The sequence below is a fragment of the Vicia villosa genome, linkage group LG1 (assembly GCF_029867415.1).
Source record: "Vicia villosa cultivar HV-30 ecotype Madison, WI linkage group LG1, Vvil1.0, whole genome shotgun sequence".
NCBI classification, from domain to species: Eukaryota; Viridiplantae; Streptophyta; class Magnoliopsida; order Fabales; family Fabaceae; genus Vicia; species Vicia villosa.
In genome coordinates this window covers 29,327,986-29,456,723 of record NC_081180.1, presented here as the reverse complement: position 1 = coordinate 29,456,723, position 128,738 = coordinate 29,327,986, and the positions used below count along the sequence as shown (strand labels likewise).

General features: G+C 33.1%; 7 protein-coding genes and 1 pseudogene across 11 annotated transcripts; 6 read left to right on the top strand and 2 right to left on the bottom strand.

The window, feature by feature from the left end:
- Positions 1–8,288: 8,288 nt before the first annotated feature.
- On the top strand, positions 8,289–9,213 carry LOC131603630 (uncharacterized). The gene has a single exon (XM_058876027.1). The coding sequence runs from the start codon at positions 8,375–8,377 to the stop codon at positions 8,777–8,779; it is 405 nt and encodes a 134-aa protein (XP_058732010.1). The 5' UTR covers positions 8,289–8,374; the 3' UTR covers positions 8,780–9,213.
- A 16,158-nt stretch (positions 9,214–25,371) lies between these two features.
- On the top strand, positions 25,372–31,100 carry LOC131632890 (uncharacterized). Of its 3 annotated transcripts, none has more exons than XR_009293171.1 (10): positions 25,372–28,424; positions 28,513–28,611; positions 28,711–28,889; positions 29,033–29,101; positions 29,188–29,340; positions 29,443–29,606; positions 29,709–29,856; positions 30,115–30,263; positions 30,352–30,439; positions 30,529–30,576. XR_009293171.1 is itself a non-coding variant. In XM_058903622.1 (10 exons), exons 1-10 carry the CDS (start codon positions 25,613–25,615, stop codon positions 30,732–30,734), a joined length of 4,026 nt encoding a protein of 1,341 aa, XP_058759605.1. In that variant the 5' UTR covers positions 25,373–25,612; the 3' UTR covers positions 30,735–31,100. The 3 variants fall into 3 exon arrangements, 2 of the variants coding, with proteins under 2 accessions (XP_058759605.1, XP_058759598.1); XM_058903622.1 differs by having other exon boundaries at positions 25,373–28,424; positions 28,513–28,596; positions 30,115–30,237; positions 30,529–31,100; XM_058903615.1 differs by having other exon boundaries at positions 25,373–28,424; positions 30,115–30,237; positions 30,529–31,100.
- Positions 31,101–31,288: 188 nt separating this feature from the next.
- Positions 31,289–31,927, top strand: LOC131632912 (uncharacterized). Its single transcript, XM_058903632.1, has one exon. It carries the CDS (start codon positions 31,430–31,432, stop codon positions 31,871–31,873), a length of 444 nt encoding a protein of 147 aa, XP_058759615.1. The 5' UTR covers positions 31,289–31,429; the 3' UTR covers positions 31,874–31,927.
- A 9,456-nt stretch (positions 31,928–41,383) lies between these two features.
- On the bottom strand, positions 41,384–47,039 carry LOC131632872 (homeobox protein knotted-1-like 4). Of its 3 annotated transcripts, none has more exons than XM_058903605.1 (6): positions 46,589–47,035; positions 45,799–45,955; positions 44,788–44,987; positions 43,695–43,826; positions 43,487–43,602; positions 41,384–41,640 (listed from the first exon to the last, which is right to left on the bottom strand). In XM_058903605.1, the coding sequence occupies exons 1-6, from the start codon at positions 46,889–46,891 to the stop codon at positions 41,622–41,624; spliced, it is 927 nt and encodes a 308-aa protein (XP_058759588.1). In that variant the 5' UTR covers positions 46,892–47,035; the 3' UTR covers positions 41,384–41,621. The 3 variants fall into 3 exon arrangements, with proteins under 3 accessions (XP_058759588.1, XP_058759578.1, XP_058759583.1); XM_058903595.1 differs by lacking the exon at positions 41,384–41,640 and adding an exon at positions 41,677–41,939 and having other exon boundaries at positions 46,589–47,039; XM_058903600.1 differs by lacking the exon at positions 41,384–41,640 and adding an exon at positions 41,683–41,939 and having other exon boundaries at positions 45,799–45,916; positions 46,589–47,038.
- A 1,196-nt stretch (positions 47,040–48,235) lies between these two features.
- LOC131602046 (uncharacterized) lies at positions 48,236–51,208 on the top strand (annotated as a pseudogene).
- Positions 51,209–59,719: 8,511 nt separating this feature from the next.
- LOC131632864 (homeobox protein knotted-1-like 4) lies at positions 59,720–64,905 on the bottom strand. Its single transcript, XM_058903585.1, has 6 exons — positions 64,288–64,905; positions 62,827–62,947; positions 61,759–61,958; positions 60,549–60,680; positions 60,325–60,461; positions 59,720–60,199 (listed from the first exon to the last, which is right to left on the bottom strand). Exons 1-6 carry the CDS (start codon positions 64,681–64,683, stop codon positions 60,166–60,168), a joined length of 1,020 nt encoding a protein of 339 aa, XP_058759568.1. The 5' UTR covers positions 64,684–64,905; the 3' UTR covers positions 59,720–60,165.
- Positions 64,906–85,118: 20,213 nt separating this feature from the next.
- On the top strand, positions 85,119–88,028 carry LOC131603620 (uncharacterized). The gene is made up of 10 exons (XM_058876014.1): positions 85,119–85,335; positions 85,468–85,629; positions 85,726–85,990; positions 86,116–86,212; positions 86,314–86,520; positions 86,609–86,735; positions 86,836–86,990; positions 87,083–87,203; positions 87,306–87,476; positions 87,560–88,028. Exons 2-9 carry the CDS (start codon positions 85,477–85,479, stop codon positions 87,441–87,443), a joined length of 1,263 nt encoding a protein of 420 aa, XP_058731997.1. The 5' UTR covers positions 85,119–85,335; positions 85,468–85,476; the 3' UTR covers positions 87,444–87,476; positions 87,560–88,028.
- Positions 88,029–90,038: 2,010 nt separating this feature from the next.
- On the top strand, positions 90,039–96,202 carry LOC131601957 (uncharacterized). The gene is made up of 8 exons (XM_058873922.1): positions 90,039–90,303; positions 90,401–90,532; positions 90,812–90,955; positions 91,043–91,111; positions 91,213–91,648; positions 91,737–92,665; positions 92,789–93,997; positions 94,542–96,202. The coding sequence occupies exons 1-8, from the start codon at positions 90,039–90,041 to the stop codon at positions 96,200–96,202; spliced, it is 4,845 nt and encodes a 1,614-aa protein (XP_058729905.1).
- Positions 96,203–128,738: the final 32,536 nt, after the last annotated feature.

Sequence of the window (128,738 nt, the reverse complement as noted above, 5' to 3'; positions counted from 1 at the left end):
TTATGAGGATGACTAACAACTTCATCATTCCATATGAACAACTTATAACTTATCACTGCATACGATTTTGGAGACAAAATCAAGATTATCAACTAATATGAAAAATGAACAATAACATAATCAGATATCAATGAACAACGAACAAGTTGCAGTCAAACTCCCCCCAATTTGCACTTTTCCAATATCTCTTTTTAGGGTTTTCATTTGTGTTAGACATGAACACCCTCATTAATCTATTGCAACCACGTTCTTAGATTTGAAATGTAGTGGAGTTCCAACAGACGATAAAGACATGCTTTAATGTATATAAATGAAGGAAAGACGAAGATAAGTTTAAACAATTTGGAATGAGGAAGATGGTGACTTCCAAATATCAAAAGATTTTGGATTTAGTTATTCTTTTAAAACCATCACAATATAGAAGTCACGCCACAATCTGATTCAAAATTTGGAACAAAAATGTTTGCCATATTGTCCTTTTTGTAACAGTATGTTGATGTTAGGGACGAAAAGCAAAGAAATTTCAACATTCAAGAACTATTTTTTAAAAAAGATAAATGGACGAAAACCAAAATCTCGCCAATTTACTAAGACGAGTGACATGCTTAAGCCAAAAATTTATATAAAATCCAAATAATGAGAGTTGATTCTCTATTGTGTGAATCCACCCGACCAAATACTCATTATAAAAAAAATTAAACCTACACCAAAAAAATTTTTGGAAAGTACAATAGGTAGGATCTACTATTTTTATAAATGATATAGTGAATACTGGAAGAGATTTAAAAAATAGAGACTTATCATGTGTATTTATATATACTTCCTCTGTCCTATATAAAATGTCTTATTTATTAAAATATGCATTTATTTATTTTTTTTGGGAAAAAAGGATTAGATGGTTAATTTTAATAATAAATTTGTATTATTTACTAGAGTACTCTTATTATTAATTGTAGTTATTAGGATAACTAAATAATGTAAAAGTTAAAAAATAATGGTATATTAGTTGAAAAATAATAAATGTTGAGACATGAGAAGTATATAAGACACAAAAAACTATATGAGACACTTTTTATGAGACATGAGAAGTATTTCTTAATCTGCAGCACAAAAAATATACTCCATTTGTCTCATAAAAAATGTCTCATTTGTATTTTTTCATGTCTCAAAATAAATGTCACCAATACAACATTTATTATTTTTTCACTACTATACTCCTATTTATTAATTTCCACGGTTTTCAACAACTCCACTAACTATAATAAATAAGGATATTTTAGTAAATGATATTAATTTTATCATTAAAATCAACATATCTAATCATTTTTTTAAGAACCGCACAAAACTCAAATAATATATTTATTATGAGATGGAGGGAGTAACATATAATACCTGTGATAAATACAATGATTGGATTTTGTCAAAAAAAAAAAATACAATGATTGGATCAAGAGGACTTTACTAAATTTGTGATTTGTTCATGAATCCACCTGTCAACTCTAAGGGTTGGGATATTTGTAGTCACAATCCATGGACCAAATTGTGGATGAAAAATTGATTCTAATCCCTACAACTTGGCTAGAACGTTAGAATAGGAAGATTGAGTCATTCCCCTTTTCGTAGGAGAAATAATTTTTTCCCTTGAGTTGTGATAATGATGGTTTTCACTCTTATGATGGGGCATGATATGCCTCTGTATATTTGCGTCTGGATTAGGCATCCATGTCCTCGTCATGTGAGGTCGCCTAAAACCTCTCTGTGTCCTTTTTTCCTTTTTGGGTCCGAATTCAACATGGCCTAGTCTCTCTCAAGGCTCAAATAAAATTATCTCAGTTCATAGTCCCTCAAACACAAGGCCTAAAACAGATGAAGTGAATCCTTTAGGCAAGGCTTATACAGGTGAGTCCCTTAGGGAGGCTTGGACGGACGAGTACCTCAAGCGAGTGACTTGGAAGGGCGGATCTCTCAAGTGAGTGATGTGGAATGACGGGTCCCTCAGATGAGTATTATTCGGATCCTCCATGGCACGTGATGCATTTCATGCTTACAACATGGACCATAGATGCCCTACTCCATACTAATATGCGTAAAACTATTGCCAGACAATGATGACCTACTTGATCTAAATGCTCTATAAATATATGAATTGTTATTTTTCTTCTCTTAACCTTGAATTTGTTATAGCCATGCCTTTTGTTTTTTTTTGTTTTTTATAAATGCTCTATTAATATATGAATTGTTATTTTTTTCTCTTAATCTTGAATTTGTTGTAGCCATGCCTTTTGTTTTTTTTTTTTTAATAATTTGCTCGTACTACTGCCTGCCTCCCCATGTATTTATAACATTGCCCTTTGGGGTTTTTAAGTAAAATGTTTACGCTTTCGGACAATATGTTTAAAATACTTGTGTTGTTGTTTATATATTATTTGTTTTCTAAGGTGTGTGTTCCTTAAGTTGGTGAAAACACTTTATATGGCGTGAACAATATAGCCTCACGGGGAAGTTATGATTTTCAATCCTGGGTTGAATGTGATTGTCTCTTAAGGAGACAACGACTCCTCGTCAGAAATCAAATAAAATAGTCTAATAAGACAACAACGACTCCTCATCAAGATCCAATGCATTGGCCTAATAAAGCAGTGGCCTAATAAGGCAGCAAAGATTCTTCATCAAGAATCAAGTAAAATAGTCTAATAAGGTGACATGGATTCCTTATCACAATCCAACAAAATAACCTAATAAGGTGACAAAAACTCTTTATCATAATCTAGTGTGATGTGATTGCCTAATAAGGCAACAAAGATTCCTTATTAGGATACCCCATACATAGGGTGGCATTTCATGTGTTTCCGCTATCTTTTTCATCGGCGGTATCTCATTCAGATAAGTATTTTGACAAATAATGTTTTTGTATATGAGGGTGCGACAAATTTGTCCCTTTTAATGTCTTTTGCCTATTCACAAATAAAATTTTGTGTCAATTGATTGATTGCAGCTTTATCACTAAATAAAGGGTTACATAACCTACACTTGCGAGAGATGCAGTAGAGGAAATGAACATAGTGCTTCCATTACCGATTCTTAAGAAGAGGATATGCCAATTGACATAGGTGGATTTTAGAATTCCAATCAATAGTCATATCTTTTAAATAATTTCTGGTTATAAACTCAGTTATTGGCTTCCTCGTAAATCGTAATAACAATAGTGTTTGTTTAAAAGGCCTAAGCTCACAAGATTATGACATGAACATATAACTTTCATTATAAGATGAATGAATTGAAATATTCTATTATTAGTATTGAATAAACATTAATTTCATCTCTTGTTCAACACGATTGAGTTGAATATCACTTGAAACAGTTTTAAACATTTTTTATTGTGTATCTTCAACTATTTATAATTCAATGAAATTCATTTTATTAAAAAAACTATATTACATGTTTTAAACAAACAAGGTTCGTGAATTTCTCTACATAGGGTTATTCATAATTTCATATTGAATAACTAATTAAGATTTGAACTGCCGCAATAAACCATGAAAAATACTTTTTCTTTTCTGCGGTTGATTTTCTTCTGACTTCATACATGCTGTAAGCTTCTCATCTAATCTCCGTTTGGCTTCTCTAGCTGATCCTCCCAGCTTCTCATCAATCAATGACTGTTTCTGCTTTAACATGCTTCTTTCCTGTTAACAGTGGATTGATCTCCATTAATATACAGTAAATTTATGGACGATGAAATGAAACTCAAATTATACATAAAGAATACAAACCAGTAAAGAGAGTATTGATGGAGAAGAAGTAGATCGAACGTTTCTTGTATATAAACAAAATGAACGTGTTGTTGTGGGATCATATCCTTCTTTGCTTTGATGGAACCGTCTCTTTCTAGCACATTCAACTCCTGGAAGCATTTTTTTATAGTTTATCTCACCTCCAAACACTGTCTTAATGAAAATTGATTATAGAATTCTTGGAAATAAGTAAATGAAGAACAAAGGTGAGAGAAATGTCTGAAATGAAATATAAATAGCTAAGAAGGATCAAATGGGAGACGTGAAGGTTGAAGGAAGGAAGATGGTAACTTCCTCGAAGCATCGTGTACCACCACGAGTCAAACAATCAAGGTACAAGATAGACGCGTTGGGTTTACGAGTGAATTGTAATTTTACCTTATAGAATGAGTATATTCAAATTTATTTATTAATGTATTGGTAAAAAGATATTTATAACTATTTTCTTATTGAAGATATTTACTAATTTAGCTTTTAAAATGAGTCTAATTTTTTAATATATTGGTAAAAACTAAAAAGATATTTACTATTTTCTTAATGATGATATTTGCTAATTTAGTTTTTAAAATGAGTCTATCCAAATGCAATTTTATATATATATATATATATATATATATATATATATATATATATATATATATATATATATATATATATATATATATATATATATATATATATATATATATATATATATATACGAGGAGGGTTATATTTACTCCATAGTAAGTTATTATAACTTATTCCAAATTTAGACCATTGATTATTATAACTTATTCCAAATTTAGACCATTGATTCTTTTTAATTTAGTGGTTACAATTAATAAGTAATTAAATGTGGAGAGAGAAAATTATTATTTATTATTTTTAATCATTAGATTGAGAAGAATCAATGGTCTAAATTTGGAGTAAGTTATAATAACTTATTCATGGAGTAAATATAACGCTCTTTTTATATATATATTGATAGGCATTTATTATATTATTGATAAAAAGATATTTACTATTTTTTAGTTGAAGATATTCATAATATTTTATTGTATTAAATTATACTCCCTCCGGTCTCAAATATAAGCAAATTTGCAAAAAAGCTCACCCTTTAAGAAGAATGTCTCAATGCATTTAATTTTTATTCTCTTTCTAATTCTACCCCTATTTTTTGCTTTGGAAATTGTTGCAAACATTTAAAATCTAAAAAATTATAGGGGTATATTTGGAATAGTGACATTAAATGTAATAAATATTGATTTTTTTTGCTTATATTTAAGACCATAGAATTTTTTTTTGTTGCTTATATTTGAGACCGGAGGGAGTATAATGTTTTATCTAACATCTCTTCAAATAAATATGAGAAATTATGGAAGATAAGTTTGTATTCTCTGCTAAACACAGGAACCATTATTTTTAACCCACTAAGAAACTACTGACATTTTAAGTTACTAAAAGTTTTTTTCTAAGGTAAACTGATGGATGCTACTCAAGCCTCATTTGTCTATAAAAAGAAGGACATGATTGTTGACAATAAATATGCATTGAACTTGAAAGTGGACACCGATTTCTATTTAAGGTTCACCAAGAACGAAATGTTTTCAAAGATATGTGTAGCCTTTGGATCGACATATTTATGGTTAAACTGTTCGGTAAAAATATTGGTTGCAACACTATGAAGAATCGGCTCCAAAGAGTTTGAATATTGTAAGGAAGTTTTAACATCATGGATATTGATAACAAGTTTTATATGGTTAAGTTTTATTAAGTGGCAAACAAAGAACGATTAGTTTCAGATGGATCTTTGTTGATCTTTGACCACTATCTAGTTGTCTCCCATTGGATATCGAAATTTGCTTTTTCAAATGTTGAGATTGAGAGAACAGACATTAGGGTGTGCTTCCCAAAACTAAATTTGGTTTGTTATGACGAGAGTTTCCTGCTTGCCTTGACCTCCACCATAGGATGCCCAATTAAACTTGTTAATAATATTTTGAAAATAGAGCATGGAAGATTTGTCAGAGTTTGTGTTGAAGTGAACCTCACTCTTCCATAGTTGAAAAAATTTAGGCCAATTATCATTGGTACAAAAATCAATATGAAGGACAACACATCATTTATACTAGTAGTGGATGTTATAATCATCTTAGTCATAATGTAAAATCAAAATTAGAGTTCAGGATGATTAAGTATCCAATCAAATTACCCTTTCCCGTGAAAACACATTTTTCCAATAATTATAAAGGGTATAAAGCACCCTACACACTTTTCACGAACGCTCCTAAAGAAGGAAGTAAAAACGTGTGTCACGTGCAGCCATTGTAGTTAGCCAACCAAATCTGACTCACACATATGGTCACTTTACCTGGCACCGCAAGAGCCATAGGTATATAATATTTTTTTAAAATCTACATTGTGTGCTATTTTATATTCGTTGGATCCTTGCTTTCTTGGAGGTATATGTCAAAGTTTATGTATGTTTCACTATGATAACAATCCCATCCTCCTTTGCTTCAGTGGTCTTCTGTTAGTGAGGGACCGAGGCCGTTCCATTTAGAGAAATTTTGGATTTATGATGAATGTTATTATAATATATCTTTCTTAAAGAAAGTGTAAGAAAAATCCACTGCGGTTAATAATAATATCTTCAACAACATCTTTTGTTGAAAAAAACACATCAAAGTCAGGCTCAAAGGGATCTAGAACTGTCTAGAGACAATTGATTCTTTTAATCATGTCTAGTTTGAGCAACAACTCCAAGGATATTACAACCACATCCTCTTCTAGGAGAAAGTTTACTAGATCTAAAAAATCTCGTGATAAATGGATCAAATTTGGTGATAAAAACACTTAATTCTTCCATTCTCATTATGGAAAAATGCAAGCACTTTTGACTTCCTATAAAAACAAGATTCTTAACAAACCTGGTAGACTATCCCTTGTTACATTGACATCATTTCCTCCCCCTCTTACAACATGCATACTGCAGCTCCCTAAAAAAATTGTAATACAAATAATCGTATTACTCTAAATTTTATTTGGAATGGTACTAGCACCACTTGTATTCATTTGGTTAACTGGAAAAAAATTACACTCCCCCAAGAAACTTTATGTTTAATGTAAAAGAGAGGCAGTTTACTCCGATAAATTCTTAAAAGCAATAATATATTTTCATATTTTACTTAAATTTATTTTTATAATTTGTCTTTAATACCAATTCAAAAAATTTACTATCACATAACATTTTTCTCATTAAATATTGACATAGTCTTAAGAGGGAGGCTTTTGGTATGTCCTCAGTTAGACTGTGACATTTATAATCTCTTAAAAAATTGTTCATCGTAATATAATTATTTGTCATTATAAAAAAAAGTCCAATAAAATTAGTTTAAAGAAGAATGTTTTTTAATTTAGCTTTTGTAATAATATAGTGTAGGAGAGTAATTTATGATTTAATTTTTGTTAGATGTGTTGATGTGTAGAATGTAATTAATAGATTATGTGTAATCCCATTTTACAATCATTAAGAATCAATTTTATTTTTTTAGAATTGTTTTTGACTTTTTCAAAAGTTAAATCAAAATGCACTTAGATATTATTTATTAAATTTAATTATAATTTAATTCGATGTGTATAAGTTTTTTTTACATAATTAGGACTTTATAATTAAAATAAAAATATTTTTTTACCACTTGTATCCTAATGATATTTGAGTTTAATTGATATATACTGTCAGTATAAATTTTTTTACACTATCATTAGATCATGAACATCCAATTGTATTACATTAAAAAAAGTTAAAATAAGAGTCAAATCTTTTATACTTATCAATGGTTGTGATTGACTGACAGTGTAAAAAATCATTCATGATATTTTTGACCAACTCTCTTTTTTAAGTGGTATACCTAAAACATTTTTAAATAAACATATAAATAGAAAACTGTATTCTTTTGGTATCTAGGGATATTTTATGTGGGTCACTTATATATTCTAACAATATGTTAAATAGTAATAAATGAAAACGACTGTTGTGAACCATGGTATTGGTAATCAACAGAATTTTGGGTGAACCATGTGCTATGAATATCTCTACAAAATTGATTTTTCTTTAAAATTATAATTTATAAAAATTGACACTGTAATTTTCAAATACTTGAAAATTTTACTTAATAAAGAAGGAATAATTGAATATAAATTTGGATATGCTTTTTAGTAAAAAGTTTAGAATGGTAACTAATAATTCTGTTGAAAAAAAAGTGGGTTGGTCAAAAAGGAAAATGAGTATAAAATAGTAAAAAGGTAAAGAATTTTTTTATGAGAACTAAAAAGAAGTGGGTAGAGAACTAACGTTAGACTCACGCGTATGCAAACCGTTACTTTATTATCCAAACAGAACAATCTCACAACTCAGTTTACGTAAATACCCTTCCTTAGAATAAGATTCGCTTTTCACCAACCCACATGGACAGTTATTTTTTCCGCAACCTCCGTATCCTTTTCCGTCATTTCCTCTCTCCTCACTTTCTCTCACCTATTTACTCCTAACACACTTTCTCTTTCTCTTCCTTTCATCTTCTTCACCAAAAACGTTAATGGAGGAAGACGATTTCGCTCATGAACCGCCGCATTCTCTCAAATACAAACTCAAATCGTCGCTATGTTTCTCGTGCTGTTTCTCTCACCGCCGCGTGAAGCCGCGGATCGTTCGATGTTCATCTCTCGGAACTCACGACGACAACTCTCGCTCAACTGAATTCTCGCACTTGAAAGAGAAGTGCAGCAATTTCATCTCCCGATTCTCTCGTCACCGCCGCCGCCATTCCGCCGATTTTCACTACGATCCTCTCAGTTACGCGTTGAATTTTGAAGACGACGCTAACAGCGAGAAATCCGTCAACAATCTCAAAAATTTCTCCGCGAGGTTACCGGCTTCTCCTCCGTCAACGATATCGCAGAATTCCGCAAAAGCATCCGTCGAAATCGCCGCTCGTAGTTGATCTAAAATGCAACCGCAGATCTAGAATTATAGAGAGAATGATTGTGCGGCGGATGTGGTGTGCAATGCAGATGCAGACAGAGGATGAATACTCCGATCAAAACTCCAATCCCGGTGATCTTTCGAAATAGTTTTCCGATTTTGTTATTTCCGTTTATGTCTTTTTTCTCTCTTTCATTCTATTGTAGATAATAATGCTACTGTAAGATCAAATCAAACCACCAACATCACAGGTGTTTTAGCAATTCAAACCAAAGGAATGAGAAATATAGCAAAAAGGATTAAAGTGCAAAATGATGATGCTATTCTCTTTCCCTTTTGGTGCTCTGCATAAGGTTTTAAATAATGGCTGAGTTCTTTCGCGATTTCGGTCGGTAGAAGTGTTGCGAGTTGCAACATCGGTAATCAGATTTATGAATTAACCATAATTTATTCCGGTATGATTTTGTCGTGGCGGTTTTCACAGTCGCGATTAATTTCTTAATGCCTCTGCATTATTTGTTGGTATGGTTTGTGGCGGCGGTTTTCCCGGTGACACTTCTTAATGCCTTCGCTTTATTTGTTTGTTAGTTGTTGTTAGAGATTTTGAGTAGAGTTGAAAACTGAAAGATGTAGTGACGGAGTTGTGATGGTAACTGAAAACTCTGACAGATGACGAGTCTATTCCTATTTTGTCATGCACTTGCTGTTGCCAGCGGGTTTAGTGGGGCCAACAACATTTATAATAAGTTAAATTTAGAAATGGTTTTATTATAGGATTGGTAATTAGCGAAACTTAAAAACGGGTTTGATTTGTTGTGATATAATGCATGCCATTTGAATTCTACAGCATCTCTAGACTCTAGTGGTCCATTATTAGGAATTTGGGTTTTATATACAGCATCTCTAGTGGAGTTTTCAGAGTGTCACATCACATTTTTGTTTTATGGTAAAAAAATCATGCAACTATAATGGTTGATGAAAGGAAATAAAGTTTTATGGAATTCACTCTGTCACCTAAGATTCTCCTTCAATTGAACAATTTTGAAAATAAATCTAAGTCTATTAAAACTCACTCGGTGCACCTAATTCTTCCAACTAATTTTAGCTAAATTTTTGTAGGTAGGTTCTTTTTTAAAATCGTCCAACTATACATATTGGTCTAAAAGAATTGATGCGATCTTGTTTTTCTTTTTTAGCTTTCTTCAAAAGTTACTATTTTGTTCTCACTTTTGCAACTTCATAAAGCAAGCACAAATCACTAAAAACTTTTACATAGAAGAAGAAAAGGCATGAGAGTCACTCAAGTCTCTTGAACTTAAAACAATCAACATTACTCATACTTCACCTTGACCTCAATCTAAAACCTTTTTTTTTTATATTCCCGAAACCACTATCCTCTAAAGGTTTTCAACTCCTAAACCGCCACCTTTATTTCCTAACCTTGAAGAATTTGTTACTACTTCTATTTATAAAATTAATAGTTTAAGGTATAAGAACAAAAAACTAGCTGTTGGCCTAGGGAAGTCTTTGCACAATGGAATGACGTGTAAAGACGGGTTCATAAGTGGTTGCAGCAAAACAAGAAGGAAGGAGGGAGGATTTTAAGGAAGAACATTGTTGTATTCAAAAGCCAAGTTAAGAAGTTGTATAAATGGACCGAGTATGCGAAGAACTATCATGATTCTCAAGCATTGATCTGAACCAGATTCCAATTGAAAAGTGGGGGACGGAAACCAAAACTTCTCCTTTTCTAGACCTTGTTGTGATTCCTCAAATTGAGGTTACTAAGCAAGAGTTTAAGAATTCATCCTTAGATGTTATCCTGCCACCCTTTGAATTGGCACCTTTCAATTTTTTTTTTTTGTAATATTAAAAATAATTTTTATTTTTATTTTTTTACTAATAAAATGTTTAAAAAAATTTCTCTATTGCTAAAAAGAATTTGGTAGGCCAATTGAAAATTTTGGTGTCTAGTTTCATCTGACATTTAAAAAAAAATTGGTAAAACCATCTTAATTTTTTTAATTTTTAAAAAATTCAATAGCTCACATCCGGTAGATCATTAAAAAAACAAATTAATACTATTGAATATTTAGATAAATCCGATATATTTTATAATTTTTTAGATATTTGAAAAAATCGGTGTAAAATTATAATTTATTTTAAAAAATGTATAATTTAATATTGGACATTTGATAAATCTAATTAAAAAAATATAAAAACTAATTTCGGTTTTTTCAAATATCCAGTATAAAATTATAGTTATGAAAACAAATTAGGATTTTATACGCGTTATTTTAAAAACATGTATAAAATATATGTTTTTATACTTATTTTTTCAAAAGTCCAGTAAATATTCATGAATTTCTCAAAAATACATTACATTACACATAAATCCAGTGAAAAATTAAATAAAAAAAATCAGAAATCAAGGATTTCATAAAAAAGTAGTATATTAATCCAAATATCCAGAAAACCACAGAGTTTTTTTTTTTTTTTAAAATACGAACACTTTTATTAAGAATATTTTACAAAAGTTGTACACAGTTAGGGTGTGAGGTATTAGTAAAAAGGTGGCAAAATAAATTCTCTTTTATTCCTTAGCATATGTACCTAATGAAATTAGCTAAGGCCAGTTGAACTATAAGATACCTTAGTGATTGTAATCAATTACATTATAGTGAATAAATCCTTCAAATGCAAAGACAATGACGTAATTACCTGAAATATTTGGGGGTCGAATAAAGCAGGCAAGCTTAGGGAGATTAGCTCATGTCTCTTGGGGCTAAAGTCTAATATAAATTTTTTGATAGAAACCCGAGTCAAAGGTAATAATGCTAGTGCAGTTAGAAATAAGCTCAACATTTGTGGCTGTTATGTTGACAACTACCAATTCCATGAAAATGGTAGAATCTGGATTCATTGGGACCCTACCAAAGTTGAGGTTAAGGTTGAGAAATGCACAAGCCAAATGATCCACTGTGGGATTTATGACATACATGGAGGACTTAAATACTAGATGATTGTGGTGTATGCCATGAATAAGCCTAAGCAGAGGAGGGATCTTTGGGAGGACATAGAAAATCTGCAACTCATAGAGCCTTGGTGTATCATTGGTGACTATAATAATGTACGCAAAGCTCAGGACATAATTGGTGGGCATATAGTGACTGAATCTGAATATAGGTATCTGCAGGGCATGATGGAGAGAAAAGGCTTATTTGAAATGGAAAGCAAGGGAGATTATTTCACATGGTCCAATAAACATGTTGAGGGCACCATTTACTCAAGGATAAACATAGTGGTGGGGAATCTGGACTGCTTTCTTACTCAACAAGACACAACTCTTATACACCTATCTCCTAATGTATTAAACCATGCTGCTTTACCTTGATGACATGACTCAGACACAAGTTAAAAGGCTAAACTTCAAATTCTTAAAGTCTGTTACCAAAGTACAGGGATATGAAGACACCATTAAAATTAATTGGGAATAGCCTATAGTGGGTAGACCTATGTATGTTCTTTGGGGAAAATTGAATAGGCTTCAACTTATTTCGAAGAAGCTGAGCAAACCTTTGACCTATGCCAAGAAACAAATCACTAAGAAAAGAACTGAGATGGACAAGGCACAAGAGACACTCCTTGGTGACAAAATAAACAGATGCAAGATTGTTGATGTGAAGAGGATCACCGAGGAGCTTGTGTACTGGCATACTATTGATGAAGAGATCTTCAAACGAAGAGCTAAAGTTGAATGGTTTAAGTTTGGGGATGGAAATAACTCCTATTTTCATGCCTCAGTGTAAGCAAAGAATAGCAGAAAAAGCATACGTACCCTACTGAGAGAGGATGGCAGTTATATAAATTCCCAATAGGATATTGAGAAAGAAATCCTAGAGTACTATGGAAACCTGATGGGTAAACAAGAGGCTAGTATGCAGAGTATTGATATGGGGGCCATGAGAGGAGAATCTTGAAGGATAGAAAAACACTTAGAAAAGGGGGGGGATTGAATAAGTGTGACTTTAAATCTTGGACGATAAAAATAAATTGCACAATTATTTTTATCCTGGTTCGCTGTTAACGAAGCTACTCCAGTCCACCCCCGCAGAGATGATTTACCTCAACTGAGGATTTAATCCACTAATCGCACGGATTACAATGGTTTTCCACTTAGTCCGCAACTAAGTCTTCCAGAGTCTTCTGATCACAACTTGATCACTCCAGGAACAACTGCTTAGATACCCTCTAAGACTTTTCTAGAGTCTACTGATCAACACGATCACTCTAGGCTTAGTTCACTCCTAAGACTTCCCTAGAGTATTCTGATCAACACGATCACTCTAGTTACAAACTGCTCAGCCAACTGCTAAGACTTCCTAGAGTATACTGATCACACGATCACTCTAGTTCCTTACAACTTAATGTAATCTATTCAAGAGTTTACAAATGCTTCTTAAAAGCTATAATCACAACTGTGATATTTCTCTTAACGTTTAAGCTTAATCTCACTAAAATATTACAACAGCAATGTAGTGAGCTGATGAAGATGAAGATTCTGAGTTTTGATTTGAACAGCGTTTCAGCAAGTTTGATATTCACAGAATAGATGTAGAAAATTGGTAACCTTGCTTCTCATCAGAACTTCATATTTATAGGCGTTGAGAAGATGACCGTTGAATGCATTTAATGCTTTGCGTGTTCCGTACAACATCGCATTTAATGTTATACGCTTTTGTCAACTACCTCGAGCCTTGTTCACGCTGTGTCTACTGACGTAGCCTTTAGTAGCTTTAACGTTCCTTTTGTCAGTCAGCGTAGTCTGCCACGTGTACTTCCTTCTGATCTGATGTTTGTGAATACGACGTTTGAATATCATCAGAGTCAAACAGCTTGGTGCATAGCATCTTCTGATCTTCTGATCTTGAAGTGCTTCTGAGCGTGATACCATCTTCTGATCTTCAGTGCTTCTGATCTCATGTTCTTCTGATGCTTCCATAGACCCATGTTCTGATTCTGCTTCGACCATCTTCTGATGTCTTGCCAGACCATGTTCTGATGTTACATGCTGAACCATTTGAGACACATCTTCTGAGCGCTGAATTATGCGTACTCTTTATATATATTTCCTGAAAGGGAAATTGCATTGGATTAGAGTACCATATTATCTTAAGCAAAATTCATATTATTGTTATCATCAAAACTAAGATAATTGATAAGAACAAATCTTGTTCTAACAATCTCCCCCTTTTTGATGATGACAAAAACATATATAAATGATATGAATTTGCGATCAGAAAGAGTAGACGGCAAAAGACAAATTACACAGCTATAGCATAAGCATATGAATATGTCTCCCCCTGAGATTAACAATCTCCCCCTGAGATAAATAATCTCCCCCTGAAATAAATACTCGAAGAACTTTGATAAAAGACTTCCCTGATTATTTCAGTAGAGACGATCATATAAGCTTCTGCCTTCAGAGAATTCATAGCTTCTGACTTCTGCTTCCATTGGACAGCTTCAGAACTTGAATTTCTTTAGATCCTTAGAACACTCACAGCTTCTGATTCCTGCTTCCATCGTGGACAGCTTCAGAACTTGAATTTCTTTGATCTTCAGAACATTCACAGCTTCTGACTTCTGCTTCCATTCAGGACAGCTTCAGAACTTGAGTTTTCTGGATCTTTTAGAACATTCACATCTTCTGATTTCTGCTTCCCTCGGATAGCTTCAGAACTTTGAATGTCTACCAATCATCACTTCATGCTAGATTTGTATCAGAACATTTTTGAATGTACCAGAGCATCATCAGAGCATCTCTACATCCTGAAATGTTACAGAACAAAAACTAAACGACAAAAGTCAGCATGAACGAGTTAGAACATAAAATGTATGTTTGAACACATTATATGTATCAGAGCCATATAATGTATCAGAGCCATAACATTATATATATCAGAGCAAATAGAATTTTGTCAGAACAGGATAGACAATGATATTCAAATTCTATTATCAGTGCTTCTGATTCATTCTTCTTGCTTCTGATCTCTGAAGCTTGACAGCACTCAGCTTGCTTCAGTTTCCAAGAGCTTATTCCTTTTACAAAATAACGCTTCTTATGGTTTTGCTTCTAGTGTTTGCTTCTGAAGATTCACTTCACTTCTCTGTACCTGCAAAACACTTAAACCATATAGAACTTGCAGTTCTTGTTAGTGGATGTGTGGGAGCCTTTACTCAGCAACTGATAGATTTAATCAAATCATTTATCATTTATCTTCTCCCCCTTTTTGTCATATCATCAAAAAGAATATTTCAAAAGATTCAGATGCATAAAACGACAAATAAAATGAAACACACGGAGAAAGAAGTTGATTTCATTGAAGTTTCAAACAGCAGGTTCAGAAGTACATGAAGAAAGGAAAGATCAGATGCACAAAGACAGATGCAACGAGAAGAAAGAAACAACACAGACTCAATCTAAGATGGCCCTAGTCTTGACAAGATCTTGGTCAGCATCTCTTGAACCATATTGTTGTGTCCTTCTTGCCTCACCATGAAAGCACTATACTGATCATTGAGTGAGCTTTGCTCATCCTGTCTCTTCTGAATTTCTTCTAGAGTCCTTGCAAGACGAGAAGATTCACCAGAAGAAGCTTCACCGCTTTCAACCACAGGAATGGCATGTTCATCTGCATCTTCCATAGATAGATCATTTGCAGGGATTTCCTCAACAGGAACAATTTTGGCAACATGATCTTCAGCATCTGCTTCTTGCATAGAAGCATCTCCATATTCTGCAGCAGGAATTTCAGAGTCTCCATTCTCAAGTGCCTGAAGAATGGCAGCTAGATTCCTGGGAGCAGAAGGACCTTCAACTTCTGGTGGGTCAACAACTTCTGGAATGACCAAGTTTGGATCTTTCTCAGACGGGTTTTCCCTCAGATAGTCAAAGAGAGTCTTGAAATCTCCGAGCAGAACAGGATATTGAGGTACAAAGATAACAATATCCCTGCATGGATTTGCTTCCATTTCAGCAGCCAGTCTTAATACTTCCAATTCATCCACAAAGGGCTTCTCCTTAGCACCAACACAATTTCTGAGAGGATGGTAGTATATACCATTATCTTCCTCCAGAAGGTAACCAGGGTAACCAGGAGCAGCAGCCACTAGTCTTTTCTGTACTGCTGTTGCTTCTATTTGAAAATCCTTGCGAAATCTTCTCCAGAGATTTCTTGTAGAAACATCATCCAGACCATTTAGGAATGCATCCTTCAGAAGGTCTAGACTGCTAATCACCTCATGTCTGAAAAGTTCCAGGTAGGTATAGGGTTCAGGTTCAGGCGAATTGAAGGTGAATTTGTAGTCAGGGTAGAGAAGACAGTAAGGTTTGGATTTTCTGGTAGGCAAGGGATGGGATATAGAAGGTGGAGGTACGGTGGATGAGGAAGAAGGGGTATCTGAGAGAATGATTGATGAGGATGGAATATCAGAAATGATAGATTGAGATGAGGATGGAATATTTGTAAAGGGAATTGGTGAGAAAGATTTATCAGAAGGAGTTGGGGGAAGAATACTTAAAGGTGTGGGGTTTAGAATGGGAGAGGAGAAGGATGATGGAGAAGGATTTGGTAGGGTGAAGTTTACTTTTGGTTCAGATGGAGGTGATTGGAAAGATGTTTTAGGGACAGAAGGAGGTGGAGTAAAGACATTTCTGGAGATTTGTATAGAAGAAGAAGAAGATCTGGTTCTGCGAAAAGAATCTCTGATCCTTTTATCTCTTCGTTCTTTAGAGTCTACCTTGTCAGGATCATAGGTGACCCTCAACTTCTTGGCTCTCTCAGCCTTATCTTCTTGTGCCTTTCTTTTTAGCCTTGCCTGACGTTCCTTTTTATCCTTCTTCAGAATATCATCTTTGGATGGAAGTACTCTGCCACGGATCCAAGCAGGATCAACGTCTGATTGCTTTCTCACACAATCTTCCAAGTAAAACTTGACAACTTGATCAAGTTCTTTATGATACAAAGATATGAATCCTTCAACAGCAATTCTTCTTGACAGAATGTCAGGAAAGCTTGTGCACATAACAGGTACATTCTTAATGACTTCCAGTCCGAACAGATCAACACCATTGAAGATTGGACCTTGAGTTACTCCAAGAAAATGCGAGGCATTACAACTTCTGATGGAGTCCACCACTTTGCTTTCAATCAGAATGTCTGAAATCATCCTTCCGAAAGGAATGGTTGTTCTTGGAATATGAGGGTACTTCGCCCTTTCATCTTCTCTTGAATCAAAGATAGAGGTTTTCAGATTCTCAAATAGAATATGAGAGATGTTGATCTCTATCTTTTTGCCAATGCAGAAAAGAGTATACTTGTGAGTCGGATTGATGTAGGAGGAGCAGCGCATCTTTTTTCTATGGTGAAGAGAACCCAGAATAATCTCAGCCCATACTTTATAAAAAGGCTTTAAGTTGCCCGTAAAATGAGAATCAGTTCCAACAACCGTAGAGATTTGTTTTTCAACTAAAGTCCAGTCAACTGTATGGGGTTGAAACTCAGACCAGCCTTCTTCATCATCAAGATTGTACAGCTTTCTGATGAGTTTCTCAGTGATAGTCACTTCATGCCCTAGCACGAATGAAATGATGGCAGTTGGGGTAACTGTTGCATGTACCCAAAACTCCTTTACAAGTTCAGGATAAATTGGACCAACCAATCTATCAAGATATTTAGACCATCCTTGCTCAAAGATTCTTGCATCACACTGAAAGCCATTTGCCTTAAGGTTGTTGACGTCCACAGCCGATTCACATAGAACTTCCAGTTCTTTCGTAGGTATTAAGCAAGTTTTCAAAGGAGCATCATTTTTGCTTAAACGGTTCTGTGTGGAAGTGATTCTTTCTTTAGAGATTGATGAACGAGAAGATGGATTCATTATGATAGTACTTTGAGATCAAGTCAAGAACTAGGGTTTGAAAAGAGATACAACGAAAAGAATACTCAAACGGGAGAGAAAGATAGAACAAGAAAGAATGAAGATGAAGCGGGTTATTTAAAAAGATTTAAAAAGAAAATCAATATGCATTTAATGAGAAATGACATTAGGAGAGAGAACTCAGTAAATGACATGATTTAATACAGTTACCTAGGTCGGCGTCTTTTCAACTGCACGCTTTGTACAGACTGTACAGACACGTGTTCATCATCAGAAAATAGATGACAGCTGTAAATATCAGAGAGATTTTACGCCTTCAAATTCTGATTACTGCTTCTGAATTGATCTAATTTCTCTTCTGGAAATACTCCTTCTGAAGTGTGCTGATATAAGTCTGAATGATCTTCTGATCCATTACTTCTGATGTACACAACTTCTGGAGGTTCACTTCTTTGTTCTACAGCTTCTGATAAGACAAAACTGTATCTGCAGAAATTCTTAAGCTCTTTGTTTCATCAGAAACAAGTTTATCATCAAAACAGATGTTTCTTGATTTATCCACAATCAATGTTTCAATGTTGTATATTCTGTAGCATTTAGAGCATTCAGAATAACCAATAAGGAAACACCAAAGCCTTAGAGGCAAACATCATAGATGGTTCCAAGACTAATAAGCTTCTTTTCTGAATTCCTACAAACATAGTTTCTTCAACAGATTTAAGAACCAGAACTTGGAAGACAATCTTTCTTCCCTTCAAGTGATGAAAGCAACTTGAGTCCAGGTGTCATGTCATGTTGAATGTTGTCTTCTTTGTTATCAAGAGAATCTGCAAAAGAAATAATCTTTTTCTTTGGTACCCACATCTTCTTGGGTCCTTTCTTGTTAGATTTTCTCAAGTTCTGATTGAACTTGGGTTTGACATTATAAGCAATAGGAGGAACAGCATGATAATTTTTAATGTGAGTTTCATGATATTTCCTAGGTTGTGTCACATGCTTTTTGGTGTGTGTTATGTGAAAACTTTGAGCATGTGCAGTGTGCCTAATATCATGGGAGTGGCCATACTTGAACTGATCATACAATGGCTTGTATGTAATTTTCATTTCATCAACAGGTTCAAGTTTGTATGGGGTTTCACCCTCAAAACCAATGCCAACTCTTTTGTTTCCAGACACGGCATATATCATAGAAGCTAGCTGACTTCTGCCAATACTTCTAGATAAGAACTTCCTGAAACTTAAATCATATTCTTTCAGAATATGGTTTAGACTGGGAGTGGATTTTTCTGAATCAGAAGGAGATCCAACATTATTGGATAATTTTAAAAGTTTTTCTTTTAATTCAGAATTCTCCAACTCAAGCTTCTTTGTTTCAAATTCAAATTGCTTTTTCAGCTTCTTGTATTTGAGACTAATCTGAGACTTGAGTTCCAGAAGTTCAGTTAGACCGGAAACTAACTCATCTCTAGTAAGTTCAGAAAATACCTCTTCAGAATCTGATTCTGATGTAGATTCTGATCCGTCATCTTCTGTCGCCATCAGCGCACAGTTGGCCTGCTCATCTTCTGAATCATCTTCTGACTCATCCCAGGTTGCCATAAGACCTTTCTTCTTATGAAACTTTTTCTTGGGACTTTCCTTCTGAAGATTTGGACATTCATTCTTGTAGTGTCCAGGCTCATTGCATTCATAGCACATGACCTTCTTCTTGTCAAATCTTCTTTCATCAGAAGATTCTCCACGTTCAAATTTCCTTGAACTTCTGAAGCCTCTGAACTTCCTTTGCTTGGTCTTCCAGAGTTGATTTAGCCTTCTGGAGATCAGGGACAGTTCATCTTCTTCTTCAGATTCTGATTCTTCAGGATCTTCTTCTTTGGCCTGAAAAGCGTTAGTGCATTTCTTGATATTAGATTTTAATGCAATAGATTTACCTTTCTTTTGAGGCTCATTTGCATCCAGCTCTATTTCATGGCTTCTCAAGGCACTGATCAGCTCTTCCAGAGAAACTTCATTCAGATTCTTTGCAATCTTGAATGCAGTCACCATAGGACCCCATCTTCTGGGTAAGCTTCTGATGATCTTCTTTACGTGATCAGCCTTGGTGTATCCCTTGTCAAGAACTCTCAATCCAGCAGTAAGAGTTTGAAATCTTGAAAACATCTTTTCAATGTCTTCATCATCCTCCATCTTGAAGGCTTCATACTTCTGGATTAAGGCTAGAGCTTTAGTCTCCTTGACTTGAGCATTTCCCTCATGAGTCATTTTCAAGGACTCATATATGTCATAGGCCGTTTCCCTGTTAGATATCTTCTCATACTCAGCATGAGAGATAGCATTCAGCAAAACAGTTCTGCATTTATGATGATTCCTGAAAAGCTTCTTTTGATCATCATTCATTTCTTGCCTTGACAGCTTTACGCCACTGGCATTTACTGGATGTTTGTAACCATCCATCAGAAGATCCCATAGATCACCATCTAGACCCAGAAAGTAACTTTCCAGTTTATCTTTCCAGTATTCAAAGTTTTCACCATCAAATACCGGCGGTCTAGTATAACCATTGTTACCGTTGTATTGCTCAGCAGAGCCAGATGTAGATGCAGGTGTAGGTGTAGACTTTTCACTTTCATCAACCATCTTTTACTGAAGCGTTTTTCTCTTCCTGAATCTTTTCTAAACACGGTTAAGTGCTTGCACCTTAGAACCGGCGCTCTGATGCCAATTGAAGGATAGAAAAACACTTAGAAAAGGGGGGGGGGGATTGAATAAGTGTGACTTTAAATCTTGGACGATAAAAATAAATTGCACAATTATTTTTATCCTGGTTCGCTGTTAACGAAGCTACTCCAGTCCACCCCCGCAGAGATGATTTACCTCAACTGAGGATTTAATCCACTAATCGCACGGATTACAATGGTTTTCCACTTAGTCCGCAACTAAGTCTTCCAGAGTCTTCTGATCACAACTTGATCACTCCAGGAACAACTGCTTAGATACCCTCTAAGACTTTTCTAGAGTCTACTGATCAACACGATCACTCTAGGCTTAGTTCACTCCTAAGACTTCCCTAGAGTATTCTGATCAACACGATCACTCTAGTTACAAACTGCTCAGCCAACTGCTAAGACTTCCTAGAGTATACTGATCACACGATCACTCTAGTTCCTTACAACTTAATGTAATCTATTCAAGAGTTTACAAATGCTTCTTAAAAGCTATAATCACAACTGTGATATTTCTCTTAACGTTTAAGCTTAATCTCACTAAAATATTACAACAGCAATGTAGTGAGCTGATGAAGATGAAGATTCTGAGTTTTGATTTGAACAGCGTTTCAGCAAGTTTGATATTCACAGAATAGATGTAGAAAATTGGTAACCTTGCTTCTCATCAGAACTTCATATTTATAGGCGTTGAGAAGATGACCGTTGAATGCATTTAATGCTTTGCGTGTTCCGTACAGCATCGCATTTAATGTTATACGCTTTTGTCAACTACCTCGAGCCTTGTTCACGCTGTGTCTACTGACGTAGCCTTTAGTAGCTTTAACGTTCCTTTTGTCAGTCAGCGTAGTCTGCCACGTGTACTTCCTTCTGATCTGATGTTTGTGAATACGACGTTTGAATATCATCAGAGTCAAACAGCTTGGTGCATAGCATCTTCTGATCTTCTGATCTTGAAGTGCTTCTGAGCGTGATACCATCTTCTGATCTTCAGTGCTTCTGATCTCATGTTCTTCTGATGCTTCCATAGACCCATGTTCTGATTCTGCTTCGACCATCTTCTGATGTCTTGCCAGACCATGTTCTGATGTTACATGCTGAACCATTTGAGACACATCTTCTGAGCGCTGAATTATGCGTACTCTTTATATATATTTCCTGAAAGGGAAATTGCATTGGATTAGAGTACCATATTATCTTAAGCAAAATTCATATTATTGTTATCATCAAAACTAAGATAATTGATAAGAACAAATCTTGTTCTAACAAATCTCAATTTAACACAACTCAAAGAGAGTACTTGGTAACACCGGTGACTAAAGAAGAAATTTACAAGGCTCTAAAAGAAGTTAATGACATTAAAACCCCTGGATTTGATGGATATGGGGCCCATTTTTTCAAGCATAGCTGGAATATTGTCAAAGTTGATGTGATAGCAGCAGTGCATGATTTTTTAATACAAAATAGGTTGTATAAAGCTTTCCATTGTACCTTAGTATCCCTCATCCCAAAAAGTGCAGAGGCCAAACACATAAAGGACTTTAGACCCATTTATGTGTGCATAATTGTCTATAAAATAATATCTAAAGTGCTGACAGCCAGGCTAGGGAAAGTTACTGGAAGCATCATTAGTCCTAATCAAGCAACTTTCATCCCAAGGCAACAAATCCAAAACATATCCTGATTTCCTATGAATGATTAAAGGATACTCTAGAAGTGGAGGGACACCTAGATGCATGATTCAAGATGACCTTCAAAAGGCATGCGACATGGTAGATTGGAATGCACTAGAGGTTATACTACAAGATACTGGAATGCCCCAAATATTTATGAACTGGATCATGACCACAGTCTCATTAGTTTCCTACAGATTTAACATTAATGGAAATGACTCCCAAATTTTGGCAGGCTAGAAGGGGCATAAGACAAGGGGATCCAATCTCCCCTTGTCTTTTTGTCGTTTTGATGGAATACCTAGAGAGAAACCTACACAAGATGCAACTCAACCCTAACTTTAGCCACCATACTTAATGTGAGAAGCTGATGCTCACTAACATGTCTTTTGTAGATGATGTACTCTTATACTCTCATGGAACTTTGTATTTTGTGCTTGAATTTGAGTTGCTATAGACATATACTCCTCAAATCTTGTTCATGGATGAATAATTGTTAGGTTCTAGACTATAGAGATAAATTTAGGCTTATTAATCACAGTGGATATCGACTCTTAATGCCTCTGTGTTGGTTGAGTTGTGCGAGACGTCGCCAAAGAGATCAAAACTGTTGATATCTCAACTTTGCATTAGATATAACCTCTATTGTGAGTGATACGTGATGATATTGACGAGTAATTTAGGTTGAGTGCAATTGAGTAATAAGTTTAAGTATTTGACAGGTAGATGGAATTCAATCCCGACGAGTTCTCTTTTATCCAAAGAATTTATTTATTTGACAATTTCTTTATACACCCATATGGCTTCTTACAAACCTGCTGCGAAATTTCAAAAATACCCTTATATTTCAGATGTGCATCTTCGAAGGCACATTTTTCTTAAAAAAAGGTGATTTCAGGTGTGCATATCCGAAGAAACCTATTTTTTTATAAAAAGGTGTCTTCGGAGATGCACATCCGAAATAACTCAATTTTTGGTCTTGAGATTTTTCGAATATACATATCCGAAAAAACTCAATATTTATTAAAAAATTAAAAACAAGGTGAATCAATTATATTAATAGTATAATTAATTGTATTAATTAAAATATATAATTAAATATATACTATTTTAATCAAGATATACGATTAAATATATACCATTTTATCAAAATATATAATTAATTAAATATTTAACTACATAATGTTGTGACAAATTAATTTTCTAATTTAAAAAAGATAATTACTTTTAATTTAACCGGTATATACCATTTAAAAAACAATTACTTTTATAATTTTTAAAAAAATTAATTAATAAATTATAACAAAATTTAAATTTTATTTAGTCTTTTTATTCCTAATTTATAACAATTTGTATTTAAGTTATTCCTTATTAATAATAACTCACTCTAATTATATTATAAATAAATATTTTTTCAAAATAAAATTTTAAAAAATTTGGAATATTGGAATACTTCAGATATGCATATCCGAAAAAACACCTCACATTTTAAATCCAACGTTTAAATTAGAAAAAAAGTGTTTTCGAAAATGCATATCCGAAAAAACTCAAAAGGGATGATTTCGGAGATGCATCTCCGAAATCAGTGAAAATGTGAAATGGGTGCCTTCGGAAGTGCACTTCCAAAGGGTATTTTGGGGTTTTCAGGGGTGGTTTTCACCCTATATGGGTGTACAAAGAAATTGTCATTTATTTTCTTGTTCATAATTTACTTTCCATAATTTAGGCTTTAAACCATTCAACCTAAACTCAGAAACGCGGAAATTGTTGAACATCATTCTTTCCCTCGCACTGATATCTGTGGATACGATAAAATTTGGAATACCTCCAAATCTTTTGCTTACTGCGTTAACGCAACCAACACCTTCTACATTATCCATAGCTACAATAAAGGAGTGAACATAACAACTGCAAATGAGAAAAATATAACTGGTACATGAAAAACTAGAAGTTTGAAAGGAATGATGCAACAAAACGCTGCTCTAAAGATTCAATGAACCCAGGGTGCATGAAATCTAATGCATGAAAAGAACATGTAAAATAGGATTCACCAGAGCCCAAGGAAAAAGAGTTAGAGTTTGCAAGGAGAACAAGTAAGTTTCACTTTGCACGAAGAATGAAAACATTTACTGAAAAATGAAATAACCTTTTATATAGTGGAACAAGATAGACAAATTGACGACTCAAAATAAAGGAAAAGATGCAGATGAAAAACAATGGTCAGATTTATGTCAAAATTACTACAATACTCAAGTATACTTATCACTGTAGAGGGAAGAACCACACTCAACTCTAGGGACATAGGACCACATGTAAATGTAATCTTACAAAACGTCACACAGATGAAAATAGCATTTATTGCACTTATTTTCAATGTCACTCACTTCGACTTTCTAAATCTTTTCAACTTCTTCAATCAGAGGATCCACTATGAAAACTCGACCTAGGGCGACACCGACCCGGTATTCTAGAAAACTTCTCATTTTTGCGCTATGGTAAGCCTTGGAGGAAATTACTCTGGGTCATCCATAGGCCCAATAACAAAGAGATCCAATCATCAATCATAGATTATAAGGCGTCAAAGGTACGTTACACCCTTTGCCTTAAAACTCATACTGAATCCACACCATTGACGAATATTCACCAATGGATATCATCGAACGTTTCCCCACGTTTCACACTAGAAAGCAAGAGGGATCTCTAACTACCCTTTATATATATATATATATATATATATATATATATATATATATATATATATATATATATATATATATATATATATATATATATATATATATATGAAAATTAAATAAAATGAATTTTTTAGTCCATTAAAGACACGTGCGTGTAAATAATGTATCTTTTCTCTTTCTATTCCCGCGCGGTACCCTTTTCTACTCATCACTTTCCCGGGAAAATATTAGGGGACAACTTCTCTACCCATCACAAAAAGTTGGGTAGTGTACCTCCAACCAATCACGCGATTCCATTTCATTTAACACATTTAATTCTTTATTAAAATACTACAAATATTTATTATTTTCAAAAACATTTTACAAAGGAGGTAACTTTACCCAATTTTTTTAGTTGGGTAGATAAGAATTCACCAAAATATTAAACCAAAGGCCCTCTCTTTTCCTATCTTCAACTCTACTGTCATATCATACCATCGTCAACATATAATTCTAACATGGACGCACTATTAAAAAATAACAATAACTAATTTTCAAAAATAAAATAAAATTCCATTCCATTGGCTATTGAGAGAGAAAAATCAGCACTGTAAATGGAAATGGAACCTATTCTTAGCATCAGATTCACAAACGATTGTTTACATTTTCATTTTTCCAAATCTGAAACTCCACCATCCTTCTTCTCTCTTCATTCATTCACTTCGATTTCATTTCAATTTTTCATTTCATTTCCTCCTAATTTCACTACTGTGATTAAGCCTCACCATCATCATTGCTTCGTTTTCTTTGTAATCTCAATCCATAGTTTTTTTTAGCAATGGCGTTTGATCAGAATTCCGCTCCTACAGATCTACGAGTATTGAATGTGGCTCCCATAATGGTGGAGGAGCCTCTCATTTCTCCGGCCAGCGTCACCACGCCTCCCACTCCAGATTCCGTTTCCGATTATTTCTACCCGACCGCCGGCTCTTCCGCTGGCGCCACGTCAGCAACTTGGTGCGTTCGTCCCATTGTGAGCCCTCCTTCTATATATGGGAACCGCGTTGTTGCTGGAAATGCTTTGAATTTGGGAAATTGGGTAGGGGCTAATAGTAGCAATAATAATAATAATACTGGTTTGCATAATGTTTGTAATGATGGTGTACCTGTGACTGTGAGTGGTTTTTCTTATGCTGCTCATGGTGGAACTGGAACTGGACCTGGAACTAGAGTGGTTGATGATACCGGGGATGATTCAAATTCTGGGAGGAAAGTTAAGTTTCTGTGTAGTTTTGGCGGGAAGATATTGCCTAGACCGAATGACGGAGTGTTGAGATATGTTGGAGGACAGACGAGGATAATTAGTGTTAAGAAAGATGTGAGTTATAATGATTTGGTGCTAAAGATGGTGGATACTTATGGACAACCTGTGGTTATTAAGTATCAGTTACCAGAGGAGGATCTTGACGCTTTAGTTTCGGTTTCTTGCCCTGATGATGTTGAGAATATGATGGAGGAGTATGGGAAATTGGTTGAGAGGTCTCCGGATGGTTCTGCTAAATTGAGGGTTTTTTTGTTTCCGCTCTCGGAGGTTGATCTTTCTGGTGCAGTGCAGTCCGCGGATTTGCAGGATACGGGACAGAAGTATTTTGATGCGGTGAATGGTTTTATAGATGGGTATGGGGTTTGTTGTGGGCTCAAGAAGAAGGAGAGTGTTACAAGTGCGGCTTCCACGCAGAATTCTGATTTGAGTGGGATAGAGACTATTGATAGCTCGGTCGCTGGTCAAGGAGATTCGGCGTCGTGTGTGTTATCGCCTAGAGAGTATGTGGCTGCTTCTCCAGATACAGGTGTGAGTTTGGTGAATTCTGAGTCTAGTCCACCAGTTTACTCGGGTGCTTCTTCTGGTGTTTCCTTTGGCATGCCTGCGGGTAAGACTGGTCCGACATACACTTCGTATCCTCAGAATGAGGTTGAGTTAGAAAAGTCAGTGCCGGTTACTTTCTCTCAACAACCATTTGAACTGCACCAATCTGGAATGGAAATTCCACCATCTTCACCCTATTCGAACCATGCAGAGTATGTCCACTTGCCTCCTCAGATGGGGTTCCCAAATCCTCAGCTATTAGGAAAGACTGGGCCTGTTTTTGCCCAGCAACAGTTTCATAATAATAATAATACGCCTGGTTTAGCTTTCCGTCAGGTCATCCCCGGAGCACAAATGACAATGACTCAACCTTCTTCTCGCGTTGGTATAAGACCAAATGTCATCCAACCACAACCATTGATACAACCGCAACATAATCATTTGAACCAATACAATAATGAAAATACATCAGGAATACGGATTGTCCAGCTTCCTGCAGAACACAGCTACAATACATATCAGGTTCCGGTTAATCAAGTTCCAGTGAATCAAGTTCCATCTGTCATTGTTGGGGGTAATCGCGGTTGGGTTCAGGTTCCTCCACAAGAGCATGTTGTTTTCTCTGATGGGTCATTACCTCAACAAGTAATTATCCCAGAGAAAATCCAAAGAGTTGAGGAATGTTCTATGTGCCAGAAAAAGTTGCCTCATGCTCATTCAGACCCAGTGGTTCCGGATCAGCACGATGGCGGTTCAGGTCCAGTTCCTGATTCAATCCCATGTTATAATAGTTTTCCAATGGAGGACAATGTAAAAGCTCAAGCAACAAAGAGGGTTGAGCCTATGATGGCACTACCCTTGAAGGAAGGTGTTGTTGAACAAGGGTTTACCACAAAACCAAGTGTCATTAGCAAATTGGAAGTTCATAATGGAGTAAGACATTGTACTGATAATACTGGGATTTCTTATAATTTTGAACCTCAGCATGAAGGTAGGAAGATTTTTATTCAAAATCCAGAAGAATTTGACCATTCCATGAATTCATTAATCCAGGAAACAATTGGTAGGACAGATGGAAAACATTCTTCTAGGGATGGGCATGGGTCCACGGGAGCGACACCACCTTCTTATCCAGACGATATTGTCCGCCAGCATATGGCACCGGTTGAAACCTGGGTTAAACAAGATGAACACGCGAATAAACATGTTAATAGTGATATACCTATAGTTGATGGAACGACTTTACATACTCCGGAATGTGTTGCCCAAGGATCTTCCAAAGAATACACAAATGAGCCTACTGGTGTTGTTTCTAAATCAGATGCCGTAAATAATTGGATTAGACAGGGCTATGTAAGTCCTGTTGATGGAAGGAATGACATTCTCAAGATACACAATGCTGATGGTTATGTAAGTAATGATCAATGCTTGCTTCCAGTTGATAAATCGTTAGATTACAAAAGTCAGATTGCTACCGAGGAAGAGGTGATTCTGGACAACAACTTAGTCACACCAAAATTGATAGTTGATGCAGATAAAATTAAGATGATAGGTGTGCAGCCATGTTCTTCTAAGGAAATTTTATACAGGCAAAATTCCAGGACAGGGGAAGACAATGATGTTGCCCAGCCACCTGTGTCAGGCGCTACTCAGTCAAATATTGTAAATCATCACAAGAATGATTCGACATCATCTACATCTTCACCATCTTTCATGTTTGGTGATATACAGGATTCTCCAAACTCAGTTTTCGGCAATCAGGATCCTTGGAGTATACCACACGGTACCTTCTTTCAACCCTCCATACTGAGCCACGCTACATTGGAGAAAGAAACCTATTCTCATAAAGATTACTTTTTGTGAAAATCCAGGAACCTACAAGAAATCTAATTTGGATGCACAGCTGGATGGTGACTTCTGCGATTCATTCAAACAGAATTTAACTTTTGAAAATGGTTGGTGTGACAAAGGTTTGCAAATTGTTAAAGTTTAAAATATGTAACTAGTTATAGATGGTTGTGTAGCGCGTAGCAGCACATACTCATTTTGTTTTTATTTGCTTATTGAAGTTTCAACCGAAGACCAACAACTTAAAGTTGTTGCTGAAGATGTAGCAGCTTCTGTTCTGCACCCATGTGCTCCTTCAAATCCTATATTGCAAGTCGGAGATCTTTCCTGTCACAAAAACACTGAGGACGGTGATGTTCAAAATAATGCAATAGATGCAATGTGTAGAGATATAACTCAGGTGATTTTGTTTATAAATTGCTAAACATTTGCATTTGCTACTGTTTGTCCAGACGGTCTCGAAAATAAAATATTTTTTATGCCACTCTCATCCTCAATGCAATTTTGCTAGTATTGTTATAATTTGTTATTTTTCCCATTTAGGATGTCAAGAGCAACTCTCCAGAGAAGGGAAATTTTGGCTTTCCGACATCGGGTGTTGGACGTTTGCAGGTTGAATTGTATTTCGTGTTTTCTCTTCTATGATTTTTTATAGTCATCAAACCTGAGCTAACATCTTGTTGTTGGAACTTTACAAGATTATAAAGAACTGTGACCTTGAAGAGCTGACAGAGTTGGGTTCTGGTACCTTTGGGACTGTTTATCATGGAAAATGGAGGGGAACCGATGTTGCAATCAAGAGAATAACTGATAGATGTTTTGCTGGGAAGCCTTCAGAGCAAGAGCGCATGGTCTGTGTTTTACTAGTAATGATTATGATCTGCATTTTTTCCTTCTTTCATCAATGACCGAGAAAGTAACTTACGTTGATTCTCTATTTATGCATCAAATAGAGAGACGATTTCTGGAATGAGGCAATCAAGCTTGCTGACTTGCACCATCCAAATGTAGTTGCTTTCTATGGCGTGGTGCTTGATGGACCAGGAGATTCGGTGGCAACAGTAACTGAGTATATGGCTAATGGTTCTCTTAGAACTGCCTTGCAAAAGAATGAGAGGTAGTGTGCGCATACATTTATTGGAATGTGCATGTGCATGTCTGTCTGTTAGTTCCTTTTCATTATCCTTATTTAATCATGATGCTATGATGATCATATCAGGAATCTAGACAAGCGCAGACGTCTTATGATTGCAATGGATGTGGCCTTTGGAATGGAATACCTGCATGGAAAAAACATAGTACACTTTGACTTGAAAAGTGACAACTTGCTAGTGAATCTCCGAGATCCACACCGCCCAATATGCAAGGTTTAAATGTTTGATATTAATGCCCACTTAGTAAATTGAGATCCATATATATTTAGATTCTTATTATAACGTATAGATGACAGAAAAGTTAAGAGCTGGTATGCAATTCATTCATCACTTCATAAATTGGATTATGGTTTTATACACATTGTGGAGATAAGATTTCACTACTAGATCAACATTTATTTTGTTTCTCATTAACAAGAAGTTTACGTTTTACCATTTAAAAGTTACATATTTGCTTACTTTTGATATCAGGTTGGTGACTTAGGTCTATCCAAAGTAAAATGTCAGACTCTGATCTCTGGAGGTGTGAGAGGAACTCTACCATGGATGGCACCAGAACTGCTGAATGGAAGCAGTAGCCTTGTTTCAGAGAAGGTCTATGCTCTTACTTAACCTGAAAGGTTGATGACCTTTGTACTGATATGTTTTCTTATACTTGAACACTCTTTAAACTAGTTATGTTTGTGTTTTGATATGTCTTTGTTTTAGGTTGATGTGTTCTCATTCGGTATCGTGATGTGGGAACTCTTAACCGGAGAAGAGCCATACGCTGATTTGCACTATGGTGCTATTATAGGTAATCTATGGTTGAATTTGTAGTTGCAATTTAACTATCTGTCTTTGAGTTATCAACAGTTCCACATGTATTTTCCGAATATAATCCAGGTGGTATTGTGAGCAACACTTTGCGCCCTCCAATTCCCGAATCTTGTGACGTGGAATGGAGCGTGTTGATGGAGAGATGTTGGTCCTCAGAGCCATCAGAGAGACCCACCTTCACTGACATTGCTGATGAATTACGTTCTATGGCAAGCAAACGCCAGAATCAACAACTACAACCCTCTCCTTTGTCTACACAAGTCAACAAATGATTTCTATTATGTTTATCTTAGACCCCCAATAGCAGCAAAACAGGACGAAAAATCGCTCCGGAGATGCAAATTTTTCACCCAAGAAAGTTCTTGATTCAATGTACTTTTCCACAACTGTATAGCAGGATGCTTTAACATCAGATTTCTGTCTCTTGTTTTTCATCCATTTGACTTACTAATGCATATCATTGGGAAGGGAAGGTAAAGTTTGTATATTGCAAGATTTCAGAAGATTATGATATGTTTCATTTCTTGTTGGGCAAAAAGTAAAAAGAAACACAACATGTTCATATTTTGACAGTAACTTGTTTAAATGGATATCTAAGCATGACACGGTTTGGATCATGCCTTGTCAATTAAGGGTGGGCCAGCATGAAATTTAATTTTAATGTTAAATAAAAATAAAAATATTAATATTACTCCACTTCTTATCTATAACTTTTCCCTTTATTTATATAGGCTAATAACAATAATATGTTGTTGTTGAGTAATGCCAGCGTCTAAAGCGTATAATATAAGAAAACTCGCACGAGGATATTGCTTGGAACCTTCTATATACATGTTGAAAATTCAAACATGGTTGATACGGTTTCTTTGACTTTTCTTCCTTTCCTTCTATATCTTCTTATAATGTTTTTTCAATGATCAAAGCCGGCACAATCACAAACCTCAAACCTTAAAACAAAAACAAAAACATGTCTGTATACGAGGAAAGACCATTGGTGATGGAAATGGAAACCAAACAAGATTTTGAAGATGTCAGCGGGTATGGATGCGGGTGCGGATTCTTCCGAGTTTTCACCTCGGAGTGGTGGCGACGCCACGACGAAGAAGACAAACATCTACTAGATGAAAGGAGTGAAGGAATAAGAGGAGAAGATACATGGATGATGGAGAAGTTGAAGAAGATGAAGGAAACATCAGAAGTGATGGCTGGTCCAAAGTGGAAAACATTCATTAGAAAAATAAGTGGATATGGAAGAAAGCAACAAAGGAATAGGTTTCAATATGATGAACATAGTTATGCTCTTAATTTCAATAGTGGAGCACAAAGTGAAGATGAAGAATATTTGCCTCCAAGTTTTTCAACAAGGTTTTCCAATCCTTTTCCAGCACCACGTCGCCAAAATGAAACATAATATTTTATGTATTTAATGTTCTTGTACTTAACAAAGATATGTTAATTTGATTCATTGATTTGTCTAAATTTGTTCATAATAATTCTTCTATGATAATTTGTTTACAAAGGCAAAAAGTATAATTGGAAATTGGTATTGGAAAAGTATATAAGATTTAATGACTACGCGTTCGAAGTAGTTTATTCTTTAACTTTGCTTTTGGACAAGTTCTTTTCATAGGTAATTCCTTTTGATGTTACAAGATAATTGGAAGTTGTCCTCTTGCAACTTGTAGATGCCTATATGTGACGCTATACTAATAAATTTGTGATATATAACCACCTGGTCGGATTTATCTCCTTGGTAATACTAACGATTATTAAATAGTTCAATGATTAATATTATAAGTATATGATTAATAAATTATGAGAAATAATTTGTTTATTTATTAACTACATAGTATTTGTTTATTTTAAGAGTAATGCTATTTTGAACTAAATTACATCTATACCGTCTTCACTAATACGATGAACAGTAATTTTTTAAATAATAAATAAAAAATAATTTATTTTAAAAATAATTTTATAACACAAATATAAATTTTATTATTACCCAATTTTAGTATTGCATATACGTTATTAAACATATATTTTACTTATAATTTATTAATCAAATTTACTACTTCATTAACCAACAAAATACTTAATTACAACATTAAATTATAAAATATAATTTTCAGTTTTTATACTTCTTTAATCAAGTTTTGATATTAAATTATGAATTATATAATAAAATTGGTTAATGAAGTACTTGGGAATCGGAGGGACAAGTACGTTCAACCAATTATTTTTCATCTCAAAAGTTATTTTAGGAACTATGTGAGACGAATCCAAATTCGTTTATTTAGTGTTTTTGCATAGAAACCAAGCATCGGACCACAAGTTAGGTACGACCAACAACTCAAGTACTAAGGAGTTTGAGGGACAAGTACGTTCAACCAATTCTTTTTCAATCCAAGTTTATTATGAAAATGCTTTGAAAATAAGTTACGACTTGACGTAGGATCAAGTGTTTGATTAGGAAATGATTTGAATAACCGAGAAAAATGACACTTGACGTTGGATCAAGTGTTTGAAGTTGATTATGAAAAGAGTTTGGATTAAGTGGTGAAAACGTACTCGACATTGGATCATGATGGGTTATTTCGGCAAGTATAGAGAGTGCATAATATAAAAGATTGTCAAATCCATAGAGACCTAATGGTCAATCTATCGTTTTCTATTGCTAGGATGTTTATCTAAGGCGATCAAAATGAGAATTGGAATAGGTAAAATAAAATAATAAACTTGAATTAATTCAAGAATGTAATACTGGAATGCGGCTCTCACTGATCAATGGTACTATTATATATTATTTCTAAGTCGAACTACCTATGAGGCAATATTTTCTTCCTTGAAAAAGAATTAATTAAAAAGAAATCGTCGCTTTCGCGTATTCGGAACCATATTTTACTCTTTAATTTATACCGTTCGCTCCCGCGTTCCCGGCGCGCTTTCCGTTAAAGTAGAAACAACCTTTTTTAGTATTAAGATCCTCTTACTTAGTTAAAAAGTGGTTTTGATTGGAAAACTTAACTTTAAAAGGTTCACGTTTTTCGCTTGGCCAACCAGATTCTAAACTTATAAAAGCGACCGAAAATAGTTTTAAAATCACTTTCTGAAAATATCAAACTTTCCTAAATAATTAATAAAGTGCTCTCGCGGTATTTAATAATAAAAAACTTAACAATTTAATCTTAGGCACAGAACGACTTTCGATCATATCTGGTATTTATGGTTCTACTGTCGTAGTAACCGATCAAATTAATCTTAAAAATTGATATAAAACCAAAACAATCCCAAAAGTAATTCTAAAGGAATAACAGACAAAATACGGTCGAATTGACGATCCTCACATTCCAGCACTATTACATTAGCTAGATATATTCATAGTAAATAATGAAGTATTTGATTGAAACTTAGAATTAGGCATACTAGACAAAACAATTAAGATTAATAAAACATGCAATTGAAGTTTTGAAAAAATAGATTTTGCAAAGGAAAATAACAAAGGTGTATATAAATAAATGAACAATAGAATTAAACAATGCTAATAATAAAAAAACTACTCTAACGGAGTCTTGAATCTTACACAGAAATAATTGACGCAAAACTTGAAATAGGAAAGTAAATGCTGGCAAGATTAACTGCTACAAAATAAACTGCTCCAAACTTAATACTAGAATGGTGCTATAACTCTCCGATGTGAAGAGTTAAAGCTTTTAAAATGGTAAATATATGACTTAAGTTGTGCTAAGCTTGGATGTCTTGAAAATAGGTCTAAACATGTAATTATAGTGTTACAAAACCCTATAAAGTGAAGTCAAGGTTGTTGGATTTGTGTGAGAGAAAAAAGGGAGAAATGGGTGACCAATTCAAAGCAGTTGGATTTTTCTGAATTTCCTAGGTGTGGCGAATGCCACACACCCTATGGTGAACGCCATAGATTCAAAATGTGGGAACTTGGTCTTCAGCTCTTGGAAACATGGGTTTCATTAACCACGTCATGGTTACCTTTGTGGTGAACGCCATACTGAGCGCCATGAGTGCAAAATATGTCTTTTTTCCATTTTTCGGCCGATTCATTTTGTTTCTTCGTGTGATGGCTCTTATTTTATTAGGTACATGAAACACAGACAAAACACCAGTATAACACTAGATATAAAGGTAAAATGATGATAAAATATGCACGAGTTTAGTCAAATATGAGGTGTGTTTTGGTGTTATCAGATCAAGCACCGCAATGCGATTGATTTTGAAAAGTCCTTAGTGTTGACTAAGTTTTTATTCTTGAAAGATTGATTTTAATCGCTGCTTATTTTCTTGTATTAACAATCATGCATTAGCTAAAAAAAACAATAAAATAAACTAAAGCAATAAAAAATAAAGGGGAGAGAGACACACTATCAATACAAGAGTTGATCAAAGCTAAAGAGAACAGAACCAATAAAGGAAATAATAAAAGGGAGAGGGATACACTATCAACACATGATAGGGGTGATCAAAAGCAAACCAACCCAATAGAAAACCGCAAACCAAACCAAACCAAACCGAAACCGCAAAAAACCGCATTTGGTTCGGATTAGTTTGAGTCAGTTTTTACAAAACCGCACGGTTCGGTTCGGTTTGCGGTTTGTATTTTGTAAACCGAACTAAACCGAATCAAACCGCACTATGTTACAACCTAAATTTTACTAACTCACATCCAACCCAAACTTAAACTTATTATACATTAGCATTATGATTACGAACAATTTTCTCATCCTTACACATATAATTTTAGTCCCGATCTTCTAAAATCTCTAATAACATTATCGCACCTTCTTTGCCACATACATCTTCCCTCTTCTTCTATAATCTCTACTCTCTTATATTCTTTCTTTTTCACCTTTTCATTTTTATGTAAATGTTCCGTATTTCAGTTTCGTTTTTATCGCATATCTTCTTCTCTAATCTCTCAACACTTTTTTTCTTTTTCACTTTCACTAATCTTTCGTCTCTTCTATTTTTTTGTTTCGTTATAATAATTTTTATATTGTCTTATGCTATTATTTTATGTTTAATATTCCACTTTTGTCTAATTTAATTTTTACATATTAAATGGAAAATTGTTGTCAAAATATGACGAGTTTTGTTGTTATTTGATAGTGTATGAATGTATAAATACAAAATTATGTTATCATCTATATGTGTATGTATGGCTCAATAAAATATTTGTAAAAAACCGAACCAACCGAACCGAACCAAACCACATTAGTTTGGTTCGGTTTGGTTCGGATTTTTTTTAAAAGCCAACCGAACCAAACCAAACCGCACTATTTTTTCTCTTGCGGTTCGGATGATTTTTTTCGTCAAAACCGCCCAAACCGCACCGCGAGCACCCCTAACACATGATGTGTGAGCAATTAAAGGAAATAAAAGAAAATATGAAGCATAACAGAAATAATAAAAGGGTTGATGATGCACTATCAATACATAAGAATAAATGACATGAAAATAGATGGGGATGTATTATCAATACAAGAGTAAAAAAAAGCATAAAAGAAAAATAATAAAAAGGAAAAAAATACAATTAATTAATTAATTGAATTAAAAAAATAAATAAACTAGGTTATAAAATACACATTCAACTAAACAAAATCAACTACTTCATTACATTTGATAAAACCAATCCAATTAACAATACAAATGTGATGGACACGGTAAATTTCATCATAATGTTCATAAACTTCAACTTTAACTTCATTTCTTCCTCTTTGACTTTGACTTCATTCACTTTTGTCTTTTCTTGATCCAATTTTTCGTCCAGTGAAGTGTTTAGTTCCTTGGCTTTTGGAGACATTTCTTCAACATACTAGATAAAGTGGTTGCACCTTTTATACCCCTACAGCTAGAATTAAAAAACAAAGATAAAGGAATTTAACAAACATTGAAAAACCCAGATTTTCGTAAAAAATCAAGGAGGAAGGGTACCTTATACATTCTATATCCAAAAAAATGACGGCCAGGGTTAGAATCGGTCTATCATGTCATCAAAGGAGATTGGAGTCCACATTTGCATTCATTTCGAAATGAACGACCAAATGATTGATGGCTATATTTTGAGCATTGAGACATGGTTACTTGTGTTAATCAGGTGGAAACAAAATGCCAACAAGAAAAGGAGATGAAAATGAAATCTAGGGTTTGTTTTATTTGAAGGTGATGAACACGATGATGAGAAGAAATTTATAATAATAATAATATTATAAATTATAACTTATATCTATTTAAAAACAAATTAATGACAAAAAAGGTTTTAATAATATAAATTTAATGATGTGGAAAATTATTTAGTAAGTGCGGCCAATTTCAATGTGTCATGTCATAGGTTTGGCCGTCAAGTGAAAAGGGACACCAAAAAACACATAATATAATAAAGAACGAACAAATAATTGATTTTTTAAGAGAATTAAAAAGTTAAAAAATCATAATAGAAGGACTGAAACTGCTTGATATGCATCAATTACCATGATTTTATGAATGAAATTTTCATAGGGAAATGTTAGAGTTAATTTTATTTTTTCTAATGACAAATTATTAATAATTAATATTATATTTACAGTACTGTTAGAGATTGAATCATGATTCAAATTTTTAACCACTCATGCAATACTCTTTGAGTATCTAAATTCAAACCACTGCAGTAATGCTCCAAAAACTTATGAATGGCTTAGGAGTTGGCTAGTTATGTTTATTCTATACTTGATTGTGACCCTGTTTACCCTTGATTTAGGTAAACAAGCGCTAGTCCTCCGAATTAAAATATTTCGGTTACTTGCAGGATCAATTAGATTGATCTTAAAGACACATGTGTTCGTTTTCTATGTATTGAGGTTTTCTAGGCCTAAAGGTAAATTTAATCTTAAAATAAAAAAGGGATTAATGACTGTAAAGGTTTTTGCTTAGAAGTAAAGGACGAAAAAGATAAAGTTTGGGCAAGAAAAGTAAAGGATTTTTGACAAGAAAGATAAAGACTATAAAAGACTTTGAATGTAAATAACTGATTTATAATTGAAAATAATGGTGTTTCAAACGTACATTCTCTGAGTGGCTCTTTTCTCAATACGCTAGATACTTTGAGTATATTTGAGTATTTGTACAAAATTGAACACACAGAAATCTATTCACTAAGACTCCTATTAATACTAATTCGACTACAATAGTCTTCTACTCTGAAGATGACACGTTTCTCGTCTGTATGCGCTTCTCCTCTTGCAAGCTTCCGTACGTCCTTTTCAAGAGACAGATAATATCAAAAATCCTGCCCTTAGCTTATTTTGAAATTCACTTCGTCGAATTCCAAGTCTGAATGACTTCAAAATATTTTAAGTCCCAGATACTAATCTTCCCGTCAGGATGAATGTCTCCTTGTCACATGACTTTGTCGAAACATACCTTCTTTCTTCGAAGTCAATATTTCTTCATATAATTTAATCCTTTGTTTTCTGAACAGTTTCCCTCTTTGGAGAGTGTCAAATTTGCACTCTACACACCAGCGTGATACGCGGCTGTGTGCATAATGTATAAGTTATGTATAAGTTATTTTTATGTTGGTGACTACTCTAGTACCTTTCAATTTAGTTGGGTACCGGTACCCTTAACCAATCAAATAGAATAATTCAATGTCATGTCATTTTTTTATTTTAAAATAAATTGAAAATTAAAAATAATTTATACTAAAAGTACCGGTACCCAACTACTTATCATGGATACCTAAGAATTCACCTTTTATGTTTATATCTTTAGAAATCATGTATCAATTAAATTTTGATAAATAAAAATAATAGTATACATTATCATTAATTTTTATAGTTATAACTTACAACTTAAAATCATGTTCATATATCACTTTTTAATATGATTTTTTTTTGCCAAAGAAAACTTTTATTCAATGACCAAAAAACCATACAAATCAAGGCAATCTATATGATCTAGCCCCCAAACTACAAGAATGTCAATAAAAACCAACCTAGGGCATCATCAAATTTGTCACATAATTCCTAAGTTTCACTTTCATCCAACATCTATACATAACTTTTTCAACAATTTTGGGGCCTATTGTATTACTATCCACATGCTTGCCAAAGCAATGACTATTTCTAAATTTCCACCCTTCATATATAGTTTCAGAAAATGCACATTCGATCACCTCTGCTCTACTACCTTTTCCCTTACTAGTTTGCATCACCCACTGCAATTCCTAATTCCAATTAGTGGGGTTATGCTCAATTCGCATCCACTTAAGAGCATGTCTCCAGATTTCACATAGTCTGCTACAAGAGAAAAATAAATGTTGTATTGTTTCTTGTTCCCTACAAAAACAACATTCCACAATGTCAATAAGATTGAATCGGTGTAACCTTTCTTTAGTGGCAAGCTTGCCATGGCAAGCCAGCCACAAGGTGAATAATGCTTTTGGCCGGGCTGGTGATCATTCAGCTCATGGTAAACAACTTTAGAGTTGAACTTTTCCTATTGAAGCATATTGTTCCAGCTGCTAACTTGAGATATAACTTTCCTTTGTTTCAAAATTGTTTTGAGTATCCAAGAGCAAGATTTTCTTACTTGCACCGTATGATGTCCAATTTTCGCACATAGTAACAATGTATCCATCGTACCCACAAGCTATCGGCTTTGCTACATAAATTCTAAAGCATCTTAAGGATGTTAACTATGCTCTAGCAAGCTATATGATGTTTAACCCACCCTAGTTCTTTGGGCGGCAAACTCTTTCCCAAGCTACATGTGATTTTCTCGTAATTTTATCTCCACCTGACCATAGGAAAGATCTACATACTGCCTCAGCTGCCCTTGCAACTTTTTTAGACAGTGGAATATTTTGCATCCAGAAGTTAGATATGGAAAATAACACACTTTTCACAAGTTGCATTTTGCCAGCAAAGTTAAGGAGACAAGCACTCCAGTGTCTAATTCTATTTTTCAACAAGGCAATGAGCAATAGAAAGTTTTTTGCTAGTAAGAGGTATATCGAGATATCTAAAGGGATGGGATCCCTCCTTAAAGGTAGTAATCTTATAGATTTCCTCTTTAGTCTTGTCATCAACATTCCCAAAATAAATTTTACATTTAAAAGGGTTAGCAGAAAAAGATTAATAGAGATAGAGTCACCTCTAGCAAATAGAAGGAGATCATCTACAAAACTTAGGTTGATAATGCCCAACTTTTCACTTTTTAGTATAATAAATTTAATAGTAAATGAAGTTAAAAAATATTAACAATATCAGTTGGCCGTTATAAAAATTATCAATAATATTAATTGGAAGTAATAAGAACTAATAAAGCATTTAAAATGTGAGATTGAGAATTATGAGGAGTTTGAAAAACAAAATGAAAAATGTATTTTAGTAATTCATTTATTCAACTATTTATTTTAAAAAAAAATTAAATTAATAAAATTGTGACCAAATAATTTTGTATATAATAATTTATTAGGAATATAAAACAAATTACTTTAAAATTTTATTTTTGTGAAGAAACAATTCAATACTACAATGTACTTTCTTTGAATCAATAAAATATTTATTTATAGTTGTTGAATAAATTATCTACTTATTCTATGTTCTTACACCTATATATTTAGTTTTATTTATACTATTAATATTTATTAGCATATATTCAAGAAAATTTTGTTCATGTACCAACTAAATTAAAAAGATTTTTATTTTCCGAGTTTTAATTTAGATATCAAATTGAATTTTTTATTCTTATACTAATATTATAATAGACTGTAATCGAAAAATAATTATTTAAAAGATTGACATACGTGTTTTTCTTCTATAAATTATAAAATTGAAAATATATTAATAAATACATGTGTAGTATAAATGGATTTTTTGATACAAATAATAATTATAATAAATAGGTTTATAACTCATTCATTATTTAACATGCATGCATGCATGTAGTTAATAGTCTTATAATTCTTTTATTATGCAAATTTGTTTAAAGTAAAGATAATGGAAAGTTTTTTGAAACCGAAGTGAAATAATTAATAATAAAATATAATAAAGAATGACTACTAAATAATTAAAAAAAGAAGTTAATTAAAAAAATAATATATGTTTTAGAGTTGTTATTTAAGTTTGGTTGTCTCTTTAAAGTCATCATATCATCATATATGTAGATTCTTTTGCATGTATATGTAAATGTAAATTTCTATTTTTATTTTATTTTAGTATTAAATCGATCAACTACATTTCAAAATATTTGTTATGGACATAACACCATATCTAGATTCCAACTTTGATATGTAATGTATTTTAATAAGAAAAGAATACTATGATAATCACAAGTAAAATAATTAAAACTCAATCCACTTTTATGTGATAGAGTTGTTTTAGGTTTTCATCCTATTGAGGGAGTTGGTTTTGTCTCTCCTTCTTTTTTGAGGATGGTGTCTTATTTCCTTTTGTTTCTTTGGTTCTTTTTGCTTTCTAATATACGAGGCTTTATTCAAAAAAAATATATATTAAATGCAAACAGAATGAAATAATAATAATTATACATAAAAATAAAAATTATATTGATATTCATGCAAATTATTATAAAAAAGTGTGTCTAAAATATTCAGTAAATCAATATATTATAGTAGGGCGAGTCTTAACATAACACATAATCAGATAATATTAAATTTATGTGAGAAATAAAAAAAATATTAAATTACAATACAAAATTAAAAAGTCTATGTATTTCTTATCATTATTTTAATTTTTTAAAACTAATAGTAATTGAAGACACAAAGATGATTAATAATACTAATTGGGAGTTACGGTAAAAAAAAAAGAAAAAGTACACCTTGTTAAATAATATTATATGTTGTTGATATGCAATGAAAAAAAACTTCATATTAGATTCTGTAATTCAACTGCAATTCATAATATTGACACTCAAGATTAAAAAAATAAAATATATAGAGCTTACAATGAAAGTTTTATAATACACCACAATAACTAAAAAGCTTACAAAGAAAGGATAATGAATAAAAAAAAGTGGTTGATATAATTTAATATATGTTTAGAAGTATGATGTTAAGGAAAAATAAAAGAAATAAAATTAAAATGTTATAGTGTCTATCTTTTTATATGAGAATTGATCTTTCAACAAAATTCTCATATATCTCTCCAAAACCTGCACATGAAATTTTAAACAAATGATACACATTTTGAAAAATAAAAGAAAAAACATATGAACTCCTAAATTTGCATATAAAATTTTAAACAAATGATACACATTTTAGAAAATGAAAGAGAACACATATGAGAATGAAAAAGAAATGACAAAAATGAAAAATCTTGAAATCTGTATAAAAAGAGTCGTGTGAGTGAAAATGTATACAGATTTCAAGATTTTTCATTTTTGTCATTTCTTGAAATCTTGCTGATTTTGTCCACGACCACGGATTGAGACTCGTAACATACAGCATGTGCCTGAAAATTGGAATGATGAGATAACTTGGGTCATGAAGAATTGTAAAGGGAAGGGTTGAAAGGCTACAATCCTGAAAATTGCCTTCATTGAAAGAGTTTATGAGATATGGAGGTATAGGAATAACATTTGTTTTATACATAGTGAAAAGAATACGCATGTATGTGATAAAATTATACAGTAGATACCTTGTTTATAGAGTTTGGATGAAACCCAAGTTAAGAGAGCAAATCTCTAGATTGATGATGATGTGTTAGGCTTGGCATCCATCTTTTTAGTTTTTCATGTAGCTTGTATGTAACGGTTTTTTGAATTAATGAAAATCAACTTTTGATTAAAAAAAATACATTTGTAATATAATAAATTATGAATTTAATTTTTAATAGTAATAATATTAAATTAAAAAAATTAAATTTATTAAATTTTGAAAATATTTAATTAGATAATTGAAATTAATGAAAATTTACATTATTAATTTAATAATTTAAAAAAATTAAATTTTTAATAAGATCTTGTACTAATAATCTAATAAATTGTAATTAAAAATTATTTAACAGTTGACATATGTGATTTTTCTCTATAAATTATAAAATTCAAATAGTTTTAAGAAATGAATTTGTACTATAATAAAATATGAATTGAATTTTTAAAATAAATACTTAATTATGAAATTATATTTATTAAATTTTAAAAAGTTTCTTATAACTCATTTATTATATAACGTTTATGGAATTAATAGTCTAGTAATCTTTTTATTATGTAACTTCCATGCCGTAAATGTATTGAAGAGTTTTTGAAATGAATTTATATCTAGTATATTTTATATATTTTTAAATATAAATAAGTAAAATATTGTATTGGGATATATTTTTTAAAACCGTTTGAACTATCTTAAATTTAACATTTAATAATAATTTAAATTTTAAAATTCAAATATATTATTTAAATTTAAATTGAAATGTAGAAGAAAGAGATTTTAAAAAATATTCTAGTAGATAATTGAAACCAAAGAAATTTTAAATTTATAGTTTAATAAACTCACAAAATATATTTGTAAATTTTAATAAAAGCTTGTGAGTTTATTAATAAATATTTATAATAGCATAGTTGGATATTATATTATTATTATTATTATTATTATTATTATTATTATTATTATTATTATTATTAATAGTAGTGGTTAAATATTATATTATTATTATTATTATTATTATTATTATTATTATTATTATTGATGTAGGATTAAATTAGTAATAGGAGATTAAGATTTTTGCTATGAGTTATTATGCCATGTGGCTAGAGTTATCATTATGACAACTTTGGGTTTATATAATTAAGATAACATAAGATTAAAATAAGATTTACTTAAGATTTATATAAAAATAACTTTTTTAAGATTCATTTTTTTTTTCCAACACAAATTTTCCTTTTACTCCGGATTCTGTTACTTCAAGTTCACGTCCACGATTTTGTCCGGATAACATGAAATGAAGAAGAAAACCAATAGTTTCTTTAGTCAAAATATATTATTTATATAAATTGGTAATACCTATCATAGTCGGTTTCGGAGTTACTAGCATTCCTTTTCCTTTGATTGATGAACCAATTGTTTATCTGTTTTAATTGCAAGCCTGTTTCTTGCACCAGTCTAGCTTTGTCTTCCTCCTATATTATATATACAAAACAACACAAAGTATGAGAAGAGGCATCATAGAGAGAGATATATGTTTGAATATTAATATTAAATGAGAGCATACAGTAGGATAGGGCCATTTAGAATGTGATTGCCACCAAGCTTTCAGAAGTGACGTGATGTGTCCAGGGACCTTCCCAGTTCTTCTCAGTCCTACAATTTCTTCTCTTACATCAACAATTTTCTCCTTGTAACCCTGCAGATAGAGATTTTAGATAGAAATTATGTATTAATGATCCAACAAAACTAAACTACTTATACTCATCATTTTTAGATTATATATAATTATATGTTTGTATATTTTAAAATAAATACAGTTTAACGTACTAAAAAAGTTATTGTTTGAATATTTTACGATGAAATTGAGCAAAATGGTCATTTCATCCAAATTACAAGGTTAAAATGAAGGAAAGTGATGAAATTTGATGAAATGCATTTTATCATATTCTACTGCATTTGATCTTCTTTTAATTAATCCAAATAATGAAACATAACTTTATTTCATTCTATTGCATTCAACTCAATAGTTGTTTAGAGGCCTATCCACGTTGTTTTATTGCATGTCAACCTAAGACATGGGCACATTGGATTCTATGGGCAGAATTGTGGTACAATATCACATTCCATGGTGGTGAGGGACTGTTTTTAGCTTCTCTTTTGTTGTTTGCTTGTTTGCCAATTGAGTTTGTTGTTTACTTGTTTACTGGGTGCCTTGGTTTCTTATTGTTTTTTCTATAAGCAAAATATACTGAAGGGAACCCAGTACACCAAAAAGAGAAGTCTAAAGAGAAGTCTAAACTCAACATCATTGGGAAGGACCTCTATCCACCTTATATGAAAGGTTGTAGAGAGATCTTGCGATCCTTTGCTCGGAAACCAGACAAAATATAGACAAATCAGATAACCGAATGGATTAATATCCTCAAAACTAATCAACTATACTACTCCTCTTACACCAAAGACATGTTATTAAAATACACACCCCAACCCATCTCAAGACAGCCTTCGAATACACTTTCTTATTGTTTTTGTTGCTTTGTAGATGCTTAGTTTTTTTTTTACGGATAACTCTCTACTTCATGAGCATTATTTATATATTCTTCTTTGTCATTCAAAATATATATACTATATTTTGACTCACGTATGTATATACCTACCTGTTCTAGCTGATGCTTGCGTTCAAGCTTAATTCGCTCCATCAAAGACCTTTCAGTCTCAGTGAGGACAAGAGGACCAAAGTCAAGAGTATCAATGCCATCAAGGCTGCTTCCTTCGTTGTACAACTTGGCATTGCTTTCTGTCTGCTCCTCTTCATCGGCTGACATTGTTGCTCCCGTTCCCTCACCCGAAGATACACCTGCTCAGTTAATGCATCACAGTTTATTAATCTTAAGCACAACCATCTCTGTTATACATATGTGGTGCAGTTTTGAAAGATTTTACAACAGGACTACAAGATTCATATAACGAACAAGTCTCCTATGAATTTAATTTTAATAAGAAATAAATTTAAAATTTCCCAAAACTAATTACTAATACTAAAATTCAATATTTTTTAATGTATAATGAAAATTAATAATTTTATTAATATTTATAAATGTCCATGACACAATGTTTCTTGAGAAAAAGATAATACTAGTAAGTTGATCGATATATACTAAAGTTTAAGAATTAAAAGTTCAAATTGAATTAATATATAATTAAGGGTGTATATTTGTGAATAAATTACCTTTCAATAGAAAAAATTATTTAAATTGACAGACTTATAAAACTTGGTGCTTCATTTAATAACAACAAACAACAACAATCAAACTTTTTTCATTAAGCTAAGTGATTTGCATATATAATAATATATAAAAAGGTTTAATTATAGTTTTGGTCCTTGTTTTATCTGATTCATTCACAAAATTGGTCTCAAGATTTTAAATTTAAATAGTTTGTTCCCACTCTCATACTTTTGCAATTAAAATTACCGTTGTTCTATTTTTTAAATGACAAATTTCTTGTGAAAAAAGACAAATCATCATGTAAACCTATTAAAAAACTTTTGCACTTAAATTAATAGTTGTTTCCACTTTTGCACTTAAATTAATAGTTGTTTCCACTTTTGCACTTATGATTTTCATTTTTTCCTTTTATATATTTTGTGAATAATGATATAGGAGTACCTGTCAAGCTTTGCAGAGATTGCTGAAGATCCCAGCAAGGCATCATTGCCTCCATGGCATGAACATGAACATGTTGCAGCTGTTCTTTAAATGCGCACAGCAAACTAACATAATGCGTCTTCAACAAATTAACAAAGGACCAAATGTAAAATATGACCTTAATATAAACAATTCATAACATTCAGTGAATAAACCCAATGAATTGCAAAATAGGTCAACATCAATTAGAGATCCCTTTGTTACAATTTTCATTATTACAGTAACATCAATTAATAAATTGGACTCTGAATCCAGTAACATCAATTAATAAAAACTCTATAGGGTTTTAAAAAACGATCACAGTCGCGTAAAGATTTTCGCAATTTCAGTTGGTACAGATGTTGCGACACCAATTGCAGTTGTTGCAGTGTGAATTAGACGATAATGGTAACCGTTTTGTGGGAAAACCGTTTTTTAAAACCATAAAACTTTTCTATATGCATATCCAATTAAATCCCAGCTTTTTTTTATTAAGTCTGTTTTCAAAAATATCCTCATTTCTTATAAATTTTTTTTAAAATATGTAAGTTGATACATACACAAATTAAAATACACCAGTGAAGAATAATATAAATTAATTTAATTAAATAATGTCCAAACAACCCGGAAGAAAGATTGGGATGGAAGTTCATTTAGTCAAAGAAACAAACACTTGAAATTCAGCTAAGAATCTATAAACTATAAGAAGTGGATCAGAATAAAATACATAAATTAGTAATTAAACACTGAAAATCATGAAATAAAAAATTACCATAAAGTGATCAAGCTCTTTGTGATCCATGTTTCCGATTCCAATAGAAGAGTATTTGTGAAGAACGCGCTGTGATTGTTGAGGCTGAGCATCGATTCTCGGAAGCTGGTCCACCGGAGTTGCAATTCGGAGACACGAAACATGTGCCGATAACAACTGACCGTAAAGTGGATGACCTAATATCTCCGCTTTGTTTTCTCTTAACTCTTCCGTTTCGCAATTGTTCTCGCTCCGATTCCGATCCATGCTTTTCTCTCTCCTCTCCGGTTCCAATTGTATGAAATTCTGGTCGTGAAAAGCCATTTCTCACTGCATTTGAATGATTTTTCTAGTGATATCCAAACAAGGCTTAGTTGTAGTTCTAGAGAGAGTGAAAAGGAGTTGCTGATTAAAAAATTGATGTGATGAGAATGGAGAGTGAAATGAAGTGAAGGAAAAGGAGATTTGGAAAAGCACTTTTAAGGAAATGACTTTTGCAAAAGTTTATGAGAAAAATAAAAGAGAATCTAACGGGTGAGATTGGTGATGATGTGTAAAATTTGTGATGATGAATGGTTGTTACTAAAAGTAGGCTAGTGCCAAAATAGTTTTATTTTATTTAGAAATTGAGAGTAGAGATAATTTATATACAATATCTCAAACAATTAAATTCATTAAAAAAAATTCTAAAGAATAAAATCAGAAACTTTCTCTCACCCAATGCTACTTGCAAGATTTGAGAAGAAACAATACTGAACAAGTAGTAATTAGGTTATGTACATTAGGTATTTGATAATTATTTTTGACTATTTACGCACCAAGTCTTTTAATTTAATTTTAGATTTTACATTATGTTCTTTAAATTAATATGAACACTTAAAAAATTACTCTTGTTAGTTTAATTGGTTCTTTCTATTAAAGTTTGTAAAAAAAAAATGTTAACTTTTGCCTACGGCTGTGCTTGTTTGGAGAGAAATTGAAGAGAGAGAATAAGAGGCGAGAGAAGTATGGGAGAAGTTAGATATTTGGGCTGCTTGGTTGGTCGAAGAAATAAAGAAGAGAGACTGAAATTGGTGGGACCCATCACTTTTTCTTTTCTCTTCTAATTAGCGAAGAAAGCATAGCAGATGAAAGTTTGTACTCTTTCTTCCATATATACCCTTCTTTATAAGACCATGTGCAATGGTGGGTTTATTTGAAGTCAACATGGGAAAATCATGTGCAATGGTGTGTGTAAAGTAGTGTTGAGTGTGTGTTGGAGGAGAGAGATGTTGAGAAAACTCAACACCATGTAAACTGACGCAGGGGCTGACGTGGCAGTGGCTGATTGGCCCAAAGCAGGCGCGTGGCTCTCACACGCTGGCAGTGAGAGTGTGCTTTATCCCACGCGGAGAGAGAAAGAGAAAAGGGATAATTAATGCCACTTGGCTGTTTGTGATTGGCTGGCCAGATTTTTATCCATTTAATACTTTGGACTCAATTATTTCGTTGCAAATTATATATATATATATATTTTTACCAAAATTCATGATTTTTTTTCTCTATAAATAGAGACTTGGTTCATTTTATTTGGACACAGAAAAAAAAACCAAGTTTTTCACTATCTTAATCTTATTATTATCTTTCTATTAGTGTTTATTTTGAAGTTAAGTGTCTTTTTTTAGTGAAATGGATCCCAATAATCATTTTAACACTCAAAATTCTGCTAATTTTCCATTTAACCAAAATCCCAACAATTTTCAAAATCCCAACAATTATCAAAATCCCAACTATTATCAAAATCCAAATCAATTTTCCAACCAACATCCTCAAAACATACCTAATTTTGGTTTTCCACCAAATTTCAACCAGTCATCCTCTGTTCCAAACTTTCAACCATATTATGGATCTATGCCGAGAAATCCATCTCAAACACCCCCGTTTAATGGTTATGTGACAATGGCGAATGCAAATTTTCCAAGTGGTGGTGTACCTGAATTTCCCGAGTTTTCAACACAACTAACTATTGGTGGCATGATAGTTTCTAATGAAGTCGGTCCAAATTCAGAGGATTCAACTCCTAAGAGCAGGAAAACTCAGCAACCAGCATGGAACACTGAACAAAATTTGGTGCTAATTAGTGGGTGGACTAAATTTGGAACAAGCAGTGTTGTCGGGAGAAACCAGAAAGGTGAAACATATTGGGGTAAAATTGCTGAGTATTGTAATGAGCATTGCTCATTCGATCCTCCGCGTGATGGACCTGCATGCCGAAACCGTTTTAATTATATGAACAAAGTGTTGGGTAAATGGATTGGCGCTTATGATGGCGCTAAGCGTATGCAAGGAAGTGGTTGGTCGGAGAATGATGTTTTGGCAAAAGCGCAGGAATTATATGCATGTGGGAAGAATGTTAGATTCACTTTAATGGAAGAATGACACGCTCTCCGTGATCAACCACGTTATGGTAGTCAAGTAGGAGGAAATATTGGCTCAGGAAGTAGTGGATCTAAGAGATCTCGCGAGAGTGATGCATGTGGCTCAAACACTGTAGAATCCAGTGCTCGTCCTATAGGAAGGGAGGCAGCTAAAAAAAAGGGTAAAAAGAAAAGCAAGGAATATGCCTCGGAGGTGGTGGACAAAGAATGGGCTGAATACAAAGAATTCAAGACGAAAGAGCTTGAACGATTGGACAACATAGCCTTGATGCAACAGCAGGCTAACAATATAGCCTTGGAAAAGACTAAAACCAAGAAAATGAAGATGTATCTAAAGCTAACTTCCGAAGAGCATCTAGATGACCGGAAGAACCAGCTGTTGAAAAAGTTGGAGGCAGAACTGTTTGATAATTAATTTCAATGAAGTATTTGTCAGTGTAGTGTTTGCTTTAATTATTGTTGTTTCAATATGCCAGTGTAGTGTTTGCTTTAATTATTGTTGTTTCAATATGTCAGTGTAGTGTTTGCTTTAATTATTGTTGTTTCAATATGCCAGTGTAGTGTTTGCTTTAATTATTGTTGTTTCAATATGTCAGTGTAGTGTTTGCTTTAATTATTGTCGAATATATTCCTTATCTGATAATTAACTCTATACAATAAATTATTTCGAATCCGTCAGTGGTCCACCACCCAATTCGAATCTATTCCTTATCTGATAATTAACTCTATACAATAAATTATTTCGAATCCGTCAGTGGTCCACCACCCAATTCGAATCTATTCCTTATCTGATAATTAACTCTATACAATAAATTATTTCGAATCCGTCAGTGGTCCACCACCCACATCCATTTATATATAGGGACTCATACATCCATTTATGTACCAATATCCCAAATCCCATCCAATCTACCTCCAATATCACAAAAAAATGGATCCATCACAATATCATTTTGATATCGCAGCCTACAATCAAAATCGTGAAATTGAAGAAAATTATATAGTCAATCGATTTAGAGAGTGTAGAAACAAAATATCGGAAGATAATGCACCTCGTAGTAGAAAATATCTCAATAGAGATCATGCAGCGGCAAACCAAAGACTAAATGACGACTACTTTGCCAATGAGCCTACATATGACGATGCAATGTTTCGTCGTCGGTACCGGATGAAAAAAAATGTTTTCCTTCGAATCGTTGGGGACCTTTCAAGTAGTGATAACTACTTCACCCAGCGAGTTGATGCAGCCAATAAAGAAGGTATATCACCCTTAGCAAAATGTACCACAGCAATGCGAATGTTAGCATATGGTGTGGCAGCAGATGCGGTCGATGAGTACATCAAAATAGGAGGTACTACAGCATTGGAGTGCTTACGTAGATTCTGTAAAGGAATCATACGCTTGTACGAGCAAGTGTATCTGAGAGCACCAACCCAAGATGACCTGCAAAGAATACTGCATGTTAGTGAAATGCGGGGGTTCCCAGGGATGATTGGGAGTATTGACTGCATGCACTGGGAGTGGAAAAATTATCCTAAAGCGTGGGAAGGACAATTTACTAGAGGGGATAAGGGAACCACCACAGTTACTCTTGAAGCAGTTGCATCTCATGACCTATGGATCTGGCATGCCTTTTTTGGATGTCCAGGAACGTTGAACGATATAAACGTTCTAGACCGGTCACCAGTGTTTGATGACGTGGAACAGGGAAAGGCTCCAAGTGTGAATTTCTTTGTGAATCAACGTCCATATAATATGGCATACTATCTAGCTGATGGTATCTACCCTTCTTATCCAACTTTCGTCAAATCGATTAGACTTCCTCAAAGTGAACCCGATAAATTATTTGCAAAATTTCAGGAGGGATGTCGGAAGGACATCGAACGTGCATTTGGAGTGCTCCAAGCTCGATTTAAAATCATCCGTGAACCAGCTCACTTGTGGGACATAGCTGATTTGGGTATCATCATAAGGTCATGCATCATATTACATAATATGATTGTTGAGGATGAACGAGATTCATATTCTCAACGTTGGACCGATTTTGAGCAATCTGGGGAAAGTGGATCTAGTGCACCACAACCATACTCGACCGAGGTGTTACCCGCTTTTGCAAATCATGTGCGTGCTAGATCAGAGTTCCATGATCCAAATGTTCATCAAGAATTGCAAGCCGATCTAGTGAAGCACATATGGACAAAGTTTGGAATGTTCCGTGATTGAATTATTTGTGTGTTGTATTGCATTTTAAATTATTTGTATCGTACTAATTACGTTACTTGTGTGTTGTATTGCATTTTAAATTATTTGTAACGTACTAATTACGTTAATTGTGTGTTGTATTTTAAATTAATTTAAGATGATTTGTATCGTATCCAATTATTTAAATAAATTTTGTTTTTATTACAAAAAATTAAAAAATAAATTATTAAGTATTTATTATTTTAATTTAATTTTAATCGATAATTGTAATTTTATGTAATCATAAAAATAAAAATAAAATTTAAATAAGAATATGAAAATAAAAAGTGGTGGGGTAGGGTGTTGAGTGAAAAACCATTGGGGAAGGTAAAAGTTGAATGGGTGTTGAGTTATTAGGTGGAAGAAAGAGAAAATGATGTGGAGTGTTGGGAATTGAAAAAGTGGGTGTTGAGTGTTGAAACCATTGTAGATGGTCTAATAGGATACATTTCATACTTTTTCTTCACAAATAAATAACTTAATATCTATGAATGTGGATGTTAATTAAATTTATTAAACTAAAGTAAATAAATTTGATAAGAAATTGCATATAAAGTCAAATAAAATCAATTATGTTTTATATAAAGTCAATTATTATAACTTTTTTTTTTGACAGAAAGTCAATTATTATAACTTGAAATAGTATAGAATGAAATTTTTATTATTAAACAATTAATTAAATAAAAATAAACTTAATTTAATTAATCAAATTAGTTTAAATAATTATGTAATATGTATGTATTCATTTTTATGTATTTTTTTAATTTAAGGATATATTTGTCCTTGCAAAAATAGTTGTATTTCTCTCTCTTCTATTTCTCTTATATTTCTCTTATAACAAACAATACATCAAACCTACTCTATTTATCTTCTCTTTCTCTCTTCTCATACTCTTTCTCACATCTTTCTCTCTTCTCATTTTCATCTCTCAACCAAACACACCCTACATGATTTGACAGCAAGGAAATTGTTAAAAACTAAATTAGCATAAATATTAAAAAATATAAATATTAAAAAATTGAGTCAAACTCATGTATTAAAAAACTATCATTCTATTTAAATTGGAGGAATTTTATTTTTCAGAGGTTAAAAACTCCTACAAATAGTTAATAATGTGTAAGAATATATAACAATTCTTCCGCTTTCATTAGAAATATAATCATCATAAAATCAAATTATATGTAAATAAAAATCATGATGATACGATTGAAAATTCATAATGGCCAAATAAATGAATAAACATCATTGTATAAGCATGCGCACACAAATAGGAAACCGGAAGTTGACAAGCTTAAAAACAAAAGTAATCATGAATAATCTAACTTTCTACTCCCTCTCTCTCATATTATAAGCAAATTTCACTTTTTAGGTTCATTGAATAATTAATTTATATGGTTTATTAATAGACCAGATACATTAATTATTCAATGAACCTAAAAAGTAAAATTTGCTTATAATATGAGACGGAGGGAGTATTATTATACTTTTCTTTCAGTTGAATCTTCTTCTTCTAATCTTCTCTCTTTCCAATTTTGTATCCATTAATGTTATTTAGTTCTACTACTAAACAAGAGAATGAACTACAATCACAATCACAGAGAAATTTCAATTACTGGTAGAACAATTAAGCAAAGAGTTGCAAATATCCTAGTAAATACTTTAGGGACGAAGAAACTCGCTAATAAAAAAACACTTGTTAAGGAACACTGACTTTCAAGGATTTCAAAAATTTTCCTCCTCACTCAACAACCTAGCCTGATCAACTGCATAAAGAATTTACAAAATGAACGGCTGTATTTTTCCTTGTAAAGGTAAACAATCTCAAGTGCACTATAAGCAACGTGATATCCTAACTAGTCAATTCAATCCACATGTCAGGAAGAAGTAGCGAAATGTTTCAATGATGGAAAAAAAACTTACTACACCTATTCCCCACTACTTTTTGAACTAACTTTAAGCATTTTCATTTCTAGCTCGAAGCGAACAACACTCTCAAAGGCCGACCACGACCACTAAAGACTTCCTTGGCTTAGGGATGCCTGGAAAGCCTTGGGGGAAACTTTTCTAGGACGCCTAAAGGCCCAAAGACCTAAGGCCCAAATTAATGCAAATAAGCTCCAAATGACCCGATGTATAAAGTCATATCACACGAAAAGTAAGGTATACTTTATGTGTTCCACTTTTCACTACGTTCATCTTGAATTCTGAACTGACTTGAGCGTTGAAGTGTTAACCTTACATATCCCGAATTAGCATTTATAGTAGGAGTTCTTGGCAGATATATAAGCAACCCTGATATGCAGCACCAGACAGTAGTATAATGTGACATCTGCTACCTGAAGAGAATTGGAGACTTTGTACTCACTTATTAGAATTCAAATAACTTGGATATTATTAGGTATTCTGACTTTGATTTTGCAGGATGCCCTAGATGTTCCACATCTGGTTATAACTTCTTGTTGACTAGAGGAGTCGTCCCATGGAAGTCTTTAAAACAAACTTTAGTGGCTCCCTACACCATGACAACAGAGTTTGTGGCTTGCTTAAAGGAATCAAATCATACAACGTGGCTATAGAACTTTGTCACAGGTTTACACATTGTTGGGAGCATCAAAAGGCCATTGAAGATTTAGTGTGACAATAGTGCAACTGTGCTCTACTCCAACAACAATATAAGTTCTACAAAGTCAAAGTTTATTGATATCAAGTATCTTGTTGTGAAAGAAATAATTAAGGAGAAAATATTTTTGATAGAACATATTGAGATAGACTCTTGAGGTATTATTGCTATAACATTTTAAGTTTTTTTTGTTATGTGCAAATATTTTAATTTTGAATTGCACCTAAAAAGTGTCAGTTTGATCTCACTAAAGACTTAAGTAGGATCAGTTAGGAATATGCATGATTTAGATATCAAATTGCATGAAAATTCCATGCCACTAATCAATACCGATCAATATCATCAAATACATTGATTTGGTGGTTGTTAAGGTTTTGTCATGTTATACCTAAGTGACAACAGTTGTGGTGGTCCTTTTATTGATGTATGAGATGGACCAGATTATAAAGTTGAAATCTAAATATAAATAGCATTTGGAGGCGCGCCTAAAGAACTATGATATACTTATTAAGATATAACACCCAAGTGGAAAATTGCTGAAATATTATTAAATATTATTTTAATATTCTAATAATTATTATGTTGACATATATATTTTAATTATATTAATATTTTATCAAATTAAGTGTCTTAAACAATCAAGTGATCAAATAAAGTTACATGGCTAATTAGATTTCATTTAGAAATTAATTAATTAATTAATTAATTAATTAGTTAATATAATTAGGTATGAGCTCAAATATGACTGGATGTCAAGATGATCCAATTGAAATAATGATAACCCTAATTGGTCATCACTCTATAAATAAGTTATGGTCTCAATATACCATACATAAGTAGTTTATAACACTACTACAAAAAACACATTTTACCTCGGACACGAAATACATTTAACCTCGGCTACTAAAGCAAGATAACGAAGGGCGTCATGAAAAACTGACACTTTACCCCTTAGTAAACAAAAAACCGAGGGGTTAAGTTATCTGCACATGAGTTCGAACCCCAACATCTACATTTTTATTAGTTTCAAAACTAGCGCATCATACCACTCGGTTTATCAATAAAACTGAGGGGTAAGATAGATTTTTTTTAAAACTCGTTACATTGTTTGCACAGAATATTAATAAATTAATTTGTTTACATAGAATGTTACATTGTTTACACATAATATTAAAGTAAAAATTAATTTGTGAGTGAAGATAAAATGTTGGGTCTTCAAATCATTGAATTTTGGGCAAGATCAAATACTAGGTTCCAGGTAAGGGTGGCAAAACGGGCTCGGTCCATTGGGCATGCCCGTTTTGCCCGCACTTTAATGTGGGGCAAGCCAAGGGTATAGGCCCCCACCCTCTAATGTGTCTGCCCGCCCCGTTTTCAACGCGGGTTTTTACGGGCACGTGCATTTACATGAATTTTTGCATTTTAGGCTTAAAAGGTGCAGTGTCTGCGGGCTTTCTCCGCCCTGCCATCACTTTTTTGCAGGGCGGAGCTAGGTTTTAAGCCCACATCTTTAACTGTGTCCGCTCCGCACCATTTTTTGCGGGACAGGCCTAAACGGGACGGGAATGCCCATTTGCCACCCCTAGTGTCGGGATATTTTCAATTGCTTTTGATTGCATTTGTTTCACTTATAAAACAAAAAATGCTAGATAAACAAATGATTTTTTTCTGAAATAAATATTTAAGAACACAAAACTTAAACCCAAATAAATTTATGCTCTTACAATATATCATAGAGAACTTTTCATGGCAAATGCTCTTGCAAACCTTAAAGTGGTGGATGCAGATAGTTTCAAACGCTTCATGATATTTCATTATCAATTTTTGATATCCATGATTTTATAATGGAAATTTTTTATGTTTCACGCGGATCACTAATGGTAGTGTCTTGATCGTTGATACTCTTTAAATAGACGACGAAAATTTGTTTAAGAACGGTGATCAATATCCTCAATAGTCATGCTAAATTATCCTTTCGGTTTTGACAAAAATCAAGGTAAAATATATTTATCCCTTGGTTTTAGTAGAAAACCGAGGTGAATAAGAATTTTTTAAAAAGTTACATTGTTTATAGAGAATATTAAAATACACTGATTATAACAAATCCATATTCATCATGACTGTCGCTATTTTATGCGCATTCTTTTCAAGATCAATAGTTTGAATGCATGCAACTTCTAATAAGTTATTTGTTTCAACCATTGGAAAATGTTTTTTCTGCACTTGTAATCCACCATAGAGAACTTTTTCAAGCTTCTTTAAGTTCTTTGATTTCATTATCTTGAGAAAATATTTTTTCTGTCTTGCAATCTATCCGAAAGAATGATGCATATGAGTTTGGGGCGACTACATATAAGTTAGAATTAGGGTAAAATCTATCTGACAAGTTTTTTTATAGTAAAATCTGATTATTTTATCTCTCGGTTATTACGGAAATCGAAGGGATAAATCATTTAGTTTACACTTATAAAGAAATAAAAACATAATCTACAACAGGTGAGATTAGAATCATGTCCTGAATTATTTTTCCCCTCGGTTATATTAAAAACCGAGGAAATATGTTGTTTTTATACCATGCCATGGCGCGCCTTGGCATTATACCTCGGTTTTTTGTTGGGTGAGGTAAAAGTTTTGTCACGAATGTATTTTTTGTAGTAGTGTTATCTTTTCTCCTCATCTGAACAATATCCAAGACAAGACATTAGGAGTACCGGTTGAGGAAAAACCACACAAGTCATTGGCGTGTTCGTTGTTCATCTCTTAACCTCTGTGATGCAGGATTACCACCAACAAAAAATTTCTCAATGGTTCCAGGTATTCCTAAAATCAACTTGTAGGTCCTTTAATTTTATACATGCGTGTATGACTATCTAGTTTGCGCACTAAATTATATGTTATACTTTGTTGAGCATGTATATTTGATTGACCTTTATTGATTTAATTATAACAAGAAGTACAGGTGTTCATGGGTTGGGTAAACCCAATAAACCGAGTAAAACTCACCCAAACCGACCCAAAAAATAGGTTAGGTCGGGTTATTGGGTGAATACGATTTTCAAAAATGAAAACCCATTCAAAATAATTGGATTATGGGTAAACCCACACCCAACCCACAAAACCCATGGATTATTGAGTGACTATATATTTTTCTCTTTTTGTAATTTGACAAGCGATTACTTTGATGTTTTGAATTTATTTTTTTTGGTTTATCACCACCGGTTTAGTCCGGTTCGGGGGTCAGTTCTGGCATAAAGTGGGTTCAGCCCCCTCCCGATCGCAGTTGTGGGGGATCGAATCGTAGTCCTCCCTACCACGTCCAGCGCCAATCACCACTGGACCATCTAACGATTGATCGATGTTTTGAATTTTGCTTGCTTCAATTTCAACTTTTTTTACATCTTTTATTTAGTAAGTAATGATTTTAACTTATTGAAGATGCCACACTTTGATTAGTTTGATGTTAATTCTAGTAAGCTACAAGTATTTTATGCAATTCTAGGTTTTACTGTAATGTAACTTGGTTTTTACAAAAATATGTTTATGATATATTTCATTGTACATTTAGACATTTAATGTTTAAAAAAAATAGCAGTAATACTATTTATTAAGAAAAAATGTGACATATCATTAATAATTATATAAGGAAGAAAAATATTGGGTAACCCACTACCCAACCCAATCCAACCCATAAATTTGTGGTTTTACCTAAACCAACCCAATGATATTGTGGGTGATTACTTTACCTCACTCAAACCAGGTTGGGTTACGGTTTTGGCTAAATTTAACTCAAACCGACCCATGTACACCTCATGGTTATGGTTTTGGTTTTGGCTAAATTTAAGAAGTTCTAGTGTTAAGGAGGGAGAAATGAAGAAATTTAATGAATTCACTAATCTAATGGAAGTAGTTGATGTTCCAGTAATTGAAAGTAGATTTACTTGATTAAATATGGAGAGCTCTGCAAGAAGTAGATTGGATAAGTTTCTCATGTCTGAGGGGGTCATTGACAATTGAAAAGTTATTGGCTAAGAAACTAGGAAGATGGATATTTCAAATCACTGTCTAATATGGATCAAAATTAATGATTTGAATTGGGACTTAAGCCATTTAGAGTGAATAGATGTTGAGCCATTTAGAGTGAATAGATGTTGATTTGATCATATAAATTTCAAGAAATTTGTGAAGGATGAATAGAACTCTTTTGAAGTCAAAGGAAGACATACATTTGTGTTGAAACAAAAATTTAAACCATTAAGAGAGAGATTGAAATGGGAGAATAAAGATGTACTCCCTCCGACCTTATTTATAAACAACTATTCTTTTTTTAGGTTCAATGAATAATGAATGTATCTGGTCTTTTATGTAGACTAGATACATTCATTATTCAATGAATTTTAAAAGAGAATCTTTGCTTATAAATCAGGCCGGAGTAGTATTTGGTTGGTTAGATCTTAGAGAGTGTGTTTTGAAGCCACAATTGATTTAAGCATATGATAGAGTTTTGAAGTCAATCCAAAACAAGAAAAGAGATAACGGGTAACATGTAAGAAAACTAAATCCAAGCCAAAAAATACTCTTAACTACCACCTCTTTTATATGAGTAATGTTATTCTTACACCCAAAACTTACACCAAACACTGTTCACCGTATTTATACGGTGAACAGTGTTTTTTAAAATAAAATAATAATATTTATAAAAAATATATTTTTTTTTAAATTACGAACGACGTTGTTCATGTAAGGACGTGCATTAACCAACTTCATTACTGCATTAACCAAGTTTTTACACTGAATTAACCAAGTTTGATGACTGCTAAAAATTATTTTTAATACCTCGATGTTGCATTAACCAACTTCGTTACTGTATTAACCAAGTTTTTACACTGCATTAACCAAGTTTGGTGACTGCTAAAAATCATTTTTAATACCTGGATGTTGCATTAACCAACTTCATTACTGCATTAACCAAGTTTTTACACTGCATTAACCAAATTTGAGTAATGCTCTTCTTACACCTAGGGGTGGCAAAACGGGTCTGACCCGCAGGAAAAGCCCGTTTTACCCGCACTTTTTCGCGGGGCAGGGGGAGGTTTTAGGCCCGCTCCCTTTAGTGTGCCCGCCCCGCCTCGCCCGCCCCGTTTTTTTGCGGGCTTTTGCGGGCATGCGTTTTTTCATACAATTTTATTATTTTTAGGCCTAAAAGGTTTTATGCCCGCGGGCTTTCCCCGCCCCACCCTCACTTTTTTGCGGGGCGGGGCAAGGTTTCAGACCCGCACTCTCTAATATGCCCGCCCCATTTTTTTGCGGGCTTTTGTGGGGAAGGCCTAAACGGGGCGGGCATGCCCGTTTGCCACCCCTACTTACACCCATGAACAGTACTTTACAGTAGTCATTAAATTTAGTTAATGCAATGTAAAATTTTGGTTAATGCAGTAATGAAGTTGGTTAATGCAATATCCAGGTAGTAAAAATAATTTTTAGTAGTCATCAAACTTGGTTAATGCAGTGTAAAAACTTGGTTAATGCAATGTAAAAACTTGGTTAATGCAGTAATGAAGTTGGTTAATGCACGTTCGTACATAAACAGTGTCGTCCTTAATTTTAAAATTAAAAATAAATATTATTATTTTATTTTAAAAAACACTGTTCACCGTATAAATACGATGAACAGTATTTGGTGTAAGTATTGGTGTAAGTGTTGGGGGTAAGAACAGCATTACTCTTTTTATATTTGTTAAAATATCGGTAAAAAACTTATCATTACGCATATTATTAAATTGTTCAAACCACTTTGCGTGCCAAATCATAAAAAATATCTCCCTCTAACTTTATCCATCAATATTTATTAACTCTAACCTTAACAATGACACAAGTTAAAAAAAAATATTAAATTAAAAATAACTTTTAAAATTTTAAAAATCGAATACTGTCATTTTTGCAACACATTTTTCTATATTTGTTATTTGAGAAATGCTAAGAACACTCTCTTTTCAACACTCTCTCAAACACTCACTCTCTTATTGGTTGAAACATGTGTGGGTCCTACCACTTTATGTGGGACCTATTTTCAAAGTGAGGGACCCACACATGTTTCAACCAATAAGAAAGTGGGTGTTTCAACCATATATATTTAATAGCACTCAGTAGTATTTTTCTTAAACAAACACTATTTCTTTACAATGATTTCAACACAAATTTTCTTTCTACTTCGGATTCTGTTACTTCAAGTTCACGTCCACGATTAAGTATGGATAACATGAAATGAAGAAGCAACCCAATAGTTTCTTTGCTCAAAATATATAGTATGTGAATACATTATTCACATGAAGCTCTGGTTACTGGTATCACCTGCACTGTTATCATAAAAAAATAAAACTTTAGGATTTTTGTTAATACCATTTAACTATATATTTCATTTACAATTTTGCTTTTGAATGAATGTATCATTTGTGCAGTATATGTTCATAAAATGTAATACCTCTTGCGCTTGGTTTTGGAGTTACTAGAAGATGGAGAGTTAGCATGCCAATTCCTTTTCCTTTGATTGATGAACCAATTGTTTATCTGTTTTAATTGCAAGCCTGTTTCCTGCACCAGTCTAGCTTTGTCTTCCTCCTATATAATATATACAAAACAACACAAAGTATAAGAAGAGCCAACATTGAGATATATGTATGAATATTAATATTGATGAGAGCATACAGTTGGATAGGGCCATTTAGAATGTGATTGCCACCAAGCTTTCAGAAGCGACGTGGTGTCTCCAGGGAGCTTCCCAGCTCTTCTCTTTCGTAGAATTTCCTCTCTTACATCAACAATTTTCTCCTTGTAACCCTGCAAATAGAGATTTTATTTGGAAATCATGTATTAGTGATCCAACAAAATTAAACTACTTATACTCATGATAGTTATATTATATATAATTATATGTTTGAATATTTTAAAATACATAGAGTTGAGCCTAATAAAAAAGTCATCTTATTTCAATGAAGGAAAGTGATAGAATTTGATGAAATGCATTTCATCACGTTCCACTCTATTTCATCATCTTTTAACTAATCCAAATAATGAAATATTACTTTATTTCATTCTATTTCATCAATTCAAACATACCCTCAGTATTTGTTTTTAGTATGTCGTTTCAAATTTTTGTACATCAAAATCATCTAGTGGGGTAGATAGTTTGGTACTTCAACTGGAGGCGTAGGCTTTTTGTTTGGAAGGAAGATCTCCCCGTAGCCCTATTTTAGGCCTTACTTGAGAAGGTTAGGTTCCTCTCGAAAGATTCTTGGATTTTTCGGTCTGGTATGCTTATGAGACCCTTGTTGCATCGTTTTCTAACTAGGACTCTAGATCGCATCGGTTGATCCAAGTGTTGACTAGATGGCGGAGGAGTTGGACCCCTTCCAAGATTATTGTTTTTTTACAACCTCTCCAAGATATAGTTCGGTCTCAATTGAATTTTCTTAGCCAAAGTTCATTGTTGACTATAATGTAACTTCATGTGTCTTTTGTGTGAACTAGGTGAAAAGTGTTACATCATTTATTCCCCACCTGCGGGTTTGTAGCTGCTATATAGTATAGAGTCTTTGGGTAGAGAGGTGGTTTTGTCTCTATGTATATTGTTTGGTATCTTTGAGGGGTTGAGTGTTTTGGAGGAGGTCAAAGAGTCTTGTTTGGGTTGACTTTAATTTGACATTCGGTGGTCTGATGTATCTATAAAGCCTTTAATGATGTATTATAGGAAAAACACGATTGTTGATCACATGCAAAAATATTCACTCCTTTTGAAACTGATTATGCTCGCCGTATGTAAGCTTTTTTTATTCTTTTCTTTATGAGCATTATTTATATATTCTTTTTTGTCATTAAAAAATTATATATATTTTGACTCATGCATGTATATACCTACCTGTTTTAGCTCATGCTTGAGTTCAAGCCTAACACGCTCCATCAAAGACCTTTCAGTCTCAGTGGGGACAAGAGGACCAAAACCAAGAGTATCAATGCCATCAAGGCTGCTTCCTTCGTTGTACAACTTGGCATTACTTTCTGTCTGCTCCTCTTCATCATCTGACATTGTTGCTCCCGTTCCTTCACCCGAAGATACACCTGCTCGGTTAATGCATCACACTTTCATTAATCTTAAGCACAACCATACATATGTTTCTACAACAGTACTACAAGATTCATATATTTCTAGTATAAGTTATAACCAACTAGTCTACTATGAAATTATATTTAATAAGAAATTAATTTAAATTTTCTCAAAACTAATGAGTAATACTAAAAATCAATATTTTCTAATGTACAATAAAAATTAAATTTTTTATTAATATTTATAAATATCCACGACACATAATGTTTCTTGAGAAAAAGGTAATATTTGATTGATATAACTATAAGGTTTAAGAATTAAAAATTCAAGTTTAATTAATATACTTAATTATATTATACAATTAAGGGTGGATATTTGTGAATAAATTACCCTTCAACAACAATTTTTTCAATTAAAGGGCTTATAAAACTTGGTACTTCACTCAATAACAACTAACAACAAATCATTTTGAGATCATTCTTTATGGTTGTTGTAGATCTTTTTCTACCTCTAATAGCTTGACACTATTCTTCATCTGATACTCTCCTTACTATATAATTCACACGTATTTTTTCTACATATTCAAACCATCAAAGTCTAAATTCCACCACCTTCATTAGCATAAGTGTTATTCCAATACACTCTCTAATATGGTTATTTTTAACATTATCTTGTCTACTGGTATCACACATTCAATATACAATATCTTCATCTTTATTATACTTTATTTTCGTGTTGATTTTTCAGAGTCCAACACTTTGTTTCACACACTATCGTCGCAATTGTCCAATAATCATTCATTAACAGCTAAAATAAAATAATTCTTCATGTTTGCTTCCAAAGAATATTTTATATATTTTGTGAATAATGATATAGGAATACCTGTCAAGCTTTGCAGAGATTGCTCCAGATCCCAACAAGCCATCACCGCCTCCATGGCATGAACACGGACATGTTGTTGCAGCTGTTCTTTGAATGCGCAAAGCAAAAGAACATAATGCGTCTTCAACAAAATAAACAAAGGACCAAAAGTAAAAAACATGAGCTTAATATAAATAATTCATAACATGTTTTGTTAAGATACAGCAAAAAAAGAAAAGAAGTCATTTTTAAAACACAATTGCAAAGTAGGTCAACATAATAAAATGATGAGTTCATTAATGTAAGGGTAAATCATGCACAATATATTTGTCTCTCTTATCATTGTTTGAATTTGAATATGAGTCCTGTTATTTAATATTAAAATATGTAATACAGTATTGAAAATAATCAATTTCTTAGACCAATATACGGTTGATACTTGATACCACACCAACATCAAGGTTGTGGAGTCTCATTATTGTACGACTTGGTGAAGCCACAGAAACGTACATTATAGAGTAAAGGTTGATAGAAAACAGTGTAAAACAGTGTATTCAAGTTTGGTTTCAGAAAATATTCTAAAGAATTCAAAAACTAATCATGATGAAAGTTTCAGAAGAAAAAAGAGAAAAGTAGTGAACACACCCAAACAAGTGGGACAAGATTAACAGAAAGAAAGATTCTCCTAAATGCTTTGTAGCATTATTGAACTGAGTATAGTATCACGATAATAACCCTTAACTAGCCACACTCCAAGACAAATCTGATTCACTCATCAAATGCCTCGTACTGCTGTCCATAAAAAATAATAAATTTTGAAAAATCACAATTTTTCCTATCATTATCTTCATTAATATTCCTTTTGTAAATGAGTTATTCATATTTTATTAATTTTTTTTTGACACAACATATTTTAATAATATTAATTTCACAATCTTCTAACTATATAGATACGGTTCTTTAAACCTCAAACTCCACAAAAATTAAAATAATAAGGCCCAATCTAAAACAGAAAGAAAATAAACAAATAGGTTTCAAGTCAATTAGAGATTGTATTGATTACTCCAGTAAATCACAGATATTTTTTATTAAGTATCTTTTAAAAAATATCTTATTTTTTAAATAATTTTTTTAAAATATCATAAAAATATGCAAGTTGATACATACACCAATGAAGCATAGTATAAATTAATTTAATAAAATAATGTCCAAACAACCAGAAAAGAAAGGTTGGGAGTTCATTGAGTCAAAGAAACAAACACTTGGAATTCAACTAAGAAACTTTGAAAATATAAGAAGTGAATTAGGAGAAAATACACAAATTAGTAATTAAACACTGAAAAATTATGAAATAAAGCGATAAACTTAGAGATTAAAAAGAGTAAAATTCATGCAAATTAAATTATTTATCTCACTAATTTTCGTTTTAGAGAGAGAGTGTGTGAGTGTGTGTATGAGGGTTTAAAGGAAAAAAAGAGTTACCATAAAGTGATCAAGTTCCTTGGGATCCATGTTTCCGATTCCAATGGAAGAGTATTTCTGAAGAACACGTTGCGATTGTTGAAGCTGCGCATCGATTCTCGGAAGCTGGTCCACCGGCGTCGCAATTCGGAGACACGAAACATGAGCCGATAACAACTGATCATAAAGCGGATGACCTAATATCTCGGCTTTGTGTTCTCTCAACTCCTCCGTTTCGCAATTGTTCTCGCTCCGATTCCGATCCATGCTTTTCTCTCTCCTCTCCGGCTCCAAGTGCATGAAATTCTGTTGACGCGCGTTCACGCTGTTGTTCATCCATGGAACTCTATCTTCGTCTTCTTCTTCTGTAAATCGCTGGAACGCTATTTCCTGTTGGAGATGGTCGTGAAAAGCCATGAATAATCGATTATTTTTCTCTCTCACTGCATTTGAATGGTTTTTTTTTTAAAGTTATATCCAAACACGGCTTAGTTTATTGAAAGTTGATGCGGTGAGAATTGAGACTGAAATGAAATGAAAGGAAGCGAGGTTTTGAAAAGGACTTTCAAGGAAATGACTTTTGGAAGAGTTGACGCTTAGATCGAGAATTAGAAGAGAATCTAACGGTGGGATTGGTGATAACGTGGGAAATTTGTGATGATGAATGGTTATTGGAGATTTTTCTTTTGCTGTGATAATAATAAAGACAGAGACAAGGATGAATCAATGATGTTGAAGTGAGCTACGTGACAAGAATTTATTATAATTAATTATTATTAAGAAAAAGAATAATTAAGAATAAAGAGTATTATTGTGATGACGTGTTGTATTTTATTTGGAGGAATGAGGGAGGAGAAAAAGGGAAAGGATCACGAGGATATTATTTTAATCTTTGGGCATAAAGACAAAAATGGGTAATTATAGATAGGCAATCTTTTAGGTATAAAAATGGGTGATTGATTGAATATTGGTGCTTCGTAGGGATCGGCCTAGAATGGTAAGCAATGTGGACAGGCAATAACTTAGAGGTCCAATAGGTAGCCTTTTATAGTGTTCGATGCTGACAGATATTTATTTTGTCTAATTCTCCTTCTTTTCTCTCTTTTTTTTTCATCTCTCTTTTTACATTATTTTTTATATGTTTTTATGAGATTTAGTACAAGTATATTTGTGTGTGAAAGGATATAATATGAATGAAACATTTACTTTTTAATTTTTTTATTGTTTTGTTTCTGATAAATAATGTACGGATGTTATAACATGGATAGCCGTTTGTTGTGCATTGTCAAACAATACTTTTGTCATGCAGCACAACTTATAGAATTATTGTGTATTTAAATAGTTTTTTAGTTAAGGAATTTCTTTTATTCGATTTGATTTGCATGCAGTGGTCAATTTAGAAGCACTGTAATCATATGGTTTTCGGTAATCAAGATTGACTTAGCTAGGTTCATCTTTGAATATGGTTAAGCTTGTTAACAGAAGATAAAGAAGAGAGGAAAAAGAAAATAGGTTTGGATTTTCAGTAGAATAACAAAAATCTACATAACAAGGATTACAATAGATTAAATATTAGGTAGTAAAAAAAATCAAATATTTTTATTAAGATATAATAAATATAATATTATCTAACATTTTCTCTCAAACTCATTAAACATTAACAGAAAATATTGAGAGTTTATCAACCATAAAACCAAAATGTTTAACGGAATAATTTTTCGTAAACAAATAAATAACCAGCAAGAAAGATGAGGCAAGTGATAGAGTAATTATTTTATGGTGAAGATAGTCATGAATATAGTGATGGTCAATTTCAATGTATTTAATATGTTCATGAAATACTGAGTTGTGAGCAATTCGAATGGAACGTTCATGAAATATATGAGTGTTGGTTCAAAAAGAATGACACTCATATCCGAAAGTAACCAACACAATCAAACTATTTCAGTAGTGATTGATGTCATAACATGATACTCAACTATTATAAAAGAGTCGGATACAATATCTTATTTATTACTTTTCCAAGAAATAAGAGTATTCAAGAAAGATGAAAAAATATGTGGTAGGCTAAGTGATTTGATCCAGGAATAATGTGGTTTATTTTGAGGCGAGACTTAAATAGTGGAGTCTCTTATGTGAGACTTGATAGTCTTGTCCCTAAAGTGAGACTTATATAGTTGAGTCCCTCATGTGATACTTGGTAGTAGAGTCCCTCGGAAGAGACTTGATAGTTGAGTCCCTTAGGCGAGACTTAGATAGTTGAGTCTCTTAGGCGAGACTTGATAGCCGAATCTCTTAGGCGAGATTTAATAGTTGATATTTGTTTATCCTGAAATTTGGTAAACAAGCGCTAGTCTTCTAAAACAAATGTTTTTAGGTTTCACAGGATCGACTAGATTGATCCTAGGACATGTGCTTTTTATTTTAAACTATGCTCTTGGAAATTAAGGACACTTCGACAGTATTCATAATTTTGTATTAATCTAAGTTAATCATTAAAGTAATCTTGCAAAACTTGTAAAGAAAATGCAGTAAAGGCAATTGAAAGTAAATTACAAGAAGTGAGTAAATTTTGAAAATGATAAAGTGTAAACTGAAAAAAAATGGTGTTTGAGATATTTTGAGTTTATTTGAGATATGATACAAATGAATGAACACCCCTGAATCTTAACACTAAGACTCCTAGATATACTAACTCGAAATAATCGTTTTCAACGACCCTTCACTCAGAACAAGACACGTTTTGTTCGACATGTCTTCTTTTCCCCCTGAAGCTCCACGTGTCTTCTTTTGGAATTGGATAAGGACGAAAATCAGTTAGTCCTTATTGAAATTTCAAATCTCTCTGTCGAATACCGTGTTTATTCCGTCAAATACCATGTCTATTCTGTCGAACAAATATAAAACTTAGAAAATATTTCTAAGCCCCCATCCAACGTTTCCCTCTTGCATAAAGGCGACTTCGACATATCTTTAGCGAATACGCTTTCTTGTCGAAAGCTCATAATATCTCAAAATATATTTTTCCCTCTTTATTAAGATAATATGGCGTCGAAAACTTCAGCTAACAATCAAGCAAGCAAGCCGGCATTAAGTGGAGGAGGCGGGTTTGGAATAAGGCGGATGGGAATTAGGATTAGCCTTAAGAACCATCAGCTCGACAGATAACCCCTCAAGTCATCCAACCTATGATCTCCAACTCGGCAGGGACAAACTCTTCAACTCGGAAGACGTTACCTCTAGTAGGCTGGAGCCGTCCACCCTAGTCGGTTGCGATGTTTACCTATACACGAAAGGCCTTCGCCGTTACAGGGGTTACATACATGAAATGATATTAAGGTATGTCATCCTTTTATTCATCAAACTTTTATCTTTGAGTTTATACCTTGATTATTGTTGAAATCACCCTTGATTGTATCCATGATACACATGTTATCACACACATCACTTGAGATGATTGCTTAAGATGTTGCCTAAAAATCCAAAGGAATGAGAATGGTATTGACTAAAATTGTCAAGGTACTCAATCTCTTTTCCAAACTCTTTTATCTTTGTGCTTAGTATTGTTAAAGCTTTGCACTCCATTTATTTTGAAAAATGGTTTTGTATTGTTAAAGCTCAACCTTTTTAACCCTTGGTTTTATATTGTTAAAATCCAACCAACTTCTCTTTTAAAAATCAAACCCTAGCCTTGTATTGTTAAAGCTTGGCTTCTTTTATTAAACTTGTTAAGTATTTTAAAGCTTGACATTTTAAAAACCCGTTGAGTATTGTTAAAGCTCCACACCCAAAAAAAATTTGTCACTACAAAAGCTCTGACTTCCTTATTTGCAATTAAGGGGTATGTACGTCTAAGATGCGATGTCTTATCGAGCTCACTTTTAAAACCTTCTTTTCTCATCTTCCCACTCTATTTAAACAAAAACACACAAAAATAATTTAATGACAATAATAACAATGATATATATGTTTCAAAAAGGTTCCTACGGAGTACCGTAGATGGGAGGGGTGCTTAAAACCTTCCCCTCGCATAACAAACCCCACGTACCCAAAACTCTGATAAGTTTATTAGTTTTGATTTTAAAAACTTATGTGGGTTTTATTTATCTCTTTCTCCCATTTCCTTTGGAAACAATAAAGCACGGTGGCGACTCTATTAAAAATATCTGAGCTAAGTCAATCAATGGCTATAGTCTCACAAATTTCACCGTTACAAGTCCGATATTCTTGGATCTTTTCCTCTGGCCACTGGACATCTCAAATTCTTGATAGTGGCAGTAGACTACTTTACTAAATGGATCGAAACGGAGGCAGTTTCAAGGATCACGACGGGAAGAGTGCAGCGATTCTATTAGAGAAACATCATTTGTCGGTTTGGTTTACCCGAAATCATTGTTTCATATAACGACACTCAATTTGCCAGTACTTATGTTGTTGAATTTTGCAGTAATTTAGGAATTCACAATCGTTTCATTTCCGTGGAGCCTCCCAGGCCAATGGACAGGACGAGTCGGCCAACAAGGTTATACAGGCAGGAATGAAGAAAAGTTGGATGAAACCAAAGGGATGTGGGATGACTACCTACAAGAAATATTATGGTCCTTCCATAATACGTCGCAGTCCACCACTAAGGAAACTCCATTTCGAATGTTGTATGACTCTAACGCAATGATCCCCGTTGAGATAGATTCACCTACTTGGCGCAGAATACACTTAGCTGAAAGCGCTAATAAAGAGGGATTGGATGGTGATACTGATCTGGTAGACGAAGTCCGAGTTGCGGCCCATATGAGAGAAGTCGTCGTAAAACAAAGAATGGCAAGAAGGTTCGATTCAAAGGTAAGGCTAAGAAGCTTCAGGGTATGAGACTTGGTTCTGAAGAAGGTCATTGAATCAAAACAAAAGGAGAAGCTCGCACCTAACTAGGAAGGACCATATAGGATCAAAGAGGTACTCAACAATGGGGCTTATAAGTTGGAGAACCTGGATGGAATAGAATTCCCTAGGGCGTGGAATGTGGCTAGTTTGAAATTCTACTATAGTTAAGAGCTTTGTAACGAGACATATAATAAAGTAAGGTCGGTAGGGAGTACTCTTTTCCCTGGAAGGGTTTTTAATGAGGCACCCCCAATCTTTTCCTTTATGGTGTTATTTTCTTTTTGGTGAAGTATGAATCGGCATAAGTCGACTAGACCACCACGGTCTCTTGTCGCGTTTGTTAAAATTGCGCCATCACGACCTTTTTGACGTAAGTCGACTAGACCATCGCGGTCTCTTGTCGCGTTTGTTAAAATTACGCCATGACAACCTTTTTGACGTAAGTCGACTAGACCATCGCGTTCTCTTGTCGCGTTTGTCAAAATTGTGCCATCGCGGTCTTTTTGACATAAGTCTACTAGACCATTGCTGTGTCTTTTCGTGTTTGTCAAAATTGCATCATCGCATCCTTTTTGACGTAAGTTGACTAGACTATCGGGGTCTCTTGAGGCGTTCATCAAAATTGCACCATGGCGGCCTTTTTGTTGTAAGTCAACTAGTTGTCGCGTTTGTCAAAATTGCACCATCGTGGCCTTTTTGACGTAAGTCGACTAGACCATCGCGGTCGCGTTTGTCAAAATTGCGCCATCGCGGCCTTTTTTTTGTAAGTCGACTAAACCATCGCAGTATCTTGTCGCGTTTGTCAAAATTGCTACATCGCGGCCTTTTTTACGTAAGTCGACTAGACCATCGCGGTCTCTTGTCGTGTTTGTCAAAATTGCATCATCGCGACCTTTTTGACGTAAGTCGGCCACGAATTCCGAGTAAGGTCAATCGGTTATTGGTTGTATTCAAATCCGCAGCACTATATAACTATACGTAACATGTAGTTTGGACCCGAAATCTAAAGCACTTCACCCTGCTACGCAGACTTCTTACTTGGGAGAAGTCATATAATACTTGGAAAAAATCGTACCAAAGAGCATAGCATACATGCATGTAGAAGAGAAAATGTTAAAATTTGAAACAAAATTTAAAATTGGAATAATTTTAAATTAAAGAGGCCGTGAAGGCCAGAGCAATTGTGCATACCGCTAAGGGCTTAAAGGTATTACAAAATATCGTAACAAAACGCCATAGTAGACACAAAACATAAACAAATGCATTGGAAACACAAAACATCATTCGATGATTTAATTGTCAGGATGGACAATAGGTTGCTCCTCCTTAGACTCCTTAGGTTGTTCCTCCGGGAATTTCTTATCATTATTATTTGCAGCTTCAGCTTCAGGAGTGGCATCGTCCATCTCCACCAATTGCCCATCTCGGACAATCTTGAAGTAGTCCATAACTTCAATATTCAAATCGGGATGAAGGACTAAAGCTTGAGCTTTCGCTCTTTTGAAAGCATCACCACCAGCAGAAAGAGCGTCGAGTCGATCTTCCTTTAAAGAAGCCTTAAGCTATTCGTTAGAATTTTTGAGCCTATCAATTTCTTGGGCCTTACTCTTGAGCTTCTCGACTTCTTTTGTGAGGTTAGCTTATAAAGTTTAAGAACTTTTCCTTTCCTCTGAAAGTTGAACCAGCTGCTTATTGACCTCATCAAACTTCTTTGTTTGGGTCTTCAGATCGCTTTTTAGTTTGGTCACTTCTTTGGAAAACGACGCTCATCCTGCTCGGAATCACTCCCCGTTTCTAATAGAGCTCGAGAGATCACAGTGCACCTCATCAAGTAGGCGCCAAGATTGGCAGCCAACTGTTGGGAGCCAAGGTTTCTCGCTTTAAATCATCAAAATTGTTGTCCCAGAATTTAAATTGGGAGGAGAATCGGTTTTGTTGACTTCCTTGTCCAGGATCTCGCATCAATGCCGAGATGGTCTAGTCGACGCTTTTAACAAGGTCACCCATCATGGCTTTTTGCTATTTAGTAGGAGGAGGAGGTTGAGCAATGGAGTCTGGAATATCGGTATGAATTATTTGGGTTGATTGAGTCTCTACATTTACGTCTTGTTTCTTTTTCTGGGCTTTTCAAATTTGGAGGCTAGAAGAATCAGACTTCAAGGTTGATTGGTTAGCAGCACGCCTAGACCTAGCTTCCGCCATTAGTTTCTTTTGTTCTTTCATTGGCAGTTGTCATGTTTTCTGTGAAAAATAAAGGAGAATGTTAGTCTAAAAGGGAAGGATGCAATAAATTGCACAACAGGGGGATTATTTGGCCGAGAAATTTAATTCCAAATTTATTGATCAACAAACAAAAAATGATACAAAACTTCCGCGAGACCTTTAAACATCTCTTGAGCTTTCAAGCCCCCTACATTAAACACTTGATGCACGTAAATACCGTCACTAGTATAAATAACGTTTCTAACATCGGACGTGAAACACGTTTTACCTCGGCATTAGAAGCGGGGTAAACAAGGTCGTCATAAAAAGTAAAGACTTATCACCTTGGTGTTTAAAACACCGAGATCTAATTTTATTAGCGCATGGGTTCGAACCCCAACTTATCCACTTTTATTATTTACAAAATCTCGCGCCTTTTTTATCTCGGTTTATTAAGAAAGCCGAAGGGGTTATTAATTTTTTATAATAAATCTCATTACATTGTTTACACAGAACATTATTAAATTATTTTTTTATAAACTACAGTGTTTATCCATAATATTATATTTTTTTCACAAAAAAAAATTAATTGTCCATGAAGATCATATGTTGGATCTTTAATCTCTTGATATTCTTCAAAAAAAAAAAAGGTATTATCTATGGCTTTTGCTTGCATTTGTTTTTTTATATGAACAAAAATAGGGCAAGACAACAAAATGTTAGATATACAAATAAAAAAATTTCTGCTCAAATAAATACTTAAAAGGTATTATAAATGATTTTCTCATAAAGATTATTGCAAATCTTAAAGTGGAGGATAATTTCAAGGGCTTTATGATGTTTCTGAATGCTTTTATAATGAAAGTTATTTATGTTTCACGCGGATCACTAATGATAATGTCTTAAGCGTTGATAGTCATGAAATGGACGACAAGGATTTGATTAAGAACGAGTTAGAATATTTATTTACAAATTAAAAATACAATTAAAATAATAGTTTCAATGTTCCCTCAGGTTTTTGGAAAACGGACGGGTTACAACATTTATTTACAAATAAAAAATACAATTAAAAAGAGGTTCCAATGTTCCCTCGATTTTTTTGTAAAACCGATGGGTTTGAACATTTATTTACAAATAAAAAATAGAATTAAAAGAGAGGTTAGAACACCAACGTGGCATGCATGAATTGAAATCATATAACTAGAATAATAATGATCACTTATATTTAAGTCGTAACATCTCTTTTGGAATCTCAAGGAGACTGTTGAGCTATTTAAACGTCTCGTTGTGTCTTCAAATAATGTTTCAAAGTTTTTTCCTATTTTCAACGTATCCTTACCAAATCTTTGTTTCTTTTTTTCTATGTTTCAAAGTCCTATTGTTTCTAAAATGGGTGCAAATCCGTTGTTCGTTATCAATGAAAAATATGTAGATTTCAATGATTTTGATTATTTTGAACTAAGGAAAGTTGTTAACAAATAGAAGTTGAATGGTTACTTTTATATTCTCCATGGCCCCATATACACTAATCTCGTTAAAGAGTTCTGGATGAATGCCTTCATTGTGCCAGCTGGTCATGATGAAGTCATCTAGTCCTATATCAATGGCTCTCATTTCTTCATTACTCCATCATTGATTGTTATGACAATCAACGGTCAATAGATAGGTAGTTATGTTGAACACTATGAACATAACAATGTCTACTCAACCCAACTTCACCGAATTTATGCCAAACAAAATAAGCTCTCTAGTCCTGTTTCTATACTCCCTATTGCAAAATTTTGGTTTCAACTTCTAGTGGCAAATCTCCGCCCAAGAGAGAAAGACCTGGAAACACTTACTTGGTATGACAAGCATCTCTTATTATTCCTCACCTACAACATCAGAGTTAATCTTCCTCTGGCCGTTTTCAACTTTTTGAAGGAAATGATAAATATTTCTCGGGAGGAAACGACTTTTCTCTTATCTTATGGAAGAATTCTTTATGAACTTTTCCATAAGTTAGAGATAGTTAGGGTAATGTTAAAGTTGAATGGACTGAGAAGTTTGAATTTGTAGAGTAATTTTCTTTGTTGTGTTGTTTTTTTTATTATTATCAATGAAATATTTTTTTTTCTATTATTGCCTTTTCTTGTTTATTGATAACAAATTTTTAAATGCGGAAACAAAGATTTGAAGTGAGGTTCTTGTAGCTATATTACCTCAGTTCTCAAGAAATCTGAGATAACCGGTTTATTAATTTTTTATGGATAAAAAAAGACGTTAACTTATAGTTATTTTACCTCAATTTTTTACAACTCACATAACACGTTGTTTGTCTTATTAAAAAATAAACCATTGCACTCCCAGGACTCATCCTCTCGGTGTTTAGCATGTTATAGATGAAAGTTTTGTCACAAAAGTGTTATTCGTTATAGTGTGGGATAATATCTTTCAAGACTTTTTTGGAACTTGATCGCCCCAAATAACTTCCAAAAGAAGTTGGGGACCCATCAACTCCTCTTCCGCTTCCACACCCCGTTGACTCTGAGTTTGCTAAAGTGTATTAATTTTCTCTTGCAATGACTCATTATGCTCTCGTAAAGCTTCAACGATTGTTAATAACTGTGTCATGTCTGGTGGGGTATGAGGTTCAATCTTGCTGGGAGATGATCCAGACATCTAATTTCTAGGGGATTTATGATTTCTTGATGATTTTTGTGTGGCCTGGGACAGTTTTACCAAGGCCACACGACAGGCGCCAAATGTTCTTACTAAAAACACCTTTTGGATAATCTCTCTGATGCTAGTTAGCTGAGGTCGCAAATGTAAGGAAGTGTGTTATTAGTATGTTTTTCCTCTTTTTTTTTAGATATCTCCATATTTGCTTGGGTGTCCTTTATATACCCTGTGTTTCAACTCTCTAACCATAATGATCCGCACCTTCGTCTTAAATACTTAAATGCTTGAGATAACATTTTTCGTCACCATAATTGCAATAAATCACGCTCTATAACAACTCCACCATCACTTTTATAACCTCCATGCGACCCTAAGATTGCCTCTTTAACCGTTATGTTGGACCACCAACTCGGCTATCAGGCTAGACATGCACGGCTTCGAGAACCTGACGTCTGACCTCTATCAGAGACCGAGCTAGGTGCTCTACTCCAGTATATTGCACGACTATGGCACACGAGCAACAATTTGACTCCTTATTGGTCTCCTGCATCTCCGGTCTCACTACCTCGACTAACACTGAGAGAGATATGCCAACTAAAAATTCTAAATATGCACAATATATATATATATATATATATATATATATATATATATATATATATATATATATATATATATATATATATGTGTGTGTGTGTGTGTGTGTGTGTGTGTGTGTGTGTGTGTGTGTGTGTGTCATTGCATAGTTATATATTTCCTTCTTTTCATTTTCCTTTCATTTTTACTCATATCAAACCTTATTAATTTCATCTTTTTTTTCATTCATTTTCTACTCTTTCTTTTTTCCAATATTCTTTTCTTCTACACTCTCTTATCATCCAATGTTTAGAATTGTGTGAATGTAAGCTTTTTAGAATTTCATGATCTTTAACCTTCTTCGAAACCGTTGCCTCTTTGATCAAATGTCAAAAGATCTTCTAAGCTTTCTAATAACCGGTCAACTCTTATAGTATGTTCATATCTAGTCCACCTAAGTTGGTATCGAACAAAATACTTAGAGATGGACATTCATTGAGTAAACACAGTTTCATAATGGAAAAAATTGAGTGGGGTGAGAGAACCCAAAAAGGCAGAAAACCAAAACGACGTATGAGAAATGTGTGTGGAGTAGTAGTAGCAGTAGCAGTGAGTAGTGACCGTAAGGACCACAACTGACGACACTTGAAGTTGGCGTTCCATAACTTGGCCTGCCCACTACCCAACCCGACAGCGACTTCAGCTCCCACATCCAACACATGTCTTGCGCTGAATTAATGGACCACAAAGGTTGTATCTGTATCTGCGCGTGTGTACAGCGTTTGGGAAGGAGGAGTGAATCAGGGAGGCGTGGGGCCACCGTGCATTGCGTCTTCTGCTTCATACGTCGCTGTTGGCATGACCATCCTAATATATCTGTTTTCTTAATGGTGAAAAATCATAATTCCTCTGATGAAACTTGAAATACTACTATCTTTTTCAAAATGAAAGAATGTATTCTAGTACCACTTTAAAAAATAGCACTTTCCTATTCTCTATTTTGTAAGAATATTATATTTATGTTATGTATGCTCCTTGAAGAAAATTGTTAAATTAGTTGACTTTAATAATAAATATATAATGTTTTTAATAGCACAATTTTAGTAATTATAATTTATAAAATAGATTTCTTTAAAATTTATGAATTTATAAATACCATTAACTTTATATATATATATATATATATATATATATATATATATATATATATATATATATATATATATATATATATATATATATATATATATATAAAATAAGAAAAAATGAACTATAGATTAGTTCGTACTCATTTAATTCAGTTAATAAATATTAATTGAGTTACCTTATTATCTCAATGAAATGGTAAAGTGAGAAAATTTTCATCGATAATCATGTTTTAAAATTAAAATATACCAATAATCAATTTTCTATAAAAATTACGTAAATAACTAGATTTCAGAAATTGTTCAAGTGGACACATCATCTCATATGGCGCAGGCACATTATTTTATACATATGGCGCATGAGTGTATGTGCGTTTTCTATAAATAATACCCTATCCTCTGTCATACCCTAATTTTGACCCCCCCAAGATGTCACATCATATGGCATCTCACATACTCCATCAACTCAAAACAGAAACCCAAAGTAGTCACTTGTTCACCAAGTACTCAGATTAGGGTTTCAAGCCAGGAAATTCAGGAAAATGATCAATCAATGATTGAAATGATCCTCAACACAATCATAGAGTTCAAGATGCTTCATTCATCTACATGTGATCTCCAATCTCAAATCATCAAGCCTCAAGTCCATCAAGGGCACCAAATTAGGGTTTTGAATTTATCAGGGACTAAAATCAAGGTTTTCACCTGGGAAGAACCTTAAGCTTCAAAACATGATTCAAAAAGCTAAAGTATCTTTAAATGATTCCCCCATCAACATCTAAACCAAGGTATGCTTCAATTCAAGTTCAACAACTCCCAATTTCATCAGGTCCACAATTAGGGTTTTTTTACTTAATTCACCTGGGAGGTTGACTTTTAGTCAAGATATGATCCCATGGTTAAAAAATATCTAATACTCCATTATGAGTCACTCATATCACTCATTTGGTTAGGAGAGATCGCCTCAGTTAAAATCTAGAAGATTTCAGTTCAATTGGAAAAAGTTAATTGTTCAAGATCACCTTTGACTTTTGAGAAATTTAGTCAACTATAAATTTTTAAGGATCAAAATTATGAATATATGGTTATTAGAGCCATTTGATCAAGAAAAATCAAGAAAATTATTCAAGAATCAAAAAGTCAAAATTTTAGGGTTTTGACTTTTTAATGAAGAATTAATTACATATTCTTCATTCAAGCTTTGAAAAGTCATAACTTTCTCATCCCTTGGCTAAATTTTCTCAACCAAAGCTCATTTTGAAATAGAAAATCAAGATCTACAACTTTATCACGTATAACATTTTCTCAAAAAGTCAACCATTTGAAAGATATGGGCTCATGAAGTTTCTTTCAACAATTAGAAAAAAATTCCAAGTCTTTTTTATCAACTTTTTCATCAACTTCCAAGCCACTTTTCACATTGATCCAAGAATAATTCTTTCATGCCATAAACAAGGGAGTTGAAGTACATCATCTAATCTTTCCAAAAAGTCTTAGAACATGATTTGATCTTATTTGATCAAGAAGTTATGATTTTCCAAAGAAGACACCATAAAACCAATTTTATGCATAACTAGTTTTGCTCATGGCCAAATTTTCATAAAGTTCTTCACCAATTATGCACATGTTAATGCATTTTCATCAACCAAGAGCAAGTGATATGGATTTGAATCATTTCAAGAGAATATCAAAGTATCATATTTTTCACCTGCCATGTGAAAAAAGTAATGATTACTTTTTTGAAATCATTAGCAAATGATGAATCATCAAGCTTATCTCCAAATCACCAATTTGATTACATCATAAAATCATAATCAAACTCATAGTTAGGAAAATGGGGAGCTAGAGGATTGGATTCCAACCATGGGCGAAAACTCATCATTGCATAAATGGAATATTCCATAACTTATTCACTAAGTTATTCAACATCAAGCTCAATTGCTCTCAAGACTACTTCACTTTATCTGCCTAAAAATAGAGAGTTCATCCTCATTCAAAATTACACCAAAGCAACTCCAATTCTTGCTCTCGCCAATTCTTTTCTTTTCCTCATTTTTCAAGTTTCTCATGGCATGAAGAAGTGAGTTCTTCAAACCAGAGGAAATCCCTTGAAAGTAAGCATTCCTACACTTCATACACATCATTTGGAAGTGATCGAAGCTCTTGTTGGGGTTCTGTAACATCATAATCACCATCTATATCTTCAACTTGAAGCTTATGCAGTTGAGATCGAGCAGAGCCATCTAGTAGGTCTCAAGCCAATTTGAGCATTCAAACACCTTCTAACATCATCATAGAAGCTTCCCATATCATAATTTTATAACTGGAACATCCATATCACGATTTCGAATTTCTACTTTGAAGGTAAGCCTCAAACTTTGAACTCCATGATTCATGAAATTTAATGTTCAAATGAGTTAACATCGTGTTTCTGCACTTATAAGGAATGTTTACCCTCAATCAATTGAATGAATTCATGCATATACACCATTTCAAATTAAAATTTCAGTTTTAGGGTTCTTCATGTTCGTGCGCAAAATCTTTAAAAACACTTAAAATAAATGAAATTAAAGATCACCATTGTGTTCCTTGTGAAATTCATGTTTGGATCATCCCATTTGGTTGAGAAAGGAGGAAGTTAGAAATTTGAAAATTTTAAAGCTTGAGGCTGAAGATGAAGATAGTGGCGCGAAGATCTTCAAAATTCTGGGAAAATATTCATTTTTATATATTATTATTTGGATGTGTGTCTTTACAATCCAACCGCGTAGCTCAGTTGGTAAGACTTTTGAGTGGTGAGTACAAGGGCGTGGGTTCAAACCCTTGCAAGACCAAACCATAACTTTTTACAACTATTTTCTTTCATTTTCTTCACAACTTCACATAATTAATTAACCTATCAAACCTAATTATTTTCAAATGATTTTTCACACACTCTTCATTTATCACATATATTTTATGATTATACAAAAAATCACAAAAATATTATTTATTTGATATATTTTTGTTAGGTTTAAAAGTGTTACTTTTTTGTATTTTTAATACTTAAAAAAAATAAAGTTTTCCTTTGATTTTTAAAAACCTAATCAATTTCAAATAATTTTGTGAATAAAATCTAAATTAATAGGTCTTGATTAAGTGTAGATACTATTTCTTACCTTAATTAGTATGTATTTGTCAATCAAAACTTTTTTACAAAACTCTCGATTAAACAGACGCTCAGGGTTTTCTGTCAACAAAACCCCTTCAAAATCAAAACACTTTCATTTATTCAATTTCGAGTGGGCTTCTCCTTAAGTATAAGTCACATCCTTTTCCCTTCATTCACCTATTTTCAAAAACATTCAACTGTTTTAAAACATCTTTCAACTGTGTTTTTTTCATAAACAGTTAATCAGTGGGCCTCTCCCTGAGTTGTAAGTCCCAACCCCCTTTATTTGAATAAATAAAAACTTTATTTCATCTATTTTTTCATATACAGTTAATCAATGGGCCTCTAATATAGTGTAAGTCTCATCTCTTCTTCTGTCTTTTAAATAACAATAGTTTCAAACTGACTTCAATAATCAATGGGCCTCTCCTTGAGTTGTAAGTCCCAAATCTTTTTTTTGTAAATATTTTCATTTGTCTTTCAAAACATCTTTTAAAACATCCTTCAACTGTTTTTTCATAAACAGTTATTCTTGGGCCTCAATCAGAGTGTAAGACCCAACTATTTTTTTTCCTCATCTTCCTCTTGAGCTTTTATACAAGGACCCTCAGGCTTCCTAAAAGCATATGACATGACATAGCTCCCTTTAGCCAACACCTGTGAGAATTAAATTCTTAGAACACCCAATCACAATCATTCAAGTGTTCACTCAATCTCTGTATTGAGTTCTTCCCCGGAAGAGAAAGAGATACGAAAAGTCTCAACTCTCAGTCTTCCCAAATGAATTTAGCCTCAATCTTGGGCTTTGTAAACGACAGATAGTAGAGTCATTCACGGTCTCCAAAACTCCAAAAGTTCACCCTTTCATAACTTTTTCCTCAATGAGTTAGCCTCAATCTTGGGCTTTGTACAAGACAGTAAAATTCAAACTCAGTAGAGTGTTTTCTCTCAGAGTCAGCCTCAGTCTTGGGCTTCATACAAGACAGAAAATAAATCATTTTTTTAAAGTTGTGTTAGCCTCAATCTTGGACTTTGTACAAGACACCAAACACAATCCTTCAATAAATACGTTTTTCAAAACTCACTCCTCAGTCAAGTCATTTTTAATCTTGGGCTTTATACAAAAAGTACCCTACTCTCCCTAGAAGAGTCAGCTTCAGTCTTGGGCTTCATACAAGACAGAAATAGTCTCCACTCAATACAGAACACATAAAAACCTTTCAGTCAAAATAATCTTCACTGGAGACATCTCCAAATAAGAGCCAGTCTCAATTCCCTTTAAAGCCCCAATCTTGAGCCTTGTACAAGACACTCAAAAAATTCAAATCTTCTCTCCAGAGATGAGACATGATTCATCTCTATGGAAGATACATTTTTTCTACTACACCACATTCAAAAATACAAACATCATTAAAACATTATCAAATCATTTTCCCATTTAGGTGATGTAAGAGGCACACTCTGTTGATTTCAATCCAGGTTGTTGTCATTCTCTAATGGTTGAAAGACTGTTTCTTTCATTCAAGAGATTTTGACTGGCATACTTGCTTCATCCAAGTAAGGTCCCTCTCTTATGAAAAAAAACCATTTTCCGTTACTTTCAAAAATGTTTGTGGTGGAATAGGTGAGATACCTCTCAGTTAAAATGACAACTTGTCTCTTTCCCTCATTAGAGATCAAACTCTTTTAGCTTCAATCTTGGGCTTTCAACAAGACACAAAAATTCAATCCATTTCCCTATTAGTTCTCCGGACTACAAAAAGCTATGACTTCCACTAGGGATATGTAGGCATGAGATTCAAAAGGAATCTTTGCGAGCAAACAAAAAATCAAAAAACAGATTCCCTGTTTTTTCATCAATTCATTCTCTCTCCTATCACAAAGGAGAAACTTTCCTAATAAACAGTAAGCACAACCAACCCCGGATAAAAAGAATAAAAATACAGAAAGGCTCCCTTAGAGTACTACGGATACATAGGGTGCTAATAACTTCCTTTTGTATAACCGACCTCCCGATCCTTAGAATCTCTCCTAGGTGCTCCCCACACCTAACCAACTTAGGGTTTATTGAGATATTTTTCCCTTCCTCCTCGTAGAAGAGATTAAAAGTTCATGTTACGCGTTCTTTCTATAACAAAAAGAAACCCCCCAGGAATCACTCCTTTCTTTTTTTGAAACGGTGTCGTTTCCGCGCGCGACATCCTCCACCATTCTTCACACATCTTCTCACTTCCTCTCTAATTTTTTCATCATGACATCTAACATAATTTTTTTTAGTTTTATTTATAGATTGTTTAGTATTATTTAAATTAAAAAATAAGAATGCACCTAGACAACATATGAGATGGCTTCTCATGTAGCGCCTTCATTCAAATTTTAGGTGCATGCGCCATCTCATCTGACGTATCCACTTAAACCATTTCTGAAAATTAGTTATTGGCGGAATTTGTTTGAAAACCTAATTATTGGTGTATTTTAATTTTAAAACATGGTTATTGCTAAAAAAAATTGTTAAGTGAAACTAAAATTAATTATAACTAGTAATATTATAGTGAAAAATAATAATAATATTAATAATTTAAAAAATAATTAATTTACAATAAATATATGTAAATGATTTTCTTTATAAAATAAAAAACTATTTAATAACACTATGTAAAGATGTAATCAGTTCGATTTGGACCGAGTTTTATAGTTAAAAATGTCTAAATCATATCTCTTTCGGTTTAGTTTGTTTTTTAGTATTTTCAAAAGGGATTGGGATTGACATTAGAAGAGATAGAAAACATTCAAAATTATGCTTATCTCAAGAGGCATACCTACAGAAGATTCTCGAAAAGTTTGGTATGTCGAATTCAAAGCTTGTTGCGACTCCGACAAACTCTCAAGTCAAGTTGAGTAAAGATCAGTGTCTCAGTATTGATGTCAAAAGAGCTTATATAAATAGCATCACATATGCTAATATAGTAAGTTCTTTGATGTATGCTATGGTTTGTACTAAACCTGACATAACATACGCAGTAAGTTTTGTAAGCAGGTACATGGCAAATCGTGGAAAGGCTCACTGGCAAGCATTAAAGTGAATTCTAAATTACATAAATGAGTCTCTGAATAGAGTCCTAATTTATGGTGGAGCCTTGGGTGAAGATAGTTAAGCAGTAATCGAAAGATATGTCGACTCTGATTATGCAGGTTGTATGGATTCTAGAAAATCTATTTTTCACAACAATTAGTTGGAAAGAAACACTTAAGAAGGTTGTTGCTTTATCAATCACTGAAGCGGAATATATTGCCCTCACTGAAGTTGTGAAAGAAGCATTATGGCTTGAACGCTTTGCAAAGGAGCTGAAACTTGAAGGTCGAGGTATCACTGTTAAATGTGATAGTCAAAGTGTTATACACTTGTCGAAGAACTCATCATATCATGAGCGAACCAAGCACATCGATGTGAGGTTGAATTTCAACAGAGGAGTAGTTGAGCGTGTAGAAGTCCAAGTTTTGAAGGTTTCGACAGATCACAATGTTGCTGATATGACCACCAAGACTTTGTCGAGTTGCAAGTTTTTCTATTGTATGCAGTTGATAAAGCTGCAAGAATAAAGCTAGTTTGGTCTTTGATACTATAGAGTTTGTTCCAATGGTGGAGATTTGTGAGAATTGGATCGAACTCTATTATGTTGAAGGGTAGCTTCTGGTTCGACAGAAAATATGCAAGAGGTCGAAGCTTGTTCGCATGCTACTGTCGAAGACCTACATACTGTAGTCGAAGTATGCTCTAGTATATATATATATGTGAGTGTCGAAATGCTAGGGTTGTTAGTATTTCGAATTGGGCCTGTTTGTAATGTCATATTATTTACGTTAGTTTGTACCCTAAGTTAGCTTGTAATGTGTATTTGTGAAAAAAAACTAATTAATTTAGCATGTTAGGTTTATTATAAATAGCATATTAGTCTCTCATCACTGCATACGGAAAATTCTAATTTAAAGAAAATAAAGAATAACAGTTATAACCAATTCATTGTCATTATTCGTGGTTTATCTTCTTACTTCCCACAGCAATATTGTTATCATTAAAATTCTATAATTATATTATTATTGTTCTTCCAATCATATTTGTTTTGAAAATCTCTCCCTTTTTTATGATAAAAAATATATAACTTTATGAAATAATTTTCAAATAAGTATTTATAAGGTGCGAGCCAAATTAAAATTAAACAAAATAAATAACCGGTAGTGCATGAAAGCTCTGTTTGATTAGATTCATAACATTAGGCCGCCTAGTTTTAAATGTTAGCCAATATTTAAGTCTGGTTCTATTAGTTCTTGGATATAATATTTCATTAATAAATACACGTTGATTTAGTATGTTTTTATCCCTATCAGTATGCACATTACGACATTAGACCTTTCTCCCCTTTTGTCATCAACGAAAAGTTGTTTTACCAATGAAAAGCACATTACGACATTAGACCTTTCTCCCCTTTTGTCATCAACGAAAAGTTGTTTTACCAATGAAAAGATGAAAAAAGTAATGCATGCAATAAATCAAATAATGAAGGAAATATGTGTTAAATTATTGTTAAATAGTAAGATACATATTGATGACAAGGTTTGATGACAATATGAGACAATGCAGAGGTTTAATGGAAGGAGAAAATGCAGAAGTGTTAAAGAAAAAATGAGATGTTTAATGGGATATATATGGGTGTTCAGATTATAGAATCCAAACACTTAAAAAACATGTTTCATATAGTCTAATGTGCATTTTTGGGCTTATGAGAGGGCTTCTAAGAGCCTAGACTGGTGGGAAAAAGAAATAGTCTATAGTGAATGCTTAGCCTCAATAAATTAATTTACATTGTCATTTTTGTCACAATAATATCTCACATTATACCACAATTAAAATTAGGGTGGTAAATTGGGCCGTTCCGCCACGCTTTATGCCTGCCAAAAAAAGAGCGGGACGGACATGTCCGCCAAGTCGAAATAAACATAAAAATCAAGTCTGTTCCGCCAAAGTGGCGGGTTGACGGGCGGCGGGCTTGCCCGTCTATTTTTTTATTAATTTATTTTTACACTTTTTAATAGATTTATACACGTTTTTTTACATTTCAATAAAAAAATTTACTTATTTTTTAAAACAATTTTTTATAAAACATCTCTTTAACAAACTTTACTTAAAAATATGTTTCATATATTTACAAATAAATGTATAAACTAAACCATCAGACTTAAGGCGAGATAGGCTGAATAAATAGGCGAGGCGGGTTTTGACGGGCGGAGGATTTTAGCGGACGACGGATTCTAGCGGGGCGGGCTTTAGTGGACAAATCTCAATCCAAGTCGTCATTTTATGGCGGGTGCGGACTACGCCTTAGTGAAATTATTTTTCCCAAATTCTCTTAAAAACCTTTTAAATTACAAAAAATGTCTTTCAGAAATTTGAATTTTTTTTTTAAATGATTAGATTCTATATTTCGAACATTGCTAAATTTTCTTCCCCCTCAGTTATGATTAGATTCTATATTCCGAACATTGCTAAATTTTCTTCTTCCCCCTCAATTCGTTTTCTCTTGGTTGACAAGTTTTAGATATTATAACCCAAATGTAAAAGCTACCTCAAATTAAGGGTCCGTTTGTTTTGGTTTTTTTTTAAAATGATTTTTTTAGTGTTATATAATTTTGTGAAAAACTTTTTTACAAAGAAACTTTTTATAAAAGCTTCAAAGGAAAATTTTGTTTGAATTGTTGTTCTTAAAATGTGATTTGATGTATTTCATCTATTTATGGAAGAAAAAAATTGGATATCAAAATTTCAAAAAATCACTTAATTTTGAAGCTATTTCAAATCATAGAATATAATATAGCTAGATGAGACTTTGGGCAAGTTTGCCACTTGTCCTATTCTCAGAAGCATTCCCATTTTTTTATTTTCTATTTATAGTAAAGTTGCTAAAAATATCTTTCTATATATTTTTTTTATTTTTTAAATTGTTATTTCTTAACCTCATAATAATTAATACAATAATGTATAATAAATGCAAATAACCAAACTTCTTTGAAAAATTTGTTATTTTTTATTTTATTTAAATTTGTTGCATCTTTGAATTCCAAAAGTCATATTTTTATATTTATTAATTATTAATTTTTTTCTAATTGTTAAATGGAATCAAACGTGATAAGAAACTTTGTTGCATCTTGGAATTTCAATAATTTATAATTTATAATAAATACAAATAACCAAACGTGATAAGAAAATTTGTTATTTTTTATTTTTTAAATTTGTTGCATCTTGGAATACCAAAGGTCATAAGCAAATAGCATGCTCATTCAATACAGCAGTTCGGCGCCGTTCCCCTAATAAACTCTTCCTAAACCCTATCTTTATTCTCAAACCAATTTCTCTTCTCCCAATTTATTTTGTAAAATGGAATCGTTTCTACAATTTTCCAGGTATTCACTATCCCAATTTCTTTCGCTTGAACGCATATAAATATGAGCAATTTCGTTGATTCTCAATCATTCTCCTTCTGATACGTTCATCTTTGCATAATTTCCTCTTTTGAATTTTCGAATCTGTATCAGGTTGTTGCAATGGCTACCGTAAGAAATGATTTTGTTAAGGAAATCAATCCCTCTAAGGAATCTTGGGACGTTGTTGTTCAGGTGATTCGCTTATGGTTTGTACCAGATATGAACTCGAAAGAAAAGTTTTTTGCGATGGAGATGGTTCTAATGGATGAGAAGGTTGTGTGTGGTTGTTGTTGTTGTTTCCTTTTCGTATTTCTCTGTCGATTATACTATATAATTTTATTCTAATTCGTTCTATCCATAAATTTATAGGGTGACAAGATTCAAGCTTCAGTTAGAAAAGCTCTGCTATCTCGATTTGAAAATAAGATACGTGAGGGAACGGTGTATAATTTCAAATCTTTTGGTGTCGCTGCTAATACCGGAGGATATAGGACCACAAAACATCAATTCAAGCTGAATTTGCAGAATGGCACGGTGGTTACAGAGGCTGGAGCTGGACATATAACAATGTCCCCTTACTCAATTGTATCTTTCCCAGAGATTGTTGGGAAAATAGACATGGACTACTTGATTGGTAAAATCATTTAAATCTCAATCCTGTATAAATTTCGGTGATGTATTAAGACTATGTATAATCTGACGTGTTCTGATATTTTTCTTTTTTCTCGGTTTGATGTTGTTGACTTTATTTCGTATTAGATGTTGTGGGAATTCTGGCTTCGGTTGGACGTGAAAGAGTCTATGAGAGGAATCGTGTAACTACTAAGTATAAGGTTATTGAGTTAGAGTCCAATGGGTATGCTATTTTATTTGTTATAGTATGTTTAATTTCGTAAATCATTTCTATGTAACTTATAAACCTTATACTAATTGATCTCATTTTTTTGTTACATTTAGTATGAAGCTTGAATGCACACTTTTTGGGCCATATGTTGCCGAGCTTGATGCATACCTCCAATCAGGCAACCCGGAAAATGTTGTTGTGCTTGCACAGTATTTGAAAGTCAAAATGTATAATGGAAAAATTCAGTTGCAGAATGCAATGAATTGTACCAAACTAATGTTCAACCCAGAAATTCCTGAAGCAAATAGTTTCAAACTCAAGTAAGTGTTTACTAATAATTTGATCAATTTTGATATGTGATTTTTTTCTATTCATTATTGGTGATTACTTTTATTTCTTGCTTATCAGCGATAACATTGGATCACCCACTCAACCATTCAGTTATATGAAGGATTCTTCTAATTTGAGTTTAGAAGAAGAGTTCTTAAATTTGAGTCAGCGGAAGACAATTGAGGAACTAAAAGACTGTCAAAATGTAATCTTAGTTAGTTTTTTGCTTCATACTTAATTTACAGCACATGCTTTTCATAAATATTTTGTTTATTTATCATAATTATTACTTTTTGTGTGTGTAGGAAATGGTTTGTGTTGTTTTAGGCACAATCAAACATGTTATTGGTGGGAATGATTGGTGGTATGCTGCACATGCCTGCAACAGGGGAGTTGTTGCAGATTCCAAAAGGTTATTCTGCCCTAAATGCAATAAGCATGTTTGGACCATTGTGCCAAGGTCATTGTCCTACAATTATTCTATTGTTCATGAGCTGGTGTATAATTTGCGGCATGGTTTTATCTAATTTGATTACATTTTTAATTATATAGGTACCGTGTCAAACTTAGAGTGATTGATGAAACCGACTCTGCTACTTTCGTGCTTTTTGATCGTGATTGTTGTTTGCTGACAAATAAGACATGTTCTGATTTGATTGAGGAAATGGATCGTGTGAGTAATTTTATTATATTCATTTGTTATATGTTTTTTATTGTCTTATTTAAATTGATTTCGTTTCTGACAGAAACTTTGTTAAATAAATGTTTGGATTAGGAACTTGAGCCACCCATTGTGCCTAAAGTCATTGGTGATTTGGTTGAACAAACTTTTCTTTTTAAGATAGATGTAAAGAATGATGTGAATTCAAACTTTGAGCAGTCATTTCGCGTCAAAAAAGTTTGTGCCGACTAAGATATTGTCACTAAGTTCAAATCTGTTGTTAAGGTGTTTTATACTCTCTTACATCTTCAACATTGCTTTTTTTTTGGTTTCTAACATGTATGTTTATGATTGTTTACGTTGTTTAGAATTCTGCGGGTTTTGAAGATGATTTGGCCGATGGTGTTGTTCAGAGTGAGATGGCTTCTATTGTTGTACAGGATTTGAATTCCAAATTTGAAAACGTTGTTGCTGAGGAGAAATGTGAAGATAATTGCTCACTGTCCAAACCTGTTGAAGTTGAAGATGCAGATTGCACTCCTGTTAAAAGGAGTTTTGTGGAACCAGCTGATGAAAGCGATGGATCCAATTCAAGAATTCTGAAAAGCATAAAGATTGAGAAGGAATGATGGACTGGCTTCATCAATTTCACTGTTATTTTGTTTTATGCTTAGTTTTTTTATTGAAATGGAAGGCACCTTTCATGGCCTAGACTTTTTTTATTCTGGATTTTGGGGTCATGTGTTTCGACCAAATTTGAGTTTTTGGGATTTGTTTATGTTTATTTATGCTACTCTCCTATGATTTGTTTGGATTAATTTCAGTTTGGGTAATGCATTTTGGATGTTACTTATTATTCGGGATATTTGTGATTGATTTTACTTTTGAATCCTTATTAAAATCCTGTGAAAAAAAACACAGCTCTGTATGACAAAAGGTCAAAAAGTCCTAACTTATATTTTGCAGTTGTAGTTTGGTGGTATTGATGACTAGCAGCACATAGAGGTATGAAGAACTCTTTGTGCCTCAAGGGTTTATTTGTCATAGTTCTAGAAGTAATTTATGTAATTTATTTTTTCTTGCATGTTTCAATGTGGAGAAAACCGAGTATAATGCTCATAAACGCAACAGCTTGGGATGCTGCAGTAAAAGGACTACATAATTTATTAAGGTATGTCTTTATATCTATTCATCAATCTTGTGTGTATATCTTCTTTATCCTTACAGTGGGCACGATATCGTTCCATAAAATCAGTGTATAAAACAACTACCATTCGTGATAAACATGTCAGCTGAAAATAGAGTTGTCTAACTAATTTATTTTGAATTATATTTCAGGTTGTAAGATGGTGCATCAACCAATTAACAATAATCAAGGTTCCATAGTAAAAATATGCATGAAAGATAGGACTTAAGTTTTAGAATTTGCTTAGGATTAGTGATTATGATGATGTATTATCTATCTATATGGAACCTATAATATATCTCAAATCTTACTTTGGGAATTTTATTGTAATTGATATTGGAATATCAAAGTCATTTGAGTATTATAAATAAAATTAAGTTTTTACTTTATATCATTTCATTGCTTCTATTATAGTCTATGATATTTTCATAGAATCTCTAAAAGGAACCTATAATAGTTTATGCTATATTTATATTGAATGATTGTTGCTGTCTTAAACTACTAAGATATAGAGTATATATAGTGGTGACTTGGAGTATTTTTATGCAGCAGTATTTTTATGCAGCAGAACCAACAATGTTACCTCTTCACGTTTTTTTCTTCTGCATCTAAGTTATACTTATATTCCTTATTTAATAATTATTAATATTAATATTAATCACTAGGCTATAATTTGTTCACACACATACGCACATAATTAACAACAATCCAAACCTGCTATTTTTTTAAATCATATCAACTTGAATGCTGATATCTCCATCGAGTTTGGATTTTTTTATTCTAAACTTCAAACCATTTTTAATCGAATTATAAAATAACTATGCAGCCAAATCAGCCCTCCCTGTAAAAGATTAATTATACTTATTGCAGAATCTCGGACAAATATTGATATCGTTTACCAGCCACAACTTAGGATGATTATTATTTGCATCTGTTCAATGTTTTCCAATAAAGTTACAGGCCAAAAGATCATATATTATTGAGGAAATTTTTTATAGAAATCAAATTTTGATCGATTGCATTTTGTTTATTAATTTTAATCATTAATTTTTGGACTGAGTTTCACCGGGGTAGTCTCGCCCTTCCTTCTGTTTTGTTTCGGTTTGGATTTGTGATGTTAGTAAGGTTTCAATGTGGTTCAGTAAGGTTTCAATAAGGTTATAATATAAAATATAGGTTGGATATGATGCTTAAGAATCTAAATGCTTGATGTCAAATATGCACTAAAGGATTTACACTTCGTTGGACTAAGAGAAATAAAGGTTAGTAATAACTTTGGTGTTACTAATCCATAATTAATTGTGATAAAAAAATCCATAATTAATTATTTCTTTGCTAATGTATGTCATGATTACTTATATTAATTACTTTTGTCTGCTCTATTCATCTTGGAAATATATGATTCTATCATTAAAGGTTACACATAATCTAATTTGTCCTTTTGCATTTTTTACTTTTTGACAGTACCAATTAACACAACAGCTTATGCATACTAATTAGTTCAGATTTTTCATTTCATATTCTTCAACACACACAAACTCATAGTTTCTTTCTAGACATCAAGGTTATTTCGGTTTTACTCAATGCCTACTATATACATCTCTTGAATCTAACAGGGATAGCTCACTTGGAATTGCTGCCATATCTTGAAACTATTGCTAATGGATCAGAACAACTCAGCCAATTCCAGATTTAGGAGGAAGATGTTAATGAAAGACAAACAATATAAACGGCAGCAGCGAGTCACAGGTTTATACGTTATAGATATGCATTTTGGTTTTCATATTCTGACTGTAATATCTCAATTACTTGGTTACTATTTGTTAGATGAAAATTGTACACCTCTTGCGCAAATGTTTCGACAGGAAGCTTCTACCAGTAGACCACATCATGTTCCAAGAACTCCATTATCCACTTTGTATATCGGTATAATTACTTGACATAATTCAATTTGAATGCTCTGATGTTATTATTTTCCTATTGAAATTTGTCTTCATTATTTTTTCTTGGACATTCAATGCAGCTGCTAATGAACCAACACCTACTAATTCCATTGTAACATCATGTTATGACACATATTGTGATAACTTACCCAGTAAACGTAAGCATCCTTCTGGTGTAACGTCATCCACGCCTGATCTTACGCACGATGCAGGTTAAGCATGTCAACTGTATGTAATTTTTTATAAATAAATTTGGATATCTTTCTTTTAACTGATCTATGTCTATTTAATATATATACTTCAGCGGCATCTAGAAGGCGTAGGATGATGTTAATTAGAAACAAGGCGATGGATCGATCTAAACATGTTAATGGTTCGTATATAATCTTAATAGTGGAGTTTTGGTAACACTTGATTATTTTTATACATAAGATTATACAATTTAGTTTTCGCTAATATATATTTTTTTTATCTTGCATAATCGATAACAGACACTCCTGTTTCCGAAGTGATAAATCCAACTTCTACTCATGTTATAAAACGTGTGTCTCAACCTACCCATGTTCTTGAATCCATACCTTCATTTGCATTCAATTTTCACGTCTATACAGCAGACGAACCCGTGAACAATCGAGGTATGTCATTTGTGGTAACAGTAGCTTCTTTTTTTAAGTAGTTTTTTTTACTTATTCATGTTTGTATATCATGTGTCTTAAATCCAGCAAGTACAAGCATAAATAACGGAGCAGATTTTGGGCGTTATGACAAGTATGACCAGGCGGAAACTGAAGGTAAGCAGACATATTAAAAGGTTAAGAAAGTGAATGTAACACACACACACACAACAAGTTTTACCTACGATATTAAAGTTTAATTTTGTTATTATCAACAGAGATGATCGATTTTGGAAATCCATCATATATATGTTCTGATTGTGGTGCGGATATGTGGTATGAGGAGAGATCTGACAAATGTGACAACACCACTGTTAATCTTAGATTTTCACTTTGCTGTTCGAAAGGCATAGTTCATCTACCGTATGAAATTAGGCCTCCGGAATTACTAATTAACCTGATGAATGGACAAGATTCAAGGAGTAAACATTACAGAGAAAACATTCGAGCCTATAACAGTATGTTTTGTTTTACCTCAATTGGTGGGAAGGTACAATCAAACAAAAGTGGTGGTCCTCCTCAATTTATTCTTGGTGGACAAAATTATCACAGAATGGGTAGTCTGGTTCCAGATAAAGGAGTAACTCCCAAATTTGCCCAGCTGTATATTTATGATACACAAAATGAAATATCTAATAGATTTATCCATTTCAGGTATGTTCTTAATTGGTATATTATATTCTATGACTATTATTGGAGCATTTTGTTTTGTGCGTGATGCTTTAATGGCAATGTTATGCAGATCTGGCGGTAAAGAATCTGGCTTAGATAGGACATTAGTTGAAGACATTACTAAAATGGTGGATGACAACAATGTATTGGTCAAGTCTTTTAGAAAGGTTCGGGACCACTTACAGCAAAACAACACATCGAATTTTTGTTTAAGGTTGTTTAGAAATAGAACTAAGGATCCAAGAACCCATAATTTGCCCTCATGTGACGAGGTTGCTGCATTAATTGTTGGAGATTTTCAGAACCTTGATCCTGGTCGAGATATTATTGTTAGGAAGACTTCTGGTCATTTGGTACAAATCAGAGAGACACATGCTTCATTCTTAGCTCTTCAGTACCCGTTGTTGTTCCCATTTGGTGAGGACCAATATCATGAAAACATTCCTTATAGAGAGTCTGTTATCAAAGAAGGAAGAAGGAAGCGATTGCGAGTAACTTTTAGAGATTTTATTGCATTTCGCATACAGGAGAGAAAATGTGAAAATGGAAGTATTGTAAATGCTGGACGACTATTCCAACAATTTGTTGTTGATGGTTTCTCTATGATTGAGTCACAAAGATTATATTGGCATCGCATGAACCAGGCAACTATTAGATGTGATATATTAAGTGGTTTGCAAGAAGCAGTACACAACGGAGAGAATCAACCATCTGCAGTTGGAAAACGTATCGTCCTACCTGCATCTTTTACCGGAGGACTGAGGTACATGTTTAATAACTGTCAAGATGCGATGGCAATTTGCAAAAAGTTTGGGTACCCTGATTTATTCATCACCATCACATGTAATGCTAATTGGCCAGAAATTAAGAACTTTGTAACTATAAGAGGCCTTACAGCTAGCGATCGTCCAGACATTGTTTGCAGAATATTTAAGGCAAAACTCGATCACATGATGAATGCTTTTAAAAAGGAAAAAATATTTGGAGAAGTTGTTGCAGGTAACGTAACTAGCTGAATGTTTTTACAATAAATTATTGTAATGTATTTGCTTTAAATTATTATCATTATAGTTTTTAAAAATATATATATTAATATAATATATATACTTTTTTCTTAATTAGGGACTTATACTATAGAGTTTCAGAAGAGGGGTCTGCCACACGCACATATTTTGCTATGGCTTGAAGCATCAAACTCACTGAAAACAGGAACTGACATTGACAAGTATATTTCTGCAGAACTACCAGACCATAATCTCTATCCAAACCTTGCAAATGTTGTTTCGAGTTTTATGATACACGGTCCCTGTGGAAAAGCCAACTTAAATTCTCAGTGCATGAAAGATGGCAAATGCTCAAAGTATTTTCCAAAAGATTACCAGGACTCCACTATAGTGAGTGACGAAGGCTATCCAAAGTACAGGCGCCGAGATAATGGTTTGTCTGTGGTGAAAAAGGGAATAACTTTGGATAATAGGTATGTAGTTCCTTACAATCCACAATTGTTAGTTAGATACCAAGCACATATCAATGTTGAGTATTGCAATAAGGGAAATGCTATAAAGTACCTTTTTAAGTATGTTAATAAAGGCCCTGACAGAGCCACTGTTGGAATTTCAAATCAAACTGAAAATGGAAAAGTTTTGGATGAAATAAAACAGTACTATGAGTGTAGATATTTGGCTCCTTGCGAGTCTGTCTGGAGGATTTTTGAGTATGACATACATCAGAGGTGGCCTCCTGTTATAAGGCTTTCTTTTCATCTGGAAAATGAGCAGTCAATAATGTTTTCAGAAAGTAATTCAGTTGAGTCTGTTCTGAACCGTAGTGAAGAAATTGACACGATGTTTTTGGCTTGGTTTGAGGCAAACAAAAAATTTCCAGATGGAAGGGACTTGACTTATGGAGAATTTCCCACAAGGTTTGTTTATGATAAAAGTGTTAGAGCGTGGCACCCGAGACAGCGGGGTAACTCTATTGGAAGGCTTACATATATTCCCCCAGGGTGTGGTAATGTTTTTTATTTGAGACTCCTGTTGACTATACAAAAGGGATGCACAAGTTACAATGATATTAAGACGGTAGATGGAACAATTCACAAAACCTTTAAGGAAGCATGCATTGCACTTGGATTGTTGCAAAACGACAAAGAATTTGTGGATGCTATCATTGAAGCCAGTCATTTGGCCTCTGGTAATCAGATGAGAAGATTGTTTGTTATGTTGTTATTTATGGATTCAATGACAAATCCCTTTGTCGTTTGGGAAGCAACATGGAAACTTTTGTGCGATGGAATTTTGTATGATGCAAGGAAGAGGCTTAACAACCCAGGTATTTAATTATTTAATATTTAACATATGTTTTACTTAAGTTTGCACACCTACTGCATGTTTACGTTCAAACATGCTGTTATGCTTCCTCTATGGCCCCAAGGTAGAAAAATTGGTTGTGTTTAGTCTTACCTATATTTATTAAGCAATATCACAGTATAGAAATGTCACAGGTAAGTATTATGAAACTTGATTGAATTTTTTATTGACAATTCCGCACATTTATTTGTCTTCCTATATTTTGTTTGTTGTACTTTATTATGTTGAAATCTATTATGATGAACTCTATTGATGAACTATGGATTAGTTTATCTTATTCTCATATTTGAAGTTACGCAGTACTAAAAAAATATAACTCCTTGTGATTTCAATATGACTTATTTGTAGTTTGGACACTTCATACAATAAACTGTGCAACTATTAAACAATTTTAATTTCAAAAAATTCCACAAATAGTTTTAAACGACATAGGTATTCAATTATATATTTAATCTAAATTTTTCTTGGATTTGCACAAATGTTTAATTATATTCTCTCTGTTGTAGGTCTTCAAATTATGGACGATGATTTGAAAAATCTTTGTTTGATTGAGTTTGAAAGATTACTCTCAATGAATGGCAAATCTCTTGATAATATTGAGTCGATGCCACAACCTTCAAATTCTGAAATGCAACAGTTTAAAAATAGTCTATTGGCTGGTGAATTAAATTATGACAAGGAAGAGATGGTTGCAACCCACATGTCATTGATGTCAACCTTAACTGTTGAACAGAGGTCAGTCTATGATCAAATTATAAATTCAGTGATGATGGATTGTGGAGGATTTTACTTCTTGCATGGATATGGAGGCACAGGTAAGACATTTATTTGGAAAACTGTGTCGGCTGCTCTTAGATCCCAAGGTTTAATTGTTTTAAATGTTGCTTCGAGTGGGATTGCGTCTTTATTGTTACCTGGAGGAAAAACAGCTCATTCAATGTTTGGAATTCCTTTAGTTACAACAGAAACATCTGCTTGCAACATCAAAAAACGGACCGATAGATGTGAACTTATCTTGCAATCTAAGCTTATTATTTGGGATGAAGCTCCAATGTTAAATAGATTTTGTGCCGAAGCTGTCGATCGTTCTTTGAAGGACATAATGAGGACTGTAGACGACTCTAACCAATATAAACCATTTGGTGGTAAGGTGGTTGTTTTTGGTGGAGATTTCAGACAAATTTTACCTGTTGTTAGAAAGGGTTGTAGGCATGACATAGTGTCAGCTTCAATAAACTCTTCTGAATTATGGAAATTTTGCAAGGTATTGACTTTGTCAAATAACATGCGGCTGGCAGCTCCTAACTCCAACATAGAATCTAAAGAAGTTAAAGAATTTTCAGATTGGATGCTTGATATTGGAAATGGTAAACAAGCCTCAAATGAGAGTGGAGAGAGCACACTTCATATTCCTGAAGACTTATTGGTTACGGATTCTCATAATCCTCTATTATGTCTGGTTGAACTAACATATCCAAATCTTTTACAGAACATGAACAATTTGAAGTACTATGAAGAGAGGGCGTTACTATCTCCGACTCATGATTCTGTGGATATTGTTAATGATTTTGTTTTGTCCTTAATTCCAGGTGATGAAAAGGAATATTTAAGTGCTGACTCAACTGTTCTTTCAGATGAAAATTGTGCAGTTCGTGCGGATTGGTTCACACCTGAATTTTTGAATGAAATGAAATGTTCAGGAATGCCGAATCACCGATTAAGGCTGAAAATTGGAGTTCCGGTCATGCTTCTTCGAAACATAGATCAATCCAATGGCCTTTGCAATGGAACAAGGTTACTCATAAATGAACTATGTCATAATATTATTGGTGCCACCGTCATTACAGGGAAGAATATTGGTGATAAGATTTACATACCGAGGATGAATTTGATTTCTTCTGATCCAAGCTTTCCATTTAAGTTCCAGAGAAGACAATTTCCAATTGCGTTGTGTTTTGCAATGACCATAAATAAAAGCCAAGGCCAGTCTCTTTCTCAGGTCGGTTTGTATTTACAACGCCCTGTGTTCACTCATGGGCAATTCTATGTCGCCATTTCAAGGGTAAAGTCTAGAAAAGGGTTGAAGATTCTTATTATAGATGACGAAGGAAATCCGTGCGCGGACACTACAAATGTTGTTTATAGAGAGGTTTTCGACAATTTGTAAGCATATGAGGTCAGTATGTCATTGTTCTTAATAACGCAACTTTATGATGTCATGTTAGTATTAATAATTGTTTAGTATAGTTAATCATTTGAAATTGCTTTCTTTTCTACTGTATAAATTACTTATTATTGGATTGGATTTGTGTCTATTGGTGAAACAGTAACGTATTCATGTATTGGAATGAATTTGCTTTTCTTAAAAATAGCATTGTGGAATATAATGGTAGCATCATTTTTGGGCCATATACAGTGCATTTGATAGGTCTGTTGTATAATTTTCTATGATACATTTATTCAATCTTATAATGTCTCCACATTTAGAATAACATCACCTTTGTGAAATTTCTTTCTACCAAATTATACGATTATTGTAATTTTATATGATTGTTCTTGATGTTATGGTACGATTTAAAATGCGTGTTTATGATATTGCTAATGTCGATTTTACTACAGCTATATGTTATGTTTACTGCTAGGTTCCATTTCTATCTAAACATGGTTTTGAAGAAAACTGAATGAAAAAATTAGCGTTAACTGAATTAGGTGTTTATGCGGGCGGTTAAAGTGTTTATACAACAATGATGTTATGATTGTGTAGAATTGAATACACTACTTAAACTTTTAGAACTCTGTCAAATTAATTATTTTCTATGCACTTTTGAATTGTTGAATGTTTTGATTGATTTTATTTAAATTTCAAATGATAATGATGCTGATGATGTTGTTTTGTCGTGAATATCTAATGCAGAAAGATTGATATAATTGGGGAAACGGATAGAGATGCAATCACATATATGATGGTTGAAGCATCGGACTTGGATGGCTAAAAGACTTGAAGAAACTACATTTTGTAGTCTGTTGGCATGCATCTTTTGTACTATAGAAACCTTTCTTCCATTTGTAAGGTTGAATTAGTGGGGGGTGTTGTTTTACGGTCACGAAACAAATTGATTGTTGATTATGGGATGTTTGGCTTAGGTGTTTTGTGAAGATAACGTGGTAACCGTACTACAAAGTTATTGTTTATGAATTTTTTCGGTTCTTTTGAGTTATGATAATTTATTCAATTTGGAGGAAATTTTAGTTAATCTTAAACTTTTTATAATCTTCAACTTATTTTAATGTTACTATATCTTTATTTGTAAATTATAAATAATTTTAAAATATTTTTTAATTTAAGAAAATTTATCCCGTGCCTCGCACGGGTATACACACTAGTAGATTTTCATAAAAATCATTTTTGAAATACAACTTTTTAAAAAAACTCTGATTATGCAGGTTGTATGGATTCTAGAAAATCTATTTTTCACAACAATTAGTTGGAAAGAAACACTTAAGAAGGTTGTTGCTTTATCAATCACTGAAGCGGAATATATTGCCCTCACTGAAGTTGTGAAAGAAGCATTATGGCTTGAACGCTTTGCAAAGGAGCTGAAACTTGAAGGTCGAGGTATCACTGTTAAATGTGATAGTCAAAGTGTTATACACTTGTCGAAGAACTCATCATATCATGAGCGAACCAAGCACATCGATGTGAGGTTGAATTTCAACAGAGGAGTAGTTGAGCGTGTAGAAGTCCAAGTTTTGAAGGTTTCGACAGATCACAATGTTGCTGATATGACCACCAAGACTTTGTCGAGTTGCAAGTTTTTCTATTGTATGCAGTTGATAAAGCTGCAAGAATAAAGCTAGTTTGGTCTTTGATACTATAGAGTTTGTTCCAATGGTGGAGATTTGTGAGAATTGGATCGAACTCTATTATGTTGAAGGGTAGCTTCTGGTTCGACAGAAAATATGCAAGAGGTCGAAGCTTGTTCGCATGCTACTGTCGAAGACCTACATACTGTAGTCGAAGTATGCTCTAGTATATATATATATGTGAGTGTCGAAATGCTAGGGTTGTTAGTATTTCGAATTGGGCCTGTTTGTAATGTCATATTATTTACGTTAGTTTGTACCCTAAGTTAGCTTGTAATGTGTATTTGTGAAAAAAAACTAATTAATTTAGCATGTTAGGTTTATTATAAATAGCATATTAGTCTCTCATCACTGCATACGGAAAATTCTAATTTAAAGAAAATAAAGAATAACAGTTATAACCAATTCATTGTCATTATTCGTGGTTTATCTTCTTACTTCCCACAGCAATATTGTTATCATTAAAATTCTATAATTATATTATTATTGTTCTTCCAATCATATTTGTTTTGAAAATCTCTCCCTTTTTTATGATAAAAAATATATAACTTTATGAAATAATTTTCAAATAAGTATTTATAAGGTGCGAGCCAAATTAAAATTAAACAAAATAAATAACCGGTAGTGCATGAAAGCTCTGTTTGATTAGATTCATAACATTAGGCCGCCTAGTTTTAAATGTTAGCCAATATTTAAGTCTGGTTCTATTAGTTCTTGGATATAATATTTCATTAATAAATACACGTTGATTTAGTATGTTTTTATCCCTATCAGTATGCACATTACGACATTAGACCTTTCTCCCCTTTTGTCATCAACGAAAAGTTGTTTTACCAATGAAAAGCACATTACGACATTAGACCTTTCTCCCCTTTTGTCATCAACGAAAAGTTGTTTTACCAATGAAAAGATGAAAAAAGTAATGCATGCAATAAATCAAATAATGAAGGAAATATGTGTTAAATTATTGTTAAATAGTAAGATACATATTGATGACAAGGTTTGATGACAATATGAGACAATGCAGAGGTTTAATGGAAGGAGAAAATGCAGAAGTGTTAAAGAAAAAATGAGATGTTTAATGGGATATATATGGGTGTTCAGATTATAGAATCCAAACACTTAAAAAACATGTTTCATATAGTCTAATGTGCATTTTTGGGCTTATGAGAGGGCTTCTAAGAGCCTAGACTGGTGGGAAAAAGAAATAGTCTATAGTGAATGCTTAGCCTCAATAAATTAATTTACATTGTCATTTTTGTCACAATAATATCTCACATTATACCACAATTAAAATTAGGGTGGTAAATTGGGCCGTTCCGCCACGCTTTATGCCTGCCAAAAAAAGAGCGGGACGGACATGTCCGCCAAGTCGAAATAAACATAAAAATCAAGTCTGTTCCGCCAAAGTGGCGGGTTGACGGGCGGCGGGCTTGCCCGTCTATTTTTTTATTAATTTATTTTTACACTTTTTAATAGATTTATACACGTTTTTTTACATTTCAATAAAAAAATTTACTTATTTTTTAAAACAATTTTTTATAAAACATCTCTTTAACAAACTTTACTTAAAAATATGTTTCATATATTTACAAATAAATGTATAAACTAAACCATCAGACTTAAGGCGAGATAGGCTGAATAAATAGGCGAGGCGGGTTTTGACGGGCGGAGGATTTTAGCGGACGACGGATTCTAGCGGGGCGGGCTTTAGTGGACAAATCTCAATCCAAGTCGTCATTTTATGGCGGGTGCGGACTACGCCTTAGTGAAATTATTTTTCCCAAATTCTCTTAAAAACCTTTTAAATTACAAAAAATGTCTTTCAGAAATTTGAATTTTTTTTTTAAATGATTAGATTCTATATTTCGAACATTGCTAAATTTTCTTCCCCCTCAGTTATGATTAGATTCTATATTCCGAACATTGCTAAATTTTCTTCTTCCCCCTCAATTCGTTTTCTCTTGGTTGACAAGTTTTAGATATTATAACCCAAATGTAAAAGCTACCTCAAATTAAGGGTCCGTTTGTTTTGGTTTTTTTTTAAAATGATTTTTTTAGTGTTATATAATTTTGTGAAAAACTTTTTTACAAAGAAACTTTTTATAAAAGCTTCAAAGGAAAATTTTGTTTGAATTGTTGTTCTTAAAATGTGATTTGATGTATTTCATCTATTTATGGAAGAAAAAAATTGGATATCAAAATTTCAAAAAATCACTTAATTTTGAAGCTATTTCAAATAGATTTTCATAAAAATCATTTTTGAAATACAACTTTTTAAAAAAACTGTGATTTTGACTAAATTTTGGTCTTCAATAATGTATATTTATGTTATAGGATGTCAAAATAAGTGTTTTATTTTAGAAAAAATGAATATAAAAAAACTTGCAATATTTTGAAAAACAATTTTAAAAATTCTATTTTTAAAAATACAAAGAAAAAATCCATTTTTTTAAAACTGAAACAAACTGACCTTAAATTTCAATTATCCATAGTAAAACCGTGGATAAATTATATTTATCTTTGGTAGATCCATGAGTTAATGTAAAAAAACATAATTAATAAAACCTTTGAATTTTTTAGACTCTTCGGTTCTAGAATCCAAAATAAACCAACATTGTAGAAGGTAAAGGAAAATAGAAAGACCTATAGATTATATAGAATATTTGAGTTCTATAATCTTGACATTTTAAAAATCTACTCCGAATTCTAAAATTCAAAGGACAATTTCATAAATTTTGAAAACTTCCAAAAGTATTGGTGACTTTAAAACAATGAAACACCAACATTGATAAATTATCAAGTGCTAATACATAAATCAAATATGAGACTAACATCATCCATTCGAAATTGATAAGAATTAAAATAGAATAACTTAATGTAACCCTTCATTCAATTGAAACTTTAAACATAAATTTGTTACAATCCAAACAATTGCTTAATATCACGGTTCGATCCCTACAACTATAATTAAGAGAGAATTGAAATCATTTGATATCAGAATTTACCTCGAATTAGATAGGACAGTCCATGGGTCGGATACCAGTGGTAAAAAAAACAGTTGCTTGTTAAATTTCTAACTATTTACTATTAAGTACATAAGTAAATAATTAAAAAGCATTCTAATTTCACGCTTTACTCACGGATCCACACATGCAACCTCTCTCTTATTCATATCTAGTTTTGGAACTACAAAGTGGTGAAGAGAACTTGGAAGGTGTAGCATTAACAGAACAACCAGTCCATGATGTTTTCTTCTTATACCTAACATATCTTTGTTGAGGACATGCTTTTTTGCAAAGATCTTCCAAGTTATGCAATGCACAACCACATTTTTTATGGTATGGTCTTCTCTCAACTTCCTTATCATGTGATGATATGCTTCCTTCAAAGACACTCCTAAGCATCATGTGAGATGCTCCGGTGGCCATATTCTTCTCTACTATTAATTGTGTTTGTTAAATGGTGATGGTGACAAAAAAAATTTATCAAGTATATATAATGTAGTAGGATGAAGAAATCAAGAGGAGGAAAGTAAAATTGTATTTATTCTTTTTTACGTTAATTTCGAGACAAGTTTAGTCTTGAGGCTTAGTGCTAAAATGGACTGTTCACATGACATACATCACTAGGAAGTGTCTAGTGAATCTATGCTAAAGGAATAGAAATATATTTTTAGTAGGAAAAAGTTTGGTTTTTTGTTTTTGTTTTTGTGTTGTTAGTCTCACCTACCTCACTATGCCACCCTTGTTATTTCATTCAAACTATATAGAATTCTCCAAAAATGATTTATCAATAAACTTAATGTACTACTTTCTTAAAAAAATATCAAACAAACTCATAAAAACCAAGAGTTGTAATAAGGTGGTAAAGAAGGTCAGAACTGCCGGGTTCAATCGCAAATGGGACTTCTCCATGATATATTCAGCCAGCTTGTTAGTTTAGCCACCCTATTTCAAAAAAATTACTCCACTAACCATGTTTGAAAATATTTTACTCGTAGACATCATCCCACATTACGTTTTTTTTTATTTCCAGTTATTTGCGAATTTATCTAGGATTTATTTACAAATTAAATGAAACATTAAAAACTTCAGCAAGTAAATTCGCAGATAAATCTGCAAGTAAAATTTAAAAAAAAAAAAGAGACGTCATGTGATGTGTAAAATATTTTCAAATATGGTTAGTGGAATAATTTTTTTAAAATTTGGTATTTTTTTTAAAAAAAAAATAGTTATTAAAAGAAATTCTTCGCAAAGCCATGTAATAAATTGAAGAAAAATAGGTAAAAAATGAGATGCAAAAGATCTAACCTCAAATTTATCAGATTTATAATTCAGTGTATGTTTGGTTTGGCTTTTAGAAGGGTCAAAAGCACTTCTATAGATGTAGAATTGATTTTGAGTGAATTAAAGATGTTTGTTTAGACAAAAGTAGAATTGATTCTGTCTCCATAATTGATTCTACTTGAAGCTAGAATTTGTAGTTTCTACCTCCAGAATTGATTCTAGATGTTTTTTACACTAAAATTTATTATTCAACTCACTTTTACATAAATGTATCCAAACATAAATCAATTCTGCTAAACTCAATTCTGATAGAATCAATTCTACCAAACTCAATTCTACCATAATCAATTCTGTCCACCGCCAATCCAAACACACCCTCAGTAAGTCTAACTTGTTTTTATTGAAATCAAATAAAATATTTGAAAGGACCTCATCTATAATATAAGAAAATTAATGGTTGTGGAAAAGTCAAAAATACCCTTATTTGATTTTTTGCCACCACATTAAAATTGTGGTTTTTTAGTCTTTGTACCATAAAGTTCTTAATTTTATTATTAAAATAATACAACTCATATATTTTATCAAATCTCTCTCCATTCTCTATTTTTTTTCTCTTTCATCACTTTCTCACTTCTTTCTTCCACAAGAAAATCTATTATTGATATTTTTTTTTTATATACGAAAAATGGTATTTATGATCGAAATATTTTTCAGTCAAAAATGATATACGGAAAAAATTTATTTAAAAAATTTATTATTGATCTAAATATTTGTATATACGAAAATTTAATATTGATCCAAATAATTTTGTAAATGATACAGAAATAAAAATAATATTTGTTTACTGAAAAAATCTGTTATTTACAAAAAAAATGATATTTATGATCCAAATATTTTTTATTCAAAAATGATAAACGGGAAAAAATCTACTATTGATCTAAATATTTTTATATACAAAATTTATATTGATCCAAATATTTTTGTAAATGATACCTAAACAAAAATGAAGTTTATATACGGCAAAAAAATCTATTGATGATCTAAATTTTTTTATATACGAAAAATGTTATTTATGATCCAAATATTTTTTATTCAAAAATGGAATAGGCCAAAAAATCTATTATTGATCTAGATATTTTTATATACGAAAATTTGATATTGATCCAAATATTTTTGTAAATGACACCTAAACAAAAATAATATTTGTATTTGGAAAAAATCTATTATTTACGAAAAATGATATTTATAAACCAAATATTTGTATTCAAAAATGGTATGCGGAAAAATAATCTACTATTGATGTAAATATTTTTATTTATGAAATTTACTATTGATCCAAATATTTTTGTAAATGATACCTAAACAAAAACGAGGTTTGTATACGGGGAAAAAATCTATTATTGATCTAAATATTTTTATATACGAGAAATAATATTTATGATCAAATATTTTTTATCCAAAAATGGTATACGGGAAAAAATCTATTATTGATCTAAATATTTTTTTTATACGAAAATTTAATATTGATCCAAATATTTTTGTAAATGATACCTAAATAAAAATAATATTTATATTATTATTTACGAAAAATGTTATTTATGATCCAGATATTTTTTATTCAAAAATGGTATACGGGAAAAAATCTACGATTTATGTAAATATTTTTATATACGAAATTTACTATTGATCCAGATATTTTGGTAAATGATGCCTAAACAAAAATTCAGTCTGTATACGGGAAAAAAAATCTATTATTGATCTAAATAGTTTTATATACGATAAATGGTATTTATGATCAAATATTTTTGATCCAAAAATGGTATACGAGAAAAAATCTATTATTGATCTAAATATTTTTATATACGAAAATTTTATATTTATTTAAATATTTTTGTAAATGATATATAAACAAAAATAATATTTGTATACGAAAAAAATCTATTATTTACGAAAAAATGGTATTTATGACCAAAATAGTTTTTATTCAAAAATGGTATACGTGAAAAAATCTATTATTGATCTAAATATTTTTATATATGAAATTTACTATTGATCCAAATATTTTTGTAAATGATACCTAAACAAAAATGAAATTTGTATACAGAAAAAAATCTTTTATTGATCTAAATATTTTTATATACGAGAAATGATATTTATGATTAAATATTTTTAGTCCCAAAATGGTATACGAGGAAAAAATCTATTATTGATGTAAATATTTTTATATACGAGAAATGATATTTTTTATCCAAAAATGGTATACGGGAAAATATCTATTATTGATCTAAATATTTTTTTATACGAAAATTTAATATTAATCCAAATATTTTTGTAAATGATATCTATATAAAAATAATGTTTGTATTATTATTTACGAATAAATGTTATTTATGATCTAAATATTGTTTATTCGAAAATGGTATACGAGAAAAAAATTTACTATTGATGTAAATATTTTTATATATGAAATTTATTGTTGATCCAAATATTTTTGTAAATGATACCTAAACAAAATTAACGTCTGTATACAGGAAAAATATATTATTGATCTAAATATTTTTACATACGAAAAATGATATCTATGATCAAATATTTTTGATCAAAAAATGGTATACGGAGAAAAATATATTATTGACCTAAATATTTTAATATTCGAAAATTTAATATTGATCCAAATATTTTTGTAAATGATACCTAAACAAAAATAATATTTGTATACAGAAAAAAAATCAATTATTTATAAAAAATGATATTTATGACCCAAATATTTTTTATTCAAAAATGGTATACGAAAAAAAATTTATTATTGATCTAAATATTTTTATATATGAAATTTACTATTGATCCAAATATTTTTGTAAATGATACCTAAACAAAAAATGAAGTCTATATACGGAAAAAAAATCTATTATTGAATATTGATCTAAATATTTTTATACACGAGAAATGATATTTATGATTAAATATTTTTAATTCAAAAATGGTATACGGGAAAAATCTATTATTGATCTAAATATTTTTATATACTAATAATCAATTATTTATCTAATTTTTTTAAACATTTTTATTTAAAATAAATAATGTATCCCGATTCGTCTAACCGAACAGAACCCGTGCGTATGCACGGGTTTGTTACTAGTTTGACCAAGTAAGATTAATACTAAGTTCAGGCCATTAATTCCCTTTCCTAAATATATGAGTTGTCAGAAAATTAAAATTTCTCAACTTGAACAAACAAATATCCCATTTATTCTTTATTTTTACACAGAACAATTGATGAATTTCTAAAAACTGAGACAATAACCACAACCCAGACCAATTATGATTGATAGCAAATTCAATAACCAATATAACCCCATGAGCTCAGTAAAAAGAGCATTAACAGATCCTAAGTTGCAAACGAAACTACCAAGATGTTGATATTTTTTTGGAACATACATCCACACACAACCAACAAAAGGGTGCCTCCGAAGACACCATTAGTATTAACATTGATTTAACCCTGCCGAGGAGGAGATCACACTATCTCCTTGGCTATTGAATTTTGGAAGGATGAATTTAAATCTTAAAATTTTAAAGAACCATAAAGTCCCTAATAACCGAGTTTGCTCCGTTTGAAGTAATATTGGGCCCGTTTGTTTTGGTTTTTTTTTTTAAAATGATTTTATAGTGTTATCAAATTTTGTGAAAAAAGTTTTTACATAGAAACTTTTTATAAAAGTTTCAAATAAAAATTTTGTTTGAATAGTTATTCTTAAAATGTGATTTTAGGTATTTCATCTATTTATGGGAAAAAAAATTGGATATCAAATTTTCAAAAAATCACTTAATTTTGAAGCTATTTCAAATAGATTTTCATAAAAATCATTTTTAAAATACAACTTTTTTAAAAAATTATGATTTTGACTAAGTTTTGGTCTTCAATTATGTATGTTTATGTTATAGGATGTCAAATTAATTGTTTCATTTTAAAAAAAATTGTAATATTTTGAAAAACGATTTTAGAAAATCTATTTTAAAAAATACAAAGAAAAAATCAATTTTAAAGCTGAAACATTATCTGAGAAGAAGTTTAAAGAAAAAATAGTAACAGAAAGAATGGCGAATCTCACCTATAATATTAAGAGATACGGTGAATATCAACCAAAATATTAAATAGAAATTTATAAAAATATATATAAAATAATTTTTTATTTTGTTTAGTCAAGAATTTAATTTCTAAACAACATTATTTAAGAATACACTATTTATTACTATTTAACAAAATTCAAATTGCAAATTCCTATCAATATGTTTAAATACTGAGAATTTAATTTCTTAACAATATTATTTAAAAAATAAACTATATATCATCATTTAACAAAATTCAAATTGCTAATTCATTCGGTAAAAAAAAAATTGCTAATTCATACTTCCTCCGGTGTCAAATATAAGTAACAAAAAAAAATATTTTTATGGTCATAAATTTAAGAAAAAAACCTATATTTATTACATTCAATGTCATTATTTAAATATACTCCTACAATTTTTTATATTTTAAATGTTTGTAATTTGGTAAAAAAAAATGTTTGCAATAATTTTCAAAGAAAAAATAAGGGTAAAATTAAAAAGAGTGTAAGAATTAAATGTATTGAGACATCCTCCTTAAACAGTGAATTTTTTTATAAATTTGTTTATATTTAAGATCGAAGGATGTAACACTTTTTCTTACGTTGAATCTCATAAGTTAAGGGGCAATTTATCATATTAAAATTTAATCCCAAATTGATTAAACCTATTTGATAACTCATTAATTAACTACATTACTATTGATATGCTAATATTAAAAATGTTAAGACTTCATGATATACATTATTAGTTTTGTTTTTTTAGAAGAAGACATAAACTATTACCTTTTATTTATTTATAACAATTAAAAAAAACAAAAAAAAGGCCAAGCCACTCTAAATTTCTATTAATTCATTTTCTCCTTACATTTCCGGCAATCTTCAAAACTAGATATACCCAAGTCCAAATATTTCTGGCATATCTACAACCAAAAAAACATATGGTGCAAAGATTCAGAATCTTGGAAGCACAAATCGCTCACAGAAGGAATACTCGGGCCCCTCAAACAGAGCTTGTCATCAGTTGACATCTTCTCATGAGTTGGTCTCTAGAAGAACATGTACTTAGAAGAAGGAATCGCAAAGCTTGTTTGCCACTGTAATGTGAAGAATTGAAAGTTTGGAAGCATGATCTGTTGGTGCACAAGAATGAAAGATGATAACAAAGAGAATAAACAAAAGGAATAACGGCGCAAAAAGAATGAGAGAATAATTGTTGTGTATTAATGATAGCTACTACAAGGCTATTTATACAAAAAGAAAATTTGCCACATAAGCCCTAATAGAGTAAACTTAGTGAACAAGTCTAAGGTACAAATAGTACAATACTAAGAAATACTAAGTACCCTTACTAACTAAATAGCTAAGCTAACAGGACCCAGAAGGTAGAACTTCTGGTCAACACTATCTTCTGAGTAACCATCAGAAGATCAGTCCACATTAGAACTTCTGATGCTCATCTTATGAATATGAATTACTCTTCAATACCATCCCTTAATTCATATTCTTCAATCAAAGCTGACAACGCCAATTCCATCCCTTAAGAGCAGAAATTGATCCGTCTTGATTGCTTTTGTCAGAACATCTGCCTTCTGCATCTGAGTGCTACAGTGCACAACTTCTAATGTTCCAATCTGGATTTGGCTTCTCAAGAAATGATACTTAGTCTCAATATGCTTGCTTCTTTCGTGTAACACAGGATTCCTAGCAAGATTGATTCCAGACTTATTATCAATCATTAGCTTCAGAGGCTTCTTTACTTTAATCTTCAGATCTTCTAATAGATTCAAAAGCCACACAACTTGACATGCAGCTACAGCGCCTGCAATGTACTCAGTTTCACATGTTGATAGAGCAACAATAGCTTACTTCTTGGAACTCTAAGAAATAGGACCTCCCAGAAACATAAACAAATATCCAGAGGTACTCCTTCTATCAACTCTGTCTCCACACCAATCAGAGTCAGAGTAACTCAATAACTCTGATTCTTCCTTTCTCCCAGAAGGAAACAATATGCCAAACTTTAGAGTTCCCTTGATATATCTCAAGATTCTGACACCAGCTTGATAATGGGATCACTTAGGTTTACTCATGAACCTACTAACCAATTCAACTGCATAGCATATATCAGGCCTGGTATTACACAAATACCTCAAAGAACCCACCAGATGTTTGAAGATTGTAGCATCAACATCTTCACCTTCAGAGTCAGAGTCCAATTTCTGATTTGTTTTTGACGGTGTAACAGCAACTATGCAATTCTCCAGCTTGAACTTCTTCAGAAGTTCTAACTCATACTTCAGCTGATGCAGAATGATACCATCTCCTGAGTACATAATCTCCATCCCTAGAAAATATGACATTTTTCCAAGGTCTGTAATCTCAAACTCATTCATCAGCACCTTCTTGTACATCATCAGATCTTCTGGACAACTCCCTGTAAGCAATATGTCATCAACATAAAGGCACAACAGAATCATATTGCTTCCATAATGTTGCACATAAACTCCATATTCCATCTCACACTTCTGAAACCCTTGCCTTTTGAAAAATGAATCAATTTTCAGATTCCAAGCTCTGGGTGCTTGCTTTAATCCATACAGAGCTTTGTGTAATTTGTACACCATCCCTTCCTGATTCTTTTTCACAAAGCCAGGGGGTTGTGACACGTATACCTCCTCTTGTAATGGACCGTTCAGAAATGCAAACTTTACATCCAGATGCACCAAGGACCAATTCCTATTTGCAGCTAACGCAATCACCAGTCTGATTGTTTCATGTCTCGCTACAGGTGCAAATACCTCAAAGTAATCTAGTCCAGGTTTCTGAAGAAAACCTCTGGCCACTAGCCTTGCTTTGTGCTTACCAACTGATCCATCTGGCTTCAGCTTCACCTTGAAAACCCATCTGACACTGATGGTTTTCTTCTTCTTTGGAAGTTCTGTCAGCTTCCAAATCTTGTTTCTTTCTATAGCCTCAAGTTCTTCTTTCATGGCATTCATCCAGACTTTCTTCTTGAGCGCTTCTTCAATGCCCACTGGTTTAGAGTCTATATGGCATACTGAATGACATCTCCCTCTGAGTCGACTTCTGTGTCTTGCAACATGTCAAAATCTGCAAACCTTTTAGGTATAGTTCTAACTCTTTGTGGCCTTTGAGCTGCTTCAGAGTCACCTACTCCAGAGTCACTACCTCCAGAGTCACGACCTTCATGATCATCTCCAGAAGCTTGTCCTCCAGACTCTACATCTTCAGAGTTTTCCCTTCCAGAATCATGACTACCACCAGATTATGGATCATCATCAAAATCTGGATCAGAATCAGATTCACCATCTGACTCATCTTCAGAAGATTCTTCATCTTCTGACTCTAACTCTTCTTCAAAAGTTATCTCTACATCAGAAGTTGGTTGAGACTCTCTCCAATCCCAAACTTCTGATTCTTTCACAATGACGTCTCTGCTGACTTCAACTTTGTTAGTCTTTAGACAATAGAGCTTGTATGTACCTGTACTGTGGTACCCCACTAATAACATCACTCTGCTCCTATCATCCAGCTTCTTCCTTCTAGCTTCTGGAACGTGTTTGTAACACACAGAACCAAAAACATTCAGATGACTAACACTCTGCTTCTCTTTAGTCCACTTCTCTAAAGGAACAATTTCCTTCAGCCTCTTTGTTGGACACCTGTTGAGCACATATGCTGCAGTAGTAACAGCTTCTCCCCAGAGATTATGAGGAAGTTTCTTCTCTTTTAGCATACTTCTCGTCATATCAAGCAAAGTACGGTTTATTCGTTCAGCCAGACCATTGTGTTGAGGAGTATAAGGAGCAGTAACCTCATGCTCAATTCCATTATCATCACAGAACTTCTGGAATTTTGTAGAGTTATACTCACCTCCACCATCCGTTTTGAGAATCTTTATCTTCTGACCACTCTGCTTCTCAGCGTTCACCTTGAACATCTATAGTTCTGTGAACACCTCAGTCTTAAACTTGATAAGTGTTACCCACGTTATTCTTGTGAACTCATCCACAAAAGACACAAATACCTATTTCCTCCAAGTGAAGGTTCTGGAAATGGTCCACACACATCATAGTGCACTACTCCCAGAGCATGCTTTGCTCTTGGAGCAACTTCTGATACAAATGGCAATTTGGGTTGTTTGCCTTTCATGCATACCTCACATGACTTCTCAGGCTTCACAATCTTTGGAATGCCATGTACAAGCTTCTTAGAACTTAGATTCCCCAGGCTTCTATAGTTCAAGTGACCCAAACTCTTATGCCGCAACTTACTATCACCTTCTAAGCCTTCTGCACTCAGACATTCTGTTTCAGCTGTTTCTACATTCACCTTGAATGTTCTGTTACTTCCCTGTTCAGATTGCATAATCAACTTCTGATTGGAATCATACAACTTCAAGAGGTTGTTCTTCATAACAACTGAGAAACCTTTTTCAATGAGCTGACCCACACTCATCAGATTGCTTTTGATTCCAGGAACATACCAAACATCTTTGATTAGAACAGTCTTCCCATTCTTCACTCTGACTTTGACATTTCTCATTCCTTCTGCATAAAGGTACTTGTCATCAGCACATCTGATCTTTGTCCTCCTTTCAGAGTCAAAATCTATCAGCCATTGTTTGTTTCCAGTCAAGTGATTTGAACACCCAGTGTCCATATACCACCATTCCGACAAACATCTTCCGTCAGACTCTGAAGCCATCAATAGCACAGGTTCATCATCTGAATCACCTCTAGCTTTATTTGCTTCTTCTGATTTCCTTCCTTTGTTTGCCAAACAGTCTCTAGCAAAATGGCCAAACTGTTTGCAACAGTAACATTGAACTTTCTGCTTCTCCTTTCCCTTCTGATATTTCTTCTCATAAGAAGTTGAGGCTTCCTTCTGGAATTTATCGCCACGTCTATTCTTGGACTCTGACCAAGAATGCTTCTGGTCCTTCTTGACAAAAGAAGCTTTCAGAGCTTGCTCAACTTCCCTTTCAGAAGTTCTTTCAGTCAGACGCAACTCTTGTGCTTCTAGACTGCTTTGCAACTCTTCTATTCTCATGGTTTCCATATCTGTAGAATGTTCAATAGATACAACAATATAATCAAATTGAGTAGTAAGTGACCTTAATACTTTCTCTATGATTACTTGTTCAGAAAGGATTTCTCCACAAGCCTTCTTCTCATTAGTGATCAAAATCACTCTAGAGATATACTCTGAAACTTTCTCATTGTTCTTCATGTTGAGATTCTCATATTGCTTTCTCAGGGATTGAAACTTCACCTTCTTCAATGATACGTCACCACCGTAACACCTAACCAGTATATCCCACGCCTCCTTTGACGTCATAGAATCAACAATCTTCTCAAACACATTCACATCCACACACTGATGGATGAAGAACAACGCTTTCTGATCTCTCTTCCTCGTTTCCCTCTGCGCTTCTCTTTGTTCTTTCGTTGCATCCGCTGCAACCGGAACATATCCTTCAGTGACAAGATCTAGAACATCTTGAGCACCAAATAATACACACATTTGAATCATCCATCTATTCCAATTTTTGCCATCAAGAATTGAAAGTTTGGTATTCAAATTTCTTCCACTCATCTTCAAACTTGTGCAGAAAAAACTGATTTCACTCACACTCACACAGTGTTTCCCAACCCACAAACAACCAAGAAAAATGTGATTCAACACAATTTGGTTTCCCAGAAACAAAATCAATCACACAGTCACACAAACTCACGTTCACTCGTGTTTCCCTGTGTTTGGAACCAGAGCTCTGATACCAATTGTTGGTGCACAAGAATGAAAGATGACAACAAAGAGAATAAACAAAAGGCATAACGGCGCAAAAAGAATGAGAGAATAATTGTTGTGTATTAATGATAGCTACTACAAGGCTATTTATACAAAAAGAAAATTTGCCGCTGTTGCACCCTGATTTTTACCCTAAGATTCTGATTCATTTGCACTGTCATATTTTATTCGATTATTCTTTATGTTTACTAACCATTAATCAAAATTGAAAAACCACACCACTCAAGAGGTTCACGTTTTCTGATTCTCCAGCAAGCAAGAAGGTTTCACGTTTTTTCCACAAGTTCATTTTTCACGGAATAAACCAAATGACATCCAAAATCAAATTGCCATTCAAGATTCAAAGAAGTCACACCTTTCTTGCTCATTTGCAAAACAAGAATGTAACCATTACAAAGAGATCCTGTCCATTCATCTAGTTTGTATCAAGGGCTCAAAATTCATCTCATATGCTCACACGGATTCACCAAGCAAATTCCCTCCAAGTTTGATCACACTTTCTTCACACAAGTTTCACCAATCTCTCCTATAAATACATATTTCCAGATTCAGAAAAGGGGAGGAGAAAATTAGTAGAGTTATGCTGTCAAAATGAAGCCAAAAATCTCCTCCAAATTTGCATCACAAAATCTGCAATAACCCAACACCATCGTCATTATCATCATCACCTCACACCAATTTCATCACCACAAACCTTCCATCTCTGCAAATTACCATCGCTCCACAATACAAACCTACACCTTCAATGTGATTCTGCAGTAGACTTCTTCACGTTTTAACACTACACTTACAACCGAAACCGATTCTTCACGCGAGCACCTTTCATCATTTCGAAGAGGTCAACACGCTTGCATCAACAACATCGATTCGGTGCTCTATTCAGCAATATCATCAACAACTCGGCGACATTCAGAGTCATTTCTTCTGCAACTTACAACTAATTCACATTCACCATCACATACGATTTAACGAACGCAACAACAACGACAAGCGGATTCCAATTCATAAAACGCAAGAGGAGAATACGAGAAGAGGAAGATTGAGTTGCAGAGGAAGAGAGAATCGAGATTACCGTGGATCTTCACCTCCGAGAACGTTCGGAGTCGGTTGGTTTTCTTTTTCTAAATCTTCTTCATGTTTGTTATAACGTCTATCTTAGATCGATTACCATGCCATAATTGTTGTTGTCTTTGTTGAATATTAGCCATGATTGAATTTAGTGCATCGATAATTGTTGTTGAAATTGATTGTTGTGTGTTTGTGCTTGTTGTGTGATGCTTTAATCTGATGATGCTGTATGATTGTTGTTGTGATGCCATGAATCAAGTTATTTCAATTGCTATGCCATGTTGCTATTGCTTTTCCACGATTGTTGTTGTTGAAAGTTGAATTGCTGTGTTTGTTGTGTGAACCGAAAATCAAAATGAATAGATAGAGAGATGCGAATCAAGAGAATAGAGTTTAGGAGAGAGAGATGAGGTCGTGTTGCCGCTGTTGTTTCGTATAGAATAGATAGCCGAGAGAGTTTAGGGGAGAAGTTTGATTGATTCTGGAAACAAAAAGAAACAGAGGAAGTGAGAGAGGAGACCAAACGGCGCCCATCCTTAGTTCATTAGGTTTATTTGATTTTTTTAAACTATTTCGGGTCGGGTCTTGTTTAAGCCCACCCGAATTCTTTGCCTGCACACTCCCTTTTGCGGATCCACCCCATGTTGGCTTGGTTTCCATTTGTTTTGGGCCTGCATCCAAAGGGCCCAGCGCTCCAGTTTATATACACCCCCATTTCTATTTTTTTTTCTTTGTTTATTTTAAATTTCTGTTTAGTTGTTTGATTTAGATTTTATGATATTAAAAATACGAAAACATGCTTTTATTTTAAATTTAGGCTTTATTTTCATTTTCATATTAAAAATCACAAAAATATTTTTACTTGTTTATTTTCCTTTTTAGCTACTTGTTTTGTATATAATCATCTTTTATATTTTCTATTTTCTTTTAAAATGCTTTGTTCGATTTTCTTTTCTTTTCTTTTTAAGCACATGTTAACTCCGTTCCACAATAATTGTTTAAGTCTCTAAAGGTCGAGCAGCAGTGAAATGCGATGTTTAACATCACACACACACAAAATCTTTTGAGCCGAACTACGGCTGCTCTGATTCCTTAATCGGGATACGTAGGCATTAGGTCGCAGGGCCTGAACGAGCGCAATCTTGTATATATTTTCTTTCTTTTCCCCGTGCTTCTTTTCTTTCCTTTTTTCGTGTGTTTCCCTTTAGTTTTAGGTTTAGACTTTTAGATAACACCCTTAGATTTAGACTAACAAGAGCGGATCCCGTCGAGTACGACGGACGTGAGGAGTGCTAACCGCTTCTCCTTGCGTAACCGACACCCTTACCTGTTTCTCTGGGTCGTAAGACCTTTTGTTTGTTTTCTCTTGTAGGTTTTACTCGATGTTTTCCTTTCCCATTTCGTGGGATAAATAAATAATCGATGGCGACTTCATTGATTTCACTTGATGATTTCGATCCAGTTGTTTCAGCCACATAAGCCCTAATAGAGTAAACTTAGTGAACAAGTCTAAGGTATAAACAGTACAATACTAAGAAATACTAAAGTACTCTTACTAACTAAATAGCTAAGCTAACAGGACCTATAAGGTAGAACTTCTGATCAACACTATCTTCTGAGTAACCATCAGAAAATCATCCCACATCAGAACTTTTGATGTTCATCTTCTGAATATGAATTACTTTTCAATATGATTGATGCTAAGAGTCAATCGATTGATCCCGTATATTTTTGCATTTTTTTGAACGCTACAGTTGAAACAACCGATTGAAGCATACATACAATCGTCTCCTTCCTGAATCTTTTGATAAATCTGAATCATTGTATTATTACCTCTCCATTTGCACATGTACATGAAACTTTTATCATATCATTGCAATTAATCATGAATATTTTTCATGCATTGCTACTCATTCAAGAGGCATATGTGATGCATTTAAAGCAAGAATTTTTAGATTTCAATTCATCTATTTCATCACAATTTTTCAATTATTATTGTTTTTTAAGTGTTCATACAAAATAACTTAAAAACTTTTACCGCATATTTTCATACATTAGAGAAAAAGTTTCATAAATCATGGAGTATTTTAATGCTTACATATTCTTGAATTGTTCATCGAAAGAGAATATTATATTTTTTAGAATATTGGAAAGCATACAAAATTGTTTGTACTCATATTGTTTGTTTGCTGTCAATTATTCACCAAATGTGTGGTGACATTGGCTATAAAGAAAGTGTGTGTACTTTTTACATGTGTTTGCAAATAGGATGTGGTTGTCTTTGTGTTTGTCTTTGTGTTTGATATGTAAAATGCTCCTTTGAATTGGAGAGGTTCAAAGTTTACCATAGGTTTGATTTGTTGTGTTAGACGATTGTATGAGAGTTTTGGTGTGAGATTGTACAAAGATCTAACATAGTGAAATTCTTCATAGGCCGTGAAGAGATGTACTATTGGTTGATAAATGAAACTAGTATAATTTTTTGTGTCTCTTTTACTTTTCTACACTTTTATTTTTCTGCTTCGTTGTTCTGAGTTCATCATTACCTTTTCAAAAAAAATAAAAGAATAAGAAGATTTGTAAAATAACGAAAAAATATTCATAAAACTTAATTCGCTTATTCTTAGGTTGTTCTCTTAACTTATATGTAACAGTATCTTCAATGGTGTCACCCATTTTGGGTTCTTTGCAGAATTCATTGAGCCACATCATCTTGAAGTAACTCATCCAATTTTCATTCGAATTGTGCAACTCTAAAGAACTCATATTGGATCCTACAACTTTACTTTATATATTAATATTTTATTTATATATACTTTTTTAAAACTTAAAAAAATTAGAATGTAAAAAATTTAAATATCATAATTTAATAGCAAAAGAATTATTAAAATAACATAAAAAGAATAAAAAGAAAATGAAATAAAACCAATAAAACTAACTACTTTTTGTGTTTATTATTATTATACTCAAAGCAACGTTGCATTGTGATGTAACGGTCTCCCATGTTGTCCAACTCGTAGGGGTGTGATGTAACGGTCTCCCGTGTTGTCCAACTTATAGGGGTGTTCGTGGTCAGTTTGGATTGGTTTTGAGATAAAAATTCATTTGATCCAAAGATAAATTTATTTGCGGTTCAGTTCGATTTTAGATGATTAATTAAAAATCCGATCCAATCCAATTTCATGCGGTTTATTTTGGTTCTATTTTTGAATATCCAAATTACAAACTTTATTATCGATTAAGATTATAAAAATGCTAATAAATAATATATAACATATATTACATTAAAAATTGATATTACAAAATGAGAATGATCGATTATGATTGAAACAAATAAAATAATAAAAATAAATAGATTTAACTAAACTAAAAAAATAGTATTAAGAAAATAAGTTTAATCGACTAATAAATTAACACAACATATCATATTAATAAAAAATAAATAAGTATAAAATATATAATTGCGATTTGGTTTTGTTTGAATCGGTTTTTAAAAATCAATCTAAAATTTGCCTTGAACCGTGCAATTTTTACAAAATGACATCCAAACACATCTAATAATATTCAGTTTTTTTTGTAGTTTTTCGGGTTTTTTAGATTAATTTGCGATTTTTATTTGAATCGATTTTTGGCAGTTTTCAATTTTTTTAAATTGATTTGCAGTTTTTATTTGAATCGATTTAAATTTAAATACCGCTATCTAGTGACATCTTATTAAAAAAATAACGTTGTTATCCAATCCAAGCAGGCGAACCAAATAAAAGAACCTCCGTAAATGAAATGATAATAATTATTAGAAATTCACAACTACGCAACCGTATGGATCAAAAATTTAGATGGAATTTGCATACGTTTTGACTTTTTTTTTTATAAATTTTAAATGATCTAACTTTTAAAATTTTAAAAATCATATATTGCCACCCATATTAAATACATAATACTCTCTTTGACTATAGTTCGTGAATGCATATGGATAAAGTAGTTGTGCCTGTGGGAGTCATATCATCTGGTGGGTCAGTTCATAGCACATGGTTACATACGTGTGATGTTGTTTGTTGGGAGTTAGAATTTAGTTAAGGGGCTAGTAGAAGGAATATGAATCAAAGTAAAATAAAGAAAATTTCTTTAGCCACCTCCCTATGGGGTCACCCCCAGCGAAAATCCCAAAATACCCTTCTTCGGAAATGAACTTCCGAAGCGCTTTTTTTTTAAAAAAAATCCACAATTCGGAAGTGCATTTCCGAAGTCAAAAAAATTCAAAATCCGTGCATATTTTCGGAAGTTCATTTCCGAAACTATTGCTGCATATACAAATTTCCCTCCTTCACTATTTCATCATTTTTCTCCAAAACTTCTCAAACCCCTCTCTAAAACTCAATCAATCTCCATCCATTTTTCGCCCTAAAATCAAGTTTCAAACCGTTGATCACGTTAAAGAGAGCATAGAAAGCATCAATTTCAAGTAAACATCACTCATTTCATCCCCTATTTCACTACATTGATTGATAAATTTTCTGCTGAAAACTGATATGGTTCGGAAGTTCATTTCCGAAATATATTACCTAATAAATTTCGGAAATGAACTTCCGAAATATGCCCTGGCAGTTAAAAAAAACAGTTTTGCCAATTTTGCTAATTTATTCATTTGTTAGGTATGGTGCATCCGGACAATATTGTGCAAGACGATGGAGGCATAGTTCCGGAAATTGTCAACGTTAATAACGATCCGGTTATTGACGTTACTCCTATGATCGATGCGGTCGATGTTCGGCAACATTTTACAAATGATCGGAGCTTCGGTAGTCGCGAACAATTGATTGATTGGGTTCGGAAGGAAGCTCACAAACATGGATTTGGAATTGTTATTTTAAGGTCGGACAACGGAAATAGTAGGCGGAAAGCTTTCGTTGTTTTGAATTGCAAACGGGGTGGTAGTTTTGTACAATCAAACCGGGTGCTAAAACACGAGGACACGAGATCGAGGAAGTGCGGGTGTCCGTTTAAGTTGCGTGCTACTCGGAGGGTTGATGATTTGTGGCGGTTAACCGTAATTTGTGGAATTCATAATCATGCCTTGGATGTCAAGTTACACGGGCATCCAATGGCGTGTCGTTTGTCCCGCGAAGAGAGGAATGTGATATCGGACCTAACGATAGTCAAAGTGGCGCCTCGCAACATACTTGCCGATTTGAAGCGTAAGAATCCGGATAGCGTTTCAAATATCAAGCAAGTTTACAATGAACGGCACAATCTCAAAGTATTGAATATGGGCCCTCGGTCGGAAATGCAACAACTTTTGAAACTACTAGACGATAACAAATATGTTTCAAGCTTCCGAACCTCCGAGGATAAAGTTACGGTGCGTGATATTTTTTGGACTCATCCCGAAAGTATCAAATTATTCAACACATTTCCAACCGTTCTAGTCATGGATTCGACGTACAAGACAAACAAATATAGGCTTCCTCTTCTAGAGATCGTCGGTGTGACCTTGACGGACAAGACTTATTCGGTGGGGTTTGCTTTTTTGGAGTGTGAAAAAGAAGACGACTTTACGTGGGCCTTGGGAATTTGCAAGTCTTTGTTAGTTGATCAAGAGGTTATGCCAAACGTCATTGTCACCGATCGGGACAATGCTTTGATGAATGCGGTCGATACCGTCTTCCCAACATCGACCGCTTTACTTTGCCGGTATCACATAACTTGCAACGTGAGAAGCAAGTTGAAACCCGCGGTTGGGACAAAAGATAGGCCGGATGAAAATGGTAAAGTTGTCAAAGCCGGTGTTGTGGTTGATAGGATAATGGCGGCATGGAGGGGAATTTTGGATGCATACTCCGAAGAGGATTATACCGAGAAATTGGTACACTTTAGGTCTTTGTGTGGTTCCATTAAGACTTTTTATCATTACGTCGAATCCACCATTCTTGACAAAGTTAGAGAAAAAGTCGTGTGCGCTTGGACAAATCGGGTTAGACATCTTGGTTGCACCACGACTAACCGAGTTGAATCCGCACATGCGGTCTTCAAGAGGTGGTTGGGTGATAGCAAGGGAGATTTGTGTCGCGGATGGGACACCGTGAACCAAATGCTTGAAAATCAACACAATGAAATTCAAACATCGTTCGGTCGGAGTAAGACGGTTATGGAACACCGGTATAAGGGCCAAATTCTATTCTCCCAATTGATTTACAACATATCTCGAACGGGTTTGAATTTTTTGTTTCATGAAGCTAAGCGGTCGGAGACCACGGGGACGGATAGTTCATTATGTGGTTGCACCATTAGAACTACATACGGCCTTCCGTGTGCTTGTATACTTGCAAAAAAGAAAAATTTGAATTCACCCATACGCATGGATGAGGTAGCCGACCATTGGAAGAAACTTCGTTTTGATGATTTTGACCCACCGAAAGAAAATGACTCCAAAATCACCATCTCCGACGAGTTGGAAGTGATAATGGAGAAGTTTGCTAAAGCGGACGACACAACAAAAATGCACATAAAAGAACAATTGCGAAAGATCGCATTTCCGGAGACCACCGATTTGAAACCGCCATCTCAACCGGTTAAAACGAAAGGTGCACCGAAAAAGTCCAAAATTACACAAGATGACACGTCAACAAAACGATCTCCTTCCTACTTTGAACATGTTGATGCATCGTTCCCGGAAATTCATGAGACATCGAAGTCTAAGTGTAGTGGTAACAAAGGAGCCCGTATTTCGAAGCCACCTCGTACACCGCCGATCAAAAAATCACCAATTGTCTACATTGATGAGATGCCACTTTTTATGCACAAATATATCGATAACATCGTTGATGTTGGAGGCGACGACAATTGTGGATATCGGGCCGTTGCGGGTTTGCTCGGTAAAGGGGAAAATAATCACACTTTAGTCCGACGGGAACTCATTGCGGAGTTGACTTCGTAACGGGACATCTACGGCCGACTATATGAAAATCAAGAAAAGTTTGCAAAAATTCATGATGCACTTGTTCCATCACTTACCGGTATCGCTCCAGTTTCGAAGTGGATGTCATTCCCCGATATGGGTCATCTAATAGCAAGTGCGTATGATATGGTGTGTATCGATTTGACGAGGTTTGGACTAAGTGAGACTTTCTTTCCACTTCATAGTCGACCGTCGTTGGACGCGTCGGGCCGCATCATATGCATCGGGTATCTACGATCGCGGCACTTCGTTCAAGTGTTTTTGAAACCAGGTTGTCCTATACCGACTACTTCTTGTCAATGGACGGCACATCGTTCAAATGAGGCGGAGACTTGGCCGGATCCGTTCGTTTCGAGGATGGCGGAGTTTGAAGAAATGATGAGCAAAGAGCGCGAGCAAAATAAAGAGCGGTCGAAGAACGTGCCTATTTTGGACTTAGGATCCACCGATTGGTTCGGTAAATTTTAGTTCGTTCCGGATCGTTTTTGTTTGTAACGATCATTTTTTGTATGTATTGTTGTTTATCATGTAAAATCGGACTGATTCAATACATATATAATATAAGTATGTTTTATGTCATCTTTGTGTAATTTATGCCTATTTTGAATGCTTTTGGTATTGGTAACACAAAACAGAATGCAATGCACAAAATTTGAAATTTGCCTCTGTTTCTGCATAATTCGGAAATGAACTTCCGAAATATACATGTCTGGAGCCTATTTTCGGAAGTTCATTTCCGAAATGTCCCCTGATGCAGGATAAGATTTGTTGGGCCATCAAAGCTCCAATAAGTCTATAAATACTACACACTCTTCTTCATCCTCTTCACACCACAAAACACAAATGACACAAACCTACCCCCACCTAGCATATTCGTCTACTTTGAAACCGGCTACCCGATGCCGTTCCAATTTCGCTTCTTGCGCGACACGCCGTTTGCGGAGTTGATACCGTCGCTCAACACGCTTTTGCGCTATCCCGAGAATCGAAAGGTTGCCAAGCTCGAGTACCGCTCGCCATCGCTTAACGACGAGGGAGGCATTAAGTTCACACCTTTTGAGATCAAGAACGACGAAGATTTAGCGGTTTTGTGGACAACGTTCGACCGATTTTCTTCGAAAGGCCCGATCGAGTTGGACGCGAAACTTCAAAGATCGGCGGACGACGTAATCAAAATGTTGACTCATCCCCACCTACCCGTGTTCAACAATATGTAACTTTAATTTTCAGTAATATTATCGTTGTAATCTTCACCCGATTAAATAAAGCGAATCGTTGTTGTTTTCCATTTTTCTTCTGTCCAGACATAAATTCGGAAGTTCATTTCCGAATTTCTCCAAGGGGGGTGCGTTCGGAGATGAACTTCCGAAACACCACATTTTCTAAAAATGTAACTTTATTTCGGAGATGCATCTCCGAAATCAATATTTTATATTAAAAAAAACACGTTTTCGGAGATACATTTCCGAAAACACCTTTTTTCCAAAAAAAAGTACCTTTTCGGAAATGAACTTCCGAAACAAGGGGTAGTGTTGTAAATTCACCAGGGGTGGGCAGAAAGGTTAGGAGGTGGGTGAAGAAATTTTCAAAATAAATCCCGAAAGTGAGCTTAAAAAATATATTGATAATTGCTAGCACATAAACAAAACTTGGACAATGTTAGTATTATGGAAATTTCTTAATAGACCTCCTAACCTTCTTGGCCACCCCTTGCGAAATTCCCAGAATGCCCCCATATTTCGGAAATGCATTTCCGAAATCACTTTTTTTCTGAAAAAAAGGGTGATTTCGGAAGTACACTTCCGAAAACACCCCCTTTTTTGGGTTTTCGGAAATACATTTCCGAAAACACCTTTTTTTTTGGGAGGGGGGTGTCTTCGGATATACACTTCCGAATTTTTTTTGGGAGGGGGGTGTTTCGGATATACACTTCCGAATTTTTTTTTGGGAGGGGGGTGTTTCGGATATACACTTCCGAAATATTCCAAGACCAAATTGGTCTTGGAATGTTTCGGATATACACTTCCGAAAAAATTCAATAATTATTAAAAAATTAAAATCAAGGTGAATCAATATCATTAATAGGTATAAAATCAAGGTGAATCAATACAACTAATAGGTATAAAATTTCCTAAACAATTTTAAAGTTAAAAATTATTTTACTAATTTATATAAATCAAAAACATCTTAATTTCATAAGTAAATTTTGAATTATTTAAAATTAAGTATAATATATAAATATAAATATAATATATATTATAAATTAAAACACTCATTGTTTTAATTTTTATAATTATTATATAAATGTATAAATATATATATATATAATTAATATATAATAATTATTATATAAATATATAATAATTTTTATAAATATATAAATAAAAAATTATAACTCATTTTGTAAGTGAAATTATTTTAATTATTTTAATTAAAATTATTTTAAATTTTAAAATATGAATCAAAATAGAAATATATAATAATTATTATTCATAATTCATAAATTATATCAAAATATATAATTATTATTATTCATTAATCATAAATTATATCAAATTTATGATAATTGAATTAATTAATATCCTAAAATTAATTTTTGGGATTTTTTTGGATTTTTTTTTGTTGTTTCGGAGATGCATCTCCGAATTAGTCAAAATCCTAATTTTTGGGATTTTTTCGGAAATGCACTTCCGAAGTCTGGAAAAATTTAGAAAAAAAAATATTTCGGAAATGCATTTCCGAAGCGGGGTAAAATGGGATTTTCGCTGGGGGTCACCCCATAAGGAGGTGGGTAAAGAAAAAATCTAGTATTATTACTAAACAAGACACTCTTAGTCTAAGGTTATCTATATTCAAAACCCTTTCTACTTTCATTTCGTTTGCTCCAAGTAAATTTTTTTGTTTTGGATTTTTTTGTCGGGTTTGCCATAAATCAATTTGGTACGTCGTTTTTCTTGTTGTGTGCATATGTAATTAAATGTTGTTTGTATTTCAAAGCTTTCTAATAAGTCGTGTTTTTAACTAATTAGTTGTGTAGTTGATGTGAAATGACAATCTCATCAACACTAATTTAGCATGAAAGCTCAATTAAATCTTCGCTAAAAATAGAAACTTTACATACCCAATCTTGTCCCGTCTCCCTCTTCTTTAATTTTTTCTGTTGAGGCCTCACTTTCTCAACCAGATACTATTCATAATGGAGTTTCTAATTTGCAATGCATAAACAACGAAAACGTACACTTTAGGTGATAAATGTGGTTGAGCCAATTAATAGCCTACTCCAAACAAAAACTATCACGTTTCAGTAAATCAACTTAATTCCCTAAAAAAATCATAAGTAAAAATTAATTATAATAGTAATATTACCATAATCTTTGCTTACAGTAATTTTTCTGAGATTTTCAAGCATAATAATAACCTTTTGAACAATCATAGTAATTCACCGTGAATCTAAACATGTACTGAAATCAAAATCCGATCACTTCACCGGATTCAACTTTATTCAACTAAAATTAACTAGAGAATGAGAATTATATATTACGAAACACTTAATTCTTATCAAACCTTGAATCAATTAAAAAAGCATCTGATTCGGTTCTTCCTCCTCCTTCTCCACCACCAGTTTTCAAGACCAAACTGATCCGTTCCTTCTTGATTGGATATGAAACAGTGCTGTTACACCTTGGAAGCTTGTTGTGATTGTTGTTTATACGTGATTTTTTATTATGAAGTGGACAACCACATTTACGATGATAAGGTCGACGTTCAACACAGTTGTCGTAACCAGAAATGCTTCCTTCATGCAGCGGCCAGAACAATCCACCTCCGGCGGTTGCCATGTGTGTGTCTCTCTCAACCAAATGAGAGGGAAGATATCAAACTTGATGATACCAATGTGTATTTTTATTGTTTAGTTGAGTCTTTGACAATATATGAGAAAGAGTGATGGGCATTTATATAACATTAACACCATCCTTGGGTAGTTCAAGTAGGAAAATGTTTTGTCCCACCTATATACTCAATTGACCATGCAATAGATTTTATATATGTGGACGAGATATTAAGACAAATAGATTTTAAAAAATTAGGTATTAAGTATAAGTATATAGATATTATGGCCAGTTTGTTTTGGTTTTTTTTAAAAATGATTTTTATAGTGTTATCAAATTTTGTGAAAAATTTTTTTATAAAGAAACTTTTTATAAAAGCTTCAAATAAAAATTTTGTTTGAATAGTTATTTTTAAAATGTGATTTTAGGTATTTCATCTATTTATGGAAAAAAAATTTGGATATCAAAATTTCAAAAAATCACATAATTTTGAAGCTATTTCAAATAGATTTTCATAAAAATCATTTTTGAAATACGACTTTTTGAAAAAAATTATGATTTTGACAAAGTTTTGGTCTTCAATTATGTATGTTTATGTTATAAGATGTCAAAATTAGTGTTTCATTTTAGAAAAAACGAATATAAAAAAACTTGTAATATTTTAAAAAACGGTTTTAGAAAATCTATTTTAAAAAATACAAAGAAAAAATCAATTTTTTAAAGCTGAAAGAAACTGACCCCAGATTTGTAAATATCTCATAACATTTAAAATCTATTCTTATGAATAAGGTGCTTCAATCTTAGATTTTTTCTTATAAAATATATTTAATTAATATTTGTAATACTAAATTTCATGTTAGTTATTTAAATTGTATTCTCATTTAAAAAAAATAAATATTCATACCCATTTATAAATAAAAATGTGGAAATGTAAAAATAATTATAGAACGATTCTACTCAACAATTTTAGAACGATCAATGGTGTCATTGTTATAAATGAAAATATTTTAAAAAAATTATTTAAGAAAAAAAATATTTTTTAAAGGTAAAACAATTTTTTTTGAAATAAATATGAGTAGTTTTTATATTAGAGACATGAAAAACCATAGTTGAAAGTAGTTGATAGTTTATAAGTTTACAATTTCCCATATCACCCCATGTATCTCTCACGTACTCTTGAATCGGCAAAAATGTCCTTCAATTTTCGTAGATGCGTCTTCGGAAGCACAATTTTTTTTTGTTTAGTGTTGTTTTGTTCTGTAGATGAACATACAAACACTTTCGTAGATGCATCTACAGAAGTGTTTGAAGTTATAACTCGCGTCAGACCTTTTCCCTCCCTCATTCTCCTCATTTCAAACTCTCGACTCTCAAACACTCTAAAACTCTCTCAACCCCAATTATCAAACTTCAAATTTCTTTCTCCCGAGTTCGACCTACATTGTCAACATCAAGTATCAACACATTCCATCAAGTTCAAATCTCTATTTAATCGGTAAGTTTTTGACATTTCGAGTTATTTTAGAGTATTTCTAAAATCAAATTAGAATTCGATATCTAGGTGTAGAAATGATTAGATAGTTTTAGAAATATAAATTAGAGACAATGTAGGTGTTGTTTGATGTGTAAAACGTATGATCAAGCCATAAAAATGGAGTTTTTTAGTGGCTGGAACAGTGGAGTTACGCCATTGTTGCGTTTCAGAGTTTCAGTGCCTTCCGTAGATGCATATACAGAAGAGATGAATGTTAGGGCATTGAGTAGATGCATCTACGGAAGCACCATAGTTTTTGAAACTAAGGTCCTTCCGTATATGCATCTACGGAAGAGTATTTTTTCCTTTTCTTTTTTATTTATAAACCTGTGTTCATTTATAAATACATAGTATCTAACTCGATGTTATTTGTATCACAATGCAGACATTATGACCCACGGTCCGGATAGGGATATACATGGGAGGACTGCACAGCACGCATCCGTGCGGCGTGTGGTGGATGTTACATGGGAGGACTGCACAACATACATGGGAGGATTGCACGACATACATGGGAGGACTGCACGACATGAATCATTTTGAGTTGGACCACACTCAGGATCTTATTCCTTAGTGTCGTCAGATAGCTGACACAGACCCATTGCAGATGGTTTATTCCCTGAGGGGTTTGAGGAGAGGCGTGTGGTGGATGTTAAGATTAGGCTGGCAGAGAAGGCATTTATGTACAGTAGAAATCATGTCAGTACTGGTGGGGCATTTTGAAGGATAGAAAAACACTTAGAAAGGGGGGGGTTTGAATAAGTGTAGCTTTAAAAACTTGACCGATAAAAATAAATTGTACAGTTATTTTTATCCTGGTTCGTTGTTAACTAAACTACTCCAGTCCACCCCCGCAGAGATGATTTACCTCAACTGAGGATTTAATCCACTAATCGCACGGATTACAATGGTTTTCCACTTAGTCAGCAACTAAGTCTTCCAGAGTCTTCTGATCACACACTGATCACTCCAGGAACAACTGCTTAGATACCCTCTAAGACTTTCTAGAGTATTCTGATCCACACGATCACTCTAGTTACAACCTGCTTAGATAACCTCTAAGACTTTCTAGAGTATTCTGATCCACACGATCACTCTAGTTACTTACAACTTAATGTAATCAAATCTAAGAGTATTACAATTGCTTCTTAAAAGCTATAATCACAAACTGTGATATTTCTCTTAACGTTTAAGCTTAATCTCACTAATATATTACAACAGCAATGTAGTGAGCTTTGATGAAGATGAAGATTCTGAGCTTTGAATAGAACAGAGTTTCAGCAAGTTAATATGAGTTGTTTTGTTCAGAATCGTTAACCTTGCTTCTCATCAGAACTTCATATTTATAGGCGTTGGAGAAGATGACCGTTGAGTGCATTTAATGCTTTGCGTGTTCCGTACAGCATCGCATTTAATGTTATACGCTTTTGTCAACTACCTCGAGCCTTGTTCACGCTGTGTCTACTGACGTTGCCTTTAATAGCTTCTAACGTTCCTTTTGTCAGTCAGCGTAGACTGCCACATGTACTTCCTTCTGATCTGATGTTTGTGAATACAACGTTTGAATATCATCAGAGTCAAACAGCTTGGTGCAAAGCATCTTCTGATCTTCTGACCTTGAAGTGCTTCTGAGCGTGATACCATCAGAACTTCAGTGCTTCTGATCTCATGTTCTTCTGATGCTTCATAGACCCATGTTCTGATTCTGCTTCGACCATCTTCTGATGTCTTGCCAGACCATGTTCTGATGTTGCATGCTGAACCCTTTGAGACAAAGCTTCTGAGCGCTGAATTATGCATACTCTTTATATATTTCCTGAAAAGGAAATTGCATTGGATTAGAGTACCATATTATCTTAAGCAAAATTCATATTATTGTTATCATCAAAACTAAGATAATTGATCAGAACAAATCTTGTTCTAACAATCTCCCCCTTTTTGATGATGACAAAAACATATATAAATGATATGAATTTGCGATCAGAAAGAGCAGACGGCAAAAGACAAATTACACAGCTATAGCATAAGCATGTGAATATGTCTCCCCCTGAGATTAACAATCTCCCCCTGAGATAAATAATCTCCCCCTGAAATAAATACTCGAAGAACTTTAATAAAAGACTTCCCTGATTATTTCGGTAGAGACGATCACATAAGCTTCTGTCTTCAGAGAATTCATAGCTTCTGACTTCTGCTTCCATTGGACAGCTTCAGAACTTGAATTTCTTTAGATCCCTAGAACACTCATAGCTTCTGATTCCTGCTTCCATTTAGGACAGCTTCAGAACTTGAATTTCTTTGATCTTCAGAACATTCACAGCTTCTGATTTCTGCTTCCATTTAGGACAGCTTCAGAACTTGAATTTCTTTGATCTTCAGAACATTCACAGCTTCTGATTTCTGCTTCCATTTAGGACAGCTTCAGAACTTGAGTTTTCTGGATCTTTAGAACATTCACAGCTTCTGATTTCTGCTTCCCTCGGATAGCTTCAGAGCTTTGAATTTCTACCAGCATCACTTCATGCTAGATTTGTATCAGAACATTGTTGAATGTACCAGAGCATCATCAGAGCATCTCTACATCCTGAAATGTTACAGAACAAAACTAAACGACAAAAGTCAGCATGAACGAGTCAGAACATAAAATGTATATTAGAACACATGATATGTATCAGAGCCATATAGGCTAAAATAATGTATCAGAGCAAATAGAATTTTGTCAGAACAAATAGACAAATATGGATCAAATTCTATTATCAGTGCTTCTGATTCTGAAGCTTGACAGCACTCAGCTTGCTTCAGTTTCCATGAGCTTATTCTTTTTACAGAATAACGCTTCTTATGGTTTTGCTTCTTGTGTGCTTTGAAGATTCTCTTCACTTCTTTATACCTGCAAAACACTTAAACCATATAGAACTTGCAGTTCTTGTTAGTAAATGTGTGGGAGCTTTACCCAGCAACTGATAGATTAATCAAATCATTTATCATTTATCTTCTCCCCCTTTTTGTCATAACATCAAAAAGAATATTTCAAAAGATTCAGATGTATAAAACGACAAATAAAATCACTGGAATGTAAAAACAAAGAAACTTTTCATTGATAATCAAAAGATATTACAAAAGGTTCTTATGTTTAACAAGATGAGAAACATTCCTAGCAAATACATAAAAAGTCATCCCAAGAGGAAATGACTACAAAAATTAAAAACAAAACCCTAGCAA

Coding starts and splice junctions, on each gene's coding strand:
- LOC131603620 (XM_058876014.1), top strand. CDS start 85,477: ATGGCTACCGTAAGAAATGATTTTGTTAAGGAAATCAATCCCTCTAAG. Junction 86,736..86,835: donor AACTAAAAGACTGTCAAAAT/GTAATCTTAGTT, acceptor TTGTGTGTGTAG/GAAATGGTTTGTGTTGTTTT. Junction 86,991..87,082: donor GTTTGGACCATTGTGCCAAG/GTCATTGTCCTA, acceptor TTAATTATATAG/GTACCGTGTCAAACTTAGAG.
- LOC131632864 (XM_058903585.1), bottom strand. CDS start 64,683: ATGGCTTTTCACGACCATCTCCAACAGGAAATAGCGTTCCAGCGATTT. Junction 62,948..64,287: donor AGGAACTTGATCACTTTATG/GTAACTCTTTTT, acceptor ATTTTGTTGAAG/ACGCATTATGTTCTTTTGCT. Junction 60,462..60,548: donor CTAAATGGCCCTATCCAACT/GTATGCTCTCAT, acceptor TATATTATATAG/GAGGAAGACAAAGCTAGACT.
- LOC131632872 (XM_058903595.1), bottom strand. CDS start 46,891: ATGGCTTTTCACGACCAGAATTTCATACAATTGGAACCGGAGAGGAGA. Junction 44,988..45,798: donor ATCTCTGCAAAGCTTGACAG/GTACTCCTATAT, acceptor TTAACTGAGCAG/GTGTATCTTCGGGTGAGGGA. Junction 41,940..43,486: donor TCCGAAACCGACTATGATAG/GTATTACCAATT, acceptor TCCAATTTTCAG/GCACATGCTGTATGTTACGA.
- LOC131632890 (XM_058903615.1), top strand. CDS start 25,613: ATGGCGTTTGATCAGAATTCCGCTCCTACAGATCTACGAGTATTGAAT. Junction 28,612..28,710: donor AAATGGTTGGTGTGACAAAG/GTTTGCAAATTG, acceptor TGCTTATTGAAG/TTTCAACCGAAGACCAACAA. Junction 29,102..29,187: donor CGGGTGTTGGACGTTTGCAG/GTTGAATTGTAT, acceptor GAACTTTACAAG/ATTATAAAGAACTGTGACCT.
- LOC131601957 (XM_058873922.1), top strand. CDS start 90,039: ATGGATCAGAACAACTCAGCCAATTCCAGATTTAGGAGGAAGATGTTA. Junction 90,533..90,811: donor TGATCTTACGCACGATGCAG/GTTAAGCATGTC, acceptor AATCGATAACAG/ACACTCCTGTTTCCGAAGTG. Junction 92,666..92,788: donor ATTTGGAGAAGTTGTTGCAG/GTAACGTAACTA, acceptor TTTCTTAATTAG/GGACTTATACTATAGAGTTT.
- LOC131632912 (XM_058903632.1), top strand. CDS start 31,430: ATGTCTGTATACGAGGAAAGACCATTGGTGATGGAAATGGAAACCAAA.
- LOC131603630 (XM_058876027.1), top strand. CDS start 8,375: ATGGAGGAAGACGATTTCGCTCATGAACCGCCGCATTCTCTCAAATAC.